Source organism: Manduca sexta, chromosome 20 (assembly GCF_014839805.1).
Source record: "Manduca sexta isolate Smith_Timp_Sample1 chromosome 20, JHU_Msex_v1.0, whole genome shotgun sequence".
Lineage (NCBI taxonomy): Eukaryota > Metazoa > Arthropoda > Insecta > Lepidoptera > Sphingidae > Manduca > Manduca sexta.
Genome location: NC_051134.1, coordinates 12698032 through 12842210, shown reverse-complemented (window position 1 = coordinate 12842210; position 144179 = coordinate 12698032). Strand labels below are relative to the sequence as shown.

At 33.4% G+C, this 144179-nt stretch overlaps 2 protein-coding genes across 2 annotated transcripts; one reads left to right on the top strand and one right to left on the bottom strand.

The window, feature by feature from the left end:
- Positions 1–39122: 39122 nt before the first annotated feature.
- Positions 39123–49725, bottom strand: LOC115456427 (myrosinase 1). The gene is made up of 10 exons (XM_030185485.2): positions 49618–49725; positions 47029–47162; positions 46607–46775; positions 46188–46458; positions 45122–45257; positions 44809–44906; positions 44352–44483; positions 42964–43137; positions 42475–42719; positions 39123–39321 (listed from the first exon to the last, which is right to left on the bottom strand). The coding sequence occupies exons 1-10, from the start codon at positions 49668–49670 to the stop codon at positions 39174–39176; spliced, it is 1560 nt and encodes a 519-aa protein (XP_030041345.2). The 5' UTR covers positions 49671–49725; the 3' UTR covers positions 39123–39173.
- A 14721-nt stretch (positions 49726–64446) lies between these two features.
- On the top strand, positions 64447–110502 carry LOC115456435 (disks large homolog 2). The gene is made up of 11 exons (XM_030185512.2): positions 64447–66521; positions 77533–77922; positions 85194–85276; positions 92615–92803; positions 95151–95231; positions 95934–96131; positions 97169–97307; positions 100405–100474; positions 101618–101861; positions 101945–102111; positions 109391–110502. Exons 2-11 carry the CDS (start codon positions 77625–77627, stop codon positions 109392–109394), a joined length of 1473 nt encoding a protein of 490 aa, XP_030041372.2. The 5' UTR covers positions 64447–66521; positions 77533–77624; the 3' UTR covers positions 109395–110502.
- Positions 110503–144179: the final 33677 nt, after the last annotated feature.

Below are 144179 nucleotides of genomic sequence, written 5' to 3'. Positions count from 1 at the left end.
CTTTGTGTCTAAATGTATAACACAAATGTTATTTACGTTTTGTTTGAGCACTCTCTTTTCCGTGATTCATAACACAAGTCTGAATATTTTGATTACCGAAATACTTCCGGCATATTTCGTTTGACTGCCTTTGAAGTCGGATCTTTACAGACCATTACATGTTCCGATTGAGGAAAGCTGAATATTAAAGTGGATTGGATTTTTCAAATTCAAATCACGCTAACTATATGGGGATGCAGTTTTATTTGCATTGGGCTTTTACTACCTGCCGGCAAATGGAGCAATCCTCTGATCTCTGAAGTTATGATGTTTTCGCTATCATACTACGATGGGGATATAAAGCTTTCTATTCATGATTTACTTCACAGATAAAAGGTATACTTCGTTTTTATTGGTGCAGGGGTGGATTGTAAAAAAATCCATTTCATCGTTTATTAAATTGATATTTTCCAAATAGTTTAACATCTATGTAGCTGAAAACTTAGTCAAAAAAGATTTTTTAGTCTAATTTTGGAACAGAATAGATATAGACTGAAAATAACTAAATTAACCTATAAATGTGGAAATAATAAAAGTAAGTCGACAGCCTTAATGTTAGACATGTAAGCAATTACAGGGATAATGAACGTTTCACTGAAAGTAAACACATTCAGGGCCTGATGCCGAAGTTTCTGCTGAGGAACGAATATCTAATTTCTGGCTAAGGAAGCAACGCTGCTGTGGCACCAGACATGAATATTAAACGTTGAATATCTGCCAGAGTGCAGACATTGTGAAAATTCACTCCAATCGAGAAATGGAAATCCTACGCTTCACTTGCATTTCGTCATTAATATGATTTGAACTCTACATTCAAATAAAACGAGTTTTCTTCGCGATAGTACGATTATAACCAACTGGGCTCTTGGACGCTGAGAGTGCTGTTTGATTTACTTCATCTGTAAGGTTTCTTAACCTAGACATTAAAAACAAAACCTATTGGTTCTCTGTCAAGTTTAAACTATCATTTTAGTATATGTTGATTTGATTCCTTCCTAACCGAATTTCCGCCACGGTGGCCAATCACAAGCAAGATCAGCCAATTACGCAGGGCATATTATAGTGCACAAGTGTGTGCGCAATACATAGGTGCACTTTGTTCCTTTACTCTCATAGTTCGGTGAGACGGCAATCCGAACTCCGAGTTGCGACCGTGTTATTTTTTTAAAAGAGAAAATTCTGTCTCTGTTATTTAGGCCCGACCTGGGTTTCGAACCTAGGGCCTCAACGCAGTAGTACTTGTACCATATACAATTACAACTACGCCACCGAGACAGTCAAAGAGAGCTAAAAACTGCATTACTGTAACACGTGTCCTTTTAAAAATAGGGTAACCTGAAGCCAGCGTCGCTAATATCCCGTGTGAAATTCGGTGCAACACATTATGGGTACATTAGAGAACATGAAGAAAATGCGGCACCGTCGGCTAATAAACCAAAATTCACCCAAAATACGCCCGGCAGATGTGCATAAATGCCTTATTCCCGTGTTAGGGACATTGTTAGGTAAATTACTTTTTTTTAAAATGTAGGTAGACAAGTGCGTCTACTTAATGGGAAGAGGAAGCTGTGTGGTGTATATTATGGTTGTTATCTGACTGGACTCCAAATTTTACGTAGGAATATAGTAGTGAAAGTTTCTATCTATACTAATATATGATATTATTACAAAGTTGAAGAGTTTATTTGTTTGTTTTACGTGTTAGTCACAGGAACTACTTAACCGATTTTGAATTATTTTTACTAATAGGAAGCTACATTACTCCTGCGCGATAGGCCCATTTTTTCTCGGCAAAATATTTATCCCGGAAAAACTTTTTTACGCGGGTGGAGTCGCAGGCCAGTGTCATATTAATATTAAAACTTTTTAGCTCTTATCAAATAATAAGATCATAAGAAAATATTCACATACAACACTTTAAAATTAAAATGTTATTTTAATTATTTACTATGAAAATAAGAACATATAGCTTTAAAGGGTAATAAAATGAATATACATAATAATATAATATCGGTGCTATATTATATCAGGATATTATTATAATAATGGGACAGTTTCACTGCTGGGCACAGCTCTCCTATACTATCGAGAGAGATTAGACCTTAGTTTACCACGCTACTTAGTCTCGAAGACTTAACAATACTACCCATAAATATTACGTAAATACATTTAACCTTTAGACGATGTGAACATTAATGCGCTTTCACACGGCCCAATGACGAAACTCCTTAACTTTGGATTAAAGCTTGTTAGAGCGCATAATTCATCCTACCAAATTTTTACAACCAATTTTCCATAATTGCCTGTCTGTCTAGAATTTAATAAGCCGCACAGCCGTGTTGAAAGTCTCATGAATGACATATATAAATTATTTCAACATACCGTCGTGAAAACCATTTTAACGTCTTTTAAAGTTTTCAAATATTCCGCGTATTACGTTTGAGGTGTAATAACACCGAGTGAGGTGTATTTAATCAATAGATTAAATATTCCAAATGAGAAATATCCTATTATTAGGGCCATAATATTGACATGTTGAAAACCGTATTTATAGAAGGAAAGATGGTTTGTAAATATTAATTTACTTTAATAATAAAATGAATGGATTTAATGCTGCTTCCGTCGTCTATTATATTATTCACAAATAAGCGAACAATGATATTATGTTAAAATGATGATTACGTGAAATTATCAAATATTGAAGTTTTTAAAAATCCTTTTTCCTTTTCCAGAGAGTTAAGGTTAGCAGTATTTTCTTTAAGCCGTTTGCCGTTGCGGTTAATCTACGTGGGATAATACTTCATACAATATACGTTTCTCGATATTTCAAATATAATAAAAAAAATATAATATAATTCATTTGAAAGTTTGTAGAAGCGAGAGAAAGTTAATATTACATTTTTACCATACATCATGAATTCAATATTCAAAAGAACTTCTAGAATTCCTTTACATTACCAGCAATATTTCTATGGTTCTATGCCCATACAATGTCATGCAAATTTTGCAAACTTCAAAATGTAAACACGTGAGCTTGCCATAGTTGTATACGCCGTAAAAGTTGCAAAAGCCGACTTATGCAAGTTTTCTTGACTATACTCCGCGCTATTGATTACTAAACACTAACCACAGGTATTCACAATATCAAAGCCCTTTCTTTCACAAAACCCATACCCATTTAGGTCAGTACACGTGTCGTTCCAAAACGTGCACCTACATTGGCAGAGCCAACTTTGTAAACTTTGTCCTGCCAAACAGTGGCAATGAAGTTGCGAAACAAAATGCATGCCAAAAAGCAACCGTAGACATTTTCGACAGTGGACGGAGTCGCAATTTCCACGTGTCAGATACGCGGAAATGAAAGTCGGGTGTCGATAACGATCCTGTTGCATGCGATGTTTTGTCCAATGTTTGTTAGCAATGTTTTTCATACCTACTCATGCAAACGAGGCAGTGATTCCCTTGATGGTAGACAGTTACCGCCAATGGACATAGGCAATGGCGGACAACAAAGCCGTTCCCTACTGCGAGTGTAGGCTTAATTAATTTGTTCTTTTTAGTGTTAAGAGCCTTCTCTTGTAAGCTTTATGTTGTCTCTTTCTCTTGCTTTTTAGTGTTGAGAGCTTTCGCTTGTTTAAAAAACGCGTGAGAATGTCCGGTTGCTCGGAATAGTTTCCGGCCCATATGCATATTCAGATGGATCTGAAGTTCAATCATCGCTTGGCTCGTTTCGTCTGGAATTTCCGGATTTAAAGAGTTGTGATTGGAAATTCCGATCTTACATATGATAATGTTCAAAAAGTAGTACAAATAATATTTTCAGATTTAAGTGAGTTTAAATGTTATTGTCCGCCATAGATCAAACGGAACAACAAAATATATCTCAGCAGTTTTTGTACAGATATAAGCAATTAGGTAACAGACATATTTATTGTACTAGCAAAGCTGGTTGTAAATTAGTTTCAGCGATAATATATAGTTCAGGGACCCGCTACTAAAGCATTACCTAATTTATATGAATGAACGAAATATATTGTTACAGATAAAGTAAAATAACGTGATACAAGTTGAATCATAAATAATATAAGTTCGATGATTCGATTCGCGAACAAAACAACTGTAAATCAAACTTACGTCGAAACAATAGTTACTAAACACGTCTACTGATTAATCAGGTGGATTTCCAAAGTTATTTATAGTACACAGGTATGCAAAATATATATTTTTGTATTCAGTGAAAGTCACGTTTAAATTGCAATTGAAATTGGGATTTATATAATTATTTTTTAATTCCAACTTTTCCTATCATTTTAGCCTCTATAAATTAGTACTTGAAAAAATTATATCAGTTCAACTAAATGAAGGGCACGATCTTTTTTTCTGTCAATAACACCTTTGTTATTGAAGTTCAATAGTCATATAACTCATATTATTAAGATAAAAATATTCTTGTGAGGGTATTTGTGTTTTTCCTATAAAAACACTGAGCATTTGATAGACCAGGGCAGTCGGCAGTTGATCCGTGACTGTCCTATAAGTTGGCTGGTTGGAGAAATATTAGAAAAGTATTTCTATAGTCAGGGATATTTCTTTTTATTTAATCAAAATTGTTTCAGTTCCTAACGATATAATATGTACTATTTTATAAATGTAAACGAATTCGCGATGCAGCGATAGTTTTCGATATGAATATTTCATAGAGTAGTGGCCATGTGCTCCAGTTTACAAGCTCGGTGAACGTTCGGTGAGTTTGGTCACTTCTTGCCAAAACCGCTGGACTAAATCGGGGTCTTGTATTGGTTGTAACAGAAGTTTACAAACCAAAATGGTTATGACCTTTTTGAGGGTGGAAATTATTTGTAACTGAAGCTGAAGAACTGTTTATTTTATTGTTTTTAAATATTGAGTGTGAAATAATATGATTATATTTAATCACGGATTGGTGTTGTTTTAAAATTTAATAAGAAACATTTCTGGCTCAAAGTTTATTTACTCCTTACCAATTTCATTGCATTTTATTTTTTTTGAAAATTTACATAAAAATATTGAATAAGCAAAAGAATTGATGATGCACTAATTTATTCAAATTTACTATTTTGAGTACATATTGTTATTTTAAAATAACGGTATATTTGTAATTTCGTTTCTCATTCAATACATTAGTTAGATATTTGGGAAACATCTATTTATATTTGAAAATACATTAACCGAATTAAAAAAGGAGGAGGTCGTTAAGTACTATTGCGTATCATACATTTTATGATATAATGCTATACTATTTTACTTATTTCAAGTACACTATCAATAAAAATAAAATATTCGTAGATCATAACGTGTATAAATGAGTTGAAACACAGTGAAGTATCAAATTATATAGGGACAATAAAATGTTTATATTGGGATAGATTCACTTCGTTTCATAAATATTCAATAGCACATACATGCAACACAACCGCAAACGCTTTTTGTATATCAATTTATTTAAAACTAGCTTTTGCTAGCGTGTAAATGATCCCATAGAATTGGCAGGTGACAAATAGAAAAAGGACGTATGCCTTAGGGTTCAAAATTAAATACAGTACGGTAGCTTAATCATGGCCGGCTTGAAGTTGTTCATGAGTAACTACAAAGTAATTGTTACTGGAGACTGGCGGATGGCGACAGGTACCTATAGAAAGCAGTTGTTGTAACTAACTTCACACTGGTCAAGATATTGCCTCCGTTCTGTACTTACTACGAGTTTTCTTAATCTTCTGGCACAGCAAAGTGACTGTACTGCCGTCTAGATAAAGTATCGAATGCCAACAAATAGCTATCTCATGTCATTCGACACAATCATGGCAGCCTACTAAGATGCTTCTTCGCGTTTCAGCGGAAGGACCCAGGATTATAGGAAAGAGGAAACACACGCCCAGGTTAAACTATTTTGAAGCTTGATGGTACGGCAAAGAAATCAGTTGGTGAACCTATTGGCTCGGGCCTTAATGTTCTTTTTCTGGTTTAGCTGTGGAAGTGAAGTCGATACACACACACAGAGTTACTAACACTGCACTGTGCCTAGGATAAAAAACATACTTTAGGAAAATTCTATTTTAAATAATCTATGTGTAAAAATTTTAGCGAAATAAAAAAGCCATTCATATTGTGTCCATGAAAAGCAAAGGAGTGTTTGAGCTCTTGTGATAATCCAAGTCACGTACAGAGGTTGTAAAAAATAAACATACCGTCTGCTAATTTTTACTTCTATAAAAGGTTTTAAAAAATGGTTTCATATTTTTAAGATCGGAATCACGATTTTCAGTCGCTATCTTAAAAAACGTTTTAACTAATGCATCTCTGCAATATACAAATTAAAGCTGCCGAGTCTTGCAATCTACGGAACACACACTAAGCAGAAAATTCCAACATCACTTCATCTAAGCTCTGATCGAATCATAGAATTCAGCAGAGCAGTCGTACCGCCATGAGCGTGTTGCTAGGGGGAGTCCCCACCCTAGAAACGTCTTTTCCCACCTTAGAAAAAGTCTTGCACTTACAGAGGCCTTGCATGGTGCAAGCACCCCCCTCCCCGCTCTATAGGAAGTCTATAGCTACGATAATGTACCGCAATAAATCTGCCATGGAGGCAATCTTGAACTGAGTGCTAATGACAGAACAATCTAAGACGAACACCTCAAAGTACATACACAAGACATATCATGGATACAGAGTACACATAAGATATGCATGCGCACTTAATCACGCTTTGTCTCTGTTCGGGTGCATACGTCTTAATTCTAATCTGTTTGCAGACGAATTGTTTGCTATTGTGATAACGACGTGGTGTAAGAACAGTCAAGTTCTCAAGTCGCGTTTGCAGTTTATATTGCTATGCATAGGAATAGACACCCATGTATTATATCATATCAACTATCCCAATGCTGGAAACAGTGTGTCTACTATAATACTTTAAGGGTCGAGGCCATAAGCTGGCTTAGTACTAAATTGGCAGACTTCACAAAGTTACAAAATGGTTATGTAGAATTTTTAGGTCAAGAGATTTACAATTGATATTTTTCTTCGCCGTTCAAAATGGTTATTGTTATGGACATAGAAAACACATGTAACTTCAATAGTCAAAGGAGTGTGCCTTTGGTTTCGAACTCGCAAATTATAGTCTCGACAATCCATTCCATCCGAGCGAAGCGATTGCTTTATGCGTATTTGCTTTGAATTCACCAGTTTGCTCACTTAGTAAAGATAATGCGCCAACCTCCGAGATGTAAATTCATTTAATGGTAATTATGAACTCAGTGATGCATTCTTAAGAAGGCTTTCGATTAGTATTGCGCACGCTAAACCTCATAGCAGCAATAGCTTATTTGAGAGTGAAATGTACTGCCCAGACGAATGTCTATAAGTTTAAATTCCAAGGGCACACATCTTTGACTTTTTTTTTAATTATGTGTGTATTTTTTGTGAATTGTCCCTTCCTTTCGTTGAAGGAACATTGTAAGAATAACGGCATACCCAAGAAGTTCTCAATAGGAATTTTGAAGGTGTGTGAAATCTGTCAAACCGCACTAGGCCAGCGTTGTGAAGTGAGGTCGAATCCCTCAAAGTGCTAGAGGAGGGAGACCTTGCAGTGGGACAGTATATAATATAGGGCTGATATTATTATTATATATTACGCAAAAACTAGTAAAACAAAACTGGAAATTATGTAGTAGTAGAAATCCTAGCAACTCATCAACTTGTTTTTATATCACACAATTAACTTAAAATATTAGGTAAAAAAACATTTTAATCTTTATATCTGTGTAAACAAAACTTAAATTAAATTTCAGTAATACTTTGAATATTGAATAATGAATGGTTAAATTATTCATATTCAAACTTATTGAATAAAAATGTAGCGACTAATAAACAAAAAGGAAATTATTAAAAGTTAAGTATCTACCTAAGCTGGAGTATTCCATTAGTAATAATTTCAAAGATCGAATATCTAAATCTATACAAACTATTAAGTATAATACATTCTAACTGCCAAGTTTCTGAACGCACGAGTTCGAATAGAAGTAGTACCTTGTTTGTTAATTTAACAGTTCTAAGATTACATTTTCAGTGCTACAGTTTCAAAATTGGTTACTTAACCTTAAGCTTTAACACAAAGCGATTAAGTCCAATGTTTCTGATAATCAATTATCACTGCACTCAAAATCTAAAGACCACTCGAATAATATAATGTTTCAACCCATTATTTTTGTAGATCCTTAGAAATAAAAAAAGGAAAATTCGAGTACTCTTAAAATATTACAGTAAGTGCTTATTGATTTATGATATAATTTTTAAATATGTGATGTCAGAATAAAACAAACGCTACGAACAGAAACCTCATTTTTCCCGTCGGTTAATAAATTCATCGATAGCCGGTTAGGTTAACCGAACAATGAAAAATCTCATTTGAATTTTAATTGATATGCGGTGTGAATGAACGTCCAGAATTAACGGAGGAGTATGCAATTAATTTAGTGGAATTAAATTAAAAACGTGAGTATATTGAATAATTACAATATTTTTTGTAATTAATTAAGTTGCTTTGCGCGTAACTTTTGTTTTATTTAAATTATTTTATCGTATTTAATGTGCTCTTTTCACAAAGTTGAAAGCTGCATCATTTGTGAAATCATCAATTAATGAAAATGAATTTAAATTATAAATACATAGAGTTTTTTTCCAAAAGGTAAAACAAATCGTCAAATACAACTGACGTTAAAGATGCAGCTATTGTTATAACAGTTGTTTCACAGCGGTTGCTATTGTGCAGTCAGGTAAACGTCACGACCGCGTCCTGTTTCCGCCAGGATGCGTTTCAAAACTGTATTCTGCCTTCCCTTACACCAGACGTTCATTTAAATGCTTATAGCGGTGCATTTTGTTTATTAAGTTTTTGATAGGTGTAAAATTAAGACAGTTATTTTGTTGTTTGCTGATATTTGGTTAACTTATTGCGTGAACGTTTCCAAATTATTTTGTGTTCAATTCGCTGCGCTTGAGTCACTTTTAGATTAAGTTACATACATGTTGAGTTTTCCTAACTTGGGCTTACATTATAGCTATAATAGTTAAGTTATTATAATCGTAGTGTTAAGTCTGCTGGAAAACTTAATAAATAAATAAATATTTGCTTTTAACATTAGATGCGAATATTTTGACTGATCGTTAGCGGTATTTTAGTCTTCTAATATAATTTTCTGTGCGCCTTGAATTACATTACAATGTATTTGTCACTTTATAACATTCAAATTCAGGTTCATAATGCCTTGCAATTATTATTTTCTACGAATTACGACGTCCATCAAATTTAATACAAAAATGGTTGCACACTGTTTCTTGACAGTAACAATATACCAAACGGTGTAATCCGGCCATTTCGTAAAATAAGAAAAATATTTTTATTAACAGCATTCACGAATTAAATATACAAAATACCTGACTAGAATTTAAAACAAACAGAAATTAATTTTATATTAAACACTAACGAAACCAGCTTATATGAATAATAAAAGTGTATGTTGCCGGGAAAATACAGGAATTGTTTGTTGTACAAATGTTACAGGAAATAAAAACTGTATGCTGAGCGTTGCACCGCGCCCGCTACGTGTCAGGCATGCGAATAGCTGAAGTACGTACAAAATACACATATTACGGCTATATGTGCTTGTGTTAATATTCTGTGTTAGAAGCAAAATGCTTTTATTTATTTCTATGTGAGCAATTGAGTGAAAAACCGGCTATAGTGATTCGGGTGAGCGTTTTGTTGCCAACTATGCATGTCGGATTATATTGTTGAAGAATATCGAAATTGTAACTGTGTTCGAAAAATTTGTTGCTAGCCAATACGTTATATTGTTTGAACATTTAGGTATTGTAATTGGGTATGATAAATCTGAAGTGGTTAAAGAAACTGGATTTAAAAATATATGAATTCTTAAATATAAAACAATTATTTCAAATGGAAACTTATGACAAAAGTAAATGATTTTAACATTCAAAAATTAAAATAGCATGCAAGCGAAACTAAACCTTAAAAATTACTGAAGACTAATGTTTCCGCCTGAGATTCAACTAGTAGTCTTCTAGAACTGTTAGGCATATGTGATACTGCTACAACACAGAAACTATAAAATAACTCGACTAATTTAGGTAAATCGAGCATCAGGTCTCGGCTTTACTTATTCCAATTTCCAAGAAGGCAAGTATAAACTAGAGGTCCCTTAAATCTCAGGATCAGCACAAGCTGTGTCACTACTTGTCTTGCCAATCGAGTAGAAAATATAAATTATCTTGATTTATTCCACTCAACGGTAGTCCGAAACTTATTAAAAAATATAATACTGATACAATCTTACATTGAAATCGCCTCCGAGATTATGAAGCATAATTTACTGATGCTTATTATTTCAAAGTTATCACTCAGCTTTTCTCAATTCAAAGATGTTTAGCATAAATTAGTATTATGATAAGAACGCTCTCCATTGTGATATTATAATTAACTTCCAAGTAGATTATACCCTGGCAGAATAGAGTAGTCTAAAAAATTAACCAATTTCTCCAAACAACTGCATATTTTATTAATTTGTTTGCGTTATTTTATCTTATAAACAACATTTATCAGTTAATTGAATAATCTGACCCAAAGAAAATAAAACAAAATAAATTATATTTGTTACAATACGGCACAATCGAGCGGTTTTAGGGATGACGGTTTTATAAATTGCTTGCTTTTAAAGTCTCATCCTATTTCGAAGCCCCTCATTCGACAAATACATTTTTTGGAAGCGTGAGGGAACGTGGGACGATTACAAACCTATTATTCTTGTGAATATATTTTTTAAAATACAACATGTAATGCAATTTTGAATTGATTGAAATGTTTTATGAAGGCTTCTTTGAGCATCTTTATTGAATAACTTGAAGAGACATATTACTGAAAACAAATATTGTATAAATTGCATGTTAACGTAGATGTCTTTGATTTTGTATCATATGTTACGGTACCGTCTTATATCCTATTATTTATCTCGTTAATTTTATTCTATCAAAAAGACATGTATAGAAAAGGCAAATTATAAAATATTCGGTTTTTAATAACTTTCAAACACGTACGGTATAACGTCTTTTTATTGCTTTGAATGATGGTAATGATGGTAAACGTATCGCTTACCTTCAGATGAGCCCGTCCATAAACGGAAGAAATACCATTCGACACCTTGAATTACAAAGTATTGTTTGGAATTCCACAGTGCTCGCCATCCTGAGACATGAGATGTTAAGTCTCAGTATGTCCAGTAGTTACACTGGCTACAATGTTCTTCAAGACGGAACACAACAGTGACTGCACACTGCTGATTGGCGGCAGAAATAGCCATAGCGGTGGTACCTACTCTGACGGACTCTCACATATAAGAGACCTACCACCAGTCTCTGAAGTTGCTTCAATTTTCGGTTGTGTTAGTATAATATATTTTTATTCTATGAAATACCGCAAACGATATTTTTAATTGGTATCTATTAACGATCCTTATTTATAATCCAATACACGGAGATTTGGTATTTGGAATAAATAAAACATATTTCTGCCCAGGAGTAACAGTATTTCCGAATAATTTGCTCGTTATTCTCGAAACACTGCATTTATAAACGTTTGGCGTTGTTCCAGTGATTGTATGCACAATTTGTAGAGTCTTCAGTGCTTGATGACAAAGCAAAAACGTGACCAAGACTTGCCACTCGCCTCACAAGCTGCATTGTTAGATCTTCAAAAGTAGGTTATTTTATGTCAGTAAGCTGTTTTTAATGTACCAACTGATTTTGCATGGCTGGAGGCTCGTAACTTACTAGGTTTTACATAAATTCCTTAGGAAGTTTGGTTCGAGCTAAGCCTGGAAAATACCTTAGAGGTTCGACAAGTTGTTTAAGACGGGATAAAACTTGATTAAATTCGTCTCTTTACTTGTAAAACAGAAGGGAGAAATATAAATACAAATTACTTCAGAGATTATGTTTTATTAGTCGGACAGCGTTTCGCCTTATACTAGTGCACACAATTGAATGTCCATTGAAATTAATGCCTTGGGTTTTTATACCAGTCATTTAACAGTTGGATGTCATGTCACGAACAATCAACGGCGAACCATAGGCAATATTGATACTGCTGGCTGGCTCGAGTGGAAGTTGCGGCATTCAACCTCCGTGGCATGGCTTTAGCTTTGGCTGTGGCTGTGGCTGTGGCTGTGGCTGTGGCTGTGGCTGTGGCTGTGGCTTTGGCTTTGACTTGGCTTTGGCTTTGACTTGGCTTTGGCTTGGCTTGGCTTGGCTTGGCTTGGCTTGGCTTGGCTTGGCTTGGCTTTGGCTTGGCTTGGCTTGGCTTAACACGTGGCTGCATGGCTGGCTTTGCTTGGCATGTGCTGCGTTGTAACACTTGCTTAGTTATTGGTTGTACTATGTTTTAATAATATGCTCGTTCAAATTTATGAATGATAGACGTTTTAATTCCTTAGCATTGCGTCTAAAAATAATAAATAAAAAAAAACGTATTACATCAATGCGCCGTATTTTTTTTTCATTATTGGTTCAGTTATTTTGGTTCAATGTTCTGGGCACATTACAGTATTTATAATTATAATGCATCATATTTCTATTCAGGTTTTTTTTTGATCGTGTACTGTGATCGTGATGACTCTCTTTTAGTCTCGAATTTATTACAGCAGTTAACATTATAATACTTACATATTTCTTACAATAATTGTTTACCTTAATATTACAAAAAGGATTATAGTGCCATAAATGCGTGTGTAATTTTATCAACACTTTAATTAAATCGCATTTTAAAATAAATTGCAAGCGAAACCAAACCTTATAACCGACTGAGGACTTAATAAAAACCGTAATTAAAATACAATTTCCCGTCGCAGCATCGAATCTCATCTCGCCGCTCATTAAACAAAATCCGTTTGCAGAACGAAAAAACACATAGGGCTATAAATTTCAAAAATGCGAGGGTGTAGTGCACTCTAGGGAGACATAACGTTAACAAATTGCAACAATTTCCAATGTGTAACGTGTTTCGATAGGTTTTTTCTATGGAAGCAATGCTCAAGAGTGTTAGCTTGTTATCGCACTTTGTCAGAATTACATGTTTGTTATTTGAGAGAACAATAAAAATAAATAATAAAGGTTATCATAAAAACAGGTACGACATTATATTCTATAAGATTTACTTTTTTAAAACTGGTTGGATTGCTCAAAATTTTGCTATTGTCAAGAGATGGGATAATGATTGAATAATTATGTAAGTATCGATAAAATAAATGCAGTAACGAATGAAAGCGATGTATTGTGTGTAGAAACATGAAATAATTTCCCTTAAAATGAACGGCAATTGGGCTAAAACCTAGTTGTCCTGAACCAAGTTAATCAGAAGGGAAGGGACTTATGAATTAATGATATTAACGGTGCTCTTCTGATTCCAATGGATTTTCTATAATGTCAATGTTATTATGTTGTATACTATTAGCCAATAACAATAAACACATTCACGTCTGTTGTACTCGAAGGGGTATTCAGAGACGCGACTATTGCAGCCACTTTCCACGGTGTGTATTCCGTCCCATGACGTAAAAGCGGCCAAACCTTGAATATGTTGAGCTCAAAATATTAGACTCCATCCTGATACATAGTAGAAAAACCCAATAACACTTTGCCGAATCCGAGCTTTGAACCAGAGACCTCAGCACTGCAGTCATATCGGAATACAACTTCGCCACCAAGACATTCGATTACAATTAACATCATTATATTCTTAATATGTAAATCTATTTAAAACCATTTTCACTTATATAAAATCTTTGAGGAGTATAACCCGGGAATTTGAAACTCGATGGATAAAAGACTTTATGATAAAATATAACAAATCGCAAACCGAGCTGCGGGTAGTACTAGTACATAATAATAAAGTTTCGTCACTGTTATGCAAATGGCGAAAGGTGGAAGCTTTTTTATGACATCGTATCTATGATTCATTTGACCATTACTGACGATGAATAATATGAAAATGGTTATTCGTACACTAATGGCCTAGGTTTTAGTGGAAAAACTATATGTTTTGTAAAATATTTCGAAAATTGTTGCATTGAATAAAATATTTGCTGGTGGTAGGAAATATTTCATATCCGCCCGGATAGCAACCGCCGTACACAAAGTGCACCATAGTGTGTCGCGTTCCGGGATCAGGCTGTATATATCCGGTTCCAACAGGCCTACATAATTGTGTCGACTGCCGACGGGTAACCATCTCCCATCAGTCGAGATTCTATTGGTTATTGTGGAGTGATATTGTCATACTGGTATAAAAAAATGATATTCTGTATAAACATAATTCTACAAAGAACAATGGCGAATTGCCATAATTTTTTTGTGTGTCTATAGGCCAAAAATATAGAGTATTAAGACAGAGTTCAAATCCTTAAAAAATTTTGTATAAGATTTACTGCCTGGAAATGAAAATATTCTCGTTAGAAGTTTTAAGGGTTATCTATGTCTTAGCAATTAAGGAAGGTTCAATTAGGGTCTCCAATCTTATAAAAAGCATAAAAAACTTTGAAAGTATAAAAAATAATTATAAACTAATAATTAATTAAATCCTATTGATGCTGTATGCTTAAATTTAATTAAAAAACAACATTCAACGGACATAACATGACGCGTCTGTACTAAAAGCAGAAAATATGTTTTTAAAGTCTGGTTTAATTTGGGCCTTTAACTAATTAGTAAGGAAAATACATATTCATATTTGTAATTATAGATATAAACGCCTGATTTCATAAATAAATAACTCTCCAATGTTCTTTATTGATATTATATTTATTTTATGTAATTTAATCGATCTAGATTTGATATATGAATTATGAATATTCTTTGCCGAATGTCAAGATTACTAATATATTACCTGGCATCCCTTTTCTCATATATCTACAGAATATTATCGGAGCCGAGCATTCCAACAATATGTCACATTTCAGAGGACACAACAAATAATAGCTAACTTAAGGAAAAAATTCTTGCAGCTTCTATAACATTAAATTTCGCTTTGAAAGAACACTACTCAAATCTTATTATTTATTTGTAGCCGCAAAATTATTAGGTATCTATTAGAGTTTTTTGTTGTTTAGTAATGGGAATTTACTGACTTTTTGATAATAAAACAATAGTTTATAACTAGAATACAGATCGATGACTAAATTCATTAATGTAGTTCACATTCTTATACAAAAATATACGTATTTCTAATACGAATTTTACAAAGGTCCAAACAGTATAGTTTACTATAGGAAGATCTCCTTAGAGAATTACTGACATGCTAATCCGAAATTGCGTCGACACCCAATCCCGAAATTCCTGTTTGCGAATTCGGTACAATTTCACTCATAAATCATGCCGTCTTTAACTTTGAATATCTTTGTCCCAACGTTTGCGTATGTCGTCAGCAAAACACATTCAATATACTTGAATAGTCTCTTTTGCCTACAACAAATCAAAAGGATAACAATTTTATTATGTTTTTCTTTTTATGGTACGGGACCTTTTGCCCTTTATTGTTTTAGTAAAAGGAGAGATAAATGCGAGGTCGGAGGGTGCCTTGTTCATATCAACGTTTTATCTCTGCTGTTTCTGACAATTTCGCTTTAAATTGTCCCGATTACGAAGTAGTGAATTCTATTTTCGGTTCATAAATAACTATAGATAAACGTGCAAAATGATTTGTAAGGCCCTTCAAAGTATGTTTGGTATTGTGGTTTAATATATCAAAAATATATACCTAATACTAACTTGATGCCAATGGTCCAGACAACGAATAAGTTGATTATTTTTTTGATTTTGTTATACTTAAATACTAATGATTTCCCTGTTTAAAATATGATTTAAGTTTAATTTGAATATCTAAAATAGGACAGGGAAGACTTTAACGAAAACAAATGCAAATCCTCTGGACAAATGTCGGTATAATAATAATATTAATTTCAAAACATATTTTTATCTCAAAAACATATTAAACAAACCCAATTAAAACTAACAAACGTACACAATCCCGGTAGCAGAACAGAATTATTATTGTTCAAGTTAGCCCAGCGTTCAGATTCACTCGGAAACGTCAGGATAGTCACGAAGTTATATTAACTAGTTACACGATATGTCAAAAGCTATGCAGCTTCTAAATAATGCAAATGTGTAGTAAAATGCCGCCGTCCGGAATAAAGCAGCTACAAGTTAGTCACGCATTAAACTTTGCCGAGATTAATGCGGCGAACTTGGGTCCCGCGTGGCGCAACCAGCGACGCTAAGTAGTCGAGACGCGGTGGTAATTTGTGATATAGATTAACTTGGTAATAAGGGTGGGATAACTGAGCCACGGGTACTCTTTTCCTGATCTTCACACAATGGAAAATATAACTTATAGTTACAACATGCAATGCAAATTTATTTAATTGTTGATGTCTCATCTTCTCCCAATGACCTCCTAAGCCGAGATTCTGAGGCCTGAGGCCTGAGGCAAGAGGCCTCTAGAATCTCCTGAGCCGAGATTTGTAACCCGTTAGTGGGTTGCCTTGAGCATGGTCGCTTGATTTTCAAGGGTTGCACGCGTCTAAAGCGCTCACCCAAAAGTTCAGTATGTTTGTATAAGCCGGCCCTTGCCAAGCTATAAATTTATATTCAGCTTAAAAAAAGTTGGCTTGTATATTTATTTCTTGTTTTTAAGATAAATCTATATTTCTTTCTAGGTATCTTCCTAAAGCTTAATTGCATATCTCCAACATTTTTATTTATAACAAATAAATAGGTATGCTTCTTTAATAAAATCGAACCCCTCTTTGCTTTTTTATCCGATGAACGATCAAAGGACATTATGAAAAATAGAATGCTTTGGTCGTAATAAAAATCCACATCGAGTAACTTTTTTATATGCATTGGAAAATTCCGGTGTAATTCCGTATCAGTGAATCGACGACAGAGATATGAGTATTGCTAATGATGTACAAAACGGGACATATGAAACACATCTGACGGGAAAATATTCGTAACAAATCAAAGAATATTTCCGGTTTATAAATCAAACGGAAATTTGCGGACTTATTTCTTTAAAGGCGTTTACGTTGGATCCCAAGCGAGTTACTGTGTAGTACCTATTTACCCAACCGTATTGTCATTTTGTATTGCAGAATTTAATGTCTGAGTGGGATTTAAAAACGAGTAGGTATTATGATTTCTTATGTTTACGTTAGAAATAAAAATATAAGTTATTTTAGTTGGTACATTAAATGGACATTGACAGTTATGTATTCCTAGGGTCACGGTTATGATCGCTTTTAAACTTTTGCGTTACAAAACTGTAGTTCACTGTAATGATCCATGATGCCATCTATAAGTAATAATCATATTATAATAATTCAATTAATACTTCCGACTGGGGTTGTCACACTGCCAAATTCTTGACTCCGAGCTGCGACCAATTAATTTTTAAGAAGAAAACCCAATCACAATATTTTTTTTGCGTCCCGAGATTCGAACTCAGAACTTCAGCGCCATAATCGTACTCGTACCGTGTACGCAATACAACACCACCGAGGCAGCTAGAAATAAGTAATTAAGTAGTAATAATAAGTACTAATCTAAGCTAACCTAATTATAAGTAAGTACTAACCATCTCAAATATACTTAACGGTTGCTTAAATGCTAGTCAGTTTTCACTGGCTTATGGGTGTTACTAATTGCTAATTATATTATATAGGTTAGGCATTTGATGATTGTAAGGCTATTGAGCGTTTAATAAGTAAGAAATATGTTTAGATAATCGTAGATTAAGAACAAAGAATATATCCTGCAGAAAAAATGTGAGGTGTCACAGGACTACCTAGCACAAAAAACCTAGACTAAACTAGTTAGTAGTTTTTAAATTTTAAGATTTTATACGTTACATTAAACATCACGATTCGTTAAAATAAACTTTAAGTCGAAATTACAGTTCTAATTTATTCCCTTTGGGTGTGACTTTGAATTTCAAGTTTCATTGATGCAATAAAAAATCAAATAAACATTTTTCAATGCTTTCTCAGTATCCAACCTGAATCTCAATCAATTTTTTTTTCGGATTTCACCTTTATCTTCAAAAATAACATTGAAATTGATAAAAAAACTGAAACTATGTCACTGCATAAATCAAGCCAAAATTTACTGTAGATGGTATTTCACATGGCAGCCGTTATATATTGGGAAATATTCACTTAGAATTTCTACTGATTAAACTGTTGGATGTATTTGTAGGCATCTCATACTGAATGCCGAACAAGAAATTAAATTCGGAAAGCATAGCCCAAACGTCCGCAGTCGCTATGTGTAACAGATTCTCATCTTTCATAAAGTATTGAACATACAAATTCTTGGCTACCACTCCATCTTTATAGACAGATTTTGGCAAAATATCGTCTCTAGTGTATTTATCAGAAATTTCTAGAAATGTTATCGTCAATATCTATGGAGTAGGTACCTTACTTATCAATTCTATGTATTATATTTGGTATCATTCCTTGGCTTTATATGTCATTGCGTAAATCTATGACGAACGTAATTATGTGTAGTATTATATTATATATACATAAAACTACAGTTGTCCTTATTAGAGGGATAGAATTAACAAAAAAATAATATGAAAAGGTAGATTACATTTCCGAAACTGCCAAGTAAGTTCACTATAGTAATATCCTTATATGTGACAGATATTCGGTCACTGAACAGCTCCAACGTTAATTGAGCTTTGTTTATTAATAATGATCGATGCGATGTTATTCTGTTCGTATGTACCGACCGTTACATAACTAATGTATCTAAGTAGTAACCGTCCATGTAGATTACTCGCCTGTTTCGTCCGTTCAGCTCTGATGGATTATTTTTGATTGATCACTGAATGTTTTTGTAATAATTTTGCTTTTACTAATTACTTTTGGTGCTTTCGACCTGTTTTGGGTTATCATGAAACGAATGATTTATTAAAGGAGTAATTGTTTGTCAGCAATTTTGGAGACATTCATACATAGTAATTGATTGTGAAGCTTCACACCTATCACGTCTCTATCCCATCAGGGTAAGCAGTTACTATGGATTACCACTTTGCACACATTTTGTAGATAATTTCTGTTAAAACCTAAAGACGCAACTAGCCCATCATAATGTATTACCATTTAAAGATACAGTAAGGTCATACTATATATGTTTCCTGGAAGCTATCTGATTTTTTAAAAGCTGTAATCAAATAACTTCATCGCACTATCTGTAAATAGTAAATTAATCTACTCGCGTGATATTCTAGAAGTTTGTTTGTTCACGCACCTTCGCTGCGTCGTTAAACTTGCAAACAGCTTCGTTAATTAAGTTCATTCCGCCATTGATTTTGAAGGAAGCTGTGAATGCGGAGTTAGTAAGCTTATATAATCATGAAATAATGTTTTGTTTGTATTAACTAGCTTTGTCTCACAGTTCTGTCTGAGTCTTTTCAAGGGATAAAGTTATCAATCATAAAGAGTACTATTACACTGGATGTAGCTTCTTTTACAAGAAAAGCAATTGAGAAATACGTGCTACATCTTTGACAAACAGAATTATTAGTGTATTAAATTGAACGCTTTGATCTACTGCTTCGGAGGCGTAGTTGTATTACGATATGACTGCAGAGCTGTGATCTAGGGTTAGATCATTGGTTCGGGCAAAATTAAATTTGGTTTTTCTACTCAGTATCAGCTCAGAGTCTGGAATTTGTGCCTGATATTGCGATAGGTTTATCACATAATGGGACGGAATTCACACGGTGAAAAGTGGATGAACCAGTTGCGTCTCTGTCTGCCCCTTGGGGATAAGAAGTCGTGCTTTGACCCATTTCTGTTCAGCCAAAATTATATACAAACTGAACTTCAGTCAGTCGATTTATGAATTATTGAATATATGAAGTTTTAGTGCTCCTGGAAAATCAATATCAGTCCGGCTCGTGCCCATGAATTCTACAGTCTTCAAAACGTCGAAAGAAAATAATAATATAAATAATGGCGATAAAATCCGTTAAATAATTTTATTTCAAAATCGACGTCTTGTTACTATGTACAATTTTCGTGAGAATACGAATTAGTTAAGTAAAAGGCACCCCATTCGTGTTATTAACTGTTGAAGAAACCTAAATAAACATTTATTAGGAAGGAGAATGTATCAGTGGGTTAAGCAACTTTTATATGTTTACTTAACAAATAAAACTCTCTGAGACGGTTTACCTAGGATCGGTAAGTGTTAACTTTGTATTATCTGTATTATGTATAAGAGCTAAATATCCAAGTACTTTGTACGTTGTTTGGATAAGGGTTCACTGTGAGCATGCCAATTTAATAACTTCTGGTATAATTTGTTTACCTTAGGTCAATGTAGGCAATGTCGCCCTATATTTTTTATATAGGTAATAGGTATATAACCTACAAACGTTAACAAAGTAATTTGCTATTTTAAGGAAAATATATGTTATTAAATCGTTTATTTTCATTATTAAAACGTAATGTGAAATATTGTTGCACTAACTTTTGATCTTTCTAAAAGTAAATGTTACTACAAAGACTAAATTTTACTTGTATGCGAAAAAAAGAGAAACAATCTTTTTCTTAAATCTTGAAACTATAATAGATGTCGAGGCAAGTCTATTCTTGTGCCAAACAAGTAAGTAGTAGAATAAAAAAATATGTCTGCGAGGTATCTACGTTTAGTAAGTAAATACCGTGTTCTACGTTTACGTACTTTATTTTAACAAATATAACACCCCTGTTCCTTTACTCTTTGCTTTTTTGGAGCATAATATAAAATCTTGTGGTATCTTACTTCTCACTCCTACAAATATTAAATGCGAATATTTGTGATTTTTTTTTTATTTGTTAGAACTTAACACAAAAACCGCTGAAGGAATTTGGGTCAAATTTTGCACGCAGATATATCATGTCCTGGATTAACATATAACATTAAATCATCCCGGTCATTTGCTCTATTGGAAAATATTTGATTTTTAATCAGATTTTTTAAGTAGAGATCGTTATTGATCCCTACAGTGACTTAAGGAATTTTGTAGCGGGAAGGGTTTCACGCGAGTGAAGCCTGAAGCAACACCTAGTACTAAATAAAAATGAATGCAAAATATTTATGCCTACTCAAACATTAGATGATCAAAATAGCAAAACAGTCATCAGAATCAAATTGAACAATTTATTAACTATCCACAATGAAATTATCAATACAATATGGATATTTTTTAAAAATCAATAACAGATAATAAAGGGAAGGCGAACTATTTTTACAAGTCTGTAGAATAAAGGCTCACTACATATAAATTGAAAATACGAATGGAAGAAAAGCCCAAAATGGATCGTGACTGCCTTTCCATTACGTTAAAAGGTTAATAACTCCCGATAAGAAAAGCAAGAATCGGAGAGAACGCTTGAAAAAACTGACTATTGTATATAAAGCCTAAAGGCTAAAGGCAATAAGGTGAAATAAGAATCCCATTTTCTATACTCCCGGTGCCCGTATTGGGATTTTTAAAGGCGATAATGATATCAGAGCAGTGAGATATCCTTGGTGAAATTGAACACAGTAGATACTTCATGGTGAAATTCTGAATAGATCCTTTTGATGTGATAGACTGGCTATAATATAAGGAAGAAGTTGTAAGTAATCATCATCTCCCACACTAGTGAAGTAATTGTGAGTGCGATACTAGTATTTAAGGAAGAATTATTAAAGTGATGAAGAGAATTTTAAGTTCGAGTGCTAACCGAAGAATTGAAACCGCGAGACTGACATTATAATATTTTTTCATGAAATTTTTTTCAATCATATTTATACATTGTTTATTTTTGTTCCTTAGTAACTCAAGCAAAAAAACAACACACGAATTTTATACTTCCGATTCCGATTGTTACTAGTCGTTAAGTAATTACTAAAAATAACTTTAGTATCTATATAGACTTATTGTTTATAATGAATGTATTATGAACAATATCTTACGCATTGGTTCACTTCCCAATAAAACAGTAGTTCTGACAACCTGACGCTCTAAATTCTAAAACAATACGACCACATACAAAATAATCAACAATCAAATTACGGCACTTCAAGGTGATCAAGCTTTGTTTAATAACAATTTTGATCGGAAATACATTATTATAGAACGTTATGTCTACTTCCTGAGAGACTAGATAGTGTAATAACTACTACATTCACATTTCGAAGTTATGAAGGTCATTTAAAATAATTCAATAATATTATTTCAGATGGGAAAGTATCTGGAAATAATTTATTAGTTTCCAGATGCCATTTTGTTAATTTAAAATTTTGTTAAAGGAAATATAAACCATAACACAGAATCATACAAAAAAGATACTAAAATATGTGAATACCTAATCACCAACGTATCACACACGATGTTGAGTGAAACGTACACCAAAATCAAGCTTGATGTGGTAATCTCAAAAACCTGTACAAACTTTGCGCAGATAGATGTCCCTTTTGAGATAAATGATGTTTACACACAAGTGCGTATACAAAATTAACTTAAAGCTACCGCAAACTTTGCTTGCGGAACAATAAACGACTTAGCGTCCTCCACCGAAGCTATGTTTTAATTGTATCTATTACACGCTTGGTTAATTAGCACACTCGGCCAAAAATACCCATTAATAAAGGCAGCAACGATAAATAAAACACCTTTGTACAAGATAAACAATGTAACCATTAAGCGTGTTTAATCATACAGATGAAGTTATAACTTTGTCAGTATAGCGTAGAAGATTCATCTCTGGGGTAAACGATCTCGAACTATCTGTCGCTCCAGCATATAAATTAGATCTGTGCAGATTAAAAATCATTGCAAAATTGAATACGTAATTTTGTTTATTTAAACCAAAACCATCTATTAGTCCGTCTGGATCTTCGACCTTTAAATCTGAGGGTAACAAAGGTGAGTCGTGATAAATTACACTAAGCTCCGCAGAGCAACAAAAAATCTTTAACAAACTAAAAGAGCTAATATTTTTTGTATCGAATGTATTTGAATTTTCAGGTAAAGGTATTAAGTGGTTGCGTTGGAACTTTTCTCCGTAAGAATTAAACGACGTTAAGTAACTTTATTTCGGGTTTGGGGCGGTTCATTAAGACTAATTTTGAATTTCGTTGTACTTAATTTGTGTTCTCCGATGTAGAATAAGTTTCCCTTCACGCTCCGCTAGGAATTGTATTAAATATTTCCAAGCGTTTCTGTTTATTTTCTAAATTAAAACGCTAAGAATTTTGTTTCTACTGAATTTACAGGGAATTTTTAAATACACCATTTAGATATTCATTGTAAGACTCTGGCACGTAGCTGAGTAGTGTTTTTTTCAAAATTGTTTTCAATCGTGTATCTACTGGTTGCTATTTGACCTAAGCAATTGTCTCTGAACTGTTTAGTTACTCTTACAAGCCTTACGGTTAGTATTCTAGGGTCTTCCGTATATCATCCCAAATCTCTTTCTCGTCTTGCATATTTTATTAAGTACAGTCAATACGTAATTTAATTAATGTTATTTTATTTGCCACATTCCGTTCAAATTTAATCATCGTAAAACTATTTTCTTTTATATATATTACGATTATATAGTAAATATAATAATATCAGCCCTGTATTGTATACTTGCCCACTGCTGAGCACGGGCCTCCCCTACTACTATGAGGGATTAGGCCTTAGTCCACCACGCTGGCCTAGTGCGGATTGGTACACTTCACACACCTTCGAAATTCCTATAGAGAACGTCTCAGATATGCAGGTTTCCTCACGATGTTTTCCTTCACCGTTAAAGCGAACGATTCTTTGTGAATACAAAGAATACACACATGATTTTTTAGAAAAGTCAGAGGTGTGTGCCCTTGGGATTTGAACCAGCGGACATTCGTCTCGGCAGTCCGTTCCACACCCAACTAGGCTATCGCCGCTTTTATTATGTACTAGCTTCCGCTCGCAGCTTCGCCCGCGTGGATTTCGGACTTCAAAAATGGAACCGGTCGCGAACGTTCGAGAATGTTCGTTTTACGAAGCTACTCGCTAGGTGATTCGCTAGCCTCTAGGTGCCAAGCAAGCCGCCTGCCTGTGCGTTCACGACCTTATATATATACAAAAATAATCCTTATAGCATGATTCAGTATTCACGCATGATGGCTTATTATTAGCGTATTTCATGTATAACTTTGGTGTTTCTATACCGATTTCTATGATTCTTTTTATGGAATATTAAATAATGTTAACTTTTTTAATTAGGGATGACTGAGAGTGTTATAAACGTAAGAGTAGACAAATATAATGAGAAAGCTTCGAACTGCTAAGCTATCGGGAGTTACACGTGTTATTGTGAGTCAACCATAAAAGATAGACATATGCTGTCGTGGGATATTTTTTACATAATTTTAAGGAGAACATTTCCGTGATACATGATTTCTGTGTAGCTTTAACCATTAAGGTTGCACACGCGACGGAAGCTTAAAAAATGGAATAACTTCTACCGTTTTCCCAACATTTCCCTTCACTGCTCTGCTCCTATTAATTGTAGCGTGATGAAAAGTATACTATAACCAGCACAGGAGTATGGCAAATAATTGTACCAAGTTTCGTTAAAATCCGTCGAGTAGTTTTTGTTTCTATAACGGTTATACAGACAGACCGACAGACAGACAGACAAACAAAAAATTTGCTAATTGCATTTTTGGCATCAGTATCGATCCCTAATCACCCCCTGATAGTTATTTTGGAAATATATTTCATGTACAGAATTGACCTCTCTACAGAAATCAATATTAAATTAAGGTAAAAGGCTTGATTTAAGATTTATAAACATTGCTAAGTAACGGATTGAGTCACTATTTATTCATATTTTATTCACTTTTATTTTTTACTATCCAATTTATTTATAAGTCTCCATATGACATTTATTTTAATGGAACGTCGAGATTCGACCTAAGTGTCATAAAGTTTTTTTCAATCAACAAGAACAATAAGAAATCCGCGCATCATGTGACCGTCACGTCAACAACTTTTGAGGTACATACCTATATACCCGCACCTTACTTTGCTTTGCGTAGGTGTAATTACTGCCCAACGACATCGGAGTTTGATAGTTTCCGTTTAAATGTTCGGCATATTACATTGTTCTGCAATGAAATCCTCGTTAAATAAAACTATTATGAATATATGCAATTTCACACGCTGAAAGTAAATCTGCCTGTGGTATTCTCCTATCATGTTTATAATTTTTTATATATTTTTAATGGCTTAATATTCCGCATCCTTTGTATTTTGTTCTTGCATTAATGCTTTATTGAATATTGTACATAATAAAAAACGGTTTTGCGTTGATCAAAAATAATATTTCATTTTCATCATAATTGTTGGTTACAGAAAATATACATATACGTGCTGCATACATTTCAATACCATATTTCTTTTCAGAAATATCAAATCTGTATGTATATTATTCGTGCAACATAATAAGATGGCGTGGAAAAATAATGTTTTTTTGCAGATCAGTCTTATTATTAAGATGTTGCATCTAAAATATGTTTAATTATGGGTTTCAGGCTTTAGATGCCGCCGTTTGAATTCGACGTCATATTGGTTAACGTAATTGAATTTAAATAAAAAAAAATGCAGAGGAAAGGGCCAAGTTAACGCTGTTTTAATCAAAATTGTTTGGTATCCTTAATCTCTTGAATAGATTTTGTATCATCACAATATACCAGATTGAAAAGAAGCACTTATTTTAATGAAACCTGACCAAACAGATTTCATAAGTAGCTGAAAGATTTGTAATTACAAATAATTCGACGAGGAAACTGAATTTTTTTGAATATTTCAATAGAAGATATTAACAAAGGTGCTCTGAAAGAATGTCTAATTATAGTATCATATTTTGAAAATCAGTTTCTTTAGTAGAGAAGGCCCGTACTTAACAGTAAGATAGATAATACAGATCTAGTATAATTATTTTGGGGTGATAGATTTTAAAAATGGCATTTAGGATTTTAGTGCAAATGAATAAATGAACCTAAAGAAAATTATATAATAATGTAAGTCAAATCAAAGTTGTGATTCTACACCTATCCTGTCTTACCTTCTACAATATTCTTATAAATGTAACATAATAAGCACCTTATATGTCTGTAACAAAGACTAAAATGCTTAGTTATAAAATGTTATGGTCGGCTTGACACGGCGAGTGAAATGGGCGCACTAAACCGATTACACGACCGACGGCGGCCACACGTTGAATACACAGTTCGTTGTCTGTAATTACTTCACTACTCAGGTGGTAAGTGAACTACCGCAAGTTCACTGATATTGGCTCATTAATAATCGTTAATGGTGTAGAACATTTTGTCAATGTAATTAATAATTTAAAAGAATCTCAACGATTGACTACTTTGGAAACAACATTATAAAAAAATGCAGTTTTATTTATACACCACAACCCCAAGGTATATAAGTCGGTTGAGATGTAAGGCTCCCGAGGGGCAAAATGTGCTCTTGGTGTAAAAGGCTCCCGAGATGTAAAAGGCATCTGAGGTGTAAAAGCCGCCCGAAGCGTGGAAGGTGCCGAAGGTACATATTATTAAGGCGCCAAACAAAAAGTGCATTTAAATTTAATTTTTTTTTTTCTCTTGATCCTATGGGTCAATGTTCTTGAAATAAATGCTATGAATTAGATTATAAACTTTATATTTTTCAGTAATTAGCTGTAAAACACACAAACAAGTCGTATTTTTTTGTTATTACTTACTTGCGCGTAACATTTTTTAAGTCTATTATTTTATTGTATTCTACATAAAAAAATACATAATTGTATTAAGAAAACATTTATAGTCGTTTCTAATGTCAAATAGAATATCAGCCTACGCGATAAAGGACTATTCAATCAAACTAATAATTTCAAAAAATTACGATCACTTTCAACCACCCGGAGATATCTATTAGTGTAAAGCCACCAACCAACTAATAGCCTAGTTAGTAAAATTAAAGTGTGATTCAAATTCTGTGCCTCCAGAGTCTAGCAGATCTATTTTAAATTTCTTATATAAGTACTGTATCATCTCACAATCTGCCCTACTTCACGATTTCAGTTAATAGACGTTGGTTTGTAACAATATTGAACTTTCTTCTGTATTTGTGCCAATCGATAAACTCTATTCCATTAGTTGGTTAGAAGTTGTTAGTGAATGTTCGCAAAATTATTTTTATTCTACGCGCTGAAGCAAACTAACGTTGTAAAAGGCTTTTGTGGGATTATGGCTTTCCATTATTCGGCAAAATTAATATTGCATTGAAGTAATGCAGCTTCTTGCTGGTGGTAGGATGTATTTTATATCCGCCCGGATAACGACCACCGTACGTAAGGTTTTAAAACCCGCCATAGTCACCCACGTAAATGTGTCGCATTCCGAGATCAGCTTATGTATATTCGGTTCCAACAGGCCGGCATAACTGTGTTGGCTGCCGAGGGGTAATTACCTCTCGTCAGTCGACATTCCATTAGACCCCACTCCACATACCATCGGGAGTAGTGGGGTCACTTTTTCGAACCGGTATAAAAAAAAAATCTTAATTTACCGATATCTTTTATTAAATGAATAAAATAATATAATATCAGCCCTGTATTATATACTTGCCCACTGCTGAGCACGGGCCTCCTCTACTACTGAGAGGGATTAGGCCATAGTCCACCACGCTGGCCTAGTGCGGATTGGTAGACTTCACACACCTTCGAAATTCCTATAGAGGAACTTCTCAGATGTGCAGGTTTCCTCACGATGTTTTCCTTCACCGTTAAAGCGAACGATAAATTCACAAAGAATACACACATGATTTTAGAAAAGTCTGTGCCCTTGGGATTTGAACCTGCGGACATTCGTCTCAGCAGACCGTTCCATACCCAACTAGGCTATCGTCGCTTTTTTATTATATCTTTTATTAGCCTTTGCCAACACCGGACGAATCGCATGATATTCGGTTGATGAAGTTTCTTGTTTAAAGTAAACCAAATCCGTTCGTCGAACTCAGCTTATTCCAGACTAAAATTAATTATAAGTATTAATTATAGTGTTCAGTTTCACGGCGAGTGCTGTGATTATCTTAGCGTAACAGAAAGAGTTATATGCGGAAAATAGTATGGAATTTTATTAATAACCTTATTGGTTATGACGTTGAGAAACACAAAGTATGGATCAACCCACATGGTGTAATCAGATTGTTATATTTCTACCCTCTTACTATTTTTATAATTGCTGTCTAGCTCAATGCATTTTAGTCTTAAATTTGCTTTAACCTGCAAAAGACTTATCAGTGAAAACAATTTGTCCAGTTTCTTGCTCAGCTATTTTCATTACTTAGTTTGCTCGAAGATTTTTCTTCGAGAAAAGAAAGCATTGTGAAGGTAATATGTGAAGAAACATAGCGAATGCGATTTTATTTTTAACAAAAATAAATTTAAAATGAGTTTCAGATTGCAATTAAAATTAAAACAAATTTCACAATTCTCGCTCAGCTACGAAAACTTTAGCAATCACTGAAAGTATGGGTTATTAATAAAGTAAATAATGAAAACAGTAAACTAATATTTTTTATACTTTATTGTGTTAATATTTGAAGGCTTAGATTTTTGTTTTACAAGTAAACGAGTTATAGAATGCAGATCGCGTCTAGATAAAATCTGGAACGTCTAGGTTAAACGAGGCGACCTGCAAATGACGTCTGGCTGTAAATGGCAGAGAGAGCTTATTGGCACTGTTACAAATATAATGTTCTAATAAAAATATTTAATAATATCAACCCTGTATTATATACTGTCCCACTGTTGGGCACGGGCCTCCTCTACTACTGAGAGAGAATAGGCCTTAGTCCACCACGCTGGCCTAGTGTGGCTTGGTAGACTTCACACACCCTCGAAAATTCCTAGTAGAGAATTTCTCAGGTATGCAGGTTTCCTCGTGATGTTTTCCTTCGCCGTTAAAGCAAGCGATAATTCACAAAGAATACACACATATTTTTTTAGGAAAGTCAGAGGTGTATACCCTTGGGATTTGAACCTGCGGACATTCGTCTCGGCAGTCCGTTCCACAACCAACCACGCTATCGCCAATTATAATAAAGAAAAATTATTACATTTGTGATAATAATATAAAATCTGCAATTGTTTATATTGCAATGCTTGTCGCAGTTATGGTTTCTACATAGTCCTCTAAGATTTTTGGCTATGGAGTCATAAGAGAGATCAAAGTATAGGTACTCATGTCTCGGCAGTTAGTTTCACTTACCGTCAGACAACTTAATAGACATTATATCACACCTCTATTTCATAGGCGTAGACAGAGAATTTGAATTGTTTTTTTCTCCGTTTCTGGTACACTTTTGTCGCTTCTTCCATTTTATTTAATCTCCTCATGCATGTGCCAGTTTAGGATAATATTGACTTGTTCTTTACTATGAATGTAGGATATATGCCATTCTTAGTAAACCATAAATGTAAAAATCTTAGTAGATTTATTTTTTACATTGACTTTCATTATCTTAAAGTACAAACGAAAATGATAATATAATTCACGAAATAATCAATATTTTTTTATTAGTTTTAACATCATGATATTTTTTGTATTGATTAACCAAACGGCCTGGCACCCACAAGCCAATATTATTACCAGGTCTTCAAACCCTGTCGTTTATCCGACCTTTGTAAAGTAAAATAAAAGAAAATATTTCAGTGCTATTATTGAATTAGTTATAATGTCAAAATATCTAGTATTCCTCGGTGGAAAATATTTTGCAAAAAACATTGTAATACAATTATATGATAATAAAAATAATCAGAAACTACAATATTAAATAAGAAGAATTACCGCACCGTGGTTGCAACACAGTTGTTACTTATAATTTTATTCATACGATATCGTTTATTAACATGCGAATATATTGTATTTATAGTTACACTTAATTGTATAGAAAATTGTGTAACTTATTAAATTATCTATAATATTTTAATTATAGTCATTATAGACTGTTCCATATTTCATTGATTATTTCAAATTGTTTTATAACTAATGCATTAATTTCTTGTTTCTTGTGTAAGATGTAGACTCAATGAGACCTTTGAACAAACGAACAATATTTAAAGATCTGTGTGCATTGCTTGCATTAAAGAAAAAAAGTGCGGTTGGTAGTACCAACTTTCCTTTAAAGCAAGCAAAAAAATTAGTACCAAGTTAGTACTGATTTTTTTCGGTATATCATTAACATAATGGAGTCTTGTATTTCGTAAGACAATTTTGTTCATCTAGTAGCTATATTGTTTTATTTTGATGTGATATTAGATTAGAGTAAAAAAAAAACAGTACAAATAACGTTTATATATTATTTATTATATTCTGCGTGTTATATTGTAGTAATCCTTTGCACGTATTTTTAAATTCGTCTGAACGAGGTCGAGAACTTAATAAAATATAAAGCTAAAAAACTGACGGGGTAAATCGAACCAAAAAATGTTTGATGGAAGTAAAATAGAATTCAATAATTCAAATATTCACATATTTCTATTCAGTTCGTTGTTTTTATATGTGTTTCCACGAATGATATAATTTATTTAGTAATCCTTTTTCCTCTTTTTTTTAGATTGTAAGTGAAACCTTTAAATACCTATAATATATTTTTATAGATTTTTTCTTAATGTAAATAATAATTTTACATAATATTTCACAAACAGCTTGCATTCCATTTTAAGAAAAGCTAATCCGCCTTTGTTTGAATTATCTGAATCGGAAATTAATTAGTGGTTTTGACAATGTCCAAGTAAAACTTGGATATAACATATAATTTTCAATTTCAGATAAAATCTATAATAATAAATATAATCATTAAAATAAATTATCTTATTCCAAACAAAGTGCATTGACCAGCAACAGGAGGTTAGTATACTTTATTCAATCCGCCTTGATGTAAACGCCCACTTTATGTTAATTCGCATAATTCAAATACTTTCCTGATCCGGTCCAGAATGAATAATGACAATAATCAATGCAATAGCATAATAATTTTACAAAATTATTTAAAGCGTGACGTGACCTTAAATTATTGGCGACGCCTACCTCGAGTAAATGTAACGAGTTATTAATAATAAATCTCAAATACGCTAAATATCCAGACAAATCTATATTGTAATAACGGTTCACTATCCCCCCTGGATGTAGGTCTCTTATATTCGAGAGTCCGCCTGGGTAGGTGCCACCGCAATGTCTATTTATGCCGCCAAGGCGCTGTGTGTAGTCACTGTTGTGTTTCAGTTTGAAGGACATTGTGGCCAATGTAACTATTTGATATAATGAGATTTAACATCTCACCTCTCAGGATGGCGAGCGCAGTGGAATACTAAACAATACTTTGTAATTCAAGGTGTTGGATACTGCTTCTACTGTTTATGGGCAATCGTAGCGCTTACCATCAGGCGATCGGCAAACTCGTCTCGTAATTCAAAGCAATGAAAATAATAATTGTGGAATGAGATCCTGACATGGACTTTGCCATTCCATATTTTATTTTAATACTACTTATAACTAGGTTGCCTTTTGTCTATTACAATGGGAAGGTAAAAAGGAGAACTTGCAGATTTAGTTTTGTCGCTTCCTGGTATTTATAGAATTATTACATAAGTTAATTAAAAGCGTAGCGACGAGTCAAGACGAGAAGACTGTTGTCTAAGAAAGTGTTCATGTTTTACTTGAAAGAACTTATAGATATAAATTAGAACAAGATTCTGAATTGGTTTTCTAATTATATTATTAAAATAAATGAAAAATATTTATTCGTATAAATAAATGAATAATATATACAGTAATTTCCTTTACACTGTTGCAAAAAAAAAATATAACAATTGACCTCCACCTGAACTAAAATAAATTTATAAAGAAACAATTAAGTATTTCTCTGAAATCAATCATATGAAATTAATTGTTTGCATTAAAGAGGCTAGGTGGGATTTGGTATTACGAACCAAGGGTCCGTAATCTATGTCGTATGAATTTCCGAAATCTGTCTAATATTCGTAGATAACATATATAGCATGATATGATGACGTTGCCCTTCCGAAGGGCGTGCAGAGGTATAAAAGCTATCCACCCTTCGCCAGCTACCTTAGATTCAATAACCTAGCAAGCCTTTTGTTATTCATCCCATTGTGGGATAAAAAAAGATTTTTATTCATGTGTCCGATTCTTTTAAACCTTTCATTCGACTACATCTAATAAACATCCATAAATCTTCGAAAACTGACGCAGTTATAATATAAGTACGATTAATGTTTGACATTCGTGTTTACACGAAACGCTTCAAGTTTGAAAAAGTATATAAATTATTTATAGGCCAAAAACAAATATATTTTTTGGTCAATCAATCAACAAAACAATTTTTATTTAACGCTGTTTTTGTCACATTATAATGTTGTTTGTTCATAGAAGTTCCATTACAATTAAGTGACGAATAAAATAAAAATAAATGCCGGGTCGTGCACTGTTATTTAGTTTATCTACGTAGTATCAGTCCGGAGTCTGAAATTTGTACCTATAATCCCGGCAATTGGAAAAGCGGCGATAGCCTAGTTTGGTGTGGAATGGACTGCCAAGACGCATGTCCGGAGGTTCAAATCCCAAGGGCACACACCTCTGACTTTTCTTAAATCATGTGTGTATTCTTTATGAATTATCGTTCGCTTTAACGGTGCAGGAAAACATCGTGAGGAAACCTGCACATCTGGGAAGTTCTCTATAGGAATTTCCAAGGAGTGTGAAGTCTACCAACCCCCACTAGGCCAGCGTGGTGGACTAAGGCCTAATCCCTCTCAATAGTAGATGAGGCCCGTGCCTAGCAGTTGGACAGTATTAATACAGGGCTGATATTATTATAATCCCGACACTATCACGTCACGAGCCAGTATACACGACAAAAGGACCTCATACGAGCACAGTTAGAATAATCAACATCTAGTAAGAGGAAATAAATTGAACACGCGTTGTAATGTATGCAGAATTCCTTTTTATTCACGCTCATATAATTAATCACGAGTCATGCGTGTCCATAAATAATTATTGAAGAACGGGTATGTTTAATTACTTTGTTTTATAGATATCTTTATTATAATAAATAATTTTATTGTCTTGTATGACTTGTGGGTTTGGGACTTTACCAACGTCTTTAGATTGCATCAATATTTACAGTGCTTGGACATAGCTTACCGGCTGTTAACTAGAAACGTTTGCTTAGAGTTAAACTTAAGACAAACTTCCGACTATTATTGTACCGTTTAATAATTCTAAACTCAAATTTATAGGTCATTGTTTACCTTCGGCCTTTCAATAAAGGATCTCGAATTTAATTTTAGATTCCGTCCCAAGAACAAACCAACCAGAATGTGTCATTTGTGAAAAATCAAGCATGTCTAAAAATAATTTCGTCTGATTGATCCAATTTCACGACGGACAGAAAAAGCGATTGAAATCGTTATTTAAAACGGTGGTTAGATGTTATAATATTATATTTATGTGGGAAATTGCAAGTTATAACGAAGGTTAGTAAAAATAATTTTAAAATGAGTATAGGAAATCACGCGAGATAAGAATAAATGATTGCTAGTGTAATTAAACTTAGCTGTAGACGGCCTTTCAAGTTCGACGACCTGGCAGGCGCAGTGAGTGACGTAACTGAGAATCAGAAGGTCGCTGCCTCGATTCCTGTACGGGCAAATATTTATTTACAATTCTACAAATGCATCAATATTTGTTGTTTAACCGGTTGTCAACGTTCCGCAATCCATCGATACCAATTTGAGATAACTAAAGCTAGCTGTATTTAATTAACAGATAGATTAGTTTCCGGGTCACGATATTAACTATAAGTCCACAATGGCAAATTAAGATATTACTTATGTCACTACTGAGTTTCGACTTATAAGCCGGAAAAATGCGTATAACCTTGCCTCAAAAGTACACAAGGTATGACTAATTTAAGATGTAATTATAAAAATATAAAAAAATAACTCTTTCTACTTATTGTGTGAACTTATTATTTTATTAAAATCAATAATACATTGTATCACATCTGTGTATTCATACCTAATTGTTTTTGAAACGTAATATTGTAACAATATGTGTAATATGGGTATGGTTCTTAATTGTTTACGGGAGGTCTAACATATTTCCCGTCCATTTACAAAATCTACGGAGTCGCTAGTAGAAAAGGCAATACACGAGGAAGCCAATTTATATTACAAGTTTGAAAAGATGTTGAGATTACAAATTAAGTAATCCAATACATACATAATTCAAAGCTTCCTTGTCTATATATAATCACGTGTTATTTCTATACGTGCCTGGTAAAGTTACCTCACTGCACTTAATGATAAGTAAAGTCCCAACTTTGAACCCTTGAACCCATTCAATAGAATCTCGACTAACGAGAGATAATTACCCCTAGGCAGTTGACACAATTATGCCGGCCTGTTGGAACCGGATATACACAGGTCGATCCCGTAACAAATTTACGTGGGCTTTACCCCTAGGCAGTTGACACAATATATGCCGGCCTGTTGGAACCGGATATACACAGGCCGATCCCGTAACACATTTACGTGGGCTTTACCCCTAGGCAGTTGACACAATTATGCCGGCCTGTTGGAACCGGATATACACAGGCCGATCCCGTAACACATTTACGTGGGCTTTACCCCTAGGCAGTTGACACAATTATGCCGGCCTGTTGGAACCGGATATACACAGGCCGATCCCGTAACACATTTACGTGGGCTTTACCCCTAGGCAGTTGACACAATTATGCCGGCCTGTTGGAACCAGATATACACAGGCCGATCCCGTAACACATTTACGTGGGCTTTACCCCTAGGCAGTTGACACAATTATGCCGGCCTGTTGGAACCAGATATACACAGGCCGATCTCGTAACACATTTACGTGGGCTTTACCCCTAGGCAGTTGACACAATTATGCCGGCCTGTTGGAACCAGATATACACAGGCCGATCCCGTAACACATTTACGTGGGCTTTACCCTAGGCAGTTGACACAATTATGCCGGCCTGTTGGAACCAGATATACACAGGCCGATCTCGTAACACATTTACGTGGGCTTTACCCCTAGGCAGTTGACACAATTATGCCGGCCTGTTGGAACCAGATATACACAGGCCGATCTCGTAACGCGATACAGTTACGTAGGCCACTATGGCGGCATTTAACAGCTTGTGTTCATTGGTCGCTAACCGAGCGAATATGAAATATATCCTACCACCAGCATAATCGTGTGGTTCCTAAAATGTAATTTAATGTAATTGTAAATTTATACCAAACAAAAGCTATAAAACAAATATAATTAACTAGCTTTTGGCCTCGGCTCCGCCCGCGATATAAAGTTTTTCGGGCTAAAGTTTTCCGTTATAAAAGTCACGCTATATGTTTTCCCGAGAGCCTATGTTCTTTCCAGGGTCTCAAACTGTCTCCATACCAAATTTCGTCTTAATACGTTGAGTTGTTTTTGAGTTTAACACGTTCAAGCAGACAGATGCAGCGGGGGACTTTGTTTTATAATATATTTTAGTAGAACTTTTTCCCGTCAATAAGTAATCCCGTCATACATCATTGTTGCATAACTTTAATCGTTTACGCAGCGCACGCAACGGAAGCTCTCAAAACCAATAAATTTTCCCCGTTTTTGCAACATGTTTCATTGCTGCTCCGCTCCTATTGGTCATAGCGTGATCATATATAGCCTATAGCACTCCACAAACAAAGGGCTATTCAATACAATAAGATTTTGTCAGTTTGAACCGGTAGTTCCTGAGATTAGCACATTCAAACAAACAAACAATAAATTCTTCAGCTTTATATAATAGTATAGATTATATACAATTGATGTCATTTTTCATCGAGAAGTATCTCACAAATATATTTGTATTTACGGTTGCAAATCAGTGAGATTGAAATTTTAGGAGCGTATAGGTGTCCCATACATCTCTACTTTTACGAATAATCTTGTATACGTGATCTCAGACTAATACAAGAATTGAGAGAATAATTGAAGACTGATGTTTGATAAAAATATTTGTTACCGTCGTGTGATACATTCACCTAGTTTCTGAGTTAATTACCTTTTTGCTGATGATAAAATTCTGTCAAAGAATGACATTTATCAAAGAATGCTCTCATTTTACGATTGGCCTTATATCTTTAGCCATATGAAATATCTTAGAAAAACAATATAGACAATAATATTATGCAGACAGCTATCGCACAGGTATATATTAATTATATATTATGTCATCATTACCATTATAATGTATTAAAACAATTTTAATATTACAATATTAAATTTGTTAAAACAATAAGGAAGTACCTATTCCAAGAATAAGCGCTAAGGGCCTCTGGTAAAAGAGAATTCTTTTGTTTAACATGTTTATTAAGGCGGTGCCCCTAGCAAAATGGCGCCCAACCCATATTTTTAGAAGCTATAAATTCACAATTTATAATACATTATATACAAAAAAATAAACATTGTATTTCTCCAACATGTTATGTTTATTTTGGTTACTTAAAATTTTATATAATGTGGATATTGTTTCATTAATTTGATTATGGAACTACCTCCTCCTAAAGTACACATAATTTTAATTTGCATCCCACACTATTAGATAAATAATTTTATAAGTAACGTTTCGGTAGTTTAAATTTTCATGAAGACCTACTATTCTTTTTTAAGGAAATTCGTAAGAATTTCTATATAACTACCTGCAACTCGTGCGAAATCTACCAATCCGCATTAGGCCAGCGTAGTGGACTAAGGCCTAATCCCTCTCAGTAGTAGAGGAGGCCCGTGCCCAACAGTGGGACAGTGTATAATACGGGGCTGATATTATTATATTTATTATAACTCGGGCGCAATAAATATACTAAACAAATGCTCAAGGCCGTTTGCTTGGAGAAGAGCCTTAAGGGTGCATATTTCCATTGTTATAAGTTATGAATGTTCCTAACACAATAGTTTAGTAAAAGGCTTTGTGTTTAATCTTACTTGTAGAATAGTAAAGTAAAGGTCACCAGGGACACTGATCTAACTGAAACGTAAGCCTAGCCAAGAGTATAATAGCCTTCTTCAAATGGATTTCAACAGAAATTTTGATACGTAGAGCTTCAATAGTTAATGCTAATCGAGTAATAAACCGATATGCTGAACAGAAAATTGCACAATACTTACCATTCGTTTCATTCGTTCTATCATTGAACAATTCTCTGAATAAATGTGTAAGTTACATACGTCTATAATGTGAGAATGAGGACGGTTACCTTATCTCTCTTGACGTAAATTTTACTAGTGAAATATCTTAGTATAACGCTTCTTCTATATTTTTATTTGGACACGGCTGAGTGACCTTGTGGTAAGTGGAGTCCAAATAGAGTGGTGATAAACAAGAGATGATTACCCCGCGCAAGTCAACACCCGACATTACCTACTCCTTTTCCACTACAATGTGAAGTCAGTGCAAGTTGACGCAACACAGTTCTTCAAGCATGAGTAGATATGCGTTGATTTTACGACCAGTCGACCAAATGTCAATTCCTGTAGATAACATTCCCGGACAAAAAAGATAGAGAGCCCAAAGAGTTTTTTTTAATCGTAAATTCCATACAGAATGTGACTCGTACTGGAGTTTGATTCTAAGTTCCTTGGTCCAACAGTTCATATAAGTATGATGCCACCAAGGACAATAGTTACTACTCAGAACATCATTCACGCGTTTTCGCTCAAAAGGGTAGGCAGGAGCACAACTAGTTCACCCACTTATCGCCATGTGTGATCCGTCTCATGTCATATAGAACGGGTCCATGGACACAACCAGCACAAGTTTCACACTCCAGACTGGCATTGAGAAAAAAACCACTACTAACTACTGAGAAGTCTGCATAAAACAAGTTACACTACAAGGGCACTTTGTAACTCGAGGAACCGTACTAGATTGGGTTAATACAGCATACTTCGTAGGCAGTCGGCCTCGACTTTAATGTAAATATGTCAGAATCGAGATAGGGCACATGGTTTAACTAGATTTTGCAACAGTTGCATTATGATCACCGGTAAATGGCTGTGAAGTCGTGTATCACAATTTAACAGTAATAATAATGTAATTATCCTATTTATTACGTTGAACCTCTTTATATGTATTTTTATACCTAGAACAATTTACAACACTATTCTTTATGTACTTACTGTTATCAGGAAATTGTTTTAATCATACTATAGGCGCAGTGTATGAAGACCATTGTCTCTCTAATCATATATAGAAAACACTCAGTATTTGTAATTTTGGACCTTATAAGTTGTATTAAAAAAATAATAAACGGAAATGGCGACGTATGTAGAGATAAAGATGACAGTCTTGGTCCACGCACCACGCACATTTTACTTCGAACGTAATGCATTAAATTTTAATCATTTTCGAAGAAAATATGACGAGGAAACCTGAAGTGTTTTCGATAGGAATTTTAAATGCATGTATGTGAAGATAAGATTTACCTGTAAGTAAATGATCACAAGGCAAAATATGCTAATCCTTAAAACTTTTAAATCTAGGCAACAAATAATTTTATTTCTTCTGTACTTCTGCTTGCCCTAATACCGCCTATGAGCGGTCAACATTATTTTCTCTTGGACCCATGTGTCTGACATAAACTCTCTGGCAAAAAGAGGGTAGCTCACACAAAATATTGTCCAACCGCGGAAACAAAGTTAGAATATTCTAGTTACATATCCCATACATCGCTGCTGCTACACTGAAAAGGTTACAAACATTAAAACAATTTTAAAATCAATTAACATTTTTTATTTACAATCAATTATAAATTAAAAGCGATTCAACATCAATATTACTATTTACAAAAGTTTCGTTAACAATTACATTATAAATAAGTACTTATTGGAGATTTGAAACTATCGAAGTTTATTCTTCTTGATTTAACAATTCCACGGTAATTTTTCGCAGACAATTTCGGTGTTCTGGTCTTATTGGGACTATTAAAATCAACGCTGTAGAGACCAAACTTTGCCCTGCAAAAAACGGATTAATTATAAACATATTATTATTAATAGTAATACAACTCTCATTAGCGGCTAAAATAGTTAGTACAAAAACTACTTATATGTTTGCATAGTTATTCAACATTTAATAACATTTAAATGCGGAATTACTGTATATAATTTGCTTTTATATTAATGACATTTCAAACATGTCAATGATTCTTATTAGTGTCAATTACCACGCTAATATATATACAAAGCTGCACTACAAAGTTGTACATTAGGTCGTACGCACACCGGTAAAATGACTACTAAGAATACTTGTTGCATATAATATAATATCAGCAGCCCATTAGATAGTGTCCCACTGCCGGGCACGGGCCTCCTCTACTACTGAGAGGGATAAGGCCTTAGTTCACCACGCTGGCCTAATGCGGATTAGTAGACTTCACACACCCTCAAATTTTCTATAGATTTTTTTTCAGGTATGCAGGTTTCCTACACCGTTAAAGTAAACAATAATTCACAACGAATAAACAGATATTGTAGAAAAATCAGAGGTGTGTGCCCTTGGGAATTGAACCTGCGGAGATTTGTCTTGGCTGTCCGTTTGACACGCAGCTAGACTATCGCCTTTTATACTATTTGCATGCAGCGTGTAAAATCTCGTATCAACGAAATCGGCCCTGTGCCTTGTGGAAAAAAATCGCAAAATAAATATAAAACCCATAATATTACTGATACTTAATAACTATAGAACTAACTACCACAGTAAACTATAGATCTATAGACGAATTTAGACTAGATATAAAAGTCATATTTTTGACTTTACCAAAAATTTCTCTGAATTGCCTAAACCACCAGACGTTTGCAATGTGCGTTTAGCCTAAGTGTCAGTTAGTCACAATAGATACACGTGCCACTAATATTGGCTAATTAGATATTTACTTTAGAAACCATTACGAATTAAAGGAAACTAATCGGGCAAGTATTTATTTTTCTATACACGGCAGGTAGGTTTATGTTACTTTCTTTATCGGAAAACCGGTCTTAATTATGACTCATACATATTATAGTTCGAATAAAATGTATGTATCCTCATGTATTTTGCTAAACAATGTAGTAACTTGAATTAAATATTGGAATTCACTTTTCTCCTAAAGCAGATCTCCGCCCTGGACGTATTTGTCTACAGCAAGAATCCAACGGCTTAATCGGGATGGTATCAGTGTCTCACAAAGAATAGCGAAAAGTATTTGTGCGGTATTGCAGTGAGAGACATTACCGGAGGCCCAAATAGGTTCTATTCATTCATTATAAGGAGAGCCTTAACCCCATCCCTGGTACCAGACGTTCCTTAACTTACTATAAAAACATACATATTCATATGGGCAAACAGATTATAAACAAAGTATATATGTACTCAAATCAACCAAATAATTCCTAACTGAAAACTATGACAAATTACTATCTTGGACGAGAACATCATGTTCATCCAGTTTCCCAAATTTCGCACGTGTTATTTTAGTAGCATGACAGTTTCATTATTTGTACTATTAACAAAAAGCAAGCGGACAACTTCTTCAAGAATACTGATATCAGTAACTTTAAATGTGCAACCAGATTCGATACCAGAGAAAGGGAATAAAACAGTGATCTAGAGATAATTTGATGCAATATCTATATATATAAAAATGAATTGCTGTTCGTTAGTCTCGCTAAAACTCGAGAACGGCTGAACGGATTTATCTTATCTTGGTCTTGAATTATTCGTGGAGGTCTAGGGAAGGTTTAAAAGGTGAGAAAAAATTCGAATAATTGCCGGGAAAATCCTCAAAACAGCATTTTTCTATTTCCCATACAAACGTTTTCTAAATAAAATGGAGAGTCAATTTGTAATTTATTACCGCTGCATAAAGTTCAAATTCGCGTGCGCGTTGGAGGATCTAATATCGCGTTCTGAAACTCAACAAAAGTGAAAGTGAATCGCGAACGCGACAAAATTGCATAGTCTCAAAATACATAGTACATAAATAGTGGTCGGCTTCGAGAAACTCAATTTTAGCTAACTTCAGTTGTTAATATAATATATAACTCAAAGGTGACTGACAGTGATATATCAAGGAACAGCCCAAACCATTGGACGGATCGGGCTAAGACTTTACATGCATAAAGCTACTATGACGTAGGCATCCCCTAAGAAAGGATTTTGATAAATTCTACCCTTAAGGGGATAAAATAGGGGATGAAAGTTTGTATAAATGTTCTTAGATTTTCGACTGATTGAAGTGAAATTATAGATTGGGGATAAAATTAGTTTGAACCTATAAGTACCGGGAAAATATGTAGCAAGACTTTTATCAAACAGTGGAATTTTATCCTGGAAAACACCTTCACGCGGGCGAAGCCGCGAGCAAAAGCTAGTCGGACATAAATCTTTCTTACCGTTCTAGCAACGCAGTCGTAAATATGACACGCAAAATGTTCATTATTCATGCAATCTAAATTCATCTTAATACCTAAACTTACTTGCATTTAAATCGATTAATTTGTAAATTATTTATTATAATTATCGTAACTGGTTTGCGTTTCTCAATACTGACAATTTAAGTTATCGAAACCAGCTGCGGTTAATAACACTAACGTAGATATAAAGTTCCTGTTAGTGTTTTTTTAATAACATATAAGATCATAAGCAAGGTCAAGTTCACGTTCACAAGACTTGTTTATTATAAACCATGTGTTGTGGTTTGCAATTATATCTAGGTATTTGAAAAAATTCAAGCCTCAATTTAAATTTCCTTTCACCAATGAATTTGTTGTATTTAAATTATTCGCGCACGTTTTAACACGAGAATAAGTAAACGAGTTTGATCATTTTATAGTCGTTTGCGAGGAAGAAATAGTTGTGCATGTTTAATTAATGCTATTTGTTTTATCTTCCTGCATTAGTCTAAACCAAATTTATATATATTATAATATACTTTGATAGTTTTTATTTTTAGTCACAGAAATCAAAATACGAACTCTTAAAAAGAATTTCTAATGTATAATATAAAGTCTCCGAACTGTCATTATCAGTCAGTTTTGTGTGCTAACGCCTTAACCTTTTCAGTAATATAATACGCAAGTGTCCAACAGTGATACAGTATATACAGGACTGATACTATGATTATTACTTACGTGTAACCGTCAGTCCATTCGAAATCATCCATCAGAGTCCAGGCAAAGTAACCCTCAACCTTGCAGCCGTCTGTATGTATGGCCAGTAGCAATTGATAAAGATACTTGTTGTAGTAAGAAACTCTTTCGTAATCATCTATTTGGCCATGATCACACATACCATTCTCAGTGACTATTATAGGAATGTTTCTGCCATATTTATTTGTTACCCAGTTTAGAAGCTTGCGAAAACCGGGAGGATAAACCTGGGAAGAATGAGATTAAAAAAATTATAATTATATTATGGCAAAAAAAATATCATTAAGTGGTAATGTCATCAATAAATTAAATGACGAATAATGTCACAGTTTGTAAGAAAATATTTTTTTTATTGAAATTCTTCTACTTTTTTGCTTTGCCATTGTTTAGATACTTTGAGAAATGATGTTTTTTAAAGAAATGTTATATTTATGTAATTTGCAGTTTTAATAATAAAGTCAAAAACGATACCGTCAACCAGTCAGCACCAGGTTTCGGCCATTTAGGATGCTGTTCTAACTTCACTCTGGTGTCGTGTTCCAAGGATGGCACCTTCCAACCTGGCTCCATGGTTGATGGTGACATGAGGTATGTTGTATAGTGATTTAAACCGAAGAAGTCCGAACTACCTAGCAAAGCCTTCACCTGTAAAGTTAAATAATTTCTGACCGTATTAAAAAATGCATCTCAGCTTCGCACTGAACTGCGGTATCAGCTGAGACTGACAAATTAAACTCAGCATATTAAGATCGTCGCTATTTAATAAACAGATATCAACCAAATCTCAAATGATTCTGATTTTAAGTCACAGCATATGACGGATTTGTTAATTAAACAGCGCCGATCCAACTGTAAATGTCATTTTGACAAAATTTATTTTTTTCAACATATTTTAATGTTTAGTTATGTTTAATTTTTTTCTTCGAAATTAAGATTAAAAATACATAATCCAACCCAGACTAGAAAAGCATCTTAAATGAAAACTTAAGCTTGGTATTAGTTTCATATATTAAATGTCGACTTGAGATCTTACTCAAAGGCCAGATTTATTTATTAATACGGCCCTTTGAAACGTACACGAAGAGAATACATAATGGTTCCACGTACTATGACATTTTAATATACTACTAATATTGTAAACGTGAATTTTGTGATGTTATAATGGAAACAGATAATACGCTAAATGGATTTGATAGCATATCATGGAATAAAATAAGGCTCTTTATCGAGGAAAAAATACAGCGCGTCCTTTATTTTGTTAGAGAGTTTTATGCTTTCGGAGGCATGAGTTAAATTTCATTATTATGAACCTCAAATCCTTTAACCTCAAATGATAGAGGCGCAACTATTAAGCACTGTGGAATTAAGTTCATCTTAGTTAAAAGAACTCTAAGTTTTTAGCATAAGTTCCTATAATAATTATCTGTACTCAGCCCCGGATCTTGAATTTTTTTAAGGCGGGGCAAAATCTGGATAGTGCCGCCCCTAACCACCTATATTTTTACTTTTGTCATCATCATCATCATCATTTCGCGCCTCGCGGGTAATAATTTATGTGTGTTATATACTGGATGTCTCAGTAGTCAAAGTTGCGTTAATGATGAGATGTGTATTCTTCTGCCAAGTTTGAATTTGCCGCCCTCTCAATTCGCTGCCCGGGGCACGGGCCCTGGCTTGACCCTCCTAGATCCGGGGCTGTGTGTACTTGCCGATATCAAGTATATGTAAAGTTCCCAGGTCACGAAGAAAGCGAATTTATTAAGACTCCGGTGTCAGTTATCATGGGAACATGAGCAACATCTCAAGAGCGAAGTAAATTTGAAGTAGAGATAACAATATTCGTGTTGTAGTGTACTTACTTCTTCTTCTGTGAAGGTGGGTAGTCGGGATCTTGCAAATCCTTCATATTCACTATAGGTGTCTAGTCGTTCTCTTACGAAGGGTGGGTAATCGCCTTCCATAGAAAATATGGGGTGTGCATACAGTCCAAACTGTAAATAATATATTTTTAGTATGTTCCATGTACATGCAAATTTTCTATTTTTTTTTTTTAATAAGGCCTTTTCTGATTCTATAACGGTTTTACCAAAACCAAAATGCAGGGTAAAACAAATTATAATAATAGTAAAATTATAGTATTCAAATTTAGAATGGTTTGCTTTTTTTTGTCTTTATACAAGCTAATAAAAATTAAATTTAGAATAGTCTCTGGTAGAAAGACATAAATTCTATGCAATATCGCCTTTATGTAATAAAACTCAAGCGTAACAAAAACCGAACTGTCTACTACGTTCGATAAACAAATTATCAACTAACATGCATCTGAAGATATGTTTCGACTGCGTCGCGATCTTCTTGCTTATTAGCATCTTTTGGTTCGCCCCAAAACGCATCTAGCGTTATCCCAATTTTTCCTGAAATGAATAAATAAGAATCAATTTTCTACGATAATGGAAAAGTTGTTTTATTATTTACATATAGATACTTACGGTATGCCTAAAATATTATATTATCGGTTATTAATTATAATGCTTTGATGTATCATAAAGCAAGAAAAAAGGTGTTAAATTTTTACGACATAAACTTTTCTAATAGTATGATTTAAAAATAAAGTATATTTTATACAAACCTTTTTGATATGGTCTAAATTCTTTATCGTAGAGACGGTACGCCTTTGCATGCCCCAGTAAAATGTAGTGAGAACATAAGTATTCTGCTACGCCACTAGAGTTTATCGCTGGCACGAAAATAGTACTTCCGTATCCCTAAAACGTGATAAGCAACAAATTAGGTTTAAAATAACGTATCTTTAATGGAAATCCTTTAAATTATCACTATTAGTTATGAAAATATGTGTTTAAAAGAAAATTAACTTTGCCTTCATAATATACTTAAGTAATTTCATAATTTAAAAGAAGCCTTATATATTTTTAAATACTAAATATCAAAATATTTTTGTGGATATAAAACGTGTCACAAACATCAAGTATGTCATAAGATTTCCGGGGTTTTGCGATTCTGCGTACTAATGACGCAAACATTCAAAAAAATATCAACTTACAACAAACTTTCCACTGAGCATTCGTTTTTTATTAAACTATATTAGTACTCCCAGTTTCTGGTTATAAATTACAAAATTATATTAAATAAAAAAAAATAAGCAGACATTTTTAAAATTTGATTTTAGTAAATGTTGATAATATAACATTATTTTGATAAAAGTAGTGTTATAATTTAAACGAGGTCATTATCTACTAATTTAAGATACCTACGAAGTATAAAATGAGTTATTTTAATACGTTCCATATACAAATTATGTTTACTGTACAATTTAAATAACAAATAAGGTTTTATTTATTTATGAACTAAACAGTAATTAATAACATTTGAAACCTTTGCATACTATTTTGAATATGAATCAATTAATTCAAAAGATGTTATATAATAATAACTATAGGGTAAATAAGAATTATAATTCACTATCAATATATATCTTAAATAATTTCGGTTCCATTTATAGGATCGGAGAAAATACAAAATTCGCTATCGAAAAAGTTCATTGACCGCCACATTAGATACATGTAAACGAAATAATAAGAGCTTCAGTAATACATTTTGCAGGAAATAATTAAATAGAAAATAAAGACACAGAAGAAGTTGCAGAACGAAAAAGAAATAAAGATTATACGACTTACATTATAACAGTGTTGATGAGGTTCGTTCACAGTGGTCCAAAAGTTAATTATATCTCCGTACAACTTAAAAGCCACTCTTGCGTAATCGACGAAATAGTCGACCATCAAAGGATTACTCCAACCCCCAAGATCCATGAGGGCAGTCGGCATATCCCAATGAAAGAGCGTCACCACGGGAGTTATATTGACCTTTATTAGTTCTTCGAAGAGGGTCCGGTAATACTTCGCACCCGCATTGTTAACGTTATTGTCAGTGCCATTAGGGAGCAAGCTGTGAGAATGATTTTTTTACTTATAGAAAATTTCATGTCATTTGGTGAATCAATTTGCAGCAAATGTGATATAGAATAACATGCATTTCATACGATCAAGAACCTAATATGTCTAAGCAATAAGTTTATTCTTCACTGAATACTCACCGGGGCCACGATATCGATAATCGGTAGTACTTCACGCCAAGATCTTTGACTATTTGGATGTCATCCATATATCTGTGATAGGAATCGGTAGCGACATCTCCATTTAAACGATCCGCTGTGAAATCTGGATGCTCATGAAGATATGTGTCCCACATACTCTCACCTTTACCTGTGGAAATTAATAAATATGATCTCTTACTTGGTCATTGGAATGGAAGCAAAAAAAGATAACACTTTTGAAATAAATAAATATGTAAAAATTATAAAAGGTCTTTCCATGTAGGTCAGTTAAAATTACGGTAATGTAAAGTTATGTATAGGCCATTTTGATTTCGTATTAAAAATATGCTAGTCAATAAATAATATAGTTTTAAATAAATCAACATAAAACGTTATAGGATCGTAGAAAATATAAAAATTACCGTCTTCGTTCCATGCTCCTTCGATTTGATATGCGGCCGTCGAGACACCAAATATAAAGTCATCTGGAAAGCTATAGTTGCTCCACCCAGAGCTATCGTCCAGCACACTCGCCTCATGTGCTAGGCACAGCAGGCTAGAAATAATGAAAGTCCATTTGGTATAAAATACTTCCTAGAAAACTTCTTTTCTTCTTTTTATCGCGCACTGTTCTAATTTCGATTTTTATAGAATTTAATCTATACAAATATATAAAGCCAAAGAGCTTGTTTGTTTGAATGGGCCAATGTTTAGAAATACTGAACCGATTTTTTTTCGCTAATAATAAGCTTTAATACTCTTAAGCTACTTTATATCTCAGGAAAATATTATTTACGCTAGCGAAGCCGCAGGCAAAAACCAGTCGTAAATAATATTCCTAATTAGTTATTTCTTCTTTATTTGTAATTCTTTTAATCGTCTAAGAAATATGATATTTCTAAGTATGGATGTGTGCCACCCTAACAAATCAAAGGAAAAAAATATTCCATACGCACACATACATACTCTTGGCATTGTCGTATCATGGAAAAGGAACCAACATGAACAAAATAATCAGCATTTTTCCTTTACAAATAGTATATATAATTGGAACAACTTTGAATCTTCTTGCGCGTACTATATCTCCTTAATAATGTAAAACATCATTGCTGTGTATACATAATCCAGATTTATTGTATATTGTTTCCATATAAGCGATACAATTTGTACGATAAAAAATCCCCGCATTTATCAAGTACGAGTAATGGATTGTAGAATAACACTTACGGTGAAAACCCAAATAAATACACGTGTTTACAGTGTTACACACTAATATTTTCCTGGCTTTTGTTGCAGTACTCGAGGATGTTATTAAGAATATTAAATTATGTACTGCGAGGTACATACCTATTTTTCCTGTGCTTTTATATGATTTGGATATCAAACTCCGAATTTCATTGTTTACTTGTCAATCTACAGACAAGGAATATTTCCTTCTTAATCTAATACTAGTTCTAATACTGGTGGTTGGTCTCTCATATGCGGGAGTCCACCTGGGTAGGTACCGCAATGTCTATTTCTGCCATCAAGCAGCAGCGTGTAGTCACTGTTGTGTTCCGGTTTGAAGGACTTTGTAGCCAGTGTAAGCACTGGACATAATGAGACTTAACATCTCATGTCTCGGGATGGCAAGTGCAGTGGAATGCCAAACAATACTTTGTAATTCAAGGTGTTGGATGGTGTTTCTATTGTTTATGAGCGGTCGTAACGCTTACCATCAGGCGAATGGCAAGCCCGTCTCATCTTACAAAGTAATAAAAAAATATCCTTCTAACTCTTTGCGATCTTATATTACAACAGCCTTGGTTTCTAAGGAGTGGAAAATCAAATCCAAAAATGTAGCTAAAAACCAAGATAATTGAAGCATAATTCTTAATGATTTGTTATGTTTACGCGAATGTTAGACATAGAAATAAAACTAAAAACTATTTAACGGATTTTATCGCGGTTTCTTATATTATTATTTTCTCCCGACGTTTCGAAGACTTTGCAGCCTTCATGGTCACGGGGGGGACTGAGGTGTTGTTCATCCGTAAAGTCAAAGTTACAATATCTACTCTCATCTCTCATCAACAGCTAAAATTTAAAAACAGTTGTATATTTGAAAAATGTAGGTAGATATTGTAACTTTGACTTTACGGATGAACAACACCTCAGTCCCCGTGACCATGAAGGCTGCAAAGTCTTCGAAACGTCGGGAGAAAATAATAATATAAAAAAACGCGATATAATCCGTTAAATAATTTTTAGTTTTATTTCAAGCATAATTCTTATTTCTGTGGAAGGTTTTGAGTGAACCCACGATCAACATCACACAAAGTGGCAAAAAAAAAAATAGTAAGAAAGAAAAATCCTGGTATTAAACCTGGAAAACGTAAGGGAACATGACATAAAATAGACTATTTAGCAATAAAATCTATTAGACGAGTTTCTAAGGCAAACATCACACAGGCAGATATTATTGTTACACCATTATACGTACAAATACCGATAAATGAATGGATAATTGGTTAATTGACCGCGTCGATGCCTTATTTGATCATAAATAATGCGTACGACAGGTTCTTAGTTTCATTCCCGATTCAAATTAAAGGCTTTGTTTAATTTATTACATTGTAACAAATATTCATAATATTGCACAATGAATAATTATAAAATTCAATAGATACGGTCGATATGCACCGTCCTACACACTACCTGTATAAAATAAAATTCTAATATTATTTCTAACTGACAGCATAAACCAAAATTTTGCTTCTATGGCTCTAAAAGTTAGAAAATTTGTACTGAAGTGCGTGAACCAGGTGAACACTATAAAATATTTTTCTAAAATTCATCCCCTAAATCAAATAGGGCATGCAGCTATCTATTATCGAAATAAAAATACAATACGATTAAACAAACGTAAAACTAACGCAAAATAATCCACAAATGCACATAATCACTATCGATTAACACAATACACACAAATACGCGATCAATATCGATAACGTATCGATAAAGCGGCTCACCTAAGTGTTGCCAAAACCGCTCCGCTCTGGGCGACTTTACACGAGCTCCGCATTGTTGAAACTAAGACAAGGCACAAGTGCGATACCTATTGAATGCGACGAACTTAATCGCCTTTGATTACGGAATAACCTCGTGGGGTTCCCCAGGAAGAGAACGAAAAAATGTCCTTTTGAACTATATCCGCATTTTGCTTCCTGGTCAAACATTTTTGCGAAAGGCTTTCTGCTTCACGGACATTTGTTCTATAACGAAATGTTGGAAAATTGACGCATATTTGTTTTTGGAACAGGGATTGCAAAATACGTTATCGGCCACCCAAAGATAAATAAAAACACTCGTAACACAATGGCAGAGAAGTTGTAGGCTTATTGCCAAACTTTAATATAAAATTTATTATTTATAAAATTATGTTGTATTATTTACACTCTTATCCCTGAAAAGGTGTTTCGAATTGAGTCATACTTATATCGAAAATAAATACAAAAGTATCTAGGCATACAAAAGACATTGTCATTTATAAGAATTATGAGATGAACAATTTTTTTTAATAATTGAAAAATACAACGCAGTTCTATTATTCATAAATACCTTCACCGTTTAGTCTTTCTTTTTTCACCTCATTAGTACCTATGTAAGTAGCTGAATAAATTCAAATCTTCAGACGGCCTTGGGTTCTTATAAACAAAAAAAAAACTTTAGAAAAATAAAATAAAAGATCTTTACATAGAAAAAATGTTTTATTTAAAATAAATGTCTATAGAATATTTAAAATTTTAACTGCCTTCAGCTACTTTTATGGCTGACTGTACAGACATACATGATATACATGATACAATAACGCCTCAATCCTATGGGGATAGGCAGAAACTATAGGTTGTCACCTTGACCGATTGATGTACACTGTATCTTCTACTTTAGTCAATATCTTCATGCATTCCCGCTAGTTCAGAAGACTTTATCGATCGATATCCGACATTCAAAAGTTCGATCCGGTCGACACCTACCGAATCATCCCCCATACCTTCATTAGTCATTGTTTTAAAATTATACAAAGTATAACATGAATGATTAAAACCGACTAAAAAATCATTTAACGTAGTTCTTATATTTCCTATACTTAATATTATTATCTATATTTATTATAATTCCAACACCCGCGCACTCGGTCAGTAAATATTAATATATTCACACTTATATCAAAAGTTATAGATCCACTTTTTTACCTATTCTATTTTAATAAAAATATAAAACTAATATAATACTGCTATCTTTCTTAGTCAGATTATTAATTCTATTCGAAAAAAAGCGGCAATAGTCTAGTTGGGTGTGAAACAGATTGCCGAAACGAATGTCCGCAGGTTCAAATCCCAAGGGCATACACCTCTGACTTTTCTAAGATTATGTGTGTAATCTTTGTGAATTATCGCTTGCTTTAACGGCGAAGGAAAACATCATGAGGAAACTTGCATACCTGAGAAATTCTCTATAGGAAACTTGAAGGTGTGTGAAGTCTACCCATCCGCACTAGGCGTGGTGGACTAGGACTAATCCCTCTCAGAAGTAGAGAAGGCTCGTGCCCAGCAGTGGGACAGTATATAATACAGGGCTGATATTATTATTAATTCTATATTCTGACATAATATGCAGATAAAAAGAACCTAAGTAATAATATTATCTTCTGTCTACTCTATTGTCTCCACGGTATAATAATAGTGGACTGTAGACTAATGGTGTCGCGTTCGATTTCCAAATCGGTCAATATTTGGAGTTTTTCTATGCAACCGTGCACGGGATTTGATTCTCTATAAAGGGTATTCTTTGTAAACTATGCGATGAATATAGCAAAGCAGAATATTCTAGTCTGTTTCTTATCATGAAGCATAGAGTCGTGTTATAAATTATGTACTCACGGATACGTGACAAATACTCAGCCGGAACTTCCATGTTACACATAAAATGATATTCGAGAATTATTATGGTTATAATAGTCTATACTACACTAATACAAAGTTATTTTGTTTGTATGTTTGTTGGATGGAAAATACTTCTTAAACTAACCGATTCTAGGAATTATTTAGGGAGTAATAATGCAATCCATGAGTCAATATCCTGCAATTTATTTCGATTTAATAAGTTTTATTACGAGAAAAGTGCGGACAGTAGCTGACCATAATTTTTATATACAGTAGTATTTTTATCATACAGATGTCTGCTACAGATGCCTCACGAAATCTACGTGAGTTAATTTTAATTGTTTTTAAATATAAAAATACTAGGCTTAGTTCGTGGCTCCACCCGGAAAAAAAAATCCGGGATAAAAGTCCCGCTATGTATATATATTCCCGGGATAAGAAGTATATCATGAACTATCTCCATACTAAATTTCATCGAAATCTGTTCAGTGGTTCAGCCGTGAAAGGGTAACAGACAGACAGACATAGCCACAATCGCATGTAAGTATAATATTAATATAGACATTATATCATATATAATATCCATAGTTATATTATAAATATTAAGATTACAGCAAATCAATCAAAGTCGCCTTTAAAAACATAATTGCAGGAAAATTAACACATTCTAAGTGTATTAAATTATCAGAACCAGTGAAAGATAGAATAAAGTCATTACCCTTCAAAAACTCCACATTGTGGGAAAATAAAATCATTTACCTTAGGAAAATTACAGTAATTGATGTTTTTATCCCGTGTGAGCGTTCACCTTTAAACCATTTATTTTTCTACACACACATAAGAACAACAAAATAAAGTATAAAAAAACATACATAAAGTTAATTATTAGGCATACAACGAATTTGTTGCATTATTTATATTATCCTATCACTCCATTTGAAGAGAATGTATAAACATAATTATGATATTAGTGGGACCGCACCCAGGTGTTTTAGAAGTTACACAGGAATAGCTAGAAGTAAAAGTCCCAGTGAACAGTCATTGACTAGATAACTGAGGTTAAACGAATGTTAAATCAAATGTTCAACCTCGATTAGTTAAAACAATTTGAAATAATTTTATCTAGACAAGCAATTTCAAGTAAAATCAGCGGCGGGTACATCTAGTGTAGCGCTAAATAATAAAGTAATTTAAAAGTTATGGCTAAAAGAAAAACTTTTGTGAAATATAATATAATATTAGCCCTGTATTACATACTGTCCCACTGTTGAGCACGGGCCTCCTCTACTACTGAGAGGGATTAGGCCTTAGTCCACCACGCTGGCCTAGTGCGGATTGGTAGACTTTACATACCCTCGAAATCCCTATAGAGAACTTCTCAGAAACGCAGGTTTCCTGAAGATGTTTTCCTCCACCGCAAGCTAAAGCAAGCGATAATTCACAAAGAAAAGTCAGACGTGTGCCCTTAGATTTCGAACCTGCGGACATTCGTCTCGGCAGTCCGTTCCACAACCTACTAGGCTATCGTCTAGTATTATATTTTGTAAAATATAGCGTAAACCAATATGATAGCTGACCCTGAATTTACGACGGACGTATCCTTGAACTTTTTGCAGCAACCTGTTTACGTAAAATAAAATGTCTGCTGCTATTTATTACAATTTTGTTACAAGGAACTAAATGTATTGATCGATTGACGTGTGAATATATTACCTAAAAGGCTATTACATACTAAGAAAAGAATTGCTATAATAATATAAAAACCCAAAGACATTTAACGGTGTAAAAAATTGCTCAAAACATAGCATTCATTAAAATGCCTAATTCAATCAGTATGTTGGGCAATCAAATTAATTTAAATCTTGTTTTGAGAGGTAAAATTGAATTTACCGTTTAAAATCGGCATTTAATTTAGTTATACGATAAGACAAAATAATGTCAACAGTTTGATTTTGGATTTATTTTCGCGTATGGCTGTTAGTAACTACCAAGATTGCGTACAAATATTTTTGACGTGCAAAAATATACGTAATGAAAAGGAGTGGCGTGACGCTTTGTTTAATATGCTGTCGCTACCTAGTATGAGGGCTTTTACACGTGAATATTTGATGAACGAGATTGTGTGACGAATTGTTTAGTCGGTGCCTATTACAATATAATTCATAAACTGGACAACCTTAAAACAACAAAGTGAGAACAAAAAATGAATATTTAAATCCATTCTTTTTTGTTTTACGTTCCATTAATGTTAAGCGGTTCAACGTATGTTAGTATTATTGGTGTGTTAATAGATATTTGTTAAATACCATTTAAATGATTTTGTGCTTACGGTTTGTGAAACAATATCCAATTTAATTTATAACCGACCGATTGGCGAAGAACATAAGTATGATAAAAATCCCGCCGAGAAGCTCGTTCCGAATCGCGCCAGAATTATGAGGCCACGTCTTACTGTATGTGTAACGAGTTGTTGATATACGAATATATACTGTGGGTGACGTCAAGGAAAGTACAAAATATATATGGCCCCGTAACCTAAAAAATAAAGTTAAACTCAAGACAAATTCAGGCATAAAACCCAATATACGTATAGCAGTGGTGAAGGGTGCATATAACCCGATAAGTGCCGGCTTCCCTTTTGTAATTTGATTTGCAGACCGTATTTATGCATATTATTGGTTGTATCGGGTTCCCTATGGGAACATTACACCCTTCGCCACTGAAGTATAGTATCTAATACATTATAACTTCTTCAACGTAAACACATGTATCGACTCAACCTAGTAAGATAAGTGCAGACATAATTATGATCTTAATGTTTAATACTATAAAATTTGAACCGCTTTATTTACTAACTGCTAGGCTTATCTTATTATAACTGATCAGTCATAGTTGCAAGATAATATAGGTTTACGCAGTGTGCTTACTGGTTGCAGGTTATTGTAATACATGTAACTGGGCATTATGAAATTTGACAGATGATCTAAGAGGTACGTCCAGGGCAGTGTTATGAAGTAAACACTAGTGGCGCCGGGTGAAATTTTAATAGGTAACCCGTGAAAGAAAAAGTACTAACATATCGCGGTCAATTTAGCAGAAAACAAAAACTAAGACAAATTTTATAAACCTAAAAGGGAAGCCGGTAGTAATCGGGTTATATGGATGCTTCGCGACTGGTAAAGACAAAAACAAACAAACATCATGCTGTTTAGGCAATTATTCGTTTAGGACAAGACAGAGGTTATATTGGTTTTTTCTACTCAGTATCATACCAGAGCATGAAATTTGTGGCCCATATGGCGACAGGTTCGCCCCCTATCACATCATGGGAATGAATACGCACGGCGAATGGGTGCACCGTTTGCGCCTCTGCCTACCCCTTCAGGGATATAAGACGTGAATGTGTGTGTATATATTATTTTTTTCGAAAATGTCTGTCTGAGACCAAAGCTGGTCGCAAGCCTATTTAAACCTTGAAATGCCTGTAAAATGTGGCAAATGCCTCTCATATGGTAACTCTAGTTGCAAGCAACATTCCACAATAAGCGGCATCATCTTATATATAATAATATCAGCCCTGTATTATATTATACTGTCCCACTGTTGTGCACGAGCCTCCTCTACTACTGAGAGGGATTAGGCCTTAGTCCACCACGCTCGCCCAGTGTGGATTGGTAGACTTCACACACCCTCGAAAATTCCTATAGAGAATTTTTCAGGTATGCAGGTTTCCTTACAATGTTTTCCTTCACGGTTAAAGCAAGCGAAAATTCACAAAGAATACACACATATTTTTTTAGAAAAGTCAGAGGTGTGTGCTCTTGAGATTTGAACCTGCGGACATTCGTCTCGACAGTCCGTTCCACAACCAACTAGGCTATCGCCGCATCATTTTATAACTTTCTTTAAAAGGTATGACACGAAATTTGAAGCAGCAAATTCAATACCCGACAAAACCATTTCATCCAGCATCAGATATACGTCATCTATTTGTATAAAATGATATCCGACGATTAATTTAATAATTAAATTTCCTGGTTTATAACACGTAGTGAACCTCGTCAGATAATAAACCTATAGCGGATTTGAAAGGAAATAGTTAAGGTAATCTTATGCAATAGTTATATACGTTGCGTTATTAAACTAATAAACTTCTTGTGTGTTTAAGGATATGAGGGGATAATGTGCATCAAATACGATTATAATTCTGTATAGCATAATTATTATGGATAGACTAATAGAGTTGTTATTGTTCATATAATGAAACGCATGGAGGATGTCATTACAAGATTATGCGTAAATAATTTTATCATTTTATTAATTTTATATTGAACAAGCTTTTCTTTGCCTTTCCGTCCATACTACTGTCCATTGATGGAACTTAATACCAGGTTGTAAAGTAGGCTTTTGTACTTGGGAAAGGCAGCTTATTGTTAGAAAAAAAAATCGGAATAGTTTAGGGATCACCCGCTACAATAAAATTACCAAATTCGTAAATTTTATCTTCAAGATTAGTAGGTAAGGTAGGTATAGAAACTCATACATATAGTATGCTATACGTGTATAAAGTATGTTGTTAAAATAATTAGTAGTTTTATTACCTAGTCTTTAAATACAATATATTGTTCCAAGAATATGTTTATTATAATATTTTTCGCGGCGATTTTCAATTTAAATGATCATGAATTAAACATGAAGATAATAAAGTTTTGAATTTTTGTATGTACGTATTCAAACTAATCGTAAACATACACAAAATCCAACGACACAAGAAACTAGCAAAAACCTGTTGCAAAAAAGAATATTAAAAGAACATAATGGAACAAAGAGCTCATACACAATCATAATGTAAATAGAAAGTTAAGCTATCTGCGGAATAACTTCTATTCCCCATTCCACGTGCCAGATACTAACCTGTGAAAACGACTTAACTACCCATTCTCAGTGACAGCGTACATTTAATGAGCGTTAACTATCCGCTACAGGGTTGATAGCTAATCGATTTTTAGTTTTTAGGTTATGTTTTATTAGCTGTTTCTAGGCCATTCGTTTTATGTTGAAATAAAATTTGAGTAGGTTTTGGAATGTCGAAAAGAAAGCCCGAAGGGTCTATATAAAAAAGGATGGTTTATACAAAAATGGATAAGGTAGCATTCTCTGCGCCAGTTATGAACATCACATCTATATAATCGTGACAACACATAGTGTTTATTGTTTACATTGTATTGCGTTCGTGACGGTAATTTCACTCTAATTTTGTATGTGAAATGCACAATGTACACGGTCTTTGGTTAATCTATGTTAATTGTTTAATTAAAGTATTGATCTACCGCGCACCTAATTTCCATCAGCTTCATACTTAATGCAACAGACGTCTTCATAATGAGAATACCACGTTTACAATTCGGGGTAGGAATAAATTAAAATAATAAACAAATATTCTATTTATTTGAAAGAAAACAAGTTTTTGCTTCTCCTTTTACCCGGAATATTGTATTATAGTACTTATATCTTTTGTTATGAATTAAGCTGAGGACTTTAATGTTTATTTAAGACTAAAATAACTAAATATGATGAAAGACGTTAAGGAACATTTAACGGTCAAGCTATCCTTTTTGACGTCCTTCATCCAGAGATTCTTTAAACTTGAACACCTCATGAGGTACCAACAGACTCAAGAATACAGGAGACAAATTTACAACCACTCAAATCTCATTCGACTACACTCATCATTTCCAAAACGTCACCAAACAGAATATAGAACTACGTTTTAATCGTCACGTTCATAATCTATCTCTGACCTGACATAGAGATAGAGAATTTCAATCCGATTTATCACTTTTGAAATTCTATTGTATAGTTAGAATATTTGCAAAACAAAATAAGGTGATAAATAACGATGGGACACCGCGGGCGGGCCGGATGTGCGTGACGTTCTCTCACGTGTTCGTGTGGAGAGAAAGGCGTTGAGTAAATGATTTATATACCTTCCAACAGTTAATCGGGTTTTTCGTACGCTATTTTATTGGAGAATAATAAATGGATTTGCAAAATATATTTTATTCTTACAGTGCACTAAAGTATTTGCCTTGGTGGTTTAGTTGTAATGCGTAAGCGTTAGGAGTACCTACGACGTAAGGTCCTGTTCGAATCCCGGATTGAGCCAAAATGAAAATTCCCTGGAATTTTACATCTTAAAAATTGCTAGTGTGACACCCCGTACCTCGGAAAGCATCTAAAACCGTCGGTCCTGCACCTGATCTCTCTCTGGTCATGTCAGATTACTGTCTCACTGGACTATGGGAGTAGAGGAGTAAAGAGTGCACCAGTATACACTATACACACTTGTACACTATATCTCCAGCGCACCTGGCTGAGATCCGTTGAGATTGACCACCGTACCCGAAATTCGAATGGAGAGATTCGTTCAATGCTGATGTCTCATATTGACTTGTAAGACTATAAGTATTATAGAAAAATCACGCTAAAGAAATACTGGTATATCTATAATATGTCAGCTTATGATTTTACATAATACAAATCAAATGGTAATAAAGATTATGCATAAATAAATTACATTTAACACCTCAACTCAAGACAGGCTACGTAAATAGAAATAAAATGTAAACCATTTAGGAAATGAAACATGAGTTACGTAATTAGGTCCTCGTTTTCGTCTATTTATAAATAAGACTATTTACCAAGTTAATGAATGTTTCATAAATATTTACCGGCAGTATAAAGTTTATTTTTAGATATTGAAAGTATAGCGGGGATTATATGGTTCTTGGAATAAGTTATAATTTGTTACTGCTATTAAAACACTCAAAATAGAGGTGAAGGACTCTACTATATGAAGACTATATTATCAATGTTGATTAATAGCTAATTATAATTTTTGGAGCTGCCGCTTTAAAATATATATTTTTTAAATTTCTTTAAATGACGAGGCGAGCTTGCCGGTCACCTGATGGTAAGTGTTACGACCGTCCATAAAGAGTAAAACCACGGGTCCTCCGTCCGATACCTTTAATTACAAAGTATTGTTTGGTATTCTACTGCGCTCGCCATCCTGAGACATCAGATGTTAAGTCCTATTATGTCCAGTAGTTGCACTGGCCACGATGTCCTTCAAACAGGAACACAACAGTGATTACAAACTGTTGCTTCCCGTCCCCCAGGTGGACTCTCACATATGAGAAACCTACCACCAGTAGAGATAGTTGGAATAGGTGATTCCTCATTGATACATACACTATGGGTATACAAGCTCACGCCTTTATCCCCGAAGAGGTAGGCAGAGGTGCAAATGTTATATTCACGGTTCAAAAAGCTCATTCCCGTTCGATGATGTCGTGGACGAAACCATATCTAAATCGGGCACAAACTCCAATCCTTGTTAATTCACCCGTGTTATAATTTAAAAAGCTCGCTAATTTTAACCGACTTAAAAAAAGGAGGAGGTTCTCAATTCGACTGTATGTTTTTTTCTGTGTGTTTGTTAGGCGATTATAAGTCGTTCTATTTAAACATTATCACTAGAAACTCGGAGTTTCAAAGTAACGTGAATCACGCTTCCCAATGTTAGAGTCTTGAAGTTTATATACATACATACATAACATCACGCATTTATCCCCGAAGGGGTATGCAGAGGCGCAACTAGGGCACCCACTTTTCGCCAAGTATGTTCCGTCCCATGATGTGATAGGGGGCGAGCCTATCGCCTTATCGGTCACAAATTCCAGACTCCGGGCTGATACTGAGCAGAAAAACCCAAATATCACTGCAAGACCCGGGATTCGAACCCAGGACCTCAGAGCGCTATTGTACCGGACATGCAATACAACTACGCCACCGAGGCAGTCAGTTGAAGTTTATATTATTGTTTATAAATATATTTATTAGTACGGGCGCGGCAAAGTGACCCCACCTTTGGTCTTAAGCGGAATGGGACCCATGTCGAATGTCGAGTGACGAGAGTTGATACCCCTCAGCACCCGACACAACTATGCCGGCCTGTTGGAGCCGGATATACACAGGCTGATTCCGGAACGCGACACAATTACGTGGGCCACTATGACGGGTGCTAACACCTTGTGTACGGTAGTCGCTATGCGCACGGATGCAAAATATATCCTACTACCAGCAATGTATAAAAAGATCGTAAGATAAATAACATAAATATTTAAATACCAATTGATATAATATAAGCGTATAGAGCAAAAAATCTTATTGAATACTTGCAACAATATCAATAACTTATTGCAATTTCTGTTGTCTCAATAATTTATCACGACATAATATCCGTCATACGGATCAGACAAACGGAACATTTAACAGAACCGGAACAAATAACTGAGTTATAGTTATGTCCACTTCGTTACGGCATTTCCTGTCGTGTAGGAAAAATGTAATTGGCCGTATCAGGAAATGCGCAGCTTGTTATTGTTAATCATTGCGAATTCTATTTTTAAAAGTGATTACTTTTAAGCTATTTTTTTTTCACATATAATTTGGGTCGATGTGAAAGGAGTTTTATGCCAACTATGATTCTATTCTAAATTTAAAAACGACCAGTTTGAAAAGTTTGCGTCGAACTCTCATAAAAATATTGGCTGAAACAAGCCAGTAATCTATTATCAAAACTTTTTTACACCCTGTGATGTTTTACTTAAGGTTACCACATCAAGTTCAGTTATGTATCATAAAACACTTTCATGATCAAAATAGTCTAATAAGAGCCTCTACCAACTACTTCAATGGACTTGGAAGTTATCCAAAACTATTTATGGCAAGTTTTCGGTGGCTCGGTTTCAGACGTCTTGCGGCATTTCAAATAGTTTGGGACCTCTCCAGAGAGTCAGGCGACTACAATTTTTAAAAGGTTTAAAAGCATAGTTTGGTTAAGAATGTTGTTTAGTTAGTTAAGCGTGTTCTAGTTGAAAGGTCTAAACTAAAGAGTTTTTAGTTCCTTACATTACGAACTATTTAGGTCTTGCGGTACGTTCTCGTGCGTTAATACTTAATCCTATAATTTAAAATACATGATTTCCAAAAAAAAATATCAAAACAAACTTAAATATCCATCCATTATTTACTAAGCACATCATTCGATTGAATTAAATTTATTACAAAATCTATTCAGTGCTCATGTCTCATATTATATGAAACTTCACACACAGCTAGTATTTATATCAAAATTTTAATTCAGTAAATTGTCATACGCAAAATAATTATAGCTCGATAGTTGTTGCATGGATAAACAAAGTACTTTAAAATACTAATTTAAATTTGAAAGCAAAACGCGAATTAATTTAATACCAGCTTTAAATAATTTCGCGTTTAAATTTAGCAAAATATTTAACGTTCATTAATTATTTGCATAGGTGTCAGTTAATTAATAAATATTGTAATAACAGATTATGGATCGAGGTAATTTTTTTGGAATGAGTGCTGATCATATTTTAATTAAAACATATCAACAGACTATGTCATGCTGATAAGTAGTAGCTAAAAAGAAATGGGTTGCGAATTGCTCCTTGTACTGAGACAATATGTTTTTTTTGCATTATTTGGCCATTTAGTTATCTAACGGTTTCCAAATATTATTGACCTTATTGATTAACATTTATATTAAAATACAAGACACAGTAAAAAATAATAACTAAGCATCAGTTATTTCTATTAAATTAAATATTTACGTACTAAGTAATTGGTGTATCTCCATTAAATATATTAATCTGCTATTAACTTTATAAAATAAGTAAACTTTACAGTTTCGGTACTATAAAATATTGCTTTAATTAAAAAGTGGACATTATTTTAATAAATAATTAATTTACGTTTGTAATATAAAAAGATTTTGTACGCATCTTCTTGACCCTTGCTAAAAATTTAATTGCTCTCTTGTCCTTAGCAATAGATATGTCTTTAAATAAAATGTATAAATATGTAATAACTTTAATCAAAACTCATTTTAGTCTATTACTTCAAACGAAATTAAAATATAAAATGATAGTCTAAGAATCAAATTAAGCAAATGCGTTATAAGAGAATGGAAATAAAACATCACAAATGTTTCCAAGATGAGGCATTTAAAATTCCAATCTTGCACTTTAGTCCAATGGTCGACATGCAGATGGGCCAGAAATTTTCACCGATTTGCATTGGGTTGCAAAACTAAGTTATGCTAATCCAGCTATAAGTTACAGACGAGAGCTGGTAAGCTTTTCAATTTTATTGCAAGAACCGTAAATCTCAAGGGAGAAAATTAAAAGCAGTCATTATGTTTAGATGAATATAACAGGGATGTTTCTTTTAGTTTGAGTAACGTCAATCACAGTGTTAATTTCCTTTCTGCAGTTTCTACCTTTAATTTTAACAAAGATTCGAACATTGCACCATCGCAAACTCTTGCATTTATAAGATTACTAGCGATGCGTTTGGCTTTGAACGAGTAACAGAACGTATACGTATATATTTATTTCTTTCTTACAAAACATTAATGAATGATATACATTATTCCTCTTGAATCTTTCCATCCATTGGTAAAAACCGTATGAAAATCTGCTCAGTAATTTTTGAGTTTATGACATTCAAATAGACGGCGGTGAATTCTATTTTATAATAGTCATGTAAGGATTATAATTAATAGTTTATTTTTATTCAGGCACAGTAAAGTAATCCCACTGCACCTGATGGTAAGTGGAGTGGGGTCCAATAGAACGTCGACTGGCGAGAAATGATTACCTCTTGACAGTCGACACAATTATGCCGGCCTGTTGGAACCGGATATAAACAGGCTGATCCCAGAACGCAGCACACGTACGTGAAACACTATGACGGGTTTTAATACCTTGTATCCGGTAGTCACTATCCGGGCGGATATAAAATATATCCTACCATCAGTAAAGATTATACTTATTTTTTTATTCAACTTTATACCAAAAACGGCGTCTGCACTCCATCAAAAAATACACTAAAACCACGCATATATAACGAAAACGCAATATAAGCGTCTAGTAGCAGATACATATCGATGCCGGTCCATCACTCTTTCCCCGGAAATAAACTTGCCAGGACAACAGTTCTATGTTAGCGAAAACTGAGACAAGATTTATCGCCCCTACACTACCGATATTGATATTCCAAAGCTGTTATAAATTTCTTGTTTGCAATTGAAAAGCAACGAACTTTTTGTATTGTTTTTCATTCATAAATGCAGTTTTAAAAAATATCTCGTTGCCGATTTTGAGTAGATTTCTAATGAAAAAGATCAACTATGATAAATACCCCACGAGGCTTCATAGACGAGACCAACTTTTATTATAGAACACGAAAGTTGCCGGCACTGAGCTGTCACCATTTTATTTTTATACGATTTCTGTCTAGCTAATTCTTGCGTTAAAAGTCGCGGTTACTTATAAACTGAACGTCGCGTCGGTAGTAAAAAGGTAGTAAAAAGTAAACAAAAATTGTGATATAATTCACGAAATTAGTTTTATTTCAATATTAAGGTGTACTGCGATCGCTATACATTACATATTGACAACAAGCAGTCAAAGAGAACTTCGTCTCGTATGTCGAACCACATTAAGGTTATCTCCTTCATAAATAAGAAATTTTGCTGCACTTTCTTCAAACTCCCGAATCATCAAGCAGTCATCGTCTTAAACTTTAAATTAAAGCTATGGTTTGGCAATTATTTCATTTTCATATAATTTGTGGATAGTAGATCATGTCATAAATCTTTGTAGGTTTCTAATTACTATATGTAAAAATAAAGGCTCTTTTATTTTTATTTTTTAGTTATCATAGAGTAACATAGAACTTAACTTGTTCATAGCCAAGGGTGTAAACAAAAAAAGATTATACAACTGGCAGAATTTTTGTAACGAGCGATATGTTCCGGAATAAAATTGATGACCGCACACCGCGAAATTGAACCTTAAAACGTGTGTATTGAAAGATTTTCAAAAAATATCACGTGAAGAATTAGATCTTATAAAGTTGATTTTAACCTAGTGTTTAATTATTGTACAGCTGACTTCAGTAAACTGTCTTCTCGGTTTATATTGTTCTTTATTAATATTGTGTGACCCGGAAGCTCGATCTGGTTCCTTCCATATAACTTTATGTTGTTTTTAGTGCTATTTTGATATTGCACATTAATTTACGTTACCTTGTTTTAAACGTTCTTATGTCAAGCGTAATAAAACTCATTAGGCGATATTAAATAAGGAACTGAATCTCAATTCAGTGCGAATGGTTTTTTTAAATTTAATTATTGTGTTATTAATTATAGATTCATTACCTTTTAAATACTTCATAAAATTAAATTTTATAACTATCTACTTTATAGAGGGGATTAGAATATAAAATAGATTTTTAATAAAACAAGCTATGATATATAAAGCAACATTTTTTGGGTAAGTAATCCATGCATTCCAAGGAAAACATTACCTTTTATTTACTTATAAGGTCCTTAACAGCTTGCAAATCATACATTATAAAATGTAAAACAATCAACAGATACAGTAAGACAATTACGAATTACACATTATTATAAAAACTAGTCTAAGAATATACACAAACAAAAATGGAACAAAAGATCTGGTAAGAGTTATGTGAATGTATTCTCTGTGCATTCGATTCCATCTTATTCGAACTTTAAAAAGATACTGATAAAAATCCTATCTTTTAATTAATAAAATTACTGCAAAAATATGTGAATACAACTATCTTAAAAGGTACATTTTGTTTATTCTGAAGTAAACTAAAACGTAAAGTCTGTACTTCACTACCCTGTGGGCGAGAACTATCTCCAGAGGTACAAGCGCTTAGTAAGCTTATTCTACCTCCTGAAGTAAGCTTCAGGAGGTAGAACCAACAACACTGAAAAATCTCTTGCAACCGCCACAGTCAGATACATAATATTATATAAATTACAGTAATCTATTTCATTCAAACACTATTACATATTATGTAATTTTTATTAACAAAAGTGGTAAGAAAATAAATTACTTATTAATTATTCTGCCCCTATCAATCTAATGTCCGCCGGCGTAACAAATTATTAGCGCATCTAGTAAGTAGACTTAATTATTAAAACGGCCTTTTGCCTTTTGCTATCCATCTCTATGTGATTTAATTTCGTGCATATCGCCTTAGAAAATCGAAAAAATTGGAATCAAACCCAAGAATTTGCAATTTACGGTTAACTGGCTATCAGCAGACTAAATGATGACAAATAGTTAAATAACTACAAATACATAATTTTTTTTTGTATGAAGCCGTAGGCGGAGGTGCAACCAGTGCAGCCACTTATGGCCATGTGTATCCCATCCCATAATGTAGGATTGGATTCCATCGTGCTCGCCCCTAAGGCGAACCTATAGGGAAATCTGACAGAATTTCTAGACTGCGGCTGATACTGAGCAGAAAAAATCGAATATCCTTTTCCCAAACCGGACTTCGAAGGCGAAGGTCGAAGGATCCCATCGTGCTCGCCCCCGGGCTAAATCTGGCATATCGGATAGAATTTCCAGACATAGGCTTATACTAAGCCGAAAAACCCAATATTACTTTGCCTGATCCGGGACGTGAGCCTAACCCCAAAGCGGCAGTCGTATTGCGCACGCAATACAAGTCACCATCCAGGCAATTATAGTTCAATTATTTCGAAAAACCACTATTTCATATCCACATAATATTATTTAAGAATTATGAAATTTAATTTTATAAAAAAAAATATTCTATGAATTATATAGTAAAATATTCTTCTATGAAACAATTTACCATGCAAACCGTACAACATTTATATAAAATAAAATCTTCGATAAAAGCGTTCAGCATCTTTTTGAAATTTTATGATTTATTGCGAAAGCTTCAAACTTTGCCCGCAAACTGATGCTACTATGTATATCTATGTGTTTACCAAGAAAATTTTGTTTCAGACGCGAAGAAAAATTTATTACTGACAATATTTTATGCACTGCGTGGTGACAACCGCGAGACACCGAACTGTTTACCCAATTGTTTATTTTTCATGGTTTTATACAAAGCATATATTGTTTTATCGACTGAATGAACATACTAAATATAAATTGAAATACCCGCTACCCGTGTATTCGAAGGAATTGTCAGAGATGCATTTAGTAGATGGTACATTCTTGGTTCGATAAGCTTACTTTGCCACATTAATGTTACGGGTCGAGTTTTTCGTTATGTATGACACAAATTACAATCTCAGGCAAATCGTTTATTATTTTCGACATACCCGCCATTTAAGTTTACTGACCTGATATTTTTAATATTTACAATTTACTATTCAAATTCAATTATTACTATAAACGCTATTTATATGAATCAGTTATAAGTTTTCAATAGGATCTTCAAAATGTTCATCAAATACAATGTGCAATTATGCGAAGCCCTAATAACTTAAAAAGTACTTAGAAATGAGTTGATAAATTTATATCCCCGAAAAAGTGAAAAAAAAAAATGATATTCAACCATCAATCACGATAGGCAGCGAAAGCATCAAATAGCAGTTACTCATCAACGGAGCAAGTTTACATCTCTTAAATCGTTTAACAGTCGTGTTTCATTATCAAACACTCCACGAGAGCTCGCTCATCAGGGTTAAAGGCTTTCAGTATAATTCGCATGCGTAAACCGCCCTATCACAGGTTTCAGTGCCAAACAAGATACCGAGGCGGGAACACGCCCCGTCTCGGCAAGAAAATATTCAAATATTACGCGATCCCAACTATAACGTTAAATTAAAATTATTTCATTCCAAATTTAAAATAAAAACTTTGTTTATATTCAAATGTGAGTTTTAGGATTTTCGAAAGTGTTCCAAATTTAAACTATGTTGTGAAGTTGGATTTTTACTTTGAAGTGGTTAGCGGTTTTTAAGTAGAGAAGTGTCGTTGTATTAAAACTAGTTATGTAGACAACTTAACTGATTTTACTTTAAGTAACAGGTAATATATAAATTTAAATAAATATTGGAACAATGATTTCTTATGTTTACGCGAATGTTAGACATTGAAATTAAACTAATTTTCGGATTCTATCGCGGTGCTAGTATTTTATTTTCTCCCGACGTTTCGAAGACTTTGCAGCCTTCATGGTCACGGGGGGGGAAATATTGGAACGCATGTAAAGTTCTATCTTATGTTGTAAAAACATTTGAATTTGATGTACCTGGTTAGAAAAAAAATATTACAACTATGTTATACTGGTTGTGATGTACGAAACAAAATTTTATTTCCGCTTTTGTAAGCTCTTAAGGGATATTTTGTTACCAAAATTAGTAATACTTATTGACTTCCCAAAAGTATTTGAATTTTTTATGAACATGATATTTTGCAAGGGAGAAGGAGTAGGAAAATACAGAATCCATATTTCATTGATTCCTTAGCAAAATTTTTTTACTTATTTTGGCGTATATATTTGGATCTACTTATTAATGTTAATAAATACTCTAAAATAAATAAACTAAACTAAACTCTAAAATCCCGTCGCAATAAGCCTACATGGTGGATTAAACCTTAACCCTCGTGGAGCGTAGGATAATACATGAACGATGCAGGGCAAGTATTATTAATACACGTAAATGTTTGTAAAATATGTATTAATTATAAAAAAGGCAAGAAAGTAGAATACTGTGCTTAATAATTTTCTACTATTAATAAAGCATAAACTTATAAACTAAGTATAATAAACGTACACTATATTTATAGGTATACATGTAGAATGGGGCTATAATAAACTAACACATGAATACTAAGAAGAGCCAACAAATTCTGGAATTAACAAATAAACATTCCATATATAACAAATACTTTCGTCTGTGCCGTTACAGCGGCCTCCATAATTGACCCGGAATAGAAATTATCTATTATCTTTTCGCCAAGTCGACAGTTTCCATTGTCGTTTGATCAAGCAAGAGATCCCCCAGCTAATTATCATTCTCTTACTCTCCGCCACTTTATCGTCGCCTTAATTTATCTTTTCTTATCCCCATTTTCGACTTGCCGACCTTCGCGTTCCGAAATCTTTCACATCTCGACAATCAGCATGGAATCCTCGGGGAAATGCGAGCCGCAGTGACCCCTGCCAGATCGTCGTACGATTTGTATTTGGTATTTGCTTCACGTTTCGTCGCTGCATATGTGTTGCCCGACAATTCACACGATAAATATCTTGTAAATCCATTGAACTTTATTGCTTGGGAATATGTGTTCTCGGACTTTATATTTAGAGAGTTTTTTCGTGTGAGATTCTTTTATTAACAAAAACCAATTTCTTTTACATTGGAATATTAATGGCATATATGTGTTGTAAATGGAATGCTTCTTCCATTTGCGTAAATTGCGCAGATAAATATAAGTGAGCTGGGATTCCAGAAAATAAGTGTGTATTTCAATAAGTTTTCCTTCACTCACACTTTGCTCCTGATATTGCTTTATTGCGGGAGATATGAGTTTTATACGGTATGTGCCACTGAAATATGTGCCTAGGAATGTTATTGAAGTTCAAATTATATTTTATGAACATTTAAGTATCGTAAAATACGTTTGTATTTTTAATGTGCGCAATGTGATCAATTGTATCGCGCATTGAAGTTAGAATGCCTTGGGGCTGACTAAATGCGTATTAGGACTTTGTAAGTACCTTTATATTTTTCTCATTCATCATGAAACATTTATTACAGTACAATGTATAGAGTATGCCAACTCCTTAATGGTTTACAAAGAAGGTTGGTACTTTGTCTTGTTAGTCTAGAAAGAAAAAGAATTTATTCGACAGGTATACCTACATATATTTCGATTACTAAACTATATAAACATAAAACAACGATGGGATTGAGGATCGTTTGTACATCTTTCGAAAGAATTTCAATTTCAAAATACCTTTAATAAAACTGAATTTTTACAAAGAAATGAGGTGAATAATCAAACCTTTGGGTCGCAAAGGTCTGTTGGCAAATGTCTCGGGCAATATCGTGGAAATGCAATACAAAATAAAAGGTTAAGCCAATTCCGGAAGGAATATCTGAGATTGTTGAACTGATTTATGAAATGTTTTGCAAAGGGGGTACGATTCACGAGTAGAAGTTTGAAAGTGACAGGTGTTTACTGAGCGCAGATCAATTTGCCAGACATGAAGCCTGCTCGATTGGATATCACTGACGTAATGAGTTTTTAATAAAAAGGTGTAGATGTGTTATAATATCTCTAGTGGTATACTAAAATAGAGCAATAGTACAATCAGTCTTAGTTTTGCGTCTATTGAAGTTTATCATAAAACGAATGTTCGTTAATATGTTCTATATACTACTAACAATGATGCCATGCACTTCTATTTTCACGTATCACAGTGTAGTTTGGTATAATAATTATTGATTTATACGATAAAGCGGTTTTTGAAAACCGAATGCAGTATAGGTGCCGTATGTATATTTTTTTTAATTAAAATATCATTGGCGTGACTGAAACCCAAAGTGAACTTGCCTGTAATAATGCCGGGGCATTCTTGATTATTCAGAGAGGATAAGTGACAGAATATATTATAACAATACGAACATAATACTCGACAGAAAAAGAAGGATGATATAAGTTAAAGTGTTTATCTGCATGTCTGTTTGTGGCATCATAGCTTCTAAACGAATGGACCTATTTTGATTTTATTATTTTCATAAGCTAATGTGATCGAGATGGTTCTTATTATATATTTTTTATTGATAAAAAAGTCACTTTTGATTTATAGTCGAATAAATAAAGTTTAAACTATTTTTCGGATTTTATCGCGGTTTTAATATTTTTACTTTCGCGTACACATAAGAAATCTTTAAATGCGTATTACATTTCAATACACATTATCGTCCTAAAAACAATGAAAATACGACACAATAAAAATGTTCTTTTAAATCCTACATTTCAGTAGATTCTCTAATGTAATATGGTTTCCTAGGAACGGGCAAGAAACACAACTGAACAAATAAAAGGTTATTTCGTTTTAACAATGAGAAAAATTCAGTCGACACAGCGGTAGTAGTACAATAACTGTCGTAGGAAATGCATTCCGTTCATAGTTTAAGGTTGGGACTGTTTACATTTTATTGCATGTATGCAATTGTAATCCGCGTATGTTAAGATCTCATCTTTACGGCAGATTTGTGTTCAGCAGTGATGAATCTCAGAAAAGGTCATTGTGATATTAATTAACACTAATAAAAATTCATGGATACTAGGTAATAATATTATATAATAATATAAATATTAATGATATTATAATAATATTATACACTGACTGCCTCGGTGGCGTTGTTGTAAGTGTACACGGTAAGAGTACGACAACCGCGCTTGCTTCGAATCCCGGGTCGGGCAAAAATAATGGGGACTGGGTTTTTCCATCTTAAAAAAAATTACTCAGTTGCAACTCGGAGTCAGGAAGTTGGCGGTGTGATACCCCCGTACCTTATAAAGCCGTTGGTCCTACGCCTGACCTCTCTCTGGTCATGTCGGATTGCCGTCTCACCGAACTATAATAGTAAAAGAATAGAGAGTGTACTATAATATCTCCTGCGTACTTGGCTAATCTCCGTTGAGATTGGCCGCCGTGGCCAAAATTCGATTAGGAATCACCAATATTCTACAAAAAATACATCCTGATTATGATTAGTCATATTTTATGAATTAAAGCGACCATCGATTATAAAAACAAGTTAGATGACCATAAAGTGTCTCTTACTCGTTAAAAAGAGCCGGTTTGTAAAACATAGTAGTGAACAGAAATATTCTTAAACCCACACGCTCACTGATGCTTAACAAATCTTATTAGCCTTCTTGAGACATGCCTAATGAGAACCCCTAGAAATTCTCTTAGTATTTTTTTCATTGTGTGCAGTGTACAAAGTTTGCCAAAGTAATTAAATGTTGGAAGAAGAAACCCATTGTGTGTTTAACTTAACTAGGAGGCGTGACAGCTAAAATTAATATTTCACTCATAAATCAACACAAATCCGCATCGCGGAATACGTTGAATGTTCATTTTGCTTATAAATTATTCTCTTGATAGAAATATTGGCTTCCTCGCTTATTTTCTACGATTCTTTTGGGAATGAAACACGTACGATTTCCAATATCTATATATATAAAAGAAAGTGGTGTTAGTTACACTATTTATAACTCAAGAACGGATGAACCGATTTGGCTGAAAATTGGTGGACAGGTAGCTTAGAACTAGGAGACGGACTTAGGATACTTTTTATCCCGTTCCCACGGACACGGGACGTGACATAAGACGTGGTATAAGAAAGCAAAATTTGGTTTGGAGATAGTATAAGACCCTGTTATAGGCTACTATCCCGGGATAATATATAGTGGAATTTTTATCCCGGAAAACTCCTTCACGCGTGCGAAGCCGCGAGCAAAAGCTAGTAATTTATAAAATTGGCGATATAAAATACGTCATATCATACACGTGACAATATACTTTTAAATGTCCTTGAGTAATACATAACGATTAATTTACGTACCAAGTATGACATAAAATAATTTGTATGTAAATTTATTTTGCGATGTAACTTTGTATGGACGGAATATATTATGTTACGTATTTTCTTTTTTATTTCGATAGTGCTATGAGAATATACCTTCTACAAATTATGATTTGATTTATTTTACTTCAATTTAAGCAAATATTATCAAACAACAATCTTATTGTTTATTTGGGATTTCGAGGTTTTTTGCAATATTATGCTCATTGTTCAGATCTTTTGTACTCGACTCTTTTGATCTTGTGAGGACTCTGTGTACACGATATTCATGATCCCACGTTGTTATTTTACGTTCTTATGAATTTTACATTACAGATTTCTAAAAAGATGACGGTAAGCCTGTGACCCCTTTAGATAAGCGTCGTTTTAGCATAACTACTTATCGGGTTACGGGCACACCTACCACAACCGCGAGAAAACAGAATCTCTTAGGATTTTATACCAGTAAGGGAATATATAAGCTTATTTTTTAAAAAATGCAAGGATTTTTTTAGAGCACCTGATAGTAAGTGGAGTAGGGTCCGGATAAAGTGTTGACTGACGAGATATGTATATCACCTGTCAGTCGATACTTGTCGGTTTATTTAAAACCAAATATATGTACATCCTTACGTATGCCGCTATGGCGGTTTTATACCTTGTGTATGGTGGTTGCTCCCCGAGTAGATACAAACATCCTATCACCAGTGAACGGTACTGGAATGTGATTAATATTTTGCATAGTTTTCGGGCACTTCTTGCCTTTATTTAAATAACTAAAAATATTTGTCATATAATAATTTTATTATGTCCATCACTTTGCATGTTATATTTCTTTCATTGTCAATTTTGTTTACGAAGAAATCATAAAAGAAAGTACTAAAATTATATATCCATTAGATGCTTTAATCAAGTAAAATAATTATCATATTTATTATTAACTTTTATAATATCTTTCCAAATCCAACCGAAGTGCAATTAGTAATGGAATATTTAGATTCAGTGAATCCGTTACCGACCCCAATATCATGGAAGACCGAGCTCCAAATTTCCCACTCATACTTACTACACATAGATATACTCATAAACTGTGCACGTTAATTGAAAGCTAATGATTCGTTCCATCAGCGCGAATACTGAAATTTATCGACCATTCTCTTAATGGAAATGGTGGGTGTTTTATATGGAAGGTCGTTTGGGTGTTCGGTACACGTCCTTGATGCGGTCAAGCGTCCCTTCAAATTATAAACGGATTAGTGTTCACAGGGCGAGTGCTAAGCTGATGGATTTTTAGCAATCACTTCACTAGACATTTGTAAACCATTAAGCTTGGCCCAAACATTCAGTAGCGGTGTAAAAGAGACCTTGTTGGACCTCGTCTCATTGCTACTCAGCAGTTCAAAATTAAAAACTACTTCGCAGTTAATAAAGGTATCCGAATATTTGAAATATTTGATATAATCGAAATTTATAACCTGTCTCAAAATGGCCGTGGAAATCATGTTTCATTTTAGTATCATGCCTCAAATTGATCAGATTCACAGCTGACATTTTTGCACAATTTCGCCTTGAATTGTCACTTTTTTAATGTCACTATTCATTTGAGTACCACAAATGGAAATTGATTTGATTGTAGTCGCGATGTGAATGTACAATGCAATATAAAAAAAAACATTCCATGCTAAAATAAGTATTGTGGTTTCCATGGATTGTTCAAGTATAATAAATATGGTAATATACTGCAGTTTGTTTATGTCTACGTAAGATAGGGAAAATCCTTTTCCCGCGCGCAACGTCGATGGAAATATATAAAAATATACTATCTATATTACTTATGCAAGTCTGTATTACACATAATGCTAATTTACATACAAAAGTAAATGATGTATATGCTGTGTATCTAACTAATAATAATATAATATCGGCCCTGTATTATATACTGTCCCACTGTTGGGCACGGGCCTCCTCTACTACTGAAAGGGAATAGGCCTTAGTCCACCACGCTGGCCTAGTGCGGGTTGGTAGACTTCACACACCCTCGAAAACTCCTAATAGAGAATTTCTCAGGTATACAGGTTTCCTCACGATGTTTTCCTTCACCGGCAAAGCAAGCGATAATTCACAATCTAATATTTTTTTGTGATATAGGGGGCAAACGAGCATACAATTCACCTAATGGTAAGCGATCACCACCGCCCATGAACATCTGCAATATAAGACGGCAAATGGAGGCGTTGCTGGCCTTTTAGACGGAAATAAGCTCTTTTTTTAAAGTTGCCAGGTCTTATCTGTCTGGAAATCCTCAAATCTGATATCCATGTACTTAATAATAATAATTATCATATATAATTATCATTTATTATTTATTTTATCTATATATGATAAAAATGAATCCCTATTTCCCTTGGTCACGCCATCGAACGTGAACGGCTGGACCGATTTCAGAATTATTTTTTTTGTTGTGTTTGTTATTGTCTGGAGAAGGTTCTAATGAAAGGAAAAATTCAAAAAACTGCGCGGAAAATTAGAAATCTTAAGAAAACTTAACGAAAATATTAATTTTATATAACTGTCGATTTTTTGAAATAACTGTCAGCGATTGATAGAATGCGCGCTGCAAATTCATAGTTAAGACGGGACAACGTCTGTCGGGTCAACTAGTTTATTTATACAAATAATATAGGACTCATATTGTTGACTAATATTGTATATGAGGAATAAAGTTAATGAATAACAACTCGCCTTAACATTGTGAAAACATTTACCGTAGGTACCTATAAAAATTTTAAACGGCTCAATATCCTACAAACGTTTTATATTGTTAATGACTCTCTATTTACTGCAATAAATGCAGTATTTGTTATACAATTACATGACAAGATGACGTACATGAGTGATGTAAGTATCACGACGTCAGCTTTGGACAATGATATGTCGTCTAAAAATGATTTACAAAGTTCGCCATGTCATCGCACTATAATCTTTATCCTCAGTTATCAAAACATAAATTTCATAACGCCCATATTACATTTTGGCTACAATGACTCACAAACAGATCATCGCAGCAGTCTATTTGCAAAAAGAAATGCTCAAAGCGGATTAATAAAGAGTAAAACGGACTAAAATACCTGCTAGACAAAGTCAAACTCTATCAGTTCACAAAAAAGTTTTAAACTTTTTCATAAAGCATTCAAGGTCTATGCGGGTAACAAAAAAAAACTAAGTTACAGTATCATTAGATCGCGAATTTAATTATGCATATTTTAAACGTACTCCGCGGAGAGCGAAGTATTTTTCCCCCTTTTTACTTATAAGCATACGCTGCATTTGCATTTCAATTAAGAGTAAAATGTTAAATTATCCTAAAATATTCTAGCTCCAGTAATAGCGGTAAAACAATAGTTTTCGCAGAGATTTCTCTTTACATTGCTTTCCAATGTTTATAAAAGTTCGTCAGTATCTTTTGCATTGACCTTTCCTAAGGTTTGAAAATGTCTATTCTTTTATTCCAAACCACACTTAATATATTTAGATCATTAATTATAGCTTAACGTTGTTAACCACATATAGTCGTTTGTTTCTCAGCTTCATATAAATCTACGATATAGGGAATCTCTAGAATAAATATTTTTCTTTAGATTTTGCTATCGTGTACCGTGTTGATTTTGTTTTCCATAAAAGACCAAGAAAGCAGACATTATCTACCTAAAAATCTTAAATTTCAATAAATAATAATAACATTCGATTATTCGTTAAAATTGAAATTAAATAGTGAAATAATTTATTGACACCAGTTCGTAGACAATTTCTAATTAAATAGCTACTCGATAATTCCATCAGTTTGCAATTTCAATTATAATTCAAATTATCCTAATCACTAGCTTTAAATCAAACAATTTTGGTATACATTTCTGCTTAAAATTATATTCTAACTGTGCCATGATTTCATCGTTTCATAATGATGAGTTAGTTATAAATCGACGCATGTGGCGTCGCTCTGGAAGCTGTCTCCGAAACTAATGTCATCTGGAAATTCCACTTAGGGGCATTATTCCCAATCGTTAACAACTAAAGTCATTATTTTGGGGAATTTACTTTGATTTTTGTCATTTATTTTGCCTTATAGAACATGTGCCTGTATACTTTGCGTTTTAGGTATGTTAGAAGTGTTTTTGGATTTATTTCATGGCCTTATTCTTTAATAAGTATTCATTAACCATATATACTCGTACACATATTATACTTATTAAATATTATAAAACAATGGTACCAACCATGTATTAGGTACATATTTTCCTGCTGTTGGGCACGGGTCTCCCCTACTACTAGGGATTAGGCCATAGTCTACGATGACTTCTACCTGATGACAAAATTCACATACCTTCGAAACTTTTATGGAGACCTTCTCAAGTATGCTGTTTACTCACGAAGTTAATTAGTAACTATAAATTAGTTATTAACCTGCTTATCTATTAGTTACTTGTGGGTTTGACCCTAATTTGCACGCTTAGTAACTTAGTTCTTGACAAAAAATATTAGTTATTATTCAAAAGTTACTTCAAATGGAAGTTACTTAATTTCTTCGTCAATGTGATCAAAACAAATGATGTTTTATATAAATTAATGACTTAAGTATTAATAAAATATATTAAGGATAAAATAATTGGTCCTTAAATAGGACCAATTATTTTATCCTTAATATATTTTATTATTAATAATTCCTATCGGAATCGGATTAATTAAATACAAGAGATTAGCGCCTGATTTTTTCGTATGTTTTTTATCTGCTGCGTTTTTGCTATAATTATAATTTTACTAGCGACCCGTTCTGACTGCAACCGTTCTGACTCCACCTATATAGCAGAAGATGAGAACCTCAAACTTTCTTCATAGCAAATTGCTCGCGGTTTCAACAGAGTTTTTTTTTTCAGGATAACAGTTCCGTTTTATACTTTTCCGGGATTATAAGTAACCTATGTCGTTTCCAGGATTTCAAACTATCTCCACACTTATTTGCTTTCAGGTTCATCCGCTAGAAACACAATCCGGAATAAATACCCGTTTCATATTTTTCAAGAATAAATTCTCTAGTAAGGTAAAGAATAAGGTCTTAAATTATTTCCATAACAATATTTCGCGGTTTCAACCGAGAAAAAAACTTATCGAGGAAAAAGCCACGCTTCATATTTTACCGGGATAATAAGTAGTCTATGTTCTTCTCAAGACCTAAAATTATCTCCATACCAAACTTTATCGAAATCGGTTCAGTAAAAATGCAGTAACGACTCAGTACATGTAAAAAGTTGTTCGAGATAAAACTCCCGATATATATTTTCCCAGGATAAAAGTAGCCTATACCCTTCTCAAGCTATCTCCATACAAAATTTCATTGAAATCCTTTGTGTAGTTTTTGTGTTTATCGCATTCAGACAGACGGACGCGGTCGGGGACTTTATTTTAATTATAATGTAAAGATTTAAATACCTTTGAATATCTTCAAAGGGTTTTGTCTTTCAACGTACTTATCAGCAGATTTGAAAGATGATCTTTCGATTATTTTGAAATAGCTCACGATAATAAATATGAATGTGGTATACCTAAGAAGAAGTAATGAAACAGTTTTAGATACTTCTATTATAATATTTGTTTATTAATGTACATAGAACTACTTCACCGAGCCCTTGCGACGAATTGGTATTTTTCATGAGTCCTTCACGGTAAAGGCCCCATTTGTATCATGAACGCTGCAATTTATTGCCTCCATTAATCATTTCATCGAGTTCCTTCCTCTACTACGTCATAACTTGACCAAAACCTCCTTGATGTACCAGATAAGTATTCCTTTTGCTCGTGTCCCCTAATCGAATATCGATATAATCCCAGTTAAGCGTCTCCTTAGGAACATTATTTACTTTACGCATCATTTTCATTCAGTCAATTCCGATCTGTCTTTTACGTATGTTCTCTTACGTTACGTAATTTTGATTATGGTTACCTTGAAATTATACTCTGTTGGCATACTTTACTTCTCTATTCAGATAATGTTATTTTATAATTATTATTTTTTTATTCATTTATTTTTTATTTATTTATATATTTTTATTTATTTATTAGACTAGCTAACAATAATTGTTCACACCAATACAATTTCCAAACGAAACTATTAATATGACTTATACCTAAGTGCAACAATTTCTTACAGGCTAGTTCCACATGCACAAAATAGGTAATACTTTAAAATAAAATTAACTACTATTATAAAATAAACATCATATATAAAATTATATAACATAAATGTATTTACTGGTTACATAAAATAACGTAATACTAATACAGTAACAATAATGGCCACGGTATGGTTGGTAAAACAAGAATTTCCATGCGTACTCCTAATTTGATAAAAGATTTAAAAAAAAAGTTGTCTTCATAACTAGTAAAAACCTTTACAGATGACAATCAAGTGAGAGTGAACAAATCTGAAATGCTAAATCACATACTAGCAAAAACCTGAATTAGTGATGGTGAAGCGTGTAGTCACAGCATGACAACGTGGATGGCGCTGTTCGGGCTAGTGTGGCTGTTGCGCGTGCGCGGCTCGCTGTGCGGGTGCGCAGCTTGCAGGCGGGCGCGGTACGAGTCCGATGCGCCTGTCGCCGCCGCCGCCACCGCCGCCGAAACCGCGGCCGCCGCTGGCCCACTCACGCCCACCCCTGACGAACGCGCGTCTTTCGACGTCATCGCACTACAGCACTACACACGTGACGTCACCGTCCAGACTGATTTCGACGATGATGAAGTAGAGGACTTGGATAAAATCGAGCTGCAGATTTCCGAAGACTGTAAGTATTTTCAATCAATTATAATTTTTCTTAATTATATCATTCATAATATGAATGAAGATTAGGTCTTCTCATAATTGACGAGTACTCCATAGGTAGCGCTGATAGGAAAAAATAACCCATTGCCTAAAGCCTAAGATGCAAATAAACATGTACGCAATGTCTTTTAATATGTCTGTATTACGGCTTTTATTAACTAGTTTTGTTTACATAAGGCGACGTACTGAGTTTAAAATTTTTATCCTGTGGGCGGAATTTCATGCAGTCGTCTCCGCAAGCAAAAATTATTGATATAATCAGGCATGGACAGAATATACGAAATGTATAATGGTATACGGACACACACTTGCATGCCTACGTATGTTCACGTACGTAGTTGTATTAGAACGCTGTGTTTTTTTATGCTTTGAAAGACGAGACGAGCTTGCCGTTCGCTTGGTGATAAGCGATACCGCCCATAAACAGTAGAAACACCATTTAACACCTTGAACTACAAAGTATTGTTTGGTATTCCGCTGCGCTCGCTATCCTAAGATATGAGATGTTAAGTCTTATTATGTCCAGTAGTTCGCTGGCTATAATGTTCTTCAAAGCGGAACAAAATAGTGACTACACTTGCTTGGCGGCAGAAATATACATTGCGGTGGTACCCAGGCGGACTCTCACATACCAGAGACCTACCGCCAGTGTCACACCATGCCTCCCATATAAAAGCGATGTATGCCTTTACTAGTCAAATATGTCCACTATTTGTTATTGCTACCATCTTACTACGCAGCTGTATATTACGTACTCATGAAGGTTTCAAATATAAACACTGTCATCTTTGGAGTTTAATTTGTACCAAAATCCTCAAGCTTGAAGACTCTTAAAATAATAACAGACTCTATTGTATAATTGTATACTTATGTTCAGGACTTTCACAATTATAAGTGACAAAAATAGTCTCTTCGTGCGTTAGACCGCACAGTATTCAATAGACGGTAATCCCTCAATATTGATCTCTGCGGAGCGCTAACATCAGATCACCGTTAAAAAACTCTTTCTTTGTGATAGTTACTAGGTGAACAAACATTCTCACGCTTTTTGTCCTCGAAAGGGTAAGCAGAGGCGCTTACGAATCTTATATCGACCGAATTAAAAAAATATAAATACTAATATAGATTAAACTATAGTTCTTAGATACGGAGTATAATTCTTACTATAAAGCTAAACATGATAAGTTACACTAAGCGACTACTTCACGAGTTGCAGGTGAATTTTATTTGACAGTTATTAGACAATTTGTATTAAACAAATAATGTATGTATCTAATTTATTAATATTTACTTGGGAGCATAGGTTAGAGTTCGACTTTTGTATTTGATTGGCTTATACATTAATGTAACAAGTAGAATTTACTTTAAATTTGTAAAACACGCCCTAAATATTATTGAGAAGTACATAAAATATATACTTACCGTTTAACCATAAGAGTTTCTATTAAAAAAATTCCCAGACATTGAAATATTGCTTAGGCCCGGATTAATTTGGCACGACCTACTTTTAATTCCCGCCTAAGACTGATCAAACACGCTTACACGAAATACGCGATTTCAGCTTAAGCGATAAAGAAAAATATTACTCTAGTAATAATTTATGACATTGAAAAAGTTTCAAACATTAACAACAGTTATTTTATTCATTTTTAATACGCTTAAGCCGGTTTGAGTGTTTTCATCTTTCAAAGCGGTACCAGGACTGAATACTTTGCTCTTAAATCAATATTTGGCTTCAAACTGGAACAAAGATATATCAGGATAAACAGACTGCCATTAATTTGTGTCAGGCATAGCAGTTTAGAGTACGGTGTACATATGACACTCGTAGGTGAGGCTTGATGAGGATGTTACGAAGGAAGTAATTATTTCGGCTCAGAACACGAAATTATCGTGTTATTAAATCCTGTGCATGTTCTCAAGTACAATTAATTGACTTGGCCTTTTGGGTGTCACAACTTCATGGGAAACTAGATAAATTAATTTTACTGAAAATGATTTACTTTTGGAGCCTATTTATATGTACTGATGAATTGTAAATCGTGTAATTTAATATATCAAAATATCACAATACGCTTATACATAGCTAATTAAGACAATATAACGATGAAATTAGGTATTTATAAAATTGCACTTCAAAATAAAATTATTTATCGGATTTTAATGTGGTTTTTTATGTTTTCTCCTATTTTCTTAAATTGTATAATTATGAAATTATAATTTGTAAAATTCTTCTAAACGTCGGGAGAAAATCATAATGCAAAAAACCTCGATAAAATCCGAAAGATAGTATTATTTTTATACTTTTACTAATCCAAAAAAGAAATTCTTTAGAAAGTAATAAATTTTCTACTAATCTCTACGAGCCTTGCAGGTATTCCCAATGGTGTAAGACCTTGAACACAACCTTCGATTAATGATTTTATCGTTTCCCTCATTAGTGTGCGCGCTGGGTGCTCTCTGCTTTTAAAACACAAATTACACAGAAAATTTTATTAAGTCTCTGATTTTTTTGTCTCAGTTTGTAAAATGACTAAAAAGGAGACTGGGCCTGTATCACAAGTTCGAAAGTAAATTTTATTTGACAGTATTATACAGCTGTTTAGATAGTACTCATTTTATTACCATTTATTGGAGCATAGATTAGTGTGACTTTTGTATTTAGTAGAATTATAAAACATTTACGTGATGAGTAATATTTACTGAAATGTTGTGAAACAAGCCTTTAACTCGTAATTTTGAACCGTAGTAATTATTTCGATACAATTTGCGAAATAATTTTCTTATCCATAAATTTAATAGATCCTTTTCATTATATTTCTCATACATAGTCCATACTGCTGTACTTGACAGCTGACCGCAGAAGTAAATATTGCGGTGTTACCTACCCACGGTCCCAGATGGATCCTTACAACTAAGCCACCTACCACCGAGTTACTTGTATATAAAATGCCTTTAATTCAGTATTTCTAAATTTAGAATATACAAAACATTGTTTAATTAACTCACACAAATAGATCAAGGCTTTAGATGATACGTAACCGATATACGCTCATATTAATTATAGATAACATTATTAATAGAAACAATACGTCTTCATATTAGAGATCTACAAGGCTTGTTTCATGCATCCTAACGATGCCACTAACCCATGCAGCCCCTGGGGAAATATGAAACATAATATAGATCCTTGAATATACGGCCACTGCGCGGGGAGCGAAATTTTGCGTGGATTTTACATTTATTAATTGCTTACATACGAAAGCACCTTTTCTAATAATTTGTTTATTTGATTATAAAATTTCTTTAACTGTCTTTCTTACATTATTTTCAAGTAAGATCTTACAGCATCGTATTGACATAGACGTCGTATGTTAATACAGAATAGTGATTTTAAATCTGTTTTTATTGAAGTACAAGCACTCAACCATTCTATTTTCTTTTATTCGATAGCGCTCTTAACGCTTGTTGACTGGTTATACTTGTATTGAGAACCTATACAAATACTTCTATCCCAACATATTCTTGGGACACATTTTCTTTTATAAATAAAATAAATAATTAAAATAAAAATCTGTTAATTGCCTTATAATCTACTTACATCAAAATTATTATTAAAGCACTTTAAATTGTAGAACATTAAAATGAAACTTTTTTTCGGATTTTATCGCGGTTTTAATGTTTAAGTTTTCTCGCGACGTTTCGAAGACTTTGCAGCCTGCGTGGTCACGGGGGCAGGGTCTGACCACCAACAGCTATAATTCAGAAAGCTGTATAATTATAAAATGTAGGTACCTAGATATTGTAACTTTGACTTTGCGGGTGAACAACACCTCAGTCTCCCTTGTGACAACGAAAACTGCAAATGCTTGGAAACGTCGAGAGAAAACTAAAACATTAAATAGCGATACAATCCGAAAAATATTTAAATTTTAATGTTTAACATTGGCATAAACTTAAAAAAAATTAGAACTATTAAGGCAGGAAGTGGCTCAGTTCATGCTGATCGGGACAACAGTTCAGAGCAGCGCTGGTTTTCAGCCTATTCTAAACTTCCTGAGGTGTTGTGTGGAAGGTAAGTATATAGCTGTTTATAGGTTTATTCGTTTTTTTTTAACTTTGTAAGCTTTAGACTTATTTGTTAAGCTATCTACTTTTCAAATGACTAGCAGGTTGAACAAAACTGTGATTGGTGGACGATAGAGTGTCAATTTGATTTGTCATTTCTGAATTCAAATAAGCTGGTAACTATAACCACATTATGACGAGAGACCTTTGAGGAAACTCTTATGTTATTAGACATGCCATAACTCCGTAATGTTATGGTACTTTGCTATTTCCATTTACTTCCTAATCTGACTCATATCTACCGCGTAATATTGTGCCATAAATCTTAGCTTACATCCCATATTAGAGATGTGATTCCTTTGAGCACAAGGACAATATAGCGTATAGATATTGTTTGTATAGTTTATGATATATTGTTAACGAGTCGCTTGAGGTGTATTGTTGTTAAACTTGGGCAAAATATAAAGTATTGGAAAGTAGCAAGGACATCCTTTGATAGCAAATGTTTAGTATAGGCTATGAAAAGCTAAAAAGCGAAGTTTTAAGTACCATCTGAAAGTAACGTAAGCAGAAAAGATATCCTAAATTTATATAACATTTCTTCTGCCCCTGATCTGATAAAACTTCTAAGTTTTATTGGAAATTTATTAAGCTTCAAAGAATTGCACAAATTATAGCCGTATACTTGATCAAATTTATACTTTTGCGCGCGAAAGGACCGCCCCGGTGATGTAGTTGTATTGTGGTACGTCTGCAGTGCGGATCTCTCGGGTTCGATTCTCGAGTCGGACAGGATATTGGGTTTTCATACTCAGTATCAGCTTGGAGTCTAAATTTCTGCCCAATATGACGTTCAGCTCGCCCCCAATCACACAATGGAATGGAATATACACGGCGAAAAGTAGGTGCATCTGGTGTGCCTTTGCCTATCCCATCGGGGATAAATGGCGTGAGTGTGTGCTAGCAATCAATGTACGACTGCCAAAATGTCAAATTGAGAGAACATACTAGGCTACCATATTTTGTAGTAAAATTTTAACTTTAAAGTAGATAGTAACAGTCTTGTAACATAAGTCGACTTGGATAGCCATGACGGCTTGCAAAATTTCGTACAAAAACACTCGTCATTCGCTTATTAAAATTATATCCTACCGCAAGATAAAAGAGCCCATAAAAGCTTGGCAAAATATTTATAATTCTTGCACCATTAACTCTACGAGAATGAAAGCGAGATTTTATTCCATTCTATTACCCAAAGTGCACCAGCTATATTAGGTTTCGTGTAACTGACTGCAAGCGTAATGCCATTTATCAAGCACAATTTCGGACTCAAATCTAATATGGAGCATTAAAACCCAATATTATGTTCTCCAACGCTAGATCGAACGTGAAACCTCATGATAACAGGTATAAAGCAATTATTCAAACAGCTCCAAAGTCAAAACTCCTTGTAAAATAAAGAAGAAATACTTTTCAAATCCCTATTATTCAAATTGGTTCCAATCGCAAACGCGTGAGGCAGCACCTGTCTAAACGTTGGAAAATCCAAATTACGGAACCAATACCATCAAGAGCGACGAGCGACCTCTTGTCACGGCTTAAATAAATCTCTGCCCTTACGTACGGCCGGATTTATAGATACGTGCTTCAGTGGTTTCGGCAGATATAGAGACATTATGGATAAACGTATATCTTAGACTTGTGTACAAGTTTATAAGGTTTATTTTTGCATGACGTTTGGTAGGTTATATTATTACATAAAATAAACAGAATTAGAATATTTAACCTTAGATTATATTATCATATTACATAATTATTTTTTACGAAGTTTATCGAGGGCCCTAACCCAGGTACCTTTTTACAATCGTTAGCGCTAATGAAAAAATGTATACTTATTTTTGGTATAACTATTAATGTAAGCAATTGTAGAAATGAGTCTTGGGTACAGCCCCAGGTGTTCTAATAAATAGCGAAAATTTTCATTTACGACATCATTTTCTTGAATTAAATTTACTTGTGACGCCTGTACATACATGTACGCCTGAAGGTAATGATGATCTAGACTATTATATGAACCCGAAAGTTTTGGTGGTTTGAAAACGCTTATCTCTGGAACTACTAGTTTGAATTGAAAATGTCTTTTATTTTTGGATAGCCCATTCATCGAAATAAAACCACGCTATGGCCAATAGGAACGGAGTATCAATGAAAAATATTGAAAAAACGAGAAAAAAATATTCCTTTTGAAAACTTTCATTGGGTGTGCTGCGTAAATTAACAAATTTACGTTACAATCATGTAAAACGGAATTGTTACTCTAAATAGTATATTAAAAACAAAGTCCCCATCCGCATCTATCTGCCTGTCTGAACGTAATAAATTCAAAAACTATCTAACGAAATTCGATGAAATTTAGTATGGAAATAATTTTGGAAGGAAGAAATATATAGTGGGACTTTTATCCCGGAAAACTGCTATGGCGCGGGCAAAGCCGCGAGCAAAACCTAGTAACTAAATGTAAAGGTATTATACCAAGTCACGCGATTCCAAGATTTATTTAAATTGCTTTACTTTTTTTATAATAGTTTCTAAAATTCTTTAATTTTTCAACCTCTTGATAATGGTGTTTATTTATAAACAAAAGATTTCATTGAACTCAATTATTAAAATGTGTAGATAATTTCGTTTTAAACTTACAAAATACGCTCACTAATTATATTTTATTAGCATTAGCAAACTATACCAAAATCTTAATTTAACAAGAAAATATTGGTCTTCAAATGGAATACGTTTAAACCTAACTTTTTGATAAATCCTGTTAATAGTATTATTATTATAAATGTGATACTTAGTTTATAAACGTGTTTTGATAGTTGTTAACGCATTAGCTGTTCAATGGATTTAGATGAAATATAGCGAATAATCGGAGATAAGCTCCGATTATCTTATACGTTACTTATCCCAGAATAGCGCAATTTAGTTTGATTCCAAACTAATCAAAGCTTGCCTATAATTTTTAATTATTATAGTAAGAACTATGAATAATATAGTAAGAAATATAAAAATAAACTATGTAGATGGTAAACGTTTTCCATTACGAAATTTATAATTTCACATACGTTGACAAATAGAATCAGTGAAAATAACACAATATTTCTCTTGCAGCAAATGTTGGCAACTACGAGTGTGGAATGGAACAAGCGGCACAAAGTCCAGGAAGTGGCCGTCGCGACGCGGGGAGCTACCAGGTACACTTTTTAATAACACAGGAGTACAGTCAGCCACGAAAATTAATTAACAGTTGCGAAACTTCAAATCATGCACGCTAAGCGAAATGGAAACTGTCGAAAATTAAATAAAACCTAAGCAATAAATAAATAAATAAATGTTCAGTAAGTTTTGTGGTTGACTGTACTTTCGATGTAGTGTCTTTTTTTAATATAATATGAATAGTACTGTTATCTTTAGTACATACAAGATTTTTGTGTTTTTTTTAACAAAAAAAAAATTACCTAATAATTTTTATAACATGGTGTAGGTACAATTGATGTAGTAAGTAGGAGATTTTATTTTTATTATGTCATGTAATTGTGTTAGAACTATTTTCAGTAATTACGTCCAATTGTGGCGACGATTAGTATTTCAACCCAATGCAATACGTGTTTGAAAATGGTTTGCATTTTAATACGAATATTAATTTCCATTATATTAACTCAGTGTTTTGGTTTTGCAAATTCGGACATTCTATTAATACACAATCCTAAAATTTTAATAAATATCATATTATAATATCAATCCTGTATTATAAACTGTCCCGCTGCTGGGCACGGGTCTCCTCTACTACTGAGAGGGATTGGACTTTCGCCTACACGCTGGCCTAGTGTAGTGGTAGACTTCAACATCCTCAAAATGTCTATGGAAACACTTCTCAGGTATGCAAGTTACCTCACTATGTTTTCCTTCACTGTTAAAGCAAGCGATATTTCACAGGTACTGCCTTATAAAACTACTTAAAACACCCACTCTCCAGTTCCCTTATTATTAAGGATCGTGACTCTCTCCATCGGCTTCGGTCTTCTAACTTCAGCCCTTCGACAACCTGGTCTATCCATCTTTCGGGGCTTCGTCTTTGTGGTCTTTTCCCCTCTAACTTCCCAACCATGAAGAGGTTCTCCTGATTATCTGGCGATATGTCCAAAGTTCATTATGGTTCTGTGTAACCAGTTCGTGGAAAGTCCTTGTTTTGTATAGAATGGTATAGAAACCCCAATCAAAACTATTTATAAAGAAGATATAATATAAAGAAAAACTTCCCCATGGTAAGACGTGAAACTTTGTTATCCAACACAGACCGTGTCAAAACATTTACATTGCAGCCAGTTAGGAGTTAGCTCTGGTAATTATCATAGTAATTTATATTCACTGATGCGACAGTGATGTTTGTTTTCTTTGCGCTTGCATTAAGTTTTTGGCCGATACTACAAACTATAAATCTTGTCAGCAGCATTAATTGTGAGAAAAACAAAAGTAAATATATTTTAGTGCTATAAATGTGAGATTTTGTGAATGGATACGTTTGTTAGAAGTAAACGCGGAAATAATTGGACTAGATTAGGATTTAGATGAAATTTGGCATACGGGTATACCATGCAATAAATTAATATATAAATTACTCTTTATCCCAGTAATGGTAAATGTTTTTTTTTTTTAAATAGTCCGTAACAATTTTAATATACTACATATTTTTACTATTTAATATGTAGATTGTTAATTTCCGTAGTAAATTCAGTTTTATTACTGAAACCAATCTGTCTATTAACTGGCGTAACCCCTCTTTTCAAAAGTGTTCCACATACTTCATAATTTAGCAATATTTTAAACAGTTTTGGTGAAGGACGTCTACTCAGTGAAGTGCTTGTTGAGTTTGCGTTCGATTAATTAAATGTCAAAACTGGACCGACACTTAAAAGTATGGAGTTATCGCTAACGAAGTTTCAATGGGTCTGCATGATATTACTTGTAGTTTTTGTATGGGTTGGATAAAAAAACCCAATTTGAATTCATATTTCATCAGGAATTGGAATGGATTTTGACGTATATAATAAATATTTAGGTGCCTTTTATACGGGTAACGCAAAATTCTCCACTGCACCTGATGGTAAGTGAAGTATGGTCCAAATAGCGTCTCGACTGACAAGAGATGTTTACTTTTCACCAGTCGACACAATTATGCCGGTCTGTTTGAGAAATGTTCTCTTTTAATATTTTAAAATCTTTAGGAAAATTTATTTGTATCTTGATAAACTATTTAAAAAACAATCATTAACTGAATGACCTGTTTTCAAATAAAAATAAGTTTTTAATTTACATTATAACCCTTCACAACCAAAACTGTCTGTAAACAGAGAAAATTAATTCAAAATGAATCCAACTAATCAGTGTCCGTAATCTAACAAATTATAAGACGTATCATTAACCTTTTTTCACGTAAAGCGGTTCCTACCAATTTCCCTTCATGAAAGTTTAGCGGTATACAGCAATGTTTGCGATCGTTAAAATATTTTTTGCTCACGATGAACCCGGCTTTCCACCAAAGGCTTCTTTTATCACTTTTTTTGTTACCTACAAATTATTTCGGCACAACAACTCCCGACAACATAACCGTTTCTTTTATCGGCGTTCGTCTATTTTTCAAGCAAACAATCCCTTTATTTTTTAAACAAAAACGTCAGGTGTACGAGCCATTGAAAATGGAAACTCCTGAGTACGTATTACGAAATTTCAACAAGCCTGTTGTGAGGTACAATGAGCTTTTATTGTTTACCATAACCTTTTATCATGAACGAATTTAATGATATGATGAAACCTTTTACGTATCCGTAATAGCTTTCAGAGCGTGTAAATGGAATGTAAACACGTATGTATGTCACAGTGATTATTTTTGCATGCAAACATTAATTCGAATATGGCACTGAGTCGAACGTTAACCTCTTCATTTAACTGAAACTGGATTAAATATAATATAAAACGTTTTGTAAACGGCGATAGCCTATTTGGGAGTGGAATGGACTGCCGAGACTAATGTTTGCAGATTCAAAACCCAAGGGCACGTGCAATACCAGCATGGTGGACTAAAGCCAGAGGTGTAGAAGAGGAGGCCCGTGCCCAACAGTGGGGCTGTATATAATACAGGGCTGGTATTATTAAAATATATTTATACAAAATACACACATAGATATACAGTGAATGTATAATCTGTCATGATGTGAGAGCAGGGGAGCCTATTGCCATATCATACACAAATAGACTCCGAACTAAGCAGAAAATCCTTATATTATTTATCCGACAATTGTACCGTAATACTACCGAAGTAAGGTCTTATAAAGAATAGATTTTAAATTACGAGTGTTTTTTATTTTAAATAAATTGAAAAAACAACATAACCTTTTTCAAAGTTCTTGTGTGAGAATAGTTTTGATTAATATCTTGTAAGATCTTTAAGTTACGCGGGTTGTTATGGGATCACGTCGCTCCTAATATTTCCATTTCTTGGCAACTCATCCGTACTTTATGACTAGAGCGATTACGATCAGTGATTTATTTTTATAATATTTTTACTTTCTTGAAATATAGACTTAAAAATATATGAGTATGATCTTCATTCCTAGAATACGACGGATGTCAGTTCTGTGAATACAAAACTATATTGGATTCTTCCGGAATTAGGAAATAGAAATAGTATCACGATCAGTCCCGACCTATTAAAAATATTAATATTGACAGTATTTTCAAATGAAAATGGCCTTATTTTATTTATTCGTTTTCTCGTCAAGTGTCATCCTGAGTTGGAAGTTTTGACCTATTCTACCACCATGTGGTCACTATGAAGTCAGGCTGATATAGAAAGAAAACCTAACATTATCAAAGTAAATATTTGCAAAGAAATCTTTCACCGTATCTGATAATGTTTTATTAATGTTTATCAATACTATTTATGGATTGTCTGGCGTATAATTAATACGATATTCCAAGAAATCTATATTAACCGTAGCCTGCGAGTTTCGAAAAAGCGAGCAAAGGTAAAATTTATATGCGATACGCGTAATTCATATTTTATTTTGATGTTATTTCGTTTATTAAAATATATTTTATATCCTCATTCTTTAATAAAGCCAATACGACTTCCAAGGACTATATTGCGGTATACCAACATAGGTTTGAATCTCAGATCGGAGCAAAAACAGAGACTGGGTGGGTTTCTTCATCTTAAAAATTACACAATCAGGAAGTAGGCGGTGTGATGTGCCGGATTACGTCAGCAGTCGATATAATTATTCCGGCCTTTTGGAACCAAATATATACAGGCTGATCCCGAAACGCGACACAATTATGTGAGCCGCCACTATGGCTTGTTTTACCCTTGGTGTACGGTTGTCGCTATCCGGGCGAATATAAAATATATCCTACCACCATCCAAAACTGGCCGACCTACGTTGATTGGCTACGCCGTGACTGAAATTTGGTTAAGAGGGGATGGCGGTAACCCTGCTATGCTGAGGACGAGGGTTCGATCCCTTGTAAAGTGAAGTAGTAAGTAGTCGAGTGATTGTGTTTTTTTGCTTAACACTAACCAGGAATCTAAAATTCCCGATGGATGGTAAAAGTTTCGCCTCCTATAACACAGAACCTAACATTGCTAGCGAATTATTTTAAGTGTTATCAGTCTTACACGGATAATATATCAGTTCTACCTACACTTGTAAAATTGAAAAGCGCGAAAATGTGTATTTTTTTTTTTATTTGAAACCACGTTGTTACCTATTTGTTGATACGGAAACTGAAGGAATCTCAGAACTTATGACTGCCGTAAAAGCATTGTTATAAAGCTTTATGCGCCGCTCTGCTTGTCTTGTTTAATATGCTGTTAGCAAAATTGTGTACGCATGAAACACAGTAAACATGAACTATACTCTGTCGGGCTCTCAGTTGCGGTGTTTATGTAACTTCATTAGCGAAACGACAGGTCATACGTAGACCCTTTTATGCGAATTTACGACTTAATTTACTTTGCCAGCGTGACTTCTGTAACATTGTCGACTTGACATAGACGTGTGACCTTAATCGATAAGCAGTGGCATTTATTCGCAACAACATAAGGTATATAATCCGCCATGCTATTGTTATAGGAGTGTGTTATTATTTAGACAGACTTGGGACAAAAATTTAACACTATTTGAGATACAATTTAATTAAATTCGTTTATGCATTCATTTATACTACAAGGTAGATGGTTGTACGTATAATTTGGCATACCTATATCCTAGATCTTACTTTAAGTAAAGACAATTTGTAAATATTTTTATATGTATGCCGCTGGTATACATTACAATAGATAAAACAAGTTTTCGGAACTTATCACGGTTTTTTTATATTTTAATTTATCCTGACGTTTCGGAGAATTATCTCGCGAACGGTGATTCGTACGAAAAAAAAAGAACAATTGTTGTAGAGAATTATATGATCTACAACTTTTATCTGACCTACTTTTCGATAATAGTTCCAGTTTCAGAGAAAAATGGGAAAAACCGGAATTTTTGACCTTTGAATTTTTCCTAACTCACAGGATTATTTGTCTATTTTGACTGGACTGTTAGCTACTAAGATACGGTACTTAATTGATTTAATCACAGGGTATTATAAGCCTTAATATTATATTGACGGTAATGACCACAGTTCAATGCCATGCAGTGCATTGAAATTCAATTCGGGTGATACTACTACTATTAATGGATAATAATGTCTCTAATCATCACATTTTCTGCTGGTATAATTGAAATACTTTTTTATAATTAATTATTAAAATATAATAATATCAGCTCTGTATTGTATACTCTCCCACGGCTGGGCACAGGTCTCCTCTACTACTGCGAAGGGTTAGGCCTTAGTCCACTGGGCCTAGAGCGGATTGGTAGACTTCACACACCCTCAATATTCCTATAGAGAACTTCTCCGGTATACAGGTTTCCTCACGATGTTTTCCTTCACCGCTAAAGCAAGCGATACTTAATGCACAAAGAAAACACACATAATTTTAAAAAGTCAGAGGTGTGTGCCCTTGGTTGGGATTTGATCGTGCGGATGTTCGTCTCAGCAGTCCGTTCTACACCCAACTATGCTATCGCCGCTTTATTTATATCATTCAATATAAGTAATTCTAATAGCGAATAGATGACCTAAAAGTCCCCACGCTACCTATAAGTTAGACTAAAACGTTTAACTAGAAAAATTGCGTCATTTATATTGTTTTTTGTGACTCAGGATCGTAATTACTTTCGATTGCTTTACCCAGCCTTTGCGCCATTTGTAATCTGTCTGCTCAAACATCGCCATTTTAAAACAGTTTATATTATAGTTGAATTTTCTTAAACGTGCCATTTATCATTATAATTAGTATTTTAAGTGATTATGGTTTAATTGTTTTATTTACTTACAGTGAAATCGGAAACAAAACTGAATGTTGATTATTATAACCCCATATTAATATTAAGAGAGAAATACAATATTTGATTATATAGAAAAAAGGCATATACATTTCGCCTAGTGGCTGTCTTAAATATTGACAAAGGGTTGGAGGCGGGAATTTTCTACTATATGCGATAGGAATTTGTTGTCCATTGTGAGATTTCCTTAGAGATTATAATCCCGTGGCATCTACGGCAACTGTATTGATTTGACATTTGCAAAGGATATTTGTGGCCCGTATAATCCTCGTTCACAAGGTGTAAAACCCGCCATAGTGGCGCACGTAAGTGTCTCACGTTCCGGGATCAGCCTATGTATATCCAGTTTCAAACAGGCTGGCATAATTGTCCAATAACTACAACGTCGAATGGGGTTGGATCCGTCAAACGGCAGTTATTTGGAATCAAATCCGCTTATCATTAGGTGCAGTAGGCTCATTTAACCGTGATCGTATATAAAAAACATACATACATAGCTAATGCTAGGCAGGCCATTTTCCTTTTCAGGGGTAGGCGGATGTATATCACTCTGATATTGCGCTAGTATTAAGAGGCAACCCTATTGTGATTTAATTTAATTAAAAAAATAATAAAAAACTTTTTTCGTCACGTAGGCGAACATATTTACACTTATGATAAGTCGAGATCTTTTTAATCAATAATGTTAAATCACTTATGAACTGGAGATTTTTATATTGAAAACAATATTAATGAAACGTAACTAAAGAAGCCAGCTCGGGCTGGCCGGAAAGGACATATAAGATTATTTTTTTTTTGTAAAAACTTATATGAAGAAGGCGTCATAATGCTCACGGGGTTGACAATAAAGGACCTAATCCAACTGACTTGCTAATTATTTTAATTAAAATTGCTTTCACTGGCTACCTAAGCGATACTCAAAGAAGAAAAGAGGAAACAAAATCCGAGATTACTTTAACAATAATATGACGACATAAGTATGTGGTAAATCATTTTCACTCGATTTTTATAATTTCATACAGATAATTTTATGAATTAAATATTAAAATTTTATAAGTTAAATAATTTGTAATTACTTTCCGTTAGTATCCAATAGAGTCGGACAGCGAGTCTGTATGGGAAACGTGTGACGTTACCCTGGAGCGAGGTGCGAGCGGGCTGGGGCTCAGCATAGCTGGCGGCGAGAGCGGAGGTGACGTCAGCATAACCAGATTAGCGCCCGGCGGCGCGGCCAAAAAGGACGGCCGTTTGCAAATAGGAGATATTTTGTTACAAGTAAGTTGGGGTTAATGTGATAATTTACTGTCGTGTTGAGAGCTTAAGCGTTAGTCCATTATGCTTCTGCACATGTACTTGTAATTATTACTTTATATCAAGCAAGCTTTGTTTACGTAGATGAAACAAATATATAAAAGCAACATTGTTAAAAACTACGTGTATATTTCTCGAAAAAAACTGTGGGACATATTATTTTTGTACAACTTAATACATACTGTCTTACACTTGGACCTCTTTTTTATTCCAAAATATTCTTTCCATATCATTTTTTCAAATAATTTTTACCATTACTGTTTGGTAACTACATTTTATACTGTAAGTAATTAGTCCAAGAAAGTATTATAAAGTTACATAAGTAATGTAACAGAACTTTTTGCCACGCAGTTACTTAACACGCTTTGTCTTAGTTACCTACTTAATTAAATTTATCGTCTATCAGGTTCAAGAGATTTACCTAATGATATTAAATTTGTACATTTATATGAACATTTTAATAAGAAACATTTAAGTATTGTGATCACGGGTATGTGAAAGGGAAAAAAATTGATAAACTGGACAATGCGTTCGTGAGCGAGAGCATCAGATCTAACCATTTTATTTATTGACTAGCTTCCGCTCGCAGCTTCGCCCGCGAGGATTTCGGACTTCAAAAATGGAGGAGGTGCTCAATTTGTCGGGATGTTTTTTTAATGTATGGTGGTATGCAGGTGGTGCGATTGTCCGGTCAGGGTCTGATGATGGGATTCAGTATTCACGCGTGATGGCTTATTATTAGCATATCATGTATAACTTTAGTGTTTCTATACCGATTTCTATGATCCTTTTTTATGGAATATTTAATAATGTTAACTTTTTTAATTAGGGATGACTGAGAGTGTTATAAACGTAAGAGTAGACAAATATAATGAGAAAGCTTCGAACTGCTAAGCTATCGGGAGTTACACGTGTTATTGTGAGTCAACCATAAAAGATAGACATATGCTGTCGTGGGATATTTTTACATAATTTTAAGGAGAACATTTCCGTCATACATGATTTCAGTGTAGCTTTAACCATTAAGGTTGCACACGCGACGGAAGCTTAAAAAATGGAGTAACTTCTCCCGTTTTCCCAACATTTCCCTTCACTGCTCTGCTCCTATTAATTGTAGCGTGATGAAAAGTATGCTATAACCAGCACAGGAGTATGACAAATAATTGTACCAAGTTTCGTTAAAATCCGTCGAGTAGTTTTTGTTTCTATAACGGTTATACAGACAGACAGACAGACAAAAATTTTACTAATTGCATTTTTGGCATCAGTATCGATCCCTAATCACCCCCTGATAGTTATTTTGGAAATATATTTCATGTACAGAATTGACCTCTCTACAGATTTATTATAAGTATAGATAGAAGAAGATATAGAAGAAGATAGATTTATAAAATTGACACACCAGCAGCAAATGAATTAGCAAAATTACTGAAAATGACAATATCGTTTACATATCTGATGTCTGTTGAAGGTATGCACAGCGTTCTAGCAAAACTATTTAGAGTTTGAAATGTGGCGCTGCATGGCTTTGTCCTGCGCTTGTCATTCTGTTACATTTGATGCGACATCCAAAATGTCTAGTAAGTGCACAACATTTCTTCACAAAGCTTGCACACAAATGTCGGTCTTGGAATAAGAAATAAATGTAGACGTAAATCAACCAGACACTCGCGCACGAGCGACCTTGTCCACCTAGTATTTTGCTTTATTAGGATATTAAGATTAAACCTTGAATGCCTGAAATTAACGATGTAAGTTTAGCTGTCCCTTCCTGCATACTTTGTAACAACTATAAAACTATAGTAAGAACACTTTGTAGCAAAACTAGCAGCATTAAGGGGTAAATTGGCAGCAGAGGAATTTGAATCCCGGAATTTTAAGGTTTATGCTCAATTGGGTAGTACATATTTCTTGATTACCTTAGTTTAAGACGTCGTGATTCATGGAATTAATGGAATGTATAACAATGATATTTTAGAGAATAAGTTGGTTAGTCAGTTTTGAGTTAATCCATTATAAGATTATATAAATTTCCAAGATTATAGAAGTTTCTAATTATATAAATTTTACACCAAGAACTAGATGACATAATCATAATCAAAAGTATAAATATGAATTAATCCCAATCTGAATCAAAATATCTAAACAGTATTCATTTTTATCAAGTTTGATCATTTCCAATAACTGAGGAAGAAAATTCATTCAGCCTTAAACTAATTTCAAGTTCCTTACAAACAAATTTTAATTAACACAGTGACTGGTCTCTGTAGTATATTAATTAAAGATTTTCACGCAGTGTTTGTTGGTGCAGGTTAATGACATTTCTGTGGACGGAGCGCCTCATTCAATGGCGGTTGAAGCACTACAGAAGGCTGGAAATGTTGTTAGATTAGTAAGTCTGCACTTACAAATGACCCTTGTTTAATTAGTTCAAGTTAAATTAGTTCCTTTGATGTGAATTTTTCATACTCCATAAGGTTTATTTAGAAGGATAAATACGTCCATTGTTTATTTGAGTATTTAAATTCATTACGACTTGCCTTGAGACAAAGTTGACTTTGAACTGCCTTTGACAATTTTGTTATGGTTCGAATTTTAAATACAAGGTCATTTTGACATTACGTTACTAAATGAAACCACGTATTTATATTTTTGAAAATAATACTTTACAATAAGTTACTAAAACCGTAGCGTAAAATGTTTTGCACAAAATAAATATTAATAAAAAGTGATTGTATTCTATACGCCCTAATGTCACTACTTCTACTCTGAGAAAATTCGTCTCAGCGGCTACATCACAGTTTCAGTCAGAAATATACTCACACTCTATATTCGCACTAAGGTACAAAATTATCCAAAGCAAAAGTAAAACCAGGTTTTTTTGTGAAAATATTCGTTACAAGTATGGATAATTTTTGGCAACAGAGTCCAAGGCGACTAAGTGGATCAATTTATTAATGCAATATCAAAATAACACTGTATATATTATTGGTAATTTAAATATATAATTATAGTAAAAATAAAAAATGACATCGTTCCGTCCGTAATAAATAACTTTAAAGTCTATATGTTAAAATTTTTGTTTGGCTTCTAGCGTGTCCGTCGAGCACGGCGGCCCAGGGTAGTAACTCTATGGCGTGGAGTCAGGGGTCTTGGTCTAGGTATAGCGGGGGGAGCCGACGACGCTGGGGGAGGGGGTGTCTTCGTATCACACATTGCTGTTGGTGGTGCTGCACACCATGACGGAAGACTAAGGCTTGGAGATAAAATACTAGCCGTAAGAGACGAAGATGTAAGTATTAATATTAGCCAGTAAAATGAGATTTTTTTTAATTTGTCCAATGTATATAATATATAATAATTGTGCTCATTGTTTTTTTTATCACATACAAAATGATTTATCTAATAGCTTGACAATATTTTCACGCAATTTTAAAGTTATTTTGCAAAGGCAAGTCATATTGCGACAGTAGTCGACATGTTCCGAAATCTGAAATGAAATATGTTATTTGTGCCACTTGTTCAGTGGAAACGAAGGCGCGAGTCGAGAAGTCGAAAAATAGGACGGGATTTTTTATTGTTTCGTTTTACAATTCCACGCGATCGGAACTTCGACGGTGGTAAAAGCTAGAACAAAAACATAAACATTGTTTTTTATCCTAGTTTTTGTTAGTAGTATTAAACTCTTAGCAGATTACCGCGTAAGCAGAATATTTTTTTGGATATTTATTTGTTTAACATCTACCAATATAAACATAACCTTTCTATTCGTGCTATTAATATGTGTTAGTAATATCTGTTTGTTTTTTCCGGCCTTTGTTTCTGCCTACATATTTTACGATATTATCTTCTTATCTTATATGCTACATTATATTATTTTATGTAAATACATTAAACAGTGTAGTTACTTAGACTGGACATCAGGACCAAGTGTTCCAAAAGTTATTACCAAATGGTAATGTCTTGTTGTTTGAAATGTCCGTGTGACGAGATCTCTTAGCTTTATTAGATATTAATACCAAATAACATATTTACAAATATTATACTATATGCGAATTAAAGACTTGCAAATCAGGATATAAAAAATATGAAGTATTTTACGTTCGTGTTTTGTAGTTTCACGGTAGATTAAGTAACCATCGCATGAGCGCTCAATGTTTGAATGACAATCTTCTCAAAGTCTGCTCTATATAATCTTAGAATTATTTGAGTCAAACTAAATTCCATATCTTTACATCCTTGGAAGCATACTACGCTTCCGGTATAGTGAAGAGATAATCACGATTTTAGAAACTGTAAAATGCTAATTCTACTTTATGTTTCACACAGGGTATAGAGACGTCGTTGGTCGGTGCAACACATGCGCAAGCAGTATCAGCATTACGAAATACTGGGGAACAAATAACTTTAGTTGTGTTACCGGCCGCATCATTCCCCCCTGTGGCCAAAACAGCACCAATTTATTCCAGTAAGTGCGTTCAAATTGGACCTGCGAAGTATTTTCATGAAATATTATGTTTTTTTATATGATACTAGCGGCGCCGACAGACTTTGTCCTACTATAAGAAAGAAATAAAAGTGAAGTTTACCTATCCGCTTTAGGCCAGCGTGGTAGACTAAGGCCTATTCCCGCTCAGTAGTAAAGGAGGCCCGTGCCTAGCAGTGGGACAGTATAAAATACAGGGCTGATATTATTATTACATAATATTCCATTGTCAAATGAAACATAGGGATACGGCCATGAAAATCTGGTCATAGGTATATTGGAAATCAATTAAGTTGAACTGACATGCAGACAATACTTGACTGACACGCTTTGTGATCTCGTTATGGTCAATCCAAAGCGATACGCACGGACAGATCACTTGCGTAGCAGCAGCTTTGTGCTAGCTAATGTGACGGGTTTGAGCTCTTACTAGTATACAGCAGTATCATATTATACTCAATCATTTCTGTGAGTAGGTTCTTGTGTTGTGCTAAATGCTTTATGGGTTTCGAATTCAACTTTGGATTGATCAAATTTGAATTTCGTCTCGTTTCGATTTTCTTAACCATTTTCTAAGAGTATCTTAAGAAATATATAAACTCAATCAAATAGTGGGGTTGACTCTAAAATACATAGCTACACTAATAATTTCCTAATACCATGAATCCAAGTTTATCCAAGTAAACCAAGAATAAAAAGTATATAGTCAAACATAATAAACATAACAACAATAAACAAATAATGATTAAAATATTTTTTCTAATTTTCACCTTTAATATATTTGGAAAAAAATATTGTGGCATTCTATGCAATTTAATTACAACATTATAATATTGACTATAATTGGACGTAATTAAGCAGAAAGGATTTAACCCACAAAAAGTACTTCCAAGTTATATTGACGTTTAAAGTTAAACATGTACTACTTTGTGATTCTCTCTATAAATTATATCAAATCTTTGTAAACCTATAAATAAATATTATATATACATATAGTCAGTCAGCTTAATCGTTTATATAATAAAATATTATGCAAAATATGGTGGTGAGTTCTTTTTCATAAATAGGTTTATACATAACAGCGAATTTTAAGTTATTCCTGAGAAAATAACCAGCAGATCAAACATTAAGAAATCACGTGTATTATTAAGTACAGGGTTATTATATTTACTGAAAAATTCTGCACTATATTATATATAACTTTGATACAGCCAGTTACAAGTTTCTGAACAACATCTAATAAAAAACAAAATCTAAAAATCTTCGGGTAACACAAAATAAAATATTTTCAAAATTAATTACGGTCTTAAGGTTCCTTCTAGCGAAAAATACAAGAAACTTTTTTGTATAATAATTATTTTCTCATAATGGACCTATGTTTAGTTCCTTTAAGATAAAATTATATTTTACTTTTCTTATCTAAAGGAAATATATCTAAGAATATTCATAACGTTCGTTTTCGTTATTTTAAATAAAATAGTAAATTATTTTTGTTTGAAATATGTTTCTTAGTATTATCAAATCTTGTTAAATATTATTTATAACTAAGAAGAGAGTATTAATTTTTAACAATTTAGATGAACTTTAGTTTGTCATTCGTAGATTCAAGTGGTCACCATAGTATACTTAGGCACGGATATCGGACAATTGATATAGATTCGGTATAGCAATTTGAATAAGTGACGATTTTAAATGTTGTTGGCATTATTCTACATTGACATTCCAAACTTGAATTATAAATAAATGTTCGTTTCTGTATACCATTTAACGCATAAAACTGACAATTGATATCGATACAGTACATCGATTTGAATAAATGACGACTTAAAATGTTGTTGTCTTTATTGAATCTACTTTAACATTCCAAACTTGAATTATAAATATATGTTCGTTTCCGTATAACATTTTGACGCATAAAAAGGCTCAAATGCTTACCGCGAAATCAAATATTTAAGCAGCATTTCAGCATTCGGGCGTGTAACTTGCATGCTCGTAAATAAATAGGTATAAATAATTATTGTGTATACGTAAGTTAAGTATTTAACTATGTTTATTTAATATGCATTTTACTTGTTAGCATTTATACATCTATTTGTTTTTCCAAATAAATAATTAAAATGTCAACGTGACCCCCTTAACCGTATGTTATATATTATGTATGGGTGGATTTTGTTGATTTTAATTAAGGTGCTGCTGTGCATACCTACGTAATTAATGGTGGAGTATAATATTGTTTAAAATATGACTATTTAAATTCTCTTGCACAGCAGTGTTCGTGATGTTATAAAGCTTTTGCGATTTGTATTTCATTTGTACTTAAGCTGAAAGGTTCTAACAAATAGACAAAAATGTGGAACAGAATATAATTAATTCTAACTTAAAGCGATGGGACGCGATTTAAATTAATAATGGTAGGTTTATTGCTTTCAGAGAATAGCAATGTACAGCCTACCAAATATCGAAACAAATAAAAAAAAATAAAGTTTAATTGCGCTATTTTTGTCAATATGTAAAATAAAGCAAGAAAAGCCTTTTTATGTTATTTGATTAAACAAAATACTTATAGGTCAAGATAAAAACAGGTCCAATTTAATGTTTTGAATTTGTCATACAACCTTTGGTTGACTTCGCAGTAAGCACATATTTTATTTGATTTTACTCACAATATAGTCAAACTACTGAACAATAATCGCAACGCTCTTGTAAATTCTTTGAAATTCTATATTAGCTTATTCGGATACGCTTCCTCTGCAAATAAAGTTGCTATACAAAAATATTCCGAGCACCCTGTGTGAACACGAAAAACCTTCCTTCATAACCAAGTTCTCGGGAAGTGTGCGAGGATTTTAAACTAGCATTCTAATGCTGGGAAATACAGCACTAAGCTGCAGAATTCTAAAACAACTTTTATACAATGCAGTTGAAACGTTTCATTCATTTTAGATATTACTTTCAGCAATACGTATGATCATTGTATTGTTTTCAGTTTGAACTAAGATAACCCATTTAAGATTCATAATTTATCAAGTATTGCTCTTGATTATTCAACTATTGAGACTATTATCATTTGTCTATGCAGCGCGAACGCAGGCCACATCGTGTTCAACACTGCACGAGCTTTTAGAAGAGGAGCCAAGTGAAATACCGAGGTAAACTTTGTGCACGTAAAATTTTTCTCTTAAATTACTCGCAACGTGTCGGTTTTTGGCACTAATTCAAATGCTACAAAACATTAATTTGTACGGTAGTCCTTTTTGGCAGGCATTTTTGTTAGACTGAGTGAACGTTCTTTAATCAGCATGAGATAAAAAATATACACACAACTGTAAACTTTTTTATGCTCCAAAGGTGTTTCGTCAAGATTATTTCTTTTTTCATCATGACACTATTAAACACTGCCATTTATAACAGGAAAATACAAAATTTTATTATCTCTGTACTTTTACCGTAGGAATATCTTATCTCTATTACCGTAGTAGTATCTCTGTTCTATTACAATTCGTAAATTGTAGCTACAACATCAATAGAATTCCAAAGTCCTAAAGTTATAACATTGGTTATTATTATTATGTCTTCTTACTTTGGGCATCTTTGAACTTGATTTGGCGTTGTCTCTTCTAATTTACTAACATTGTTATTCAATTACTTAGTAATATCAGGCTAAGAACAAGTTCGGACGCTGTAAGTTTAGATTTTGTCGGTCTTCGGTAATACTGCAAAACCACGAGCCTCAGTAGAATACTTGGCAACTTCTATATAGCTTTTACTAAACTATGTAAAACGAAGTACGAGAATTCTAATAAAAGTTTATAATTAAAGCATCAATTCACGGAAAAGTGGAAGATCTTGTAAAACTAGTTATGGTAGGTATTACTGGTATTGCTGGAATAAACTATAAAAATGATATACAAATTAGTATTGACTGAAATATTTTCTAAGAATTTTGTCCATGAACATTATAATTATACAGTAGAAAAAAAATTAAACTTTGTCTAATTATTTGTAAGTATAATAGGAATTTTAACCAAAAATATTGTAATGTTGAATAGTAGGGAACTAAGCGATTAATGAGTTCAAAAGTAAAAAAATATAAGACCGAAAAAACCCAAATAATTTTCAATATAATGTACGTAGAAATAACATAATTGTATATCTTAAACCATAAATTTATTATCACTTTTTAAATTGGTTTAGTTTGTGTCTCTTCATTACATTTTCGAATACAATATATCACAGATCTAATTTATATACAAAAACATATATTAAATAGTAAAAAAATATTCTGTTGCCAGATGCGTACGAATGGTGCGTCTAGTGCGATCCGGGTCACGGCTGGGCATGGACATCGTAGGTGGACTTGGCGGTGAGAGTGATAACGTGGTGGGGACTGAAGAAGATGCGTGTGGAGTATTTGTATCAGGAGTAGCTGTTGGAGGATCTGCTTATGGAATGCTGTATAGAGGAGACAGGATACTCAGTGTCGACGGAAGGGACTTAACAAGAGCAACGCATGAACAAGCTGCAGCGGCATTGAAGGTCCATATTTGAATATGCTTATATTTAAAGACATTTATTTTAAATGACGTTCTTAAAATTATGCTTTAAAATTCCCCTCACAGCAATACTCGGGCAGTGCAGTGACAATAGCTGCGCAGTATCAGCCTGAGCAGTACGAAAGGTTGCGCGCGCGCATCCGGGCGATCAATGCAGCCGCTGCCATGTCTCCTCATGCACGACACGCCACCCACGTCCCCGTGCATCCTGATCTCCACGCCATGTATCCACGGTAAGATTGAAAAGATCATTTCGTTTACTGGCGTCTATTTCATTTAAAAAGTTCAAACATAGGTACTTCAAGTGTTTGTTTTTTGACCAAACATTACAATGGTATTTATATAATATACACGTGCAGTAGGTTTTAACTATCGCAGGACTGCTTGTAAACTTGATAAAAATAATTGGCCCATTAAGAGACATGTTAGAGATTAACGTAAAATGGATACCGTGTTAAAATCATTACCCTTCCCCGCTTTGCCATAGTCACCTAAAAATACTTACTCTAAATGACTGGCCTGGAATTTTTCACTTGTCAATTGGAAAACTATCTTTCAAACAATAATTACCACTACAGGGACCTAATTCCAAACTAGCAAATTGGGTCGTCTACTATTCAAACAAATCTGTAACGACATAAAGAGTATTACTGCAAGCTCTATCCAAGTACCGATGTTATCTAGGTTGCGTTCTATATTTAAAGTTGTCATCCTCAGTTTCCAAGATATTAACTAGCTAGACATTAATTATAATCTATAGGTATTATTATTAATAGCTGATTACAATGATGAAATGGCTTACATGCAGTTGCTTAATATGAGAATAAGAGACTTTATTCTGATATATCTTTATATTAAAGGCGTAAGCAATAACATTACAATGTATTGTTTATCGTTCGTTTATATGAAGTCTCGATAACGTAGTATGACGTAAATATAGAAAAAGTAAATCTTAAAAGTAAATGTGACCTTTTGCTATAAAAATCTGTGCTCTCATATTAGTATCCCTTCTATTTATAGTACAACAATATCGATTCACTCTTATGTTGGCAACGTGGTTAAGCTGTGAGGTAGGTTAGAACCTTAAGTCCAATAAACGAGAGTAATAAAAGAATTTTACATGATAAATGACAAAAAATACTTGCGACTGATTCAAACTCAATGCATGTTCGAGGGGGCAGCACTTGTCGCTGCTTAAGGTGCAATGGGATTCAGATACAGATTCATTCATTTTGTTAGAAATATCTTAATCGTCGAAATGTGCTAGCATATTGCATTTCATAAAAGTAGGGAACAAAAGTAATGGCTTTGAAGAAACTTCGTGTGTCGTAAAAGAATGCAGGGTATAATTTACTCTCGATGAACAACAAAAATAAAACAGTGGCTGCCGAATAAAACTCGGTTAACTTTATCCAGAGCTTGTACGAGATTGTTTTGTATGTTCCTAACGTAAGACGTATTGCGGTCAGCGGCAAGTGACATTAATAATACTATATTTATCGTAACTATTTTATCAATGTGTCCACCATGGCCATTTGCAATGTAGGATAGGATAGTAGGATATATTTCATATCTGCCAGGATAGTGAACGTCGACCACCGTAGTTGTTAAAACCCGCCACATCCGCCTTTGTATATCCGGTTCCAACAGGTTCCATGTATGTGTCGACTGCCGAGGGGTAATGATCACTCATCAGTCGACATTCTATTGGACCCCACACCACTTACCATCAGGTGCACTTTGCCGTCCATTTACTATCAGGTGTAGTGGGGTCATTTTGCTGTGTTTTTATAAAAAACCATTCATATTTGAGTATTTATTTTATAAAGTTCTTAAGCAATCTCCTAATATACCTAAAATGTCTTTAGGTAAAAGCAACTTATCACATTACATCATTTTCATTACTCAACATTTTAATTCGTGATGTCAGTATTTCTACAAGTTTCTTTTTCTATATACGAGGTTTTAAGAACCCGAGACTGAAAACGAAATGTACAAGGAAATTTAAATACACAACGTTAAATTTTGCCAAAAACAAGACGAATACAGTTAACGTAAACCATGTACTATGTAAATTTGGTGTCTAGGGACGAATGTAGTATTAACATTTATACAGTATATGATGTAATCTTGCCCAGAATTTGACCTCGGTGACATCATAACGTTGTGCCGAGACAGTTTCGATCTTAAATACAACCTCACCGAAGTAATTAGTGAATAACTCGTTCAAACGTCGCATATGAAAATAAAACCATCATAATATTAGTTATACTCTGAGAGCATGATGTACGAGTTCACGTATTAGGTTTGATTTATACAAATTTAATACAAAATATTTTCTGTATCCAAGTGCCAAATAAAGATTATGCGACATAAGAAGGGTACGGAGCTCTTTGGAATACGATTATAGATGTTAGAAATATGTGTAATTTGGAAAATAGTTCACTTTTAATTTATATGCAGTGGTATTCGATATTATCAAAGGTGACTTTGTTCAATAAAGCTCGTGTCGGCTACAAGGTGATACTAAATAATACTAAACTAAAATAATTACCTTGAGATACACCAACCGAATCATGTTCATTTGGACTTAGTGTTGAATTTTTTATAACAATAAATAACCAAAAATATTTGTTCACAAATGCATTGTGTATAAATCAAAAGGCACATACATTAAATAAATTTAGTTAAACCATTACGATAAATATTTCATTTCAACAAATATTCTAGAGTTAAAATATAGTCAGCATGATAAAATGGAACAAAGACAATTTCATTTTTATGACACGACTAAAATATGAGGACAGCCATCGGACCGGCCAGCTGCGTCTCTCCTATAATCTGTGTTAATGTTAGGTACAAATACGAAAGAAATTTATTAACCTATAAAACATTTTTTGACGAATGCAAATCTGGTTTTATCACCCGATGCTGGAGATACAAAATTAACATTTAAAAAAGCGTATGACATCACAGCGATGTCAGTTACGTGAAGATTTATTTGTTAATATTTTCTACAGAAACGTCATGCTTGAGGATAAATAGGATTATTTTTACTTGTAACTGGTAGATAGTGATGTATGAACTAAATATTTTAAACACGGGTTTAAAAATGTTTTAATTCGTCTATAACGAAATATTCTATTTATTTTATTACTCGATTTCGGTTTAGGATGTTTTAAGGTTTCTTTACTTTGATATCATTAGTTTCATGGTTGAATTTAGATTTAGAATCGTCTTCAATGATAAATTAATAATTACTGACAGATATCATTATCAGTTTGCCGCTGTCTCAGATTACTAAAGGTTAACATGAAAATTACTTAATAGAATGCTCTGCTTGAAAAATAAAGAACAATCAGACCGAAAAAATAACGTCGTTAAAGGTTAAAGCCTATTACCGTTCTGTATGAACTAATATTGTTTTATTTCCGAAAAATATTTTACACAAAAACATACCCAACAGCCAGAAGGCAATAAATTAAATCAAGCAAGTCTGTTTCCGCTTGATTTGTGTTCCGCGCGCAATGTCCACAATTCCACTAGAGTTTAATATAAAAAATAGCACAAATAGTTTCCGTAGGAACAAGTCGAGATTTATACTTTCATTGTTTGTTGTAAAAGAGAAAATAAACCTTAATTGTACTACTGTCGTACTAGCCTTAACACACGTTCTTTGACTGTGGAAAGCTAAAAACGTTTTCACATGATAATTGAATATGTTTCGTAGGAAAATATTTGTTCACATAGTTACAGGAAATGAAAAACCAAATATAGAGGTGAATAAATTAGTTGTTATAAGAGGCTACTTAATTTCTAATTGGTAATCAAAATTATATTCATTTAATAATAAATATGAATGGGGAAAAGTCATTAATATTTAAAAAAAAAAATTGGAGTACTTATTCATGTGTTTTTTTTAATTCTAACATGGGGAAGCGTGTCTAATACTATTACGTCAACTGAAGCGAAAGGAAATTATTGCAATCGACTAGCAATGTAATATGTTACAGTACTTTTTAAAATCAGAAACTAAGGATTTTTTACCTTTAACTATCATGTGAACTGGTCTTTCAGCCTACAAAAACTCCAACGAAAGGCATTTGTGCCACAAAGAGCAAGTAAAGCCATCAATCCCTGTTGTAAACAACAGACGTAAAGCCTTGTTAGAAAGATTAGTCCTAATAGTGCAGAAATTCGGATTTAGACAAACGGACTTACAATAAATACAGGCTTTTGTTACCTAGTATAGGGCTACAGAAATTCTCCAATAAACTTAAGAACGAGCCTTCGATCATTTTCAAATATTTCTCGCTATGACTCCAGGCTCCATACTATTATTATTATTATTTATTATTATTCACCATCGTTACATAACGTATACAAGTCTTATAATTAATAATAGAACAAGACATTAAAAGTACCTTACTAGTGGTCCTCACACTAGTCCTATAAAAGAAAGGTCTTGAAAGAAATTATAGGAAAAGCCCTAGAATTTTTTTTTCGGGATAACTTACATGTTATTCTACGACATGCGGTAACTGTGTTAATATATATAAATCCGTTCGACGATTAGTGCTGCTAAAAAAACATAAAAATATTTCGTATTTACAATTTTGTTGAGATTATTATCAATTGGAACTAAAATAAAATCGATGAAATAAACGTGGTGTTAAACAAATCATAAAAAAATCACTAGTGAATATAATAAACTGGAACAATCGCATTCGACTACTGCTGTCCACTGTTTTATTTACAGTAAACGAATAAACTGTCACACTGGCACCAATAGGGGAAAATAAACATGTCTCTATTGGATTCCAGGGCGTACCAAATGCAGAATACGGTTTTTCTTTAAATTTATTCTTACTTAGACAAGAGCCGGTGGCCGCTTTTCGTGTTTAAATATAAATTGAATCGATTCTAGACGGGTTGCTTTGTAAGTTTTGTTATGAAGGCGATAGTTTTGTTAAGCATTATTCACCAAAACTGATAGTAGTTAGGTAAATTACAAAAGTGGGTAGGTAGTAAAATTATTTTTGTTTTTGTCACAGTGCTTTTGTTATCTGCATTACGTCTCCATTTTGGAAATTATAGTAAATTTAATAATTGCCGTACATATTATCATGAATTTGCACAAACAATAGGAATTAAATTGAACATAATAGAGGAAGCTGTGAGTTGGTGGTTAAATGTTACGAAAGCAGCTTGGATATTTGAACTACATTTCCGCATGGACGATCATAGGGTTACTATATTACATTAATTTCAATTTCTGATATAACCCGATACTGTCGAATGAAGTAATCCATAAATAACATTATCTACATAATATGAATTTTATAACATTGTCTCCCTTGTATTCATTGATGTCCATTTACATACTTATACAGTACGTATCTATGGGATATGTTAAAAATAAAAATGGAGTTTTCTAACTAAATTGCTTCTTTAATAAAGCGTCTTTTTTCAGTAGTTTTCAAACTTTGTCTGTCATTCACACTTCTTTCTTTTGCCTCACGTACTTTATATTCCATTCTACACATCACACAAACCTTCCATTCCGACATAAATAATATTATTAGTTAATAATAGTAGATTTGTCTTTTGAACGCTAAACTTAAGTTTAAAGGCTACAAAAACGGTAAGTATATTTTATCCGCGATGATGACGCTTCTCAAACACGCAGTGAATGCAATGAGGTTGGAAACTTTATACTTGTATACGAACACAAGATCAATACGTGCATAGAGCGTGCATTATATCAAAAACGAGTTCGTTGACGCGTTTAAAATCACCTACTACATTCATCTTAATTTAAACAATGAATAAGCATAAATATATTGTTATCCACATAAAGTATTTATATCATCCTAATTAAAATGATAGAATAAACACAATATGTGTTTAGAATTCGGTCATGTGAGAAATAGGAACACACTGGGCCATAATTCGCGTTGCATTTGAAATTTCACCGCGGTCGATGTGGACATTGCAATTGTTGGCTTCATTCCAGGGTTCCTGGAGATTGCGCCTAATTATCAACCACGATTTGTACGCTATACCTGCTACTAATTTCGCCAATAATATGTTACCATTTTAATTATCATTTAGTAGATAATTTACAGTTTTTAATTTCTAATAAGGTTTATTTAAAAAAGAGCGCCGGCAGCACCACGCCGTATCCACGCTTTTTTCACGCCTCAAATTTGAAGGCGCTCTTAGAGATATCAGTCTCGAACACCCGTAGTGGATATCGTATCGAATAATGAAGAAACGCTCTGAGATTTGAGTTAATAAAATAAAGTTATTACGTAGATGTGCCATTATTATAAAATATGTGCTAATGATGTGAAACTTATAACAAAGCCTAATTGGCAACATCAACACTAAGTAATCTAATAATATGATTATCTATCAACCTATTGAGGTGTAGGAAATCCACGCATCGAAAATATACGTATAGGTATAAAATATTCAACACCTTCGTGTAGGAAGCAAAGTATTGCGTGAGCGGAATTTGTAGCCAGATGGCAATAATAACAGACGAAGAGAGGCTTTTGTTGTATATATTATGTTGGATATGTGATATAAATACCATAGATTTAAGTGTCTTTACGAATTAAAGTACCAATGACTGGGCGAACGGTGTTTATTATATTGTAAAGTTATTAATTACTAGCGACCCGCCCCGGCTTCGCACGGGTGCAATGCTGATACTAAAATATACACTGCAGAAAAACTGTAAACGTTGTATATAAAAACATAGCGGCCCGCTCTGGCTTCGCACGGGTATAACATAACAAAATAACAGTATTTCTCCACTATTTAATGGATGTTATTATACATATAAACCTTCCTCTTGAATCACTCTATCTATTAAAAAAAAACCGCATCAAAATCCGTTGCGTAGTTTTAAAGATTTAAGCATACAAATGGACAGAGAAAGCGACTTTGTTTTATATTATGTAGTGACTAGGTGTTGCTTGCGTGAAAAACCTTTCCCACTACAAAAATCCCTAAAACATTGTACGACGCACCACAATCTATTAAAAGAACAGATTAAAATATTTGATTATTTCCATTATGGGGGCAAATCACTGGCATAAAACTAGGTCTCTCATATTTGAGAGTCCGCCATGTTAGGTATCACTGCAATGTCTATTTCTGCCGCTAAGCAGTAGAGTGTAATTACTGTTCCTATTTGAAGAATATTGTATCCAGTGTAACTACTGGATATAACACTTAACATCTCATATCTCAGGATAGCGAGCGCAATAGAATATACTTAAAACAATACTTTGTAATTCAAGGTGTTGGGTGGTGTTTCTACCGTTTATGGGCGGTCATATTGCTTATCATCAGGCGCACGGCAAGCTCGTCTCGTCATACAAAGCAATAAAAATAGTTAGTGTGTTAATCGAGAATATAGTTTATTCATCCGCTAAATATCATCCAAACCGTCCATACTTAGCCTAAACATTGTCCTTAAATATTTTTTCTTGTCTGCAGGTAGCAGGGAAGTGGCATCGCAACCGATCTCGGTAAGAACTGAATAGTAGATAGAATAAAAAATGTTTGTTAACCCATAATGAATTTCATAATAAACTTGTCAGCGACATTAATGTTTGTAAAACAATTATTTACCTTTTAATTGCTTATACGGTTCTTACGGTATGAAGGAGGTGATATTTTAAAGCTATGAATGTTTTAATAATGTCAGTTACATTTATAATAAACTCATGTCAAAAATTATTTGTTACCAAAATAGCATTTATGTAGATGTACCTAATTGAAACAAAACTTTATAGTGTTGCTAATAAGAAAATTATCCAATAACTCTAATCTAGTTTTCCATAGCCATAATACATGGTCATTTTGACATTGGGTTATTAAATTAAAACACAAACTTATCTTGTTGAAAATAATAAATTACAACAAGTTACTCGAACCGTGGCTGTAGAATAAAAAATGTATGTTGAGAGCAAAATAAACATCAATAAAAAGTTATTTTAATTTTACACGCCCTAATGGCACTATTACTACTCTCAGAAAATTTGTCGCGGTGGCAACATCCCGTTTTCAGACGAAAATACACTCACAAACACGCCATATATGATCAGAAAAATAAACTTTTGGTAGAATTTTTGGTGAAAATATTCGTTATTCATGGGTATTTTTCGTAGGACGTTAGCGAAGGTAAAGACGAGTATGTGGTTTCATTTATTAACGCAATGTCAAAATGATTCATTTTTAAAAAAGCACTTAATTATACGAAAGGCAATAAAACTACAGGGATCATTAAAAAAGATTAAAATTGTTGGATGAAATAATGTTATTAAAGTTACACATCCAAATTAAAAGAGTACAGATAAACGAAATGTTAAGTTCTTTTCCTTTAAAAAATTTGAATATGTTGTAAAAAATCACCTCCACGTATAATGAGAATATCTTAATTAACTTTGTAAATAGTTTTTACGAACGTTCACAAATATTGTAATACTAGTCATTGTAAATTACACGTATTGTTTGCTAAGTACTATGATATACGCATAGATCACGTACACGTAATGTTTTCGAACTGTGATATTAATGTTAGTAACACTAAGGTAAAGTGAAGTTGAATATATGACATTGAAAAAAAAATCTTTATATTTTTATTTGGACCTTTTATATAGCGTTTAAATATGGTTATTAAAAATTATAGTAATAAAAAAAAACTGTTAGGTATAAAATTATATTATGTCGAATAAATGAGTGCCTCCTGTTTTTATTCAGATTTAACTAATGTAATAATAATAGCACCTTCTTCCACTATCAAATAAAATACTAAAAAAATTCTACTAGAATCCAGATCTAGTACATATTAGTAGCTTGCTAGAAACTTATTTTTGTTACGTTTAGCATTTTAAACAACATATTATATGAGCTCCAGTTCTTATTTACGTTTAGCTTAAAAATAAACAGAGCAATACCCTTTCAGAAACGAACGATGAACGTTAGGTCACGTTCCGAAATGCCCTAAATTTCAAAGGATCTTCAGAAATTTGAAACTTATTAAGCTTTTACTGAGACGCCCTTTGTAAAATCCTTAGTAATTTCCATCTCCATATTCACACGGATAAAATGAAGCAGCAAATTGAGTGACGGTACTTCTAAGGATCCCTTTAACGGAGTAAGTCTTAGTAAATGTTACGGTGTTAGCACGCGGGAATGTTTCCTTTTACTTGTGCACTTATGAATGTCGTTTCCTGAGTAATTTTAATAATGACTGCATAAATTGCCACGTCTTTGGGGATCTTCTGTATTTGTGAGGATGGAAACAGAACTATGGTAAGGTAACATGGGCCGGGACACAGCGTTAATTGGTATATGTTCAAGGAGATGGCGTGCCCGGGAGCAAACCAATCTAGGCCTAACCAGCAGTTTGGATTATATGGTAAAGTAAATTATTAATATAGAAACTATTACATAAGTTAGAAAAATTTTACAATGACTAATACAAACGAAATAATTGTATTTTAAGACGAATAATTTTATTGTCCCGTATATTTCCTAGCTATTATATGCGTAATATGAGCTTATTAAACTGCTACTTTCATTAAATGATCCCAAGTTTAATCTTCGATTCGTCCTTGAGAATAAACCATTTCAAATAAATCATTTATGTACTTAAAAAATCTGTCTTATAACCTGATCTGATTTGATTTTTCTGATCGTATTTTCGGCATGAATTGAAAAAGTGATCGTTTCGCAAAAACGATATCGAAGGCGATAAATATTTTAAACTATTTTTATAAATAATTTAAACCGTTTTTCTGGAAAGGAAAATAATTCTAAAATAATGTCATTTTGTTTATTAAAAATTTAATATAAACTAAACAACTTTATTTTTCACGTAGAAAGCAGGTCACGGACAGTCTAGCATCGTAAAAAGTTTTCCCATTTTCTACACGCTTTTATAAAGCAGCGAACAGACAATGCAGTGAAGTTGTGAACGGGGTTGACGTTATCGCTTTCGTTTCCTGTTCCTGTGCGTTGTAACTGCAATACTGGGAGATTCCATCGAGCTATGGGCTGTTTACGTTTATTACTTGCCTTCTGTTTCAACATTGTGTTCTAGACTTTATATTTATTGTACAAAATTATTTTGAGGTTATGCCATTTTTTTCATTCTCCCCGTTATTAAAAGCGATATAAACAATGGGTTCTCTCTTCTATTGTTCTTAATACTAAACTTACTGTATGGTCTTACTAAGTGCCGTATTAATAATAAATCAATCTCTACTTTGAGAAGAAACTTGAGTAGACATTTAATGTATTAACTATTTAATAAACAAAGCTTAAGTTGTGATTTAAGGGCTTGTTCTCAGCTGAGTCAGTGTAGTATAATAAAAAAAAAAACAATTTATTTCTGTGACTTGAGAAATCATTTGCGATGTGGTTGATATTTATTTATTAAAGAGCGACGATCTTAAGATGCTGACCTTTATTTGACAGCGTCTTAGTCGATATTGCACTTCAGAGCGTTCATGAATTGCATTCTTAACCCTAAGACAATCAAATTAACTACTTATATAATTAAAAACAAGTCGATATCAGTCATTGGCGTATATTCTATAGACAAGAACGTCCATATAAACTATTTCTGCAAAATCTGATTCAAAATGGCAACCAAAACGACACTGTTATAACCTATTTATTCACTTGAATACCAAATAATTTGACTTATTTGACTAATATTTTTTATTCAAATCCACCTGTAAACCTTTACACTTAGACTCGAGTTCTTATATCATGAGCGCCACTCCTTACACAACCACAAGTTGCCAATATTGACCTTACTAAAGTCAGTTTGAATGGATATCAGTTCAAATCATTTGAAAACAGTGAATGTCGGGATCGCCATATCTAGTACGTAGTATATTATGATGATATCAGCCAACTAATCACTTGTTTTCCATATTCAAAAGTTAACCATCAAAAATTTTCGCATTATACAGTCATTCTGATTTCGCAAAAGTAAACGTTCTACGTTATCACATCATCATAACGAGGTTTGCTGGTGATTAGTTTTGTTTACCCTTTCCCCGACCCAACTCAAGCCCAGATTATAATTTTATTAATGTACCGAGAACAAAGATGTTCGCGCACGTTGTTTTTATATCGTTTATATGAGAGCCGAGTTGTTTGGAAAGACAATGGTCTTTACGAATAACAAAAGATTTATTCAAATGGACTTAGAAGTTTCAGTAGGCTTGAGAATTTAATAAAAATGATAATTCTTTGTAAATATCAGTTTTTTGTTTTAGTTTTGTAATTGTACAACGAATTTTAGGATTAATAAGATCTAATTCTAAGTCTCAATTTCCGAAAACCATTTCGTATTCTTAATGTGTAATTTAAGCTATCCATTAATATGTGATTCTTGAATGACTCATATTTTGACAACAATTCTAGTACTTGCAAAATACAGAAAATAATAAATATTAAATATACATCTTTTGTAGATCTAATTCCACAAAATTTAAAATTACTTAATTTTACGAGTATACCAAAGAAAACCTAACATACTAAGATATTATGTCCATTTTTGTTTACATATCCTTTAAGATAATGTAAGCTTCGCAATGAAAAGAGGTTTTCTTGCAAATAAATCCCTTTATTATTCGCGCAAGCAAGAACCTTGAGACCAATTGCCAGCCGAAAAGGGGAAACATCGCAACATACCGCTTTTATCCTTTGAATAAAGTATCGAATGCATTCAAAGTATTGAAAACTGAATAACAGAACATGATATAAAAATGTAAACTTCGATATCAATAAATATCAGTAATATCATGGATTTAATTTTTTTTACTGGCTAGTAATAATTATTTTTTCATAACTGCTAGTTTGCCGTCAGGAACTGAACACGAACTTCGTCAAATACTGGAGACATATTTTTTAATAATTTCGTCTTTCTCTTCTATATTATTACGTCTTCCATGGTTTATTTGTGATCCAGTCAGTATCGAGTAGCGATAGCGATAAGAAATAAAAAAATAAATACAAATTTTACCCAGTAATTTGGAAGAACACTCAAAGTTAACGCCATTAGGTAGAATCCAAATCAAAAAACGTTGTTAAAGGCAAGATTATTCATTGCCCTTTTACCAGTAATTTGACATCACTACTGTTTTGCAGAATCATTATTTTGAATTACCTACTCGTAGTTTTGTCAGAGAACCTCACGAGCAATAAGACTGGAATACCCGATTTCATTCAATTATTTTGAATCAAGTAGTTCCTTAGATCTCTTCTTTGGGTTTTTTTTTAGTTTAAGGTGAGTATCTCCGTATCTGTATGTCTGAGTGTGACTTCATAACTCCCAAACGAATGGACCGATATTGACGCGTTTTCTACAGCTGATGTGATCGAGATAATTCTTAGCTATAACATGTGAAGATGTATTCTGGCATTTGAAGTTCATCAGTTCATTACCAATTTTCACAGGTCTGATTGATTAAAAATTTCGTTACTACGGTGGTATTTCTAAGACATATCGACTATTAGTTGATTCTGCATCATTAATTTATCTGCGGGATACCTAATGTCTTAGTAACCTATAATAATGTAACGTGTTTGGGTTCTCGAATAGTCTCAATAAATCGGTATATGATATATGATCAAACCTCATAATGGAAAAAAAAATAGAAAAGTTCGAAATATAAATTAATTAAATAATTTAAATACCCACCCACACAGTATAAACACAGAAATATCTAAACAATTTAAAAAATATGTAATTTTTGTTCATTAATATTATGAAATAAAATGAAATGATTTATTTAAATCCGTAAAATGTTATACTTACATTATTTAGATTCCGTCAATATTAACTCTACCACCAGTTCGGAAAGCAGTTCTCCCTAGAGAATAGCGGGCAAGAAACTCTGGTGTTGCTCTTTTGAAAATCAGTTTAAGGTAAAAACTATAATACATGATAAAGAGAGGAGAAAAAAATAATAATTTCATAATAATAATTATTATAAGTACCTAATAAAATTATGACCGAAGCGTCTCGTCGGGGAAACGAACCCTGTACCAAAGGGATGAAATAACTTTTAATAGCAACATTCAAGATTAAAACGCAATTGCGCATCAACTTCTTTTACTCGAACCTAAACGACTGGAAGATCCTTAGCCATTGTTTATTTTTGAAGATGTATAACAAAGCACCTTTAGAAGTTTTCTTGTGCTAAGTTGTTTGGCAAGACAATAGATCCCATTTAATGCCTTTTCATACGGATGGCGGTTTGCCTGTTGCGGTGGGTAATCAATAACTCCGGCAAGTACTTGGCAGAACGATCGATGTTCGAACATACATTACAAAGAAAACATTTAACGATAGAAGGTAATTTTCTAATAAAAAAACGTAGTACTGTAATTAAAAAAAATAAACTATAATCGTAATATTAATGATGAAAAAAAGGTCCAGAGAAATAATATTAAAGGTTATCTTCTCAACATTATATTAAACGCTTATTACAACTGACCTTTCAAAACATAAAAAATATACGCCTAATGAGGTTTTTCATTAACAAAACATTATGCAAATGATATTCGGCTTGACCCAAAATCCAGCAAACAATTTCACATCACCACGTGGACTTACCAAAATAGATGATACATTGGATACACATCTTCATTCATTTATCCCTACTCCAAACCTACTTGAACCATTTCCATGTCGGTGTTGTTTGAACACTTCTGTCATGTTGGTTAAAAAAGAACATAAAAGCAATCACGAACTCTCGACATCCAAATAAACATTCTGAATAATGTGCCGCCAATTTCTTTTAAATTTCGAAACCGTGTTGATTCAAAAGAGCTTACGCGAAAACAAAACCACTGGGAGCGAGATGATTCTCAAGAAATCATTTCCTATTCAGTGGCCGCCGCTTTTTAACTTTAGTCTTTGTAATGATGTGAAAAAAATCATACGGATACATTTTCAACGGTCTCTCGAAGTGTCTTTTATATGCTAACCGTTTTATGTTTATGCGGTAAGCGAGGCACTGAAACGTATTTTACGTTTGAATATAAAGACAAAAAGAAAATGTTAGAAAAGGAATCTATGTCGGCCATTAGGCGATCAGTCATCATTTCAATCAATCTTGGAATCAAGGTCAGTTTAATTATGTGATGAATCGATCACAATTTTAAATATAAAATAAAAACCTTCCAAGTTCATGACATGATTAATGGGACTAATTCTATTTTCCGGACAACCCTTCCTAAAAACATGTGCCAAATTTTAATTCACCCAACAATTAACTGAAAAACACACACCACAAAGAATTTCCCAAAATGAATAAGAGCTTTATTGTGACGGGTTACGTAAACCACACGTAACCTCACATTAACTCTGAGCAGACGGTAATGGCACGCAATTAACTAGAGAAAATTATTTACGATGCTAATTGTTTCTTCGAGCTAGCAAATTAATATATGTTTATTAAAGTAAGTTATTATAATAACTAAGTGCGTCTGTATGAAAAACTTGTTTTTGTTCATGAATTTTCTAGGCCTTTTTTGAGTGGATTAAAATGATGTATATTACACTTACAGTGTGATTTTTATTTACAGAATTCATAGAAGCTATTTAGTTGAACAATTATAGATATTGATTCCACATTGCGATTGGAGACTAGGGAAGAATCAGTACATATTAAGAAGAATATTTAGGTTCCATAAACTATTTTTTTTTACATAATTTGCCTACCTTTGCCTCTGCCACGCCGGGTCCATCAGCCACTACTTATACTACCATGACACAAATATTATGCCTTACAATTTACCTATACGTTAATAAAACATGAAAACCAGGTATTCCTATAAATTAAAAGAAAGTAATAACTAGGTGACTAAAGAATTATCAGAGCACAATTCAACGATTTTTACAATTATGTTCTGTGTGTCTGTTTTTCTGTTTGTTGCTTAGCGTACATTTTAAAAACTACCAAATGTTATACATGTAGTTTTAATAGGTGGACAGAATATAATTGCTGAAGCATATAGACTTTGTTTCATTAAAATCGAATATTAACTGATAAATAAATGTTATCCTCATTGAAATAAAACTTTTCCAGAGTTTATCGCGGTTTTTTATATTATAATTTTCTCCCAGCTTTTCGATGATTGCAGCCTTAATTTTTTTAGCTATTGACGGTCCGATCTACTCAGAATGAGCTCAGTGTTTGGAAGTCTGGCAACGGGTCTTTTGGATTCCAACTTAATTAAATGTAGAACAGGATGCAAGGTGAGTGCAAGCTTGGGGAAAAGATTATAATAAAAAAGGCGAAAATAAAAATCGAAAGTATTATTTCAATAATTAACATTCGCGTAAACATAAAAATTTAGTTGCCGTCATTATAAGACATTTGAAAATTACTTTAAATCTTTGCTTAGAATTATTCTTTGCCGACATGCTTCTACCCGAGCCGAGCTGAGGGGAGAAAGCTATTTTACAAATAAACTCATAGGGATTTACTAGTATAATACATTGTTTACGTCTGTTACAATGTTTTGTCTAGAATATTGTGTCATTAAAAGCCTGTTTAATAAGTTTCAAGTAAATTTTATTTGACAATTATCGCATTTAACATCTATTGTAGATAGTAATCATTTTATTATTATTTATTTGGGAGCTAAAGATTAGAGAGCATAGATTGTATTTTGTTATATAGTGAATTTTTGAGACGAGTAACTATTACTCATGGAATTCGAAATAGGCCTTTAATGTGACTCAACAAATTATTATCAAGACAAAACCATTTAGACGTAAAACAGAATACGTTTACTACTAAGAATTATAGATTACATTTCTTACCTATACCCATTTTTTACCTAATATTACGAAAAATAGGTATAAAATGATATTTTCGCTTGAAATGTTGAAACAAGCATCAACATTGGAACTTTTATCAAAAAATATTAAACAGCAAACCCTATTTTCAAAGTCCATGTTTTATAACTTACATTCATAAGGTTTAGTTACGTCATAAGTTATGTTCAAGGCATTCAAAACAACGTGGCTGATGTTAATCGTGCGCCTTTGGCTACGTTAGGACAAAAGATTGTTACGAATTTGTTCAAAGAAACCTGTGTCTTATATTTTTACTAAAATATTTTATAAAATTTGGGGAGAATGTTTGTTAGCAATTATTTATTTATAAACCACTGAATAAATTTGGATAGAATTTAAGTCTCAGATCATAGATTAAATCTTAAATGAACACAATTTTAGTTCCTTCTTATCCCAAAAAAATATATGAGGTGTCTTTTCTAAATAGGATTTTATGCGGGCAGAGGCACGAGCAAAATATGTTAATAGTGAAATGTATTTGTAGAAAACTACAGTAAAACACAAAACATTCATAAATAAAATATTATTTCATGAAGCTGGAGATGATACTAAGATGTATTTCAATATTATTTTTAAATTAGTAGTTTACTTTTAACACTAATGGACTAAAAGGAAATATTAAAATGGAGTAAAGAGGAAACGCGTGATTTTCAATAAGAAAGCTGAATCATTTAAGCCCACACAAAGCCCTCGTATTTCTCATTATTACAATAACATTTCGCATAAAATAAATACGGTCATAATTCTTTAAAAATACAACGAAGAAGTAAATTAACTGTCCAATGAGAAAATTAAAGGAGATGCGCCCACGGAATTACACAAGGAATCCTAAAAAAAAACTAATTTAAGTTTTGCGCCGAGATTTATATTTTTAGATTGAGTCACCAGCTACTGAGCTGACAGATACTTCAAAAGCACAGCGAGCTATGTATTCACTCATTTATCAAGATGACTCGACAAATTGTGACACCAATATTATTATTTTGAAAGAGGCAATTTGAGACAAACACAACAGCGGCTTAACGATAAACGAAACGGGAAACTTTTCAAATACATTATTATGAAATACGAGGCAAAGTTGATTTCGTGTCTACAGTTCAAATATTTGCATGTTTGTATTCGTTTCACATTCAACATTTTCAGCGGCAATAATCAACTGCGGCCGATGTTTAACAATTTTTAGCAAATGATTCTCGCGTTGAAATGTTTTCGGGTTTCGTTTGAAGTGAATCTTAATTAAACATACATAGTTTGATTATTTTTTCCGTCGTGCAAATATTATACGTGTATGTTTTTTTTTTCTTATACTTCAATATATAATGACATAAATATTATTATTAATGTCGACGTAAACTGATTAAAACAATTTTATATAAAAGTTTTGCTGTCTCAGAGAACGGATACATTAAAATCTTGTTATAATCAACAATGTCTTTGAAATCTGGCGATTTTCTAATTAATTTGCACCTTATTTACGCGTTACGTACACATATCACCGTAATATAATATACGTATTACTCTAAATTCCGAAGAGAGTGGAAACAATATTCTCTTCATAGCGTAGGAAAATTTATTAAGTGGAATGTGGCCGGATCGAAGTCTTAAGATGATAAACGTTACATACATTTGCTTAAAGAGGAATATCCGATCTATGGAGATTTCTAGGGTTCATTCTGACTTGTCTTGCAACATATATCCTTTTCCATTGATCTGTCATCGAAGTGGAACTAATTCTAGATCTTTTTTATTTCTTAACCTATCAATGTAAAGATCAAAAAATGCTACGCCTATAGATCCCTGATTACTGATAGTTGTTGAATGTTCAGAAGCGTTGGTATACTTTATAATGTGCACCTAAAATTGGTAAACAGAGCTTACTTTTCATGACATGCATATACGTAGTTTTAATAAAACTGTCGATAGTATTATGCATAGCTTGATTCAGTAGTTTGACTTTATTTACGCTTAATTGTATTCCCATTAGTTTAACTGAAACCAGAAAGTAAAGCAATAAGACTTAATAATAATGATGCAATAATATCTAAACATTTACAATAAAATTTTGCTTTTAAAATCATTTCTAAGGAATAAATAGATACAGTTCAGAAATAAATAGCTTAACAGCATATTGTACTTTTCACAGGTGTACAGAATAGAAGAGAATAATTTAGACTAATATCAAAAATAAAAATATCGACATTTTAAGAAATTTGTAATATATTTTATAACTTCGTTTAAATTGTTTCTACGCAGACATGCTTTTACGTTATATATGTTATTCGGTAAATTGTTTCACCTATTTCGTTTGATTATAAATCCTCTTATAAATTACCATTATCTGATTATTAAAAATCAACCGATAAAATTAAACGTATTAAAACCTCGCCAGTCACCAACGCAAGGAAAATGAAGAAACAATTCCTTCCTATGGCCTAAATTAACCCAAATTATTTATAGATAAACACCTACAATCTTAAACACGGGTAAGGAAGCAATAACCAACGTATTTGAAGCAAAGGGCACTGAACCGCAAATTATTACGTTCCGCAAACTTTCAAAAGGATATTTCGAAGTGAAATTACGTTTTTGCACGTTGATTATATTAATTGTTTTCTTTTATATTTATTTGGTACTTATTCCTGTTTCAACTTCTTAAACTAGGCGAAATATAATGTGGAATTTATTATTTCGAAATTAGATACGCTTGTTTAAAATTAGATACAAAAACTAATCGAATTATTCATTTTGATTATATATTTTTAATTGATATATAGAGACTTATATACTGAGGTTTTAAAAATGTGAATATATCTAAAATAATTCTGAAATAGTATTGTAATTCGTTTACAAAGAATTTTGAAGCCACAAACCAGATTTTTTACGCATGTATTTGAAAAAGTTTTGCCACAAACTATGTAGGTAAGTTCTAAAAAAGGAAACGTAATAACAGCAGTGGACACGTACACAAACGAAATTATTGGAGTTGTTCTGTACACAGGGTTGTTTGTTCCCGAATACCGAAATTACGCTCGCCGATACTTTACGAAACCAATCGATCTTATATGTAAACACGTGTTACACAATACAGAAACAATACAGAATTTGATGTTTTTCTTTGACCTCATTGATTTTAGGACAACCGTAGCAATTAAAACTTATTTTAGCATATTATTCATAGCTTATGTACTGGTGGTAGGTCTGTCGACTGTCATATGCAAGAGTCCGCCTAGGTAGGTACCACCGCAATGTCTATTGTTGCCGCCAAGCAGCAGTGTGTAGTCGCTGTTGTGTTCCGGTTTAAAGGACATTGTTGTAATTATTGGACATAGTAAGACAACATCCCATGCCTTAGGATGGCGGGCGCAGTAGAATACAAAAAAATACTTGGTAATTCAAGGTGTTGAGTGATGTCTTTACTGTTTATGGGCGGTTGTATCGCTTACCATCAGGCGAACAGCATTCGCATAATGATCACGAATATAATGTGTAACGTAAATAATATCCAAAAAGGTCCCTGATAAGTGAAAAAATGAATAATTATAAATGCATTTACATACGGCTTAAAAACATAATAATGGAAACGGTGGAGAGCTGAGCTGACTTTTTCGCACTTAACCGCCTGCACTGCATTTGTTTCGTAACAATATTATTTCGAACCAAAATATTAAAGGAAGTAGGTATATTTTCGTAAACCAATTTTCATGTGGAATATGCAAATGCTATTTATAATAGTTAATATTCAAATCTATCCGGCTTATCCCAACATACAGCGCTATAACATGTAAAAAAATATTTATTGCCGTTGTCTATGACTAACGATTGCAACTGTGAATTGATTCAAAGGTGTGAAAAAATATAACATGCGATAAAATTTGTACACGTTTAGATTTTTCATGCAACGAGATAATGAGACGGGCAACGCCCGAGCTTTATGATAAAACTCCACATAAATAGATACATCAAATTTAACAAACTATTTTTTATTATTCACGTCTTTTATCCCCGAAGGTGTAGGCAGAGGCACAACTGATATATCCACTCTCCACCGTGTGTATTCTGTCGCGGTATGGCGAGTTAATTGCTATATCGGACACAAATTCCCGGTTGATACTAAGTAGAAAAATCAAATACCACTTTGCCCGACCCAGGGATCGAATGCGGAACCTCATCACTTCAGTCGTACCATAATACAATTACGCCACCCAGGGAATCAAAGTTGTCAATGAACTTCCTCATTACTTACACAAGTACACCCTTATTTTTTTATTCGTTAAGTAAATAACTGTATAGATTTGCAATGTAAAACAAGTCCGCGAAATGTCAAAGGAGAACACTATTTTTCACACTGTTAAGAAGAAATTGATTTGAATGACATGAGTATAATTATGTTGAATATAAAGGTGTAATCAAGTTTATGTAATTTGAAAAATTTTAATGCCATGAAAGTTTTAAGCATCACGAACTTTTAGTACCTATTATGACTTTAACGTATCTATAATTATATTTTACTGGATTTTGCCCGCGGTTTCGCCCGCGTCAGTTCTTCCAGGCTGAAAGTCACGCTACATAATATAAGCAAAACTACTGAACCGATTTTGAAAATAAATCTATGACACCAATCTGAAAATATTTTCCTTCCTATAAAAAAATAATTGTCCAAAACGGTTCATAATTGACTGAGTTCTCAGGTAACAAAAAACAATAATCGTCGAATTAGGAAACTCCTTTCCTGGTGGGTTAAAAATTCGGTGTTTAAAAGCATGTGAAAAATTTTTCTTCTCATTGCTCTATTTTAGGCACGAATTAAAAAAAAGCTATTAAGAATTGTCGCATATGAGATATCAATTTAGTATCTATTTACTAATAACTTAATTAATCAACTAAGATTGCCAATTTAATTTGAAACAAGATATTGTACAGACAGTATTACGTAAATTGTTCCGCAAACCGCGGCTCCGGTGTCACAACTTCTCTACTACCCCAATTATATTCCACTACACACAACTTCTCCGTATTGTAATAAAACAAACAGATCACTTTGCAAACTTTTACAAAGAACTAAAGAACTTTTATTGAAATATTTTCACTTGTTTATCCAGTACTCGGCAAGTTTCTTTGAAATGGTAAATGTAAAACAACAGCGTCCAGTTTGGTAGTAAACAAGTTGCTTTCCTTTTTTGTCCACATTACTTTTTATATCTGTTAAACTTTAATGTCTAGACTTAACCTTATAGTACATTGTTATTATCAGAATTCTTTCAAGATACGTTAGAATAATAACCAAACAACGGACATGAGGTTATAATTTACATTTTAATAATGTTTCTTTTTATGTCTACGCGAATATTAAACTTCTTCTATTCGCGAATATTAGACTATTAGATTTCTTCTTTCTGTTAATACTTTGAACTTTCGATCGACCAACATCTCAGTCCGCTCGTGAAAAAGTGTCAAGGCTGCAAAATGTACGAAACGTAGGGAGAAAATAATAATATAAAAAACGTAAAATATCTGAAATATCATTTATTTTGATGTACCGTTTTATTAACATTCTTAAATATTTACTTTGTATTAACAAAAATATCTTGTAAGGAATTTTCAGACTTCCCCAAAGAGAAGAAATAAAGCTTTAATGAGCAAATTAATATTCTAGTTTCGTTCGAAAATAAAGCAACTCATTACACTGAAAATGACAAAACACGACAAAATTCTTAAAATAGATCAAAGGTTGTTATTATCTTTATAACTTCAAATACAAATTATATTACACTCAACGTTGTCAAAACTCCACTTTTAACTAGCGAGCTGGTGGAACCTTACTCGTGGTAGATCTCTCATATGTGAGTCTGCCTGGGTACGTACCACTGCAATGTTTACTTCTACAGCTAAGCAGCAATCACACTGCTAACTACACATAGTTACTGTTGTGTTCCGGTTGAAGAACATTGTAGCCAGTGTAACTACTGGACATAACAAAACATACCATCTCATGTCTGAGGATGGGGAGCGCAGTGGAATACCATACAATACTTTGTATTTCTAGTGGTCGCATTTTGTTTCTACTGTTTATGGGCGGTTGTATCGCTTACCACCAGTCGAACGGCAAGCTCGTCTTCAACAAAAAACACTAAACTATACATTTTCACTTTTCCTTACGCAATAAAGACGTCCGTTCGAACAAATGTATTCATTAGGTAGGGAATATTCTATATTTTTATTGCTCTATCAGGCGAGGAAACAGTCCATATTGTACCCTTTCTTGTGAATCCATTCATCGTCCACACGTTATGGGCATTCAATAAAAAGTCGCCCTGTGGGAGCAGATGGCGGTGGAAACCTCGTAAACCCGGGTCTAAGGGAGTTTTACGACTTCAACTCAGTAATTGATTCCGTCTTGTGATATTGTTAAGCAACTACATTTAGGTGGACGGTTTGAAGTTACTCGTGCAATATCAATAATATTAAATATTGTAATATAATGAAATTAAAGTTGTTACAGATTTAATTGGCTGTCCTTAATTATTAAAGGATTTTATTTCGCAAATGATTGTATGTACATTATGGTACTATTTGACATAATAATATTATACTTTTATTGACTAACCCCCTTATTCATAGACGATTTGTATCTAAGGATGGAGTAAAGCTGTGATAACAAGTCTGTTTCTCAGTGGTGACGACATGGCAGCCTTCGCAGTGGGTAGCCATAGGGCCGTTGTGATTGGCTAATATTGTTGTATTTCAATATTGTTGTATCCCAATATTAGCCAATCACAACGGCCCTATGTCTACGCACTGCGAAGGCTAAAAAAAGACTAATGAAATCTGTTAAACCGATCTTAAGTGACGGAGAGAAATAGATTTCTTTTTATTTATATTATATTTATATAAAAGAGATATAAATAAAAACAGCGAGTCAGATAAACCTATTAACTGATTTATTTTGAGCAAACACTTATGTTGAAATACTTATTTATAAAGTTTTCAGAGGATTATTTCAAAATTGAGATATTTTTTTGATGCTTAAGGTTTGAGAGCCCCGTAAAATTTTTTTTCATTGTTTGTTTACTTAATAAATATATAAATAAAAGCCCACATATACTTACTGTGATATAGTAAGCCTTTATCACAAACATGTTAAGTGTAATTCACATCGTAACACCTTGGACAAACAAACATTATATATAAGTATTAATATCTTAAGATTAATGAAGGTAGATTGTCCATTGTTGTGATACAAGTACCCCGCTATTAAAAATGTGTCTGTCAATCTGTGAATAAATGTTGAACGTAATGGATGTATTGAATTTTTCATAAATCGTAATACATAATAGTTCTAATGCGGCTTCGACTCTTTAAGGTCGATCTAATTTATATTACAATTGCGATAGCGTATTAAGATGTTTGCCAGTTTTTCGGAAGTACATTAGATTTCATAGTAATATCGGAAAAGACAAAGGCGTAGCTGCGAGCAAAACCTAGTCGTTTATTTTATTAAGAAAATAGTTATATTGCATAATGATTTATTATGTTTACGCGAATAAAACTACTTTTCGGATTTTTATAGTATAATTATTTCTTAACGTTTCAAAGACTGTACATGATCACGAGGCGGACTGAGGTGTTGGTCATCAGAAATGAAAGTTAGAATATCTACCTACATTTGAATATAAATATCAGCGATAAAAATCCAAACACTAGCAATATTTCGATGTTATATTGAGTTAATACAACAATCCATTAACCGACTACGCGAAGAGAGCTATTTTTATATTCAGTACGGCATGAAATATTTCAAATTTGGTAAGTTAAAGCGAGTCTTACCGACCCATATCACATTCAAATCCGTGCTTGACACAACAGGTACGATCTTGGTATTATAAAAATATGATTTTCCTTCTCTCTACAAAGGACATCTAACGATAAAAGCCTTGCCTGTGGTCCTGGTTGACATTTTCGCCAAGGCCACGAAGATTTAGGCTACGGGTATGTGCGATCGTTTTTCTATGTATGAATATATAATGGACGTAGCTATGATATTGAACGTAATTGAATATTCTTTGACTACTGAGTATTGTGTAATGTTTTATGAATATGCGGATTGATATTAATATCTTGAAAGTTACACGAAAGTTAATACCTACTTATTAAGTCTATAGGCGACATCTGTTATTAGACAATGGAACTTGAAGCTGATGTATAGCACATTCTTCATTGTGATGGGTCGATGGTCCCCTTCCTTTTTTTCTCGAATATTCTAACGTACTTTATTTTTCTCGATTGACACGATGAGGTTAATTTAAAACTATTAAAATTCTATTTCGCATATCTGAAGTTTACTAATTTATTTCAAGAGTCCCAATTCAAAATAAGTCTAACCAAGTAAAACCAAGCCCTAATTAAAAGATAATATGTTTTAAGTGTTGTTTTGAGATCCTAATGTATTTGTTTGTTCATATCCACGGATAATGATTTCCTAACCACTAATACTTCCATAGACGTATACGACTAACATCTATTAACCATCTTCAATAAGACTATGCGTTGTATAAACTACGTGAGTTATTTTCCTTTGTAAGAATAAAATTTTAAAAAATACCATAAACATTCTTTATTACTTTATTCACATACACTTCGCTAAATCTTTCAGAACTCATCATAGTACTAGATAAAATCGCTTTAATATTCTAGGCCAAAGCGCTTGCAACAACGACTGCTTCTTTGTGAACGCGACAGCTTGGGAACAACGCGTTAAATTATTAAACTACACTCTTGAACAGTACACAGGGTACAAAGTTCTAACTTAGTTTTAAAATCCAATGTTAACAAATACTTTTGAACTTCAATCACCTGTTTATAAAGGAATACTCTTTGCGTAAGAATGATTGATTGACGCTGAATTGACGTCAATATAGCTGTTTTTACATTGTGTCTTCAAGATAATCTTTTGTACATTGTCTTATAAGATTATTTTTAGAAATGTCGATAGGTAAATCTGTTATTGGTCCTACATGTGTGTCTTTTAACTGAATTTAATTCAAATATTTTTTCATTTATATAAAACAATGCGAAAAGCTTCAAATAACATACTTATATTTGAAGCTTTTCGCATTGCTACTACGTGATCAGAATACTAAACGAGTACAAAAGTTCAAATACAAAATAATATGAAGGTTATGTGTAAATTATAAAATTCTTTATATTGCGTTCATATCTTTATCCTTCCAAAATTAATATGAGAAAATAAATAAAAATACTAAGAACTTACAAAATATCTTAACATTAAGATTTGAGCGAGAGAACCGTTGGCAACACATTGCAATAATTATTTTTAGAACATTATTAATTATCCCAAATGATCTATTAGTATATTCTTGGACTGAAAAACTGGCACAATTTGCCATCCAGTCTGTTCTTTTTTGTTTCAGGTTTTTGTAGGATATTCCTAAATCGTTTACGTTGTCGAACAAAACACGTTGATTTACTGTTCGTGGACTTCCATTACGTCCCTAATGAACGCTAGGGTTGCCTCTCTCATTGTATACGTTTCATTTTTCCTGACTGTGCCCACAAGTAAAAATTTGTCATACATACAGATAACTTGTGTATGTTTTTTTAAAGGAAGTTGGAAATAAAACTCCTGTTATCAGTGAAGAATCAACTATGTTATCATTAATTTATACGTATTTAATCTATTTATTGTAAAGCAGCGATAGCTTAGTTGGGTGTGGAACGGACTGCCGAGACGAATGTCCGCGAGTTTAAAACCAAAGGGCACACACCTCTAAGTTTTCAAAAAAATAATATGTGTGTATTCTTTATTAATTATCACTTGCTTTAACGGTAAAGGAAAACATCGTGAGGACACCTGCGTACCTGAGAAGTTCTCTATAGGAATTTTGAGGGTGTGTGAAGTCTATCAATCCGCACTAGGCCAGCGTGGTGGACTAAGGCCTTAATCCCTCTCAGTAGTAGAGGAGGCCCGTGACCAGCAGAGGGACAGTTTCAGGGCTAATGATGTATCTATTTATTTTTAACATTTTATAGATTACGTTTTTACAAATTTCTAGATTAGGATTTGCTACAAATATATTCCAAGACACCAGGTACAAAAGGACAAACATCAACCACTTAACTTGGGTTTTAGCGATACCGTCCGACTTTTAAGGTTCGTAAATAGTTAAAGAACTCCGCGGAGGTTGAGTTACGACGCCGAAGATTTTTTTAATAGAAAAAGTATCGGGCTCTAAGTGTTGTATAATTTTGTTCTTAAATGCTATAAGGATTTCTGAATGATTTATTCCTTTTAAGTTGAGTATCGGGTTTGTGACATTGGTATTTTACCAATGCATACCGCGTGCTTTGCGAGCAGAAAACGACAAAAACTATTTTCTTTTTTCGTTTTGGGAAGACACTGTCACACTCTAAGGTGTAACTGTATTCTATTTCGTAATTAAAACCGTATATAATATACATTTATTGTATATACAAACGTCCACACGGGACTTAAGTATATCAGAACTACTACCGTCAAGTGCGACGTAGATGCTGTCAATTTGTTATAGATGATCTTATAACAACACCATACACATGCCACAAGCTGACAATATTTCGCTTTCACAAATTCAATAAATATTTTACATTTACAACTGACACGTTTAACCAACCAACTTTTAATACCGACAATCGGACACATTTTCAATGTCTCGCGACAATCCGAAGCGTTCGACATATTCCTCCTATCTCTCTCCTCTCCTCCTATATTATATCCTAGTAGGTATGTTCTCTAGTCCTCTATGAGTACAATATCTTTTTTCACATAAAAGCCTACATTTCCATAAAAATTACTACTGCATTACGGAAATATAAAATATATCAAAGAATAAATATTGTATACCTAAACTGAGTGACAAAGACCTTCTATAAACCTCGACTTTTCCCATGCGACTCAACACGACTTAAGATTATGAGAGCAATTATCGTTGAATAAAATAAGCCAAATTTCCCCAACAGAGATCTTCGCTGAGAAATAGGCAGATTAGGATCTCGTTTGTTCAGTTGCCTTCTTAATACTAATTACCCATTAAAGTTACTTTATCGTTCGACTTACATAGAAGTTCTTTTGGTTATTTTTTCTATCTGGTTTTCTCAGTAGAATTATAGTTTGGTAATATAATTAGTTTTATCACTTAAGTCTCTTTATTTCGTGTACAAGTATAGATATTTGTGGTTAAGATTATCTTATGCCATTTTATTTATGCTAATATATAAAGCTGAAGAGTAATAACTGGTTTGAGTTAAAAAAATCTTTTAGTATCGGATAGCCCATTTATCAAGGAAGACTATATGCTATATATCACGCTATGACCATTAGGAGCGGAGCATCAATGAAAAATGTTACAAAAACGGAGAAAATTTATTACTTTCTAGAGCTTCCGTTGTAATTAATATAATAACATCTCTAAGCATATTAATTAATTCGTAATTACAATTATTAATACCTCTATTACATAAACAAAATCAATGACCAAAGCTAATAAGCCGATTTTATAGTTATTCCATTATAAAAATCCGCAAACTAGTCTTAATTATGGTTAGTCAGACGATTATAATATGTAAGCAATACAAAATAAAACATTCACTAACCGAAAAAAATCATAAAATATGAATAATTTACTTTTCAAAATTATATCTATAAATAAGTAACAACAGATTGTCACTATCATCATTGTTTCAGACAGCTTATTGAAAATAAACGATGGACATTAAGAGTTACTTAATTAAAGCGATTACAAAATATTGCTCAGCATATTTAAGTAATGTAGGGGTCTTAGTGAAAGTCCTTGATTTATACCACTTAGCCTGTTTCTGAAGTATTGTTATATTTTACATCATCTAGGGCATCGTTTGCAAAATTAATATTTAAAGCAATCAAATTACCACTACATATACATTTTATTATAGGATAACTACGTTGTTTGAGTTCTTAGAGTTCCGAAACTCAAGTGGCAGTGGGCAGGACACTGCTCGTAGAAATGATGGCCGTTGAGGCGGAAAAGTTCTGGAGTGGCGACCAAGAACCGGAAGATGCAGCGTAGGGTGCGACGACCTGGTGAGGGTCGCCGGAGTCCCATGGATGAGGGCGGCCCAGAACCGGTCCCTATGGCGCTCAATGGGGGAGGCCTATGTCCAGCAGTGGACAATTCCCGGCTGAAATTATGATATACGTTCCTTGGGTACCTTAGTGGCGTTGTATTACGGTACGACTGTAATTCTGAAGTATTAGGCTCAATCCTCGTGTTCAGCAAAGTGGTATTGGGTTTTTCTACTGAGTACCAACCCGCAGTCCGGAATTTGTGCCTGATATGGCGATAGGCTCGCCCCTGTCATATCATGGGACGTAATACGCGCGGCAAAGTGAATGCACCAGTAGCGCCTCGGCCTTTGGGGATAAAACTGTGTATGTGTAACGTTGTTTCGGTTTTTGTAAAAAAAACTGTCATTACCGATGTCAGCATGGTTTAATATAAGATAGATAGCTTTTGAACCGTAAATTTTAGCACAGTTTATTGATCCAATAAAGAAGAATCTTTTGTACTAGTTTTAAGATAGCCATTAGAGGTCATAATTGTATCGTCATGCCTATGAAAAATATTAAATAATTCCTATTTTCAAATTATAATATGATTTCTGAGAAAAAAAACGTTAAATATTTATTTAAATGAAGACACCAGTATTCTATCTGATTAAGGAAGCGGAAGTTTATAAGTATCAAATAACACTGGCAGTTCTCCAAGCAAATTAAATATAAAACAACTAGCTCAAGATCTTAAAGAAACTATAGATTGGGTCAGAGGTAGTGGAAAATGTATAAGAAGTAGATTGCTTGGCTTGACACAGAATAAAAAATATTTCAAAGAAGTATTGTCGAGAAGCCATAAAAAATCCACCGCCTTAATAAATGTTTGAGAAATCATTTTCAGTCCTAGGAAATTACTGAACATAGGCGTGCCCAAAACATTTCCAGATCGACCCGTTAAAATCTTCTGCGTAAAGGTTAATAGAAAAAATGAAAAATATTAATTAAAAAAATATTTAACATACCTACACCATAGTTACTACTTTCAAATCTTTCGAGATGTGCTCATTCTTCTCTCCAGCATGAATAAACCGATTCAACTGAAGCGATTTCTATGTCTCAAGCGAAACAGAACCCGTATTGGCGTCTTGGCGTAATGCTGTCACATTTGGGAAGACCAGTAGGATATCAAGAATTCAAATCTTCCTTGCTGACTATACCTTCTTTATAGGGAATAACAATATTATAATTAAATTTTGTATTACTATACCGTGGTAGAACTTAGTACTAATATTATTTAAATTTTGCCGATACACGTTATATTATATTTAATATGATAAGCGAAATTATTCGTTGTTTGCAAAGGGACTAAACCTTGGTTAGACACGTCTGAATCTATCCAATGATGTCACGTCGTCACTTACTACCCCCTTAGGAATCACAACAAAACAGGGCCAAAGGATCGGAGTAAAATAAGATATTTATTTCTTTTATAAATTTTTCCTGGAATAAGGTTTTTATACCAGGCGTTTATGGTTCACATTAGAAAAACACCCATTGACCGAAAATGTAAGAAAAATATATAAGAATTAGAACTTTATGCTTTCAAAATGTATGTAGCATTAAAATGAAAGTCATGAACGAGCTCTATAAGATTATCCATAAATATAAAAACCTACAACAAAAAGTGTACAAGGCAATAAGATGATAAACAACTATCGGATTCATTTATTGCGTATCGTTTGAATTATTTCATTTGTTTTTATAATACAGTAAATTATTATTACCTCATTAATATGACTTATATTATTAGTTCTGTTAAATCTGTTATATTAAATATATCTTCTACTAAAGTCTTTAATCAATCAATAAATATTAATAATTTTACCTTCATTTAGTTTTATAAACATTTTTCTACATAGTTCAAAAGTAAAGAAAATCAAATACGATCTAAAAAGTACAAAATCGGTATATCTTCCTCATAGTCATGTTATACAATATATTATTTCCTACATCGACACGCAGAACAACGAAACAGTAAAAAAAATCAAGTCGTCAAAATACAGCCATAAATTATATTCAAAAGTCTCGCAATAATCAAAGTAACTGACTCGAAGGAAACACACAAAATAATAATTAACGATTTTATCATGGAATTTGAAATGTTAATCCAACAGCCCGGATCGATTCTCATACACAAAACCGATAAATAAACCTCAACCTCAAAGTTATCAGATGCCGAACTCCATTATTTACGTCATTCCCAAGCGTATACGGGTAGTCAATGGTAGACAAATACCTCTTGAATACTGTACCAGAAGTTTCCACCTGTCTCCCTAAGTTACAACAATGCTGTGAGTTTCATACGCTACAAACTTAGTTTAGGAATAGGTACACAATAACAATGATTTATTGTCTAGTCTTAGCTTGTGAACCATATTTACTAGACTAATTAGGAAACTCTGGTTGAAATGACAGTAAACTTTTCAAAAGTGACAGATTTGCTTTGAATTAACATAAACAGACGTATCAAGAAACTACGTCTGTGATATTATTCTTATATTTTATGTATTCTTGTGATACTGTGATGTTTACTTGAAACTTGTGAGGTACCCTTAATAACGTAAACAGTGTAATTTTTAAATTTACTTGAATGTCGAGACTCGATGTTTAAAGAGGATCGTCGAGTGGCCTGTCTCGGTGAAAGAACAAAAACAACCCGACCTTGAAAGTTACAAGCAGCGAGACGTACAAGCGATCGGTTATTGGGTCTAGCTGAGGTCGATCTTCTTGTTAGTTAACTTCGGACTTCATTTTGTATCTATGTACGATAAAAAAATGCTTACTTTGTATTCTATTTTACCTTCAAGGTCAAATGTCAATGACTTCTAATTTTATTTGTACTTTTTATCATAAATAAATATTCTTTCTTGTTTCCTTATTTTATAAAGTTGGATTTTCTTTTGATAGTGTATTAATTTTAGTCTAAATAAAATGATAAATGTGTTATAATGTGGTATATTCAAATGCGCGCATTTCCTAAATTTCTTGATTCAAATCTTGAATTTATGGCTACTAATTAGATAGCAAATTCCGTAGTAGGTAAGTAGCCGTAAATTATTAAAATTAATAATTTTCGACGAATCCTTTAGAAGCGATTACAAATTTTCCATTCATAAAATTGTACGAATTTGGATAAAATATTTACCATTGCTGGATTTAAATTATTACTGGATGCGTTGAATTACTTTGTTAAAATATTTATGATCTAATTTGAATTATTTCTATTTATATTTTAAATTATTACTTATACTTTAAAAACATTTTGACTAAAAATGAAACCGTCTAAACCAATAAAAAGCAAAGAATTATAATCTTTTAAAGATTTTTTATGTATGTTAGTTAGTTTATATATGTTAAGTTCTTAAATTTAACTACCTTTATTTGGTTACGTTGTGATCAGAGTATGAAATGATACTCCGTACAAGAAAATCCAGGCCAAGAGCTGTGAGCCAAGGCTAACCTTAGCTAATAAATATAATACTAATATTATAATACTTAAAACTAATATTAACATCATAATATTACAAATATTACCGCTTAACAACACCGCGTCAATCATTTGTAGAGTGTTGAACCGATTTAAAAGTTTGTATCTTACAAAATGGGATGGAAGTAACGTTGTTCCACTTTTCGACATAAAATTTGAACAGAGCAAGAATTAACTACGTTTTATATTTATTTATAATTAGCTAAGAAGGATTCATACAATGAATGCCAGAAAAGTTTCTTTATTTGATTAAAAATTTGACTTACGCAGTACTGTAAACTACGCGACGGTATGCTTTTCCTTATCTCGCCAAGCGACAAACTTATTTCCTGTCCATTGTCACAATCGAATAATTATTATCCTATACCTTCTCCTCAATATACAACATTTACATGTTCCAGTTTAACTCATGAATAATACAACGAAAACAAACTAATGCCCATAGTAATGTATTTTTATTATTAGCGCCGAAGGAAATCAGTGTCTCCGTATTACAAAACATAATATCATCCACACCCTTGTCATTCAACGAGCGGCCAAGTGTAAAATTAAATTCTCATTTCATTCCATCCACGGCCTCCTTTTTATTTATTTGTTTGTAATGGAAAGACACTCCAAAACCGACTTCGTCATGTGTGAAAAAATAAAATATAATTCATGAAATTATGTGATTGGTAAGCTGTTTTACGTTGCGTTATTTTTAATAATTTGGTACTTATTTTTTTGACTGCCATTGTATCCGTTTTATAATTGCAAATGTTGCCTGTTATTAACAGTCAAAACTAAGTTATGTAATTTTGTATTATCCTTAAATCTTATCGTGACGAGTAAAAACTATATTTCCTACCCAGAGATTTATGCTTAACCGAATGAAAAATAATAATATGACGTTCAATTTTTATGGCAATTCATGTTCATTTGTATGTGGCATTCATGTGATGGCAGTTTCTATATCTATTTCTTTAACGCTACACTTTATGAGAATACATAACATTCTCAAAACGTATCACAAATTGCTTTGCAAGCGATAACTTTGCATACGATACAAAATGCATAAAAATTAATACCAAAAAACTTATGTTCAATAAAAATACAGGCTATGAAATAACATAGGGCGTAAGAACACATTGAAAAACGACACAAGAGCCTGTAAAAGCTGCTAGTAAAAAATATTTATTGGCAATAAATGGCGGTCGGCGTATCGTTACGGCGATCTGGTGGGGCTTGCGGCAGTAAATTTAATTTGGGCTATGATCGACCCAACGATACAGACTAACATATTTCCCAAGGGTTACTTGATAGCCATCGCTGCTTCGAAAATAAATAATCGTGTACATTTTACCAATCAATTAGCTCGGTTATGAGAAAATTACGGTTATCGTCCATCCTCCGTTCTCGCAAATTGTTGGGAAAGAGGATGTCAAGTGCGCATACTCTATTTAAACTGCGTAACTTCTGCCACTGTCAGTTCATACTTGTAGTTCAGAAATAAGATATATGATGATTGTGTTAGAATCATAATTGCTGTGCTGTGGGATTTCCATCCGTGTTCACTATCAGGATGCACAGTGTTATGGTAAATAGCATTCCAAAGAAGTGTTCACTATAAAAAACGAGTTCGATTTTCACATAATTAAAATATTTGCAAAGTTCACGCGCTAAACAGAATTTGCCCGCGGCATTCCCTTGAATTTTGCTTATAAAAATATTTACGAAATCTCTCATCCAACAGAACGGATGACAAGTTTATTTTATGACTGCTCTCGGCTGTGCGGTGAAATATATTAGTGAATTATTTTACCTCAAATTTTGTACGCCGTAGTAATCGGTTTATGAAATTTGATAGTATAATACATGCGTGGAAGTATTCTTCTATAAGAAAATGTGTGAAGATGTTCAAGTATGTCTGTTGATGTAAACGTATTGACCGCTGAACGGATTTGGTCGTTTAGCTAACAGAGAAAACAAATTTACGATTAACATAATAATTTTAAGCTACCCTTTTTCTCGGAAAAGAACATAGTAAATATTTTAGGCCAGTGTTTGCTAGTCAACAATACGAACAAAAGTTATTTTTGTAATATAAGTGGCACAAAATATGTGCGTAATCGTGTATTATTTGTTAAATATGAAGATATATATATATATATATATATATATATATATATATATATCTTCTTATCTAAAGTGTGCTGTGAGAACCCAAAATTATTTTGAATTGTTTGACCAAATGTGCCTATCTCATCTTATTAGCAATGTTGTATTAAGTAAGAGCTAACTTATAATTAACAGCGATAGCCTAGTTGAGTGCGGAACGGACTACCGAGACGAATTTCCGGAGTTTTAAAATCCAACAGTATATATGCATACCTGAGAAATTTTCTAAGTATAGAAATTTTGAGGGTGAGTGAAGTTTACCAATACGCTCTAGGCCATCGAACTGAACTAGACCTAATCCCTCTCAGTAGTGGAGAAGGTCCGTGCCCAGCAGTAGGATAGTTTATAATACAGAGCTGAAATTATAACTAATACTAAAACCTATAACGTAACGCATACAATTTGATAAAATAGCCTCGTAGTAAAATATAGCGTCCTATGTTACAGTTAAAATGTGCCTACAATAAATTACTACACTGGCTCTTCCATATGACACTTTTATTGTGACCTTAAAGTTAGAAAAACTTCGGTAACACCGCTCGCAAAGTGTCATTTATAAATTTACGACTGTATTATTTCTTCCTTATTCCACTTAAGTAGAGACAAATGAAATATAACATGGCAGTTTTTTATATTGACGTATGATCTAGCTAGTTATATTCTGCTGGAGTTGTTTTATGTATGTTTATACTAGGTATTGCTCGCGGCTTTACCCGCGTGGAAAAGTTTCCCGCTTTAAAGGTCTTTAAAACACTGAAGTGATTCATAACGACACCCGTAAGGCACCAGCGCCATCTATGCAACAATTAGATAAGAAACAACATTATTTCCCTTGGATGCAAATTACCGGGATAAAAAGTAGCCTATATGTTAATCCAAGATATGGTCTATCCGTGTGACAAATGTTAACCAAATCCGATCAACTGTTTTTGCTATTACTTTTAACAAACATCCGAACATTCTTAAAAACTTTCGCATTTATTATATTTGTTAAATAAGGGGGGTACTACATAATATATCTATAAAATTCAAGGTTACGCTCGGGCACTAAAGTTAAGTGTAAGCGGCGATAGCCTAGTTGGGTGTGGAACGGACTGCCAAGACGAATGTCTGCAGGTTCAAATCCCAAGGGCACACACCTCTGACTTTTCTAAAAAATCATGTGTGTATTCTTTGTGAATTTATCGTTCGCTTTAACGGTGAAGGAAAACATCGTGAGGAAACCTGCACATCTGAGAAGTTCTCTATAGGAATTTCGAAGGTGTGTGAAGTCTACCAATCCGCACTAGGCCAGCTTGGTGGACTAAGGCCTAACCCTCCCAGTAATAGAGGAGGCCCGCGCTCAGCAGTGGGCAAGTATTTAATACAGGGCTGATATTATTATTATTATTACTAAAGTTATGTTGGTCACATAACATGAATTTCTATGATAGGTAATTTTTTCTTCAACACTTTATAAATCCTTGGAAATTAGCGTATATTGAAAATTCTGAAAACATTTACGTTTCAACAAGGCCGATTCTACTATAAGCCTGATAATCTTCGATAGCCAATAAAGAGTTCCGGGATCTTCACTCGATAGCCCAAGCCGATATAATGCCTGACTCCGACCCTTTTCGGGAGTTAACTGCCCGTGACTCGACGTCTGCGGACTGCTAAAACTTTCTCATAAACTACTAACAATCCCGCCTTCTCATTGTTTATTTAAATGTCAATTATGCTGCTTGTTAACGAAAGACGTTACAAAAATATTTTAAAATAAAGGAGCATTTTTTTTTTGTTGTTTTAGCTGTCAAAATATGAATTCCCTTGTATTTATCACGTATGTCATTCATGTTTACTCCTTGTTACAAAAGATAATTAGATAGAAACCTTTTTATTTCGTCTCATGAATCTAAATGCAATATCTGCGTAGACGAACAAAGTAAATTCGCAGAAAGAATAATGGAAGAGATTATCGTGGCTCTTGAAAAACATCGCCAACTGGAGCTCCGAAGAGTTATTCATATAGCGTAATCTTTTATTTCCCGAGTGGGCGAGCCGAACCGCGCCTCAGATTTGCTGAATATTTCTTCACGGATATAGCGAATCAACGTAAGCTTTGTTTAGGAAAGTATTGCGTAGAAAGATGCTGCTTTAGCAGTAAATACGTCCGTTAGCTGTTTGTCTTTCTAAACATCCGTTGGTTTATCTTTTATCGTCTTCGGCTGGGAAGCTGACGCGTCCATGGCACTGGAGCGCTGATAAGTGGAAGGTACTTTATCAGCACGAGCGCGCGACGCTATTTGCTACGTCGGAAATTTCTAGAAAATTACGCACAATTTTGCTTTGAGGTGAGGCACGTTTAAAATTTTGCTTACATATTTATTTTAGCTGTGTTGCCGTAATGAAGTTTTTAATGCTAGCAGTTATGATAAACGAAATTAGATTTTTACAATAACTACATGTAGCAGTAGTTTTATATTATAAAGTTAATCAAAACTAATTTCGAGAAGAAATATACAATATCTTTTAAGACATTAAGAGGCAGTCGAGGAACTATTACTTTACAAACATTAACGTCCGCGAGAGGTTTCTGCAGATTCGTTTTTTAGTACTTTATCGTATCTAGCTTCATTTATGTTCATTCAGATCATTTCCACAAATAAGACTAATCTAAGAAATAATATTTTTAAGAAATATATTAAGGCATTTGAGCTACAACACGGATCGGATCCACATTACGTACATACATCGAGAAAACATTCACTTTTCTTCGTAAAACCGTCTGTATTATTATAGCCTCTGCAATTTCTAGGTATAGTGTTATTTAATATTTAATGACGAGCACTATGCAGGTAAAGCGGCGAGAGTGTAGTTGGGTGTGGACCGGACTGCCGAGACAAATATCCATAGGTTTCAAAACCTAAGGGCACATCTCTTACTTTTCTAAAATCATTTGTTTATTCTTTGTGAATACCTACATACCTGAGAAATTCTTTAAAGGGAATTTTGAGGGTGGGTAGAAGTAGACTAAGGCCTAATCCCTCTAAGTGGTAGAGAAGGCCCGTGCCCAGCAGTGAGACAGTATATAATACAGGGCTGATATTATTATTTTTCATACTGTTAGGATAAAAATATTCTTGTGAAGGTATGTGTGACATAAAACACTAAGCGTTTGACTGACTGAGGCAGTTGGTCAATGACAATTCAATTAATAATAATAATAATATCAGCCCTGTATTATATGCTTGCCCACTGCTGAGCACAGGCCTCCTCTACTACTGAGAGGGATTGGCCTTAGTCCACAACGCTGGCCTAGTGCGGATTGGTACACTTCACACACCTTCGAAATTCCTATAGAGAACTTCTCAGATGTGCAGGTTTCCTCACGATGTTTTCCTTCACCGTTAAAGCGAACGATAAATTCACAAAGAATACACACATGATTTTTTTAGAAAAGTCAGAGGTGTGTGCCCTTGGGATTTGAACCTGTGGACATTCGTCTTGGTAGTCCGTTCCACACCCAACTAGGCAATTCGGTTAGTTGGTGAAATATTAGTGAAAGTAATATGTTCTGTTTCAGTAGTTCTTTTTATTTAAATCAAAATCACTTCAGTTCCTAACAATATACTATGCAGGTCGTGCAGAGCTTTCTTATTATATGTGTTGTTATTGATTGTGGAATTATAGCGTTGACTACGTAGCAGCTGAATTGCTCATTTCGTCAGCCGTACACATGCGTAATTAAAAGTAATTCGTAACAATAAACATATGTTCATATTTTATTCCCGTTGAGTGAGCTATCATAACTTCTCATAGTATCCGACAACACACAAAGAGTTTATTATCGTACAATATCATCTGGAAAATGTAGCAGATAGTAAAGGAAAGCCGGTCTTTTTAGTACTTAGGCTGTTATTTAACGATTACAACTAAAATGCTATAAAAAAGGTGCATCACGTTAGCGATTTTCAAATATCGCATCAGTATTGTAGCCAGAGAAATGGACCATAATTTTATCTTAGTTTAGAGCTAACTTAACACCTCGAATAATAATCATTGAGGCTTGCGTACTGCATAGCATATTTGTAAGTTTCTCTTTTATTCAAACATAGAAGCCATAAATAATATCTAGCTTAAATATTAATGTCGATATGTTTCGCAAAATTTCCATAAATTTCTGAGAAATCCCTCGCGTAGATATATTGGATTTTCAAGGGGCGCAAAATTTGCATCCCAATGGAGCACCATAAGCCCGGCTACGGCACTGCGTGGCCGAGTGCAATGATTTGAACTTAATACCCTCGTTACTTTTATGTTTCTGGTTCATAAACCATGATCCCTTAGCGGCTTTCAGTGAAACGTGGCGCATCGGATCCAACCAAAAGATGCGGTTATCTTAACAGATCATATAGATCTTTGTAAACTTATTGTTTGTGTCAATAAGTCTGTTTTTACCGGAGCAAAAATAGCCTATCGACAATATTGCATTATATTTTTAAAGATATACAGGGTAACACAGAAAATAGTGTCAAGAGGAAGTCCAAAGATAGAGAGCACCCCTTGGGGTTGTATGTTACACGATTTTTCATAGTTTTCGAGTTACGAATATTTTTCAGAATTTTTGAGAGTTTTCGATTTGAACGATTAAATGTTTTTTTTTAAAGTAGAAGACTTATGCGAGATTTGTTTGTTGCAACTAAATTTTCATTAGATGTACTTTTTTCTAAAAATAATCAGCTTCAAATTCAAATTCAAAAGCCTTTATTACTGATTTTACAATGAGTTTAGATGAAATATAAGTGTGCACATCAGTCTGGTTCCAAATTTAAATCAGCGTGTCCTGCAGACACATAGGCCTCCTCTAACCTCTTCCATTCTTCTCTATCTTTTGCAACTCTCAGCCATAGCGGTCCTGTAACCTTTTTTATGTCATCAGACCATCTGTTTAATAGCCTAAAATAATCAGCTACGTAAGATAATAATTATATCTTGTGATTTTATATTATCAGCTACTCTGTAATCAGTACTACAAGTAAAACAATATGAAACTAAAGCAAGATGCTGCACAAATACTGGCTTAGTATTTAGAACACAGCAAACTTATCTACGACAGAAGAACCTAACAAGGGCACATGCAAAATTACCTTACATTCTACTGAAACTAATTGGTTGAAAGCTGCCCTTTGTGCTCCTTTGGAGACGCGTAGCATCTGGCATCGGATCCTTTAAGAACCGATGTAGACGGAGACAGTAGGTTTTAGCAGAAATTTTATTCGCCAATCCAATGATGTACTGAAGCTATGTAAGTTACATAATAAAGTGGTGCCTTTTATAGGTAGATAAGTAAGTAAGTACATCATATAATCTATAATTACAAGTCTTCTAGAATACAATTAAAATTAACAAGAAACTAGCTAAATATACAAAAATATGTCGTAATAGTAATATCAGCTCTGTATTATACTGGCCTATTGATAGGCACGTGCCTTCGCTACTAAGAAGGTTATAACCTCAGTCCACCATGCTGGACTAGGGTTAGCAGTCTTTACATCCCTTCTTATTCTTATTATTCCTTTAGGAGAACTTCTCAAAAATTTACCTCAAGATGTTTTCCTTTACCATTAATGCACGCCTTAATTCACGAAGATTACACACATAACTTTTCTTTAGAGTGCGTCCCTTTGAGTTTTAAACCTGCGTCTCGCAGTCCGTTCCACTCCCGACGAGTGTATACAAAACTGTGTATAAAATACACGCTGACTTGCTACACTAGCGTTATTTGTCGCGAATTCAACATTCTCCGTGTGACTTCAATTTGCCAATATTATGTTGATTCGAGAATTTCACAAATGAGTTGTTTAGGTACAAGGTGTAGTCTTAAATTAAGGAAATCTTATTACGAAATTCCGACGTGTGTCGTCTAAAAGCCGGAGCGAGATGTAGGGCCTAATGAACGTGCTCAAAATTTATAACACCTTTAACCTTTTAGTTACTTTGTGAGAAGCAAATTGGACCTCAAATGCGTTCACCGTTATGGCCGATAACCTTTTTAGGTTTTGTAGGCGTATTTTATTGCTCAAGATATTCAATCCGCTCGTTATTTTCACTTCCTTTTTGCCACGTGAGAAGTCACTGTTTTGTACTACATTGTTATGTTGAAAGTACTTTGTGTAATATAATCTATGTGATAGTTGTGTACCAATGTACGTATATACTTTATTATTGTAACAATTTTACTAAAACGTGCCATATTTTAAACAAAATACAATTTGTATTATTTAACTATTTTAAAATTAAGTAGATAGGAGATATTAAAAAAACTATTTTGTGGATTTTATCGCAGTTTTTATATTATAATTTTCTCCTAACGTTTTGAAGACTGCCTTCGTGGTCATAGGTGGACTAATTTAACTGTTGGTCATCCGAAAAGTCAGTTACAATATCTACCTACATTTTACAATTATACCATTTTGTTTTGTTAAATTTAGCTGTGGACGGTGCGATCTATGCAGAACGAGCTCACAGTGTCTTTAAGTCTATACCTATACCCTCTTTATTTAATTGTTCTCTTATTCACAGAATCGGTTTGGATAGTAAACGGTTAAAAGGAAATGGCCGACAAATGTCTCACTAGTAATTATAATACTTATTATTATTACTATGGATAATCATATCATATGATAAATACATAGTCCAAAAGCACTAGGATTGACGGAACCTTCCGAAAATCAAATTTAAATGACCCCTATTACGAAGACCCACAAGTTACTCATCACCCAATACAAGTAACATAAATATATTATTGGTTACCACTGCTTTGTCTCAAACAGTAGAATTATAAGGTAATTAGTATTCTTTATTAGAATAATAAATTCAGCAAAATGTAATTATATATTATTATAATTCAATAACAAAATATGTAATATAAACTTGTTTATAGTATAGATAATTTTAATCAAGAAACTGGGGTATTGTATAAATAAAATACACAAGACGAAACATTCACGAAGCTTTTAATTTTATTAGTTATTTATTAAATACTTTTACAAAGTAATTTTCTGTGTAAATATTTTGATTAAGTATATTTATTAGAGCCTGCGCAGATGTGTTTTATTCACGCCGACGATGCGCGTTTTTTGGTTCGAATGTTTTCAACACATTTTCAACTAACACGTTAAATAATGGACAAAGATATTGCATTGCGTTTACTATGCATTTTAGTGATCTTTAAAGCGCACAGACAGCTTGATAAAATCATCATGCATAGGCATTAAATAAGACATTTCTAACAAGGGTTGTCGCTTTATTATTGGTAGTTGCAAATTTGATTTTAGTATACCTGTAGACAGAACGATGCTATCGCTTCCTCTGACCCGTGACATCGTATATAGGATGTGAATTAGATAGGTCTAATTTTAAGAACTCCATAAGACTAGTATTTTTTTACCTATATGCCTTCTTATATATATATTACTGCTACTAATTTATTTTATATTACATAATTACTGAATATCACAAGTCTAATTCGTCGTCATAACATTAAGTTTTTTTACAAAATTTATTTTGACGTTGCAAAAGACTTGATAGGGTATAATGATGCCTATACTACTTCCCTATCTCGCAATAGGAACGTATAGAATAAACATAAAAATTAACCCCCTTATTCATAAACGTTATTTATATAAGGACGGAGTATTGCTGTGATAACAAATCTGTTTCTCAGTGATGACGGCATGGCAGCCTTCGCAGTGCATAGACATAGGGCCGTTGTGATTGGCTAATATTTAACAACTTTAATCTAGTTGGCTGTCAGATAAACAAATCTGAGAAATAGACTTGTTATGACAGCAATGCTCCATCCTTAGATAAATAACGTCTTTAAATAGAAGGGTAAAACGTTACTTTTGTAATCGTCGCTTTTCATAAACTGTATTATAGGGAAATGAATAGCTCTATTCGGATTTACTGTGATATTTAGTACATTAACACAAAGCAACATGAGAGTGCATTAGAACTTGTATTATACTCAAATGGAGTTCTAGTATGTAGAGGCGACTGAACGTCGATCCAGTATTTCCCGACGAGGTTATTAAGATCTTAATGCTGATTCGGAATACTGAAGTATTTTAGCAAAGTGGCCAGTATTTGGTTGCTTTGTTTCATTGAGAAAAATATATATAATTATTATTGTCACAAAATTTAACTGAATGTAACAAATAAAATTGATAAGTAGACATGTATTTAGTGTTACCATCAGAATTAAATCTAATTTATTCCCATTTAAAAATTGTTGCGCTTTATAATATATATAAAATATCATACTCAATAATTTGAAAGACAAAGGTTCTTGATAATCGCCTACATTACCTACATATTTGCATAGGTTTAAAACTATAACATTATGGAGTCTACTAAACGCTTCCACATGTCGCTGGATTGCAACAATTTGTCGATATTGAATCTGTCATGTTTCCGGTTTTTATTGTTATTATGAGGACGCTGTCTATCCAGAAAACGTCAATTTTAAGGTATCATTGAGTACCACGATAAAACTTCTAACCAAAGCGGTAATGATTTATCATTCTACTTTAGCAGAAGGAGAAAAGAAGGAAGAGAAAGA

Bases quoted from the DNA above. Each gene is read 5' to 3' on its own strand.
- LOC115456427 (XM_030185485.2), bottom strand. From the start codon at position 49,670: ATGCGGAGCTCGTGTAAAGTCGCCCAGAGCGGAGCGGTTTTGGCAACA. The intron at 45,258-46,187 runs GTAAGTCGTATA...ATCACGTTTTAG, and splicing joins CTCATCAACACTGTTATAAT to GGATACGGAAGTACTATTTT. The intron at 42,720-42,963 runs GTATCGTTTTTG...CATTCTTCCCAG, and splicing joins CTGGTGCTGACTGGTTGACG to GTTTATCCTCCCGGTTTTCG.
- LOC115456435 (XM_030185512.2), top strand. From the start codon at position 77,625: ATGACAACGTGGATGGCGCTGTTCGGGCTAGTGTGGCTGTTGCGCGTG. The intron at 85,277-92,614 runs GTACACTTTTTA...ACTTTCCGTTAG, and splicing joins GCGACGCGGGGAGCTACCAG to TATCCAATAGAGTCGGACAG. The intron at 101,862-101,944 runs GTCCATATTTGA...TTCCCCTCACAG, and splicing joins AAGCTGCAGCGGCATTGAAG to CAATACTCGGGCAGTGCAGT.